The sequence below is a fragment of the Hypomesus nipponensis genome, chromosome 12 (assembly GCF_054491055.1).
Source record: "Hypomesus nipponensis isolate SF chromosome 12, ASM5449105v1, whole genome shotgun sequence".
Taxonomy (NCBI): domain Eukaryota; kingdom Metazoa; phylum Chordata; class Actinopteri; order Osmeriformes; family Osmeridae; genus Hypomesus; species Hypomesus nipponensis.
The window spans coordinates 15,667,908-15,812,086 of NC_140372.1; the positions used below are offsets into that span (position 1 = coordinate 15,667,908).

General features: G+C 42.0%; 3 protein-coding genes, 1 long non-coding RNA gene and 2 pseudogenes across 7 annotated transcripts; 4 read left to right on the top strand and 2 right to left on the bottom strand.

Annotated features, from left to right (window-relative positions):
* Positions 1–617: 617 nt before the first annotated feature.
* eed (embryonic ectoderm development) lies at positions 618–68,747 on the bottom strand. 2 transcript variants are annotated; one of them, XM_084667522.1, is made up of 13 exons: positions 68,478–68,747; positions 57,244–57,396; positions 56,884–56,976; positions 32,190–32,255; positions 29,093–29,218; positions 28,680–28,761; positions 21,268–21,359; positions 21,062–21,195; positions 12,434–12,539; positions 10,261–10,419; positions 10,072–10,145; positions 9,400–9,473; positions 618–837 (listed from the first exon to the last, which is right to left on the bottom strand). In XM_084667522.1, the coding sequence occupies exons 1-12, from the start codon at positions 68,592–68,594 to the stop codon at positions 9,404–9,406; spliced, it is 1,272 nt and encodes a 423-aa protein (XP_084523648.1). In that variant the 5' UTR covers positions 68,595–68,747; the 3' UTR covers positions 618–837; positions 9,400–9,403. The 2 variants fall into 2 exon arrangements, with proteins under 2 accessions (XP_084523648.1, XP_084523647.1); XM_084667521.1 differs by lacking the exon at positions 9,400–9,473 and having other exon boundaries at positions 68,478–68,717.
* LOC146261690 (zinc finger protein 862-like) lies at positions 46,412–47,681 on the top strand (annotated as a pseudogene). Its single transcript, XR_014724813.1, has 3 exons — positions 46,412–47,150; positions 47,303–47,532; positions 47,612–47,681. The product of XR_014724813.1 is annotated as a zinc finger protein 862-like (transcript).
* LOC146261691 (zinc finger protein 862-like) lies at positions 60,389–64,172 on the top strand. Of its 2 annotated transcripts, XM_084667519.1 has the most exons (9): positions 60,389–61,487; positions 61,775–61,958; positions 62,085–62,424; positions 62,500–62,619; positions 62,707–62,865; positions 62,951–63,092; positions 63,205–63,358; positions 63,477–63,615; positions 63,710–64,172. In XM_084667519.1, exons 1-9 carry the CDS (start codon positions 60,734–60,736, stop codon positions 63,995–63,997), a joined length of 2,280 nt encoding a protein of 759 aa, XP_084523645.1. In that variant the 5' UTR covers positions 60,389–60,733; the 3' UTR covers positions 63,998–64,172. The 2 variants fall into 2 exon arrangements, with proteins under 2 accessions (XP_084523645.1, XP_084523646.1); XM_084667520.1 differs by lacking the exon at positions 61,775–61,958 and having other exon boundaries at positions 61,378–61,487.
* A 16,545-nt stretch (positions 68,748–85,292) lies between the features above and the next one.
* On the top strand, positions 85,293–87,965 carry LOC146261692 (uncharacterized). The gene is made up of 2 exons (XM_084668675.1): positions 85,293–87,813; positions 87,936–87,965. The coding sequence occupies exon 1, from the start codon at positions 85,313–85,315 to the stop codon at positions 86,492–86,494; it is 1,182 nt and encodes a 393-aa protein (XP_084524801.1). The 5' UTR covers positions 85,293–85,312; the 3' UTR covers positions 86,495–87,813; positions 87,936–87,965.
* On the bottom strand, positions 87,911–89,228 carry LOC146261693 (uncharacterized). Its single transcript, XR_014724819.1, has 3 exons — positions 88,701–89,228; positions 88,247–88,612; positions 87,911–88,116 (listed from the first exon to the last, which is right to left on the bottom strand). It is a non-coding gene; the product is annotated as an uncharacterized LOC146261693 (long non-coding RNA).
* Positions 89,229–112,796: 23,568 nt separating this feature from the next.
* On the top strand, positions 112,797–117,199 carry LOC146261694 (uncharacterized; annotated as a pseudogene).
* The last annotated feature ends 26,980 nt before the right edge of the window (positions 117,200–144,179 follow it).

The window sequence follows — 144,179 nt, forward strand, 5'->3', positions numbered from 1 at the left end:
TCCAGATCAAGCAAAAATCAATTTTGACATAAAAAAAAAAGAAATGGCTATGTAATCACATCTGCCTGCCAGAAACTAGATAAATAGTTAAACCAAGCATACTAATATAATAAATTGCCTAACACTGACAATCCATAATATAATCCAAATTTAGCAGAACACATTTCATTTTACATTTACACATATGCTCCTTGGGCTGAAAGGCATAGTGTGTGGATTTGATTGTCTTCAGTGGTAGTCTTGAAAAGAGATATGATTTTGGTTATCCCAGTTGACTCATCAACATAAGCACTAACACGTGAAAACATGCCAATTATTTACTGTGCATTTTGTTCCTGATTTTACAAAATATATGACAGATTGTCAGACAAGCAATAAAATCAGTTTTTTTGGGCCATCGAATTTACACCTAAATTACGCTTAAAGATCTAAAATGTCGCAAAAATGTTTAAAAGCTAGGCAATTGCTTTAAGTGGTTTGGGTTAATTTAGAAGAAAAAAAAAAAACCCTGATGTTCATGCATTGCAAACCACACACATTTATGCACTCCCAAACCTTATACAAATGTGCTGATAATACAACTAATTAACAAATAAAAAATGTCCAATGCAAATAACTGAATTCTGTAACTGTTTAATTGGTTTATTAAGAAAAGTACAATTGTAGAAATGTTGCAATACACAGCTTAAAGTTTCAGGTGAAATAAAGCATCATCGTAGTCTATCCCAACGCCAGATTGAGGCATCGTCACAAACGGCAATCAAGATACCGCTGTCACGGCTGAAGCTCGTTTGCCTGATGGCTGAAGTACATCTGGGGAGAGTTAAGGTGGTGCACCTAAACACAAAAGGTTACACAATTTGAGTTGTTAGTACGCTTTGTAGATACAAGACCACATTTAACTGTTTTAGATTATATCAACACGGGACCAGCTGGTCACTGCATTACAGTATATTGTTGCCCACTCCAGCTTAGCCAATCATCAAATCACCATCAAATCATGTTTTTAGAAGTCGTAATATTTTGTGTATAAATAGTGATTGAAAAGGCACAGGCAGAAGTATATGCCTGTTCATCAATGTAATATGTGACACACTATGGTGAAAAATGGTGGTTGGAAGCCAACTCATTTCTCAGTTTTTTACAAATTGTGAAAGTGCAGATTGTAAGCTTTCAAATGATGTGTCATACCTTGAAAACGAAAATAGTAAGATACGGTTATCTGAAATGTTGATAAACGGAAAGCTCTAGCCCATATATTTAGCGTAACCCTTGTGCTGCCTTCGGATCACATGACCCAAAGGTTCATAACGAACCATATTTGTGTTTACCCAATTTTACCCAATACAAAAACAAAAAATAAAGATTTTCTTTAAACCTTGGCAATGTGGGTGGGGTCTGAGACAGCCCAACGGTTAACAGAAAACGCTTCACTTTGTTTTTGTATGTGGTAAAGTTGTCGCGATACAACGGTGGGTCACAATGACTAATGGGTCACAATGACCCGAATATAACCGAAGGGTTAAAAGATTTGAGACCTTTTCATGCCTTAAGAGAGGTGTGATTTATGTGTTAAATTGTCGGTGCTAATTGTATCTTTGACCAAATCTGCCAATTCACTACTTGATTAGGAGGGGGATCTTTTTTTACAGACAAACACAGCCTATATACAAAACATTACAGCTAATACCACCGCGCTAAAATAAGTAGCCTCAGGAAAAACAGGCTGCACAGTGATGCAAAATCAAATCATATCACAAATCATATAACATTGTACACGTACATGTAAATGTTATATGACATTGTACACCCCTCCTTGAGTCACCACCTTACAGCGGTGGAGGGGTTTGCGTGTCCTCGTGATCCTGAAAGCTATGTTGTCGGGGACTTTATGCCCCTGGTAGGGTCACCCAAGGAAAACAGGTTCCAGGTGAAAGACCAGACAAAGCGTGGATCAAAAAAACAACCATGAAGAAAAACAAATGGTTCTCAGTTGCCCCTGCCCGGAAGCGGGTCACCAGGGCCCCCCCCTGGAGCCAGTCCCGGGGGTGGGGCTCGATGGCGAGCACCTGGTGGCCGGGCCTTTTCCCATGGGGCCCGGTCGGGGCACAGCCCGAAGAGACAACGTGGGACCCTCTTCCAGTGGGCACACCATCCGCAGGAGGGGTCATGGGGGTCGGGTGCAGTGTGAGACGGGCGGCGGCCGAAGGCGGGGGCCTTGGCGGTCCGATCTTCGGCTGCAAAAGCTAGCTTTAGGGACGTGGAATGTCACCTCGCTGGCGGGAAAGGAGCCTGAGCTGGTGCGCGAGGTAGAGAGTTTCCGGCTAGATAGAGTCGGCCTCGCCTCGACGCACAGCATAGGCTCCGGAACCAGTCTCCTTGAGAGGGGCTGGACTCTCTTCCACTCTGGAGTTGCCCTTGGTGAGAGGCGTCGAGCCCGGGTGGGAATACTTGTTTCCCCTCGGTTCGGCGCCTGTACATTGGGGTTCACCCCGGTGGACGAGAGGGTAGCCTCCCTCCGTCTTCGGGTGGGGGGACGGGTCCTCACTGTCGTTTGTGCTTATGCACCAAGCGGCAGCTCAGAGTACCCACCCTTTTTCGAGTCTCTGGGGGGGGTGCTGGAAAGCGCTCCTCCCGGGGATTCCCTCGTCCTCCTGGGGGACTTCAATGCTCATGTGGGCAATGACAGTGAGACCTGGAGGGACGTGATTGGGAGGAACGGCCCCCCCGATCTGAACCCGAGTGGTGTCTTGTTGTTGGACTTCTGTGCTAGACACGGCTTGTCCATAACAAACACCATGTTCAAGCATAAGGGTGTTCATATGTGCACCTGGCACCAGGACACCCGAGGTCTCAGTTCGATGATCGACTGTAGTCGTGTCGTCGGACTTGGGGCCGCATGTCTTGGACACTCGGGTGAAGAGAGGGGCGGAGCTGTCAACTGATCACCACCTGGTGGTGAGTTGGCTTCGATAGTGGGGGAAGACGCCGGTCAGGCCTGGCAGGCCCAAACGTAATGTAAGGGTCTGCTGGGAACGGCTGGCGGAACCCTCTGTCAGAAGGAGCTTCAACTCCCACCTCCGGGAGAGCTTCGATCATGTCTCGGGGGAGCCGGGGACATTGAGTCCGAATGGGCCATGTTCCGGGCCTCCATTGTTGAAGCGGCTGACCGGAGCTGCGGCCGCAAGGCGGTCGGTGCATGTCGCGGCGGTAACCCTCGGACCCGGTGGTGGACATCGGAGGTGAGGGATGCCGTCAAGCTGAAGAAGGAGGCCTATCGGACTTTATTGGCTGGTAGGACTCCTGAGGCAGCTGATGTGTACCGGCAGGCCAAGCGGTATGCGGCTTTGGCGGTCGCGGAGGCAAAAACCCGGGCATGGGAGGAGTTTGGCGAGGCCATGGAGAATGACTTCCGAACGGCTTCAAAAAGGTTCTGGACCACCATCCGGCGGCTCAGGAGGGGGAAACAGTGCTCTGTCAACACTGTATACGGTGCGGATGGTGCGCTGCTGACCTCGACAGGGGAAGTCCTGGATCGGTGGAAGGAATACTTCGAAGACCTCCTTAATTCCACCAACACGCTTTCCGACGTGGAGGCAGAGTCTGGGGATATCGGGGGGGGGGCCCTTCTATCTCTGGGGCTGAGGTCGCCGAGGTGGTTAAAAAGCTCTGCGGTGGCAGGGCCCCTGGGGTGGATGAGGTCCGCCCGGAGTTCCTTAAGGCTCTGGATGTTGTAGGGCTGTCTTGGCTGACACGACTCTGCAACATCGCATGGACATCGGGGACAGTGCCACCAACCAGTCTACACATGTTTTGTGGATTTGGAAAAGGCGTTCAACCGTGTCCCTCGGGGGCTCATGTGGGGGGTGCTCCGAGAGTATGGGGTACCGGATTCCCTGATCGGGGCTGTCCGGTCCCTGTACGACCGGTGCCAGAGTTTGGTCCGCATTGCCGGTAGTAAGTCGAACTTGTTTCCGGTGAGGGTTGGACTCCGCCAGGGCTGCCCTATGTCACCGATTCTGTTCATGACCTATATGGACAGAATTTCTAGGCGTAGCCAGGGTGTTGAGGGGGTCCGGTTTGGTGACCTCAGGATCGGGTCGCTGCTTTTTGCAGATGATGTGGTCCTGTTGGCTTCATCGGGCCGTGACCTTCAGCTCTCACTGGAGCGGTTCGCAACCGAATGTGAAGCGGCTGGGATGCGAATCAGCACCTCCAAATCTGAGGCCATAGTAATCGACCGGAAAAGGGTGGAGTGCCATCTCCGGGTCGGGGAGGAGATCCTGAACCAAGCGGAGGAGTTCAAGTATCTCGGGGTCTTGTTCACGAGTGAGGGAAGAATGGAGTGCGAGGTCGACAGGAGGATCGGTGCGGCAACCGTAGTGATGCGGGCTCTGCATTGGTCCGTCGTGGTGAAGGAGCTGAGTCGAAAGGCGAAGCTCTCTATTTACCAGTCGATCTACGTTCCTACCCTCACCTATGGTCACGAACTATGGGTAGTGACCGAAAGAACGAGATAGCGAATACAAGCGGCCGAAATGAGCTTTCTCTGCAGGGTGTCCGGGCTCTCCCTTAGAGATAGGGTGAGAAGCTCGGTCATCCGGGAGGGGCTCAGAGTAGAACCGCTGCTCCTCCGCATCGAGAGGAGCCAGCTGAAGTGGCTCGGGCATCTGATTAGGATGCCTCCTGGACGCCTCCCTGGTGAGGTGTTCCGGGCACGTCCCACTGGGAAGAGGCCCCGGGGAAGACCCAGGACACGCTGGAGGGACTATGTCTCTCGGCTGGCCTGGGAACGCCTCGGGGTCCCCCAGGAAGAGCTGGTGGAAGTGGCCGGGGAGAGGGAAGTCTGGGCCTCCCTGCTTAGGTCGCTGCCCCCGCGACCCGATCTCCGGACAAGCGGCAGATGATGGATGGATGAATGGTGGACGTACATGTAAAATATCACGCATGATACGCCCACAACTCAATGGAAAGCTTAGGTAAACAAGAACAAATTTAGAGTATTTAGTAATCCTAAACATGTTTATTATATTGAGTGGCTTCTTCAAGACTAACTTTTGGAATATGCAAGAAAATGAAAACTGTAAAAAAAAAAGCTATCTCTGGACCGGGTCAATTATACTTTCAAGAAATAATAGAACTTTAAATAAAAAACATTCAACATTAAAACTTGAAAATTACATGTTTGTACATTGTTCCATAATTGAACCCCAACATTGGAAATACATCCTTTTTTCTTTCCTGTCATAAGTAAACTTACAAACATCGCAATTCATATTTGCACAAGAGCTTAGTACACAGTCTGAGATTGACCCTGGTTGAGCTCTAAATATTACAGTGCATATTACAGTGTACATAACTATTCACAGCCTTTGCCATGACACCAAAATTAGCTCAGGTGCATCCTGTTTCCACGGATAATCCTTGAGATGTTTCTACAACTTCATTAGAGTCCACCTGTGGTCAATTCAGTTGATTGGACATGATTTGGAAAGGCACACATTTGTCTATATAAGGCCCCACAGTTGACAGTGCATGTCAGAGCACAAACCAAGCCATGAAGTCCAAAGGATAGCAGTAGACCTCTGAGACAAGATTGTATCGAGGCACAGATCTGGGGAAGGGTACAGAAAAATGTCTGCAGCTTTGAAGGTCCCACTGAGCACAGTGGCCTCCATCACTTGTAAGTTGGAGTTTGGAACCACCAGGACTAGAGATGAGAACTGATAAGATTTTAACGATTCTGATTCCTTATCGATTCTCTGATTGATTGTATAGCTACGCTAGCTTAGCTATAGAATCATATAATAAGACATGTCAAACATCGGCCAAGACAGTAGGCCTACAGCTTAACGATGTGAAGAACACAGTTGTGAAAACTGTCAACATAATTCAATCACAAGAACTCTACCATAGAGAATTTCAAGCTTTCCTATCTGACGTCGAAGCTAAATACGGGGATGTACTTAACCATTCTGAAGTGCGCTGGCTCAGTCTTTGCTGAAGCGGTTTTATTCGGTCAGAAATTGACAAGTTTTTGAAAGAGATGGACAGACCTGTTCATGAACTAAGTGACCTTCTAAGGGTGGCAGACCTGGCATTTCTTGTTGATCTTACTGATCATCTTAACATACTGAACAAGAGCCTGCAAGGAAAAGACCAGCTGGTGCCACAACTTTATGCACACATAAAAGCATTCTGTGCCAAACTTTGTCTCTTTGAAACACAACTACGTAACTTCAATGTTGCACTTCTCCACATTGTCCAAAGTACAGGGTGCTTTTCCAGAGGCCAAACTTTCCTCTAAAAAGAAGAAATATGTGTGGAAAGTTGGAAAAGTTTCCTCTAAAGCGACGCCACGCAATAAGAATGACGAGTTTGTTCGGCACAACATATGTCTGATGTGAGCAAACATTTTCTGTGCTAACTCTGAACAAAAGCAGATTGAGAACCAAAATGACTGACAGCTATCTCTGTGATGTCCTTCACATCTCAACCATCAAACTGACTTCAGACCTGCCAGCCATCCTTCAGTCTAAAGCACAGCATCACTGCTCCCACTAAGTGCAACACTGTTCCCATTATATGCGAATCAAAAATATATAACTCAGTCATATGTTGACAAGCCCAAATACTTAATTCATTAAGTCAAAGTTGATTTTCTAAAAAATGTTAATAATACCAATAACTTATTTGCATAACTTAAATATACCCCCTTGTCCCCTTATATTTTTCTCTTTATACAGGACTGTGAAAAAAGATCTCCATCCTGTCTAAGAAGCAATCAGAGGCTGCTATTTTGAGAATGTGCCATTTTTTTTTTTTTTTTTTTAAGATGATCAAATTATCAGGCATAATTTACCTACATTTCACAGATTTTGTTAATGTTTACTCTAATAGTGGCCTAGCCTTTCGTATATTTTTCTGTATGTGGCCTTAGTGGAAAAGGTTTGGACACCCCTGATTTAATCGGACGTTTTGTATAGGGCAGGGGTACTCAAAAAGAAACCCAAAAGGTCGACACACCAAATTTCCATTCAGTCCATTTTTCTGGCCCTTACCTCAGAGTTCTGTGGGTCATTTTGTTCAAAGTATCTATGTCATAGTGACGTTTCACGTTACCACTTTTGACAAGGGAAACCATTGCAGATTAAACACATCAGTTTTGTGATCCCCACCGGCAGCACAAATGCATACTTGTCAGCCCACTGTCAGATTTTTGCTGAGGAAGAAACAGGTAGCGTTAGCAAATCAATAAGCCTGCGTTGTTGCGAATAACACACACAACCGGCATGACCCACAGAGGTTGCGACCAACGTTGAGTGAGTTGTCATGGTGACTACAGTTATTACAGCTTCTGATTGGACACGGAAGATAGATCCCACATCTTGCAGGAAAAGAATATAGGCTGTAACGCAAAATCCAGACCCCCCGCTGAATGAGCCATAGACTTATATTGAATGAGCACAGAGAGAAATGGCTTGAGTTGCCTACCTTGTTGTAGCAAGTTTAGCAAATGGTTGTCACACATACATGAAATGTTGTTAATATAGTTTATTCCCGTTATTTTAAAACAGATTAGATTTTTCGTAAAAATGTTCATGACATGATGGCAAATATATTGTTTTAAGCGCGAGCATAGATTGTCGACATGTCTATCTGGAGCCAAGACGAAGATTAATACTTTAACTGTTAACCACAATAAGAAATGATAGATATTTAAATAATATTAGTCTTGCCTTCAGAAGCTTTTGTTAAACACACCTATTATTCTTTTTTTGATTGTGTCATCAAGCCAGACTGCTTTAGTGGGACAATGAAGGTCCTCAGTGACTATGTTCCACCACCACTTACATCTGATGGAAACGTCTTGTAGCCTATGGTTCTATGAATATGCCCCTTTGGAAGGCAAATGTTCAATAAAGTATATTGTTGACACAGTTCTCAAGCATTTATTTATTACATTATTTCCAAGTCTTGTTAGATCACATTATATCTATCAATAGGCGTTTGGTTTTGTAGGATGAACATATGAAAACACAGTCCACATTTCTACACTGATGATAAATTGAAGGCAGTGTGAATTTCGTGGCATTTCGTTTGAATATAAAGTTGACAGTAAACTATGGTAAGTTTGCATTATGGAAGATTTCGGTTACCAAAATAACTATTAAGCTTTCTTTGCCTGGCGAGAACCACGACGGAGCTGTTCATGTCAACAGTTTATTTCATCCGATACAATGCGTTGAAAATCGTACTAATATCACGAAGAAAAAAGCAACATATGTGATGAGTTCCATCTAGAAAAGCCCTATATTTAGCCCTATAGCCTATGTCAAAAAACAAGTGAAAGGAATACTATACAGTGACAGAACACATTTCCGTTAAGTTTGCATCATGTCTCTGATTCTTATCGGACTTGTACCCCATTCTGCCCATAGATTCTGCCACTGCAATGCCTTAGCTTACACGCTCGTAACCATATAAATCTATGCCCGCGACTGGTTGTCGCAAAGTATGCAAGTACAGCTAGTTGCAAGCGTGCATGAGGTCTCGGAGCTAGGGAAAAAAAGATCCACTGTTTAAAGCTAGACCGGAAGAGTCGAAAGCGGAAAGATGGCCGCGTCCAGTCTCGCGCTCCCACTTGCCTCACTGCGCCACTGAGCACTTTTCATAGAAATGAATGGGGACGCCATCTTGGAAGACAAAAGTAGCTTACTCTAGTTATATTATTTATATGGCAAAATTACGTGTAACGCAGGGAAACTAAAGGGTTAATGTTAAACGGATGTTAGTCTTAAATGACTGTGGAGTTAACCTATCAGATTAAGATGGTTTGGGCCAATTAAATGACACCCAGATATTGAGGGTCGCCCTTGGAAAAGAGCGGGGAAAAACGGAAGATTTCCTTCAAAGAGCTTGATGTATGTTAAAGGAAAAAGAGAAAACAATTATAAACAAAATCAAAGTGCTCAAACTAAGTAATAATAACAAACATATTATTATTAGAGACTGATCTTTTAGAGCCTGGAACCATTGGTATTGGGAAACGGCAGTTGCACACTTTTGACCGTCTTGGTAAGCTTCACTTGTTGAACTACAATGCTAGCATGAATATCACAATGTACGCACAAGTTTCATGTTTGTTCTTTATTAAAATGTATTACAAGGTTTAGTTGTGAAATCTTGTAAGTTAGTTCAGACTGTTATACAAGGGTCAAAATGTTAAAGAGCCTGCTCAAAGTAGGCACAAGCTTTTATTTTTTCATATCTCATGGAAACAGGGCTTTGGCGCATAGCTCATTGCCAATATAATGTTGGAAAGCAATGGCATTGTGTTACAAGTTCCGCTCTGGCTAAAATGGTTAAAGGTTAATGTGATGTTATGTATACTCTGACCTTGCTACACATCCAGGTCCGTTTTTTTGGGGGGATACTTTGAATTGGATGGCGAGCCAACCCACGAGGAAAAGCTGGAAGAATTGGAAACTTCATTTGGAGGACGAACTATTCTTTTCTTTCATATTGGACTGGTAACAAGCTAATTCTGAAACAATCAATGGTGGTGATTTGTTTTCTTTGGTATAATTAAATTGAGCTGGAACCAACATTTATGAATATTGTTTTATGTTTCTGTGTGATCCAATTTGTGTAATTGATCAAAGGGTGCACGCAGAAAGTAATTGATTGTATTATTAATATCTGTGGGAGATTGTTCTATTAATGCATGTAAGACCGTTGCTTTGTCTTCAAGTAAAAAATAATAATACATGTTGCAACTCAGTACTGCTGCTACCTCTTGTTCGCATCTAATTTCTTATCAATTGGCCTTTTCTTTCCATTTAGTTTAGTTAACAACTTTGTTACACAGGCACCAATGAAAACTTGTATCATGTTTGAATTAGAATGTTGATTTTGGCTTGCGTCTGGGTCCGGATCGGAGTCCGACTATTGAGTACCCCCTATATAGGGCATGTTTCAGTCATGCCGAGTTAGGATAGGGATACTTTTTTTTGCTTCATGGGCGTAGAATTATGTGGGAGGTCAGAAATGTTGATAAAAATGACTTACTTTGCTTTGTGTGGATCCTCCACTTCAAGATCCCAAACGTAGAGTTTCCCAACTTGGTTTCCCAGAGCCAGCATCTGGTGATCAACCGACATTTTGGCAGCTAATTAAAAAAGTTTCCAAACACAGATGTATTGTCTCACGTGTTAACTTGCATGATTGTAAGTGAGAAGGCAACATTTTAACAAATACCTTCTGCCAGAAATCCATGGAGAAGCGCATGTACCAAATATCACACTGACTATAATCAAAGCGCCCAAGGATTGTCACATTTGATTCATTTGGTTTGACATGGTCAATGTCATCTTCCATCTTTCCTGGTTTCCAACACACAATGGCATTCTCACATGACTAGAGGGGGCAAAGCCAGAGAATAGATCAACATGACATGTGCAATCAGGTTGAGCATTGCCCCAAATATGCTATAAATTAGACTAATAAGTTAGGCAAATGAACGAACCTTAGAGTAACACTGACAAAAAAACTGCAGTACAAACAAGCATTGAATTAAATCAATTTTCGACTTGATGTCAGAAAATCGTAAATCCTTTAACAGCAAACAATATGAAACTGTCAACAGGAGCAGTATTAAGAATTCCAATGTACCCAAGGCCTGTTCCCTTAAGTGAGTTTACCAAATAAGACACTTTGTCAGTTAGTTTGAATAATTTCCAGTTGATTTGTTTCCATAAAGCCAGTTCAATTTAGCAATCTATGCTGCAAAACTAACCAAACTAATCCGGGGCAGACTAACTGTCAGGCTTAACATGTGTTGTTGCTTAACACTGGTTTATCACCCAATATTTTTTACATTTCAAAATCACAGAGGAAAAACTAGAGGAAAAAGGCTATTTCACTCATGTTTACAGTTAAATTGCTGCCAGGTGCAAATTCGGCCATTTCTTTTTCTGTATTCCCCAGGCTGCAATTCTCTTCTCTATCAGCAGATGTCAGAAGGGCTCCCGTATTCGAGTCCTGTTATTCAGACAAGGTTAATGTATGAACAGACCTAATATGTATTGTGTACAAATGAGAAGAAATAGGTTGCATTGTGCCAAGGTTCTTAGTTTTGTTCTGGTAGAGCGTGAATGTTGTGAATGCTAAGTGGGGTATCCTATCCTCCCTCCTAAAGACCTCATCGAAAATCAGTTAATGTAATCAATAACATGAATATTTCAAACGAAACAGGATTCATCCAGAACCATGGTGCTGTATGAAACAACACAGTAATACATGAGACTACATAGAACTAAATAAGAAGTTTTTTAAAGTGCACGTGCAAACGTGAGCAACAGGACAATATAGACTGGATAAGACATAGTACACTGCCGACCAGTAGCCTACATGAGCAGCATGTATAGCAAAACAATTATGTGATTTTAGGTGGGGGCAGATTGAGCAGTTTGTTGATGGCCCTATTCACCTTTTCAGCATTTGTACTGGGGCAAATGTAGTCTCACAGGACAGTTGTAAATTCCAGTGGTAAATAAAATAGTCTGCATCTAAGGCAGCGTTCACACTTTGTTTGGTTAGATGAAAACAAACTTTGATGCAATTGATCTGTTAACGAACCAGGACTAAATGTAGGCTATAGCCTTTTTTTTTTGGTCCCAACCAAGAAATCCAAGACTCAAGAGAACCGAACTACGAGTGTGAATACGACAGCTCCACCACCGATGAGCAGTAGCTCATTAGAAACTGGCATAGTTTTTGCATTTCGTGTTGATGTAAACACACAAGACACAGTACAATTTATTGTTCAGGGAGCGAACATCATATTTGTAATATGCCTACTTGCTGACAATCAATGATAAAGAATAAATATGTTTTACAGTATAACTGGATCTATGAGACCATTGAATGTTTATGATGTCCCTGTGTGTTTATACGTTTGACTTGGGACAACAACGTGATCATTGTCAGCCGACAATAGAATGTTGATAATGTCGAACTACGCATTTACAGACCAACTGCAGCCTAACCCTCAACGTGTGTGACATTCTTTATAATAAATATTATTTTATTATTATTATATGTATATGTATTTATTATTATTATTTGTATTTATTATTATTATTATTATATTAGTATTCTATAAGCTCTGTCTGTGCTGAAAATAATGATACCATGCACTAAGGTTATTCCAAAGGAGAAACTAGGGCAAAATGGCTCAGACAAGAGGGTTTATAGAAATAAAAAACAGGCCAAGACAACATCCAACACAAACTATAACACAAAGTATAATTATTTATTAAATGTATTAAATTAAGCTCTCATTAAACTGAAAGCCAAGTGGCTACAGAGGGATAACTGGTTTTATGTAGCAGCGAAAACAATTAAATATTTACACACCATGGAAACTTACCTTGGAAAGGATTAGATCCCCAAGCCAGCGTACACAGTCTACATAGTTTCGATGAATATCTCTTGTGGTGAAGTCAGGGAAATGAATCTTCTGCGAGACAAATGGTCTGTCAAAAAAAGGTTAATAGTGTTGAAATGCACAGAAACTTTAATGTCTCAATCTCAATTTAATCTCTCTATCTTCCAAGTTTAGATGGCTAAATCCTTAATTTCAAATCCATCCAATCTCCTATTTAATAGGAAACCAGATATTGACACATTACATCATGGGCTAAAACCGGCATTGTTCTATCTAAATTGGTTTAGAAATTAGTTGCAGGATAACAATGACGTCAGAAATGGAAAAAGCCTGAAAATTAGGCTCAGTCAAATTGCTGCAATAAATACCAATTTAAATCAAGCCAGGTACAATCTGAGTTTTCAGAATGAGTACGATCACAAATGTAAATTTGAGAGAAAGGTATTTTGCTGACCCGTTGTCCAGTAACCCAAAAGAAACCCCAAATTATCAGCACTGGTCTCGTTGATGCATTAAATCAGATAAAGGTTTTGAGTTTAGAAAATAGTTGTTATTGTTTTATATGTAGCTTTTTTCTTTTTATAAACAAAACATCCAGTTACTCTACATTTGAATATAAAATAAATGAATCAACAAAAGGGGAAAAAAAGGAAAACTAAATCCCTGACAGCACTTTGAAGTACTAGCGCATGGTGCCCGTAATAAAATTGGTGGCACAAAAGCAAACATTTCTGGAATTATAGAGAGTGTAATGCCTGTAATGCAGCTGGTGATGACATTTCTTATCAGTGGTTTTGGTACCTATATTTCTCTGATCACAATTGAAATTCTCTGTCATCTCTGAAGTACTTGGTCAACCTCCACATCTATTCTAGTGAAATTGCCAATGCTGTGGAAGCATACATTCATGCAAATGATTATGTTGCCTTCATTTCTCTTCCGTTCCCTACATTATATATTGCTTATGCCATGTTGATCAAAATGAACTATATTGGATCTGTTAAATTGTCTTACCAGCACAAACATTTAAACATTAAGTTCAGAACAGAAGTCATTACATGCACAATGGTTGACACAGTTGTCATAATTGTAGGCCTAATTGCCCTACCGCCCTTTACAATGTGCTGGCAGTTTTGACATCAGAAAACACCTTAATTTATTTAACATCTCACTGATCTATATATCTGAAAGTATATCAGGAGTAATTTCTAGTCAGCTCTGCTCATAGAATCCTTTGGCACATATAAGACAGAAAGCGAAATTTATGCTAGCAAGATTGAAAGGTAATATAGGCTACTGTCAGAACGGTTTCAGACAGGTCACTAAATTTCGCTAACTATCAGTAGGCCTAACTGCATATAGTTATGTTAAGTAGATTTGGTAGGCCTACAATTTACGCTTTTTAACGGTTGTAATGGTTTCACAAGTTGTCTCCATTGCCGTGTTAATTGCGGCAACATTGCCCATTGCCCTTGAGGACAACTCCCCCCCAAAAAAACAAAAAACAAGTAACGCTGCTGAAGTCTCCCAGTGAGTCTCCCGGTTCTGTCCAACATCTATAAAGTTCAACAATGGATTTTGGTGTTTCAAAATTCCATTGACACGGTATAACTATGTTTAGCCTGTGTTCTGCTCCTCTCTCTCACCAACCGTCTCTGGAGGAGGGGATCCCTCTCTGAATTGCTCCTCCCAAGGTATCTTCAATTTTTTCTCGTTGGGAGTTTTTCTGGGAGATTTTCCTTGTCTTCCTTGAGGGTTTAGGTTGGTTGAGGGGCAGTTCTATGGGCTTATGTGAAGCCCTCTGTGACATGCTTGCGTGTAAAAAGGGCTATACAAATACATTTGATTTGATCTGAAAATAACACCCCTCTGCTGTTTTACGCTTTGCTTTATGCGACATAACTCCTCAGTTTGACGATCACCTGATCTGGGCTGCACAGTCCAAGCTTATTGAGGTCTAGCTTGAATTAGCGTAGCCTGTTAGTGGGAAGGAACGTTAGTGGAACGGCTTGAGGCTTAAGTCTAAGTTGACGTTTAACCAAGTGAGACTTATTCGTGTAAGCCCGACTTGCATTAGCGACGTTGATGGAACACCCCCCTGGAGTCCCAATGTTACCGTAATGAAACAAATGTCCGAAGAAATTTATTAATTGAAGTTACACTTGCCTCTCACCTTTGCAGTACTCATGCTGTGCCCTGACAATAAATGAAGAACAATACTTATTTAATTTTATAATAACAGGATCTATCAGACTATTGAATGTTTATGATGTCCCTGTGTGTTTATATGTTTGACTTGGAACAACAACGATCATTGTCAACCAACAGCAGAATGTTGATAATGTCGAACAATGCATTTATAGACCAACTGCAGTCTAAAGGCCAATTTATACTACACAGACTCCGTTACGGACAGACGGACGGATTAGTTGAATTTATAGTACTCCGAAGGCTGCGGGTGCTAAAAACAATTCACTGCCAGAAGAGTAGGTGGCGCTGCACTGCGGTGCTAGTTAGGTTATCGAAAAGTCGGAGCAAATTTACAAATTAGCCATTTCATCAATAAAATAAGCACATTTTCAGCAACTACACTGCCCATTTCTCGTCACATTTTAATTAAGATGCTGATTTACATGTACTGTTTAGCTAAAATATGAATTGTAAACTTTCAGCAATGGCAGTCAAAGGATTCTGTTCGTCGAGTTGGTCACGGCAACCCCGCCCCTGACGCAAGCGGTTCTTAATATTGCCAATGTCCAATGGCCAATCACAGCCAAGGGGTATCCGTAAAATGACGGACGGACGGATAGTCAGGAAAATCAGGAGGTGCACGTAGAGCTCTCTGAGGGGCTCGGAGAGGGCGTTTCACATCGGAGAGGGCGTTCCCTGTGTCCGTGTCCATGAAAACAGAGTAGTATAAATCGGCCTTAATCAGCGTGTTAATAAATGTCATTTTGCTTAATGATCGAAGGGCTTGACAACAATCTTTCTAATGACTTTGTCACAGACTATCAACATGGGAATGAGAGATTGACGAAGGCCACTTCAGTTTCCGACCTTCACTTCGCTGCATGCAAGAAGCGCCATCTGGCAATCATTAGGGGACAATTGACCCCCTATCCATGCCATCAGTAGCCTAAGGAAAACCAACTGCACCGAAAAAGCATTCCTCCAGAACCATGGTTCTGCATGAAACACGAGACTACATAGGACTATAGAACGTGTGCAACAGCACAACATGCTAGAGAATACACATTGCAGTGCTGACAAGTAGCCTACAAAATTCTAGTGATCAACAACTTGCTTCAAAACCGGTTTGGAGCGTCTGACGAGCAGTCTGTATGCGGGGAATAGCATAAGAGTTTTGGGGAACTTCTGGGGGAAGAGTTAGACGGGAGACAGTGTATGAGAGCCAGGGCACATCTTGGTGGAGGACAGGGCGTGGAAGCTGGATTGGAGGCGGAGGAGCCAAACGAAGTATGGTTAGAAGGGAGACCAGCAGCAGCGATGCCAGCAAGCCTCTTCCGGGCCAAAGGTGAGTGTTCGGTGACTATTTGACAACTATGAAATAGTTGGTCAGCTTTGTCCTCCCCACTGTCCTTCCTGCATTTGCTTGGTTATTGTGGTTGATCACAATATCTACACTATCTATATATATTGCATTTTTTTGTTGAATAATCACCTTGTGGTTACAAAGTAGTGTTACGTTAACGAGTTTATTAATTTGGAACTAGTGCTGTCAAACTATTAAAATATGTAATCGTTATTAATCGCATAATGTCATAGTTAACATAGATCAATTGCAATTAATCACACATTTTTATCTATTCTAAATGTCCATTAATTTATTTTTGTCCAATTATTTTTTCTCATTTTAATGCTCTTATCAACATGGAAAAGTGTATCGGAATGCTTAGAGCAAATGTAAAAAAAATGTTTTTTAAACAACATTGCAATCGCCTAGCTTTGATGAGGTGGTGGAGAATTCGCATCAGCTGTGTGCTTGGCCATGTGGTATTTCAGACTGGACATGTTGCGATAATAACTAAGTTCACAACAACAAAACACACAGATCACTTTGGTCTTGTCAATTTAATCACTTGGCAACTTTTTAAAAGTAAACTCTCCATTCAGAATGTTATTGGCATCCATTTCGGCGTCTCGTGCTCGCCATCCAATCAAAACGTAAAGTTAGCCTACTACTCTTTAGCCGGCTCGCAAACACAAACAAGTGTGTGCAGCGTGTTTTGTTTCCGGTCTAGGTAGATCCAGTGTGGTGTTGTAGTTTTTCTAACGTCAGTAGTTGTTGCAACAGCATGTGAAAAAACTACAATGTTTGCTAGGCCAAAAAGAACGTTAATCTTGCGATAAAGCAATTGACGCAGTTAAAATGGGTTTGCGTTAACGCTGTTATTAACGCGTTTAACTGACAGCACTATTTGGAAAATATGTATATTTACCGTCAAGAAAGGTACAAATGAGAAATCTGTTTGGTTTACAGTAGGGCTGCATATTCATAAAATGAGATTATTATGAGTTGGCAACAAATGTCATTATCAATTTGTTGTGTTGCATGACTATTATGCCACTCAATAAGTCGCGGAGATGTTTGAGTATATTAATTGTATATTCTGTGGATTAATCATGATTTATCACATATTACCGATTTTCCAAATTTTTGTCATTAGTGTGCGTCTCACTTGGCGGTGCTTTGATGCTCGAGTCCCCCGTTGCCACTTGCAAAACTTCTGTGAACCCCTCGTCCTCACCAATATTAATCGGTCTACAGCTTTTTGCAATCCATTTGGCAACTGTACTAGTCAACTTGTCACAGGCAGTCTTAGTGAGGGCCCTACGTTGTTCAGTGAGGGTGTATTTTACTTTAACTCCCCTCACTGACCAACGCATGCTTCGCGTTGAGGTGGTAGGCTACTTTAGGCTGGTATTGCTTCGGTGAAACGATAACGTCTTCCCGCAGAGTCTGCATATCACTTTGGTTTTATTGAATGTTCCATCTTTTATTTTTGGAACACCAAGGAGGATTGTCCTGCAGAAATTTGTACCGTTGCTTCTCGAAGACAGTCGAACCTACTGCATTTTAACTTAAGTTGATGCATAACTTTGAGGTGCTAATTCATTGCAGTAGTCCCCCCCACCCCCTACAAGAAATTATCTTCAAACATATATTACACTTCGCTTCGTCCTTATTTTTGGCTTTATTAAAATTTAGCCAAGCCTTTGACCGCAGTACGTTCAGCCATCGTAGCTAGCAACACAATGAGAAATGTAGTGAAGCAGGGCGTGAGCCAAATACATTCTTCTTTTAGTTTAAAGGCAATTGGCAGGCCATTCAATTGAATTTACACATTTTATAAGAAAATGTATGTATATTTGTGCACCAGTGATTTGATTTATATGACATGACTTGTCGAGACATAAGTTACATTATATTACCTAGTCTTGATAGCGGTATCGATTAGCTCAGACCTTATTGATATTCGGGATTTAAGAAATTTGGAACCAGGTCCTTATAGAACTGAGTATCGTTCCCCATCCCTAGTTGGGATGGTCCAAAATACAGTCCCACTTCACCAACCGGCCCTCCCCCTCTGACATCACCGGCACCTCCAATTATTTTCCATATTACACAGCTTGAACACGTTTAACGTATAGGGCTGTCACGATAACTACTTTTTGTTGTGCGATACATTGCACCAAAATTAATTGTGATAAATGATATTATTGTAATTTTCTGACCATTTTATGCCACTGATGACAACAAACAAAGTCGACATACCGGCTCGTTCACGTTAAATGGCTCTCATCTCATTCGGCTTAAAGACTAAATGTTCGCACACCGGAAATGAAGATTGCGGCTTTGAAACCAGGTACATTTTTACTTAATTCTTCCTAACTAGCTGTAGATGTCATGAAAAAGAACACTTTATAACACAGTGAGTTCACGCCTTTTCTTCACCTGTCATTGTCCGCTCTGTGTGTGCGTGTGTGGAGACGCGAGTCCCGCCTTCGCTTTCGACACAGAAAGCAGCCAAGATGACCGGGATCGACTAAAATGTTGGTGACATTCGTTTTTATGTAAAAATGTATACAATCATTATTTTTTATAATAAAAATGATCAGTTGCAATTTATCGCAGCACCAAAAATGATTGCGCTAATTTCCATATATTGTACGATAAGTTAATTGTGCCACGTGTGTATGTGTTAATTGTGCCAATATGGTACATAAGTAATTTAAAAGCAATTGATGTGGCACAATGTTATTAGCAATGGAATGTAGTTATTAGGGGTGCCCAAATATTGACAAAATAGCTGGAATGGGGATCGGAAAAAAGGAACAGATCCATGGGCCAATCCAGTTTTTTTTTCTTCTTCTGTCGCAGAACATCCTACGTCATTCGTCAGCAGCATGAGTTAACCGAACCTTTAGATGCACAAGTTCAAAATATTTCCAACTGCCCCCACAGCGCCAGTTATTTTTCCAAAATGGTAGCTAGCTAGCTTTAATTAGCTTCCAGGCTAAGTTAGCTGGCATAATACTCGAATCAATGCTGCTACCATGCTAGTGTTACCTGTTAGCCTTCTCATTAGTACATTTTGAAGCCATAAAGCGTTTGTCGCATAGTTTTTGTCTAACGGAAAATATCTTGTTGGAATGTTCGAAATTGCATTCCAACAATCACATATGTGCAACGCTACTCCTCAACGGGTTAAGCAACATGGAGCGGGCCAAAGAGTCGGCTGTGTGGAGATATTTCGCGATTGCCACGCCAACTAGTTTGTCGGCTGTTTGCAATGTCTGCAAAGTAAATGTTGAGGGGGGGGGTGTTAGTACTGCAAAGTACAATAGTACCAATTTAATCAAGCACATACAAAGCACCATGCTAAGGACCATGCCAAATTCCTGCAGCTCAACAAAACCAAAGGAGCAGGAGACAATACAGCCCAGCAACTAACTTTGGCAGAGGCACTTCAACGACGCAAAATGTTTCTGACGGAAAGCTTGAAAGTATTGGCAATAACACAGAAAGTTTTAGAATTCATTGTTTTAGATGCTCAACAAATGTCAGTTGTTGAAGATGAGGGCTTCGGTCGCCTACTGGAATACTTAGAGCCAAGGTACTCTCTTCCATCACGCAAGTATTTTTCAGAGACCGCACTGCCAGCATAGTACAAAAAAAGTGTGCAAACATCTCAAATCAGATTAAAGATATAAAGGCAATGCGCTTCACTACAGATATACGGAACTCTGCTTTGTGTCCAATGTCACTTTTAAGTTTATCTGTCCATTGGTTGGACACGAGCTGTACACCAAACGGTGCAATGCTTCAAGCTAAAAACTTCCATGGTTCACACACCAGCGACAACAAACATAAGAATTCAAATATATTTTTGTACATGTTTACAATGTTTGGTAACTGTTTGAGTACTATTATATGTTTGACCAATACACTATTTTGTTTCTACCGCTACATTTTATTTATTTTAATAAGATTGATAGTTTCCATTTTCGAATTGTTTTTAAGAAATCAAATAAATAAGAATTCAATACGTTACATCTATGTTATTTTGTCGTAGTTCAGAAAGTAATGTTTAGTTACGAAAGTCTGGTGCTAGGGGTGGGCGATATGGCCAAAATCTTCTATCACAGTATGAGTAATTTTATATCACGGTTACGGTATATATCACGGTATAGTAATTGTTCTGTAAATTCAATTAAGAAATGGTGCTAAATAACCATACCATACTTAGTTAAAAACAAAAGCCTCCAAACATTTACGAGTACGAGCGTTACGATTGGCTGATGCGCAGTCATGCCATCCGCGTGGTGACGTACTCACAGCTCAATGCGGATCCGTAATGCCCTACGACGAACATTTCAAAATGAGCGAAAGTGATCACTCTGAGTTTTACTATCCATTTAACTTGGGTTTTGGCATATCAACCTCGTTAAAGCTCGGTCGATACGTTAAAGCCTCAGTTTGACATTTCCCGGCATGACCTCACTGTCAAATAGTAAGTAGTTAGCCTTCACTAGTCATCCTAGATCAAGAATGCTAGCAACGCCACCAGTGTAATTTTACAACAATAATTTTACAGTACGAGAATGAATGAATGACAGTATGAATGTGGTCCGCTTAGACAAAATACACTCCACATCGAAAATTCAGTTAGACCAACGCAAATGTGCTTCAAGGTCAAATGAAAATAGCAAATCAAATAAAAGTTGAACTACAATTCTAAATATCGCAAGAATGCAATTTATATGATGGCTGACAATACAACAACCAGACATTTAATTGACACGTGTAATGCAAAAATATAGTATAAGAGTATACCGAGGTTGAAACGTATAGCCAAATCTCTCCCGGTAGACATTTCTACCGTCGCACGGTATATACCATCATACCGCCCAGCCCTATCTGGTGCCTTCAGTCTCTTCCACACAGTGGAAGGTATACAGTTTATTATTAATTCAACAATGGTATCGGATCGGTATTGAGTATCAACTGATACACAAAGCCCAGGCATAGGTACTGAAAAAGTTGGATTGGTGCATCGCTAATAGTAATCTGAATAATTTGTTTACCTGTTAGTCTTTGAAGGGTTATACTCATAGGAACCATGAATAGCTCTCTGCATCCTTTCAGAGTTGATCCTCCAAAGCTTCAGAGAATGGTCCATTCCACACGACATAATTTTTTCTCCCAGAAGATCAAAATCCTTGAGGGAAAGGTACAGTAAGCCATTTTTCAAATGAAACAGATTTTTTTTAACAAGAAAACCTGTACTCACTGCGCTGAGGACCTCATCCCGATGACCTTCTACACCACCAAATATGGCCACCAGTGTATCAGTCTGGATGTTCCAGAGACGAAGGGCATGATCTGAAATGGCATATCCATAAGTTATTCATATCACAAAAACATATAATATATTAGGTATGAGATATTTTGATGACATTAAATAAGTCAATTAAGTCAACAGTTCTGTATATTTAAACTATATTTTTTAACTCCTTAGAAGTGTACTACCAACCTAATTTCTAAAAGTATCCTTTAATGTAATTAAACTATTGGAATATACATATATACACACAAGCGTCAGTGGAGGATTGTCAGGGGAGGATCGTCTTCCTCAGTGACATTTCTTAAAATGACAAATTGTGAAACTTTTAAAAAGTTACACATTTTAGATAAAACTAAACTAAATATATTAATGTGTCACCACCCCCCCAGTGTCTCTGGGTGTTATCTATGTGTTGAGAATATTTGTGACGTTTGATGTTTAATAGAGACAGAGAGTGATAGTTGAGTATTTTTGTAATATTATTCAATTCAAATGAGGTATTTTGTGTTACAGGAGACTAAGGAAGTATACATTTGAGGGGTTTTAGAAATTTGAATGTGTTCAGTTACTGTTTTAGATTTGCGTTGCCATCATCTGTAGCAGCTAGTAGCTAGCTGCGTGTGCGAGAGCAAGCACTTTTCTCCTCCAGAATGACTAACTCTACCTAAGATGTTGTGGATTTAAATGAAGAACCCCTTTTATTTCTGGCCAACACGGAATAGGCGAGAATGTTACACTATAAGTGTTATAAGTACAAAAGTTTGAGGGGAACTGTACTGCGACCTTAGGAACATTGGCAACACAAAAGCTAGGGAAAACCCGGATCGACCACATTTACCTACCTGCTATTAATAAAGTTATCTGTATCTTTATCTATTTTTAAGAGGTAAAATTGTCCCATGCCTGCAGGGATTAGATGAGTCTTTCCCTCTTGGTCACCTGGCCCGTTTTTTTATTTTCATCCTTTGTGTTACGATCGATAGGCTATACAGTATGATATTAATGTACTAATTAGAGCTATGGAAGATGGAGATAAACTTCAGATGCATTACGTTACCCTATTTATGTACATTTACAACAGGTTGCCAATCATCTTATTGCTACAAACAACTTTTTTTCCCCCCATCTTCCCCAATTTTTGCAGTCACCAGCTGCAACTGATATACATATATACACACACTACATATCCCTCTGTTTCTTAGGCCGGAGACAGCAGAGAAGGTTTGTTTTGTGATCTGGCCAAGAATCTGGACATAGATATCTGTATCCAGTTCTCAGATTTACGACTACTGGCCGTTGTGTTTCATAGTCTTGTTGCAAATGCAGATTAAACAACAGTGAGTAGATGTGGTACTATTGTCTTATGATATTTTTTTTTAATAATAATTCTTATGATCATTTTTGAGTCAACTCAAAACAATATTTGGCTCCTACGCTTATTGTTTACTGACTTATCAAGATTACATTATATCACAATTACAAAGCATGGCTGCACATGGGTTTGACCTTAATGTCTTTTTTTTTAAATAGCTTTTAAAACAGTTAAATATGACTCAATTTATGCAAAAACTAGAATATAAAATGTAAATGTCTTGTAAGTGCCATTGATACAAGCATTTTACAATTTTACTGCATTTTAGCATTTTACTGAAACTGTTAGCTGCTCCTGGCAGTCTCTAATCCCTGTTCTCCTCTCTGTCCCCCCCACACATCCCCTGTGGTGTGGGGGGTCTGAGCTGTCAGGACCTGCCTGGTCGTCGGTCTACCAACGCTGGACCAGGTTGTCAACCGGAAACCAGCCTCCATGACGGCCAACAGCGAGTTTCCAGGTCCCATCCAACGTCTATAAAGCCGAACAATGGATTTTTGGTGTTTCAAAACCCATTGACATTGTATGACTATGTTTAGCTTGAGTTCTGCTCCTCTCTCTTACCAACCGTCTCTGGAGGAGGGGATCCCTCTCTGAATTGCTCCTCCCAAGGTTTCTTCCATTTTTTCTCCCGTTGGGAGTTTTTCCTTGTCTTCCTTGAGGGTTTAGGTTGGTTGAGGGGCAGTTCTATGGGCGTATGTGAAGCCCTCTGTGACATGCTTGCGTGTAAAAAGGGCTATACAAATAAATTTGATTTGATTTGAAGCATTTTACCAGTCTGTGTAAGTCCTTGTGACCGACCTGTCTCACATAGAAGCATGTGAAATTAGGAAAATCTTCCATATGTAGATCTTTATAGTTATCAAGTTTCAGGTTCATTTGAGACCATATGATGATGAATGTTATTCCGTATATCATTCTCTATTTGATTAAAAGTACATCTCCTGATTGACTGTGAAACTCCCATCAGGGCACTACTGCTTATATCAAGACTGTAGTACTCAAGGTTGCCCTGACTTTTTTTTCACGATAACATTTTCAAAGTGCATTTGCCCCATCTCCCAGTCTACCAATCGCAATACCACAGAAGGGAAATGTGGAGCGACATTTGCTGACTGTTCATAGTAAATACAACACCGATTTCCCGTTGAAAAGCGAGCTGAGAAAGAGAAAAGTGGAGGAACTTAAATGTCAGTTGTCCGGACAGCAGTCACTTTTCTCACAACATACTTCAAAAGCAAAAGCCGCCACCGAAGCATCGTTCCGGGTGAGTCACCTCATCGTTAGTCACAAGAAGTCCTTCCAAGACGGAGAGATGGTAAAAGAGGCGTTTGTTGAAGCAGCTGACTCATTGTTCCGAGACAAGGCAGATATATCATCTTCGATCAAAGCTCTTCAGCTGTCAAGATGAACAATTACACGGCGCAGTGAAGCCATGGCCGAGGATTTGACCCAGCAACTTTGGAAGGACATTGCAGATTGCAAGTGTTTCTCACTGCAGTTGGACGAATCTACGGATGTGAGTGACACAGCCCAGATGTGCATTTTCATTCGTATGGTGTTTACTTAAATGACTGCAAAAGAGGAGCTATTAGCAGTACTGCACATGAAACAGACGCGAGGAGATTTTTCAGTCATTCAAAAATGTTTCGAGAAAACCCAGCTCCCGGTGTACAAATTGGTGTCCATCACTACGGATGGAGCACCCGCAATGGTTGGCCGCTTTAATGGATTTATTGCCGAGTGCAGGCAGGACGACGCTTTCCCGGACTTCCTGAATTACTACTGCATAATCCATCAGCGTTATGCGCTAAAATGCTCAACATGAAAGAGATCATGGTTGTGGCAACAAAGATCGCCTGTTCTTTTTGCGCCAGATCTCTTCAAAGACGGCTATTCCATGAACATCTGGAGGAGGCTGACTGAACACTGAGTTGTTGCTACACACTGACGTGAGATGGCTTAGTCGAGGGAAATTCCTGCAAAGATTTAGAGAGGTCTGTCCGGACATTAAGGAGTTTTTCCGTGTAGCGGGAAATGCAGAATACAAGCAGCTAAATGACGGTCAGTGGCTGTTAGACTTGGCATTTTTAACCGATCTGACAAACATGTTGAATGGCCTTAATCTAGAGCTGCAAGGAAAAGACAAAACAGTGATCAATAAGATCAGTTCAGTTAATGCTTTCAAACAAAAGATGCAACATCTCTCCTCAAAGCTGCAGCGCCATGATTTGGTAAACGTCCAGAACCTTGCGTCAGAGCTGGAGTTGCAAGGGAAGGCCTGTGTGCAACTTGACAGTGTACGCTACACAGAGCAGATTGACAATTGTCTGTCAGAGTTTCACAAACGCTTTCAAGACTTTTCTTTGCTCGAGCCAGTTGCTTCATTCATGTGCTATCCTTTTCGGGAAGATGGTGAGATTGATTCACTCGCATCAAAAATTGCAACACTGTTTCATCTAACTCTTCTGAAGTGAAAGATGAGATTTTGACACTACAAGCCGACATTCAGCTTAAGTCCAGAGCTCATGGACAGTTCTGGAACTTACTCACACAGGAAAAGTACCCCAACATGAGGACATGTGCTACCTCCTTGACTGCATTATTTGGCTCCACTTATTTATGTGAGTCGGCCTTTTCACACATGAAGATCATTAAAGGTGACATGACATGCTGTTTTTGGATGCTTTTATATAGGTCTTAGTTGTCCCCTAATACTGTATCTGAAGTCTCTTTCCCGAAATTCAGCCATGGTGCAGAATTATAGCGACTTCAAGTAGTCCCACAATCAGCTTTCCTCAGAACGCGCTGTTTCTGTGTCTGTAGCTTTAAATGCTAATGAGGAGGAGAGGGGCGGCAACATGCACTAATGTTTACAGGATGTATCGCAATGGCTCGTTGCCACCGTTGCTGTAAGATGCCTCGAATTTTGCCATTCTCATCTGATCACCCTGGTTTGCAGAGGTGCACACTCAGTCATTACAATGCGGAGAAAGGCGGATATCGCGAGCCATATCACCAACAGCAGAACGGTTATCCAAATAACAAAGAAGTGTACAACACTCGCGTTACAGCGTTTGTATTCACACACACACACACTTGATGCCATTTATCTTTACGTTAGCAACAGTAGCTCAGCTGTTAGCTGCAGAGCTAATGTTAAAGCCACATTCTAAGGGTAGCAAGCTAGGTAACCATATACAGTAAAGCAACAAAATGATATAGCGTTAGTTAACTTACTTGTCCAAGGTTTGTAGCTTGACCAAGGAGATTCAGTAATGATCCAGAATTTAATTTCAGCAAGGCCAGCTTTGAGTTGGCTCAAGTTGAGGAAATGTTTGGCGCAGACATACAACACTTTGGGAAGTTGTGTCGGCGCATTTCCAGCGAAAATACAATTAAGATACGGGTTGTGCAGAGGCTCGGATGAAGGAACAAAAAAAAAGATGGGTGCTTGCATTTGTATATCCAAGCACTGAGCAACTGTTATGCTTCGTTTGATTGCTCGCCATGATGTTTCTCCAGGAAAAAACGATATTGCACTTGCCCTTGCACGGTGGTAGCTCAGTTCCTCATGGGCGGGCCAGATGTCTGGCAAAGCAGAGAGAGGGGAGGTAACCTTCCCCCTATCTATGTCACTAGGGGGAGATTTTCAAACAGCGCAATTGAGCCTTCATTTTGTCAAAGGCGGAGAAGAACACGCAGGGCTTGGTTTACACTTATCGAAAATTCTAGCCACTGGGGGACCAAAGGCAGCGTAGGGGAACTCATTAATGTTAAATAACTTCATAAAATGAAGTTTTCATGTCATGTCACCTTTAAGTCAAAGTACCGTTCCAACATGACTGACGATCATTTGGAAGTGTGCTTGAGGCTGGCTGTCAGCAGCTACTGTCTGGACTATGCATCCCTGGCTGATTCCATTCAGTGCAAGTCATCAGTAAATTCAGGTAATGACAAAAAATGTTCTAGTTAATTGTGTTGTGCAATTTGGGCTCATGCAAGGTACATCAACATACATTGTAAAAAGAAAAATCAAGTTTAGCATTTTTGTAGTAGGTAGATCATTTTGACTTGGTCATTTTATAAGTAGCTCGCATGCTGAAAAAGTGTGAGCACCCCTGCTCTGGACAATACAGCAGATCACATAAGAGCAGCCTATGCATAAGAGCATCTGCTCAATGACTAACTGTAAATGTATATAGATATGGCAGAACTACTCAAGCAAGACAAAGCAGCTGTAATTAATATCCCGGTGTCTTTTGATGGTACATGGCAAAATCGAGGTTTCATCATCAATTCATTATGGAATAGGGATCTGTATCGAAAGTCTTACTGGCCTGGTAATCGACAATGAAGTATTATCTTTTACATTATCTTGTCACAATTCATTTACAGTATGTATCTGAATAATACCGTTTCTTAACAGGGTTTCCCTTCATTTTACAGCTAAGGCGGCCGCCTAAGCAACACGCCTGCCGCCTTAACTATGTCGTCCAAAAATAATATATATATTCATTTTCTCCCTTTCATTCCAAACCGTGACCAACGCCAGTCTCCTTTCTCTACAGAACACATTAGTCTATCGCACAAACAAGCGAAGCAATAGACTAACTGACCCCCCCAACAAGAGATAGACGACCCCCCCCCCCCTGCAGGAAACCCTGCTTAAGGTATGAATGTAAAAAGATAAAGAAAAGACACTTAAGCAACATATACACATAAGCAAAAGTCCACTGACTCGTAAAAAATTACTCAAAGAAGTCATTACCTATGGGGCAGGCATAGCTGACTGACAAGTGACAGCATAGAGCTGATCGGTTGACTGTGCTTTAATAACTGTTTCAAAATTGTGTGCCTGTTTGTGCACATTCTGAAGATTTTTTGCACTGTGAATTTGCACTGTAATTTCTGTTTTTGAATAAAGGGGTTGGAAATGAATGCTTTAGTTTTGTTTTTATCAGATTCATCGATTAAGGATATTTGTTGATATTTTGGTTCTTGGTTTTTTAATGATTTTATACCGCCTTCGCCGAGTAAACAAAACCTTAAATCATGGTCTGTTACCATCTTTTATTGAAATTTGTCTCAGCAAGTTAAGAAATAACTTGAATGAATTGTATATTGTTGGAAAGCTTATTCTCTCAAGCATATGGCTAGCCAAATCTTATATTGCTATTTACTTTTTTGTCATGGCAGTAAGGGGGGGAACACAGAGCGATAGAGAGAACCCGTTCTAACACTTCTAAATGTTTAACAGCGATTTTCTCAAAATGGCATCTAGCACACATGTCAAGCTAGACAACTTTTGGCTCATAAAAGGTAAAGCTACACAATTTTACATACTGCTTTGTAATTGCAATATCTAGACATGTTCAAAGGGATTTTCCAATTTTTTACGTCAATCTCATTTTATGTGGTATTATATACCAAAAAAGAGGCGCAAACGTTGTTTTTAGCACTTGTCAAGTGCATTTCAACATAATTAACTGAAAAAACATTATTTTGACAAAAGCCTCTGAACAATTCTAACCAATTAGTTATTGATCCCATTAAAACAAACCAAAAAGTTCTGACTTCATCTATGAGGTAGTACCCTAACCCTTGTATGCAAATTAGCGCATATTTAATGAGAAAACACGTCATTTGCATAATTTATTGGGGGGGGGGACTAAAAGTCACAATACAAATATATCTTAATTATAAATAAATAAATCTATATTTTTGGGTATATTCATGCAGTAAAGTTTCATTCTGATAGGTGAACAGGATTTTTTTTTTCCTATTCACCTGTAGTACCTCCCCTTAATCAAAAAAAGAATCGACAGATGAATCGTTAATAAAATAATCGTTAGTTGCAGCCCTACATCAAACTAAAACAAACCAACAAGATCTGACATTCTATAATTGAAAGGCTTATAAACTACTGTCTAATAAAGATATTAGTCACTGGAACACAGGATAAAATTTGAAAGTACAGCAAGATTACCTTTGCTGACAGATAGCAAGAGGTTTGGGTCCCTCGGGTGAAACTTCAGTTCATTAATGGCATTCCCGTGTCCCACATAATGCTGCATTGAAAAAGAGACAACAGTGGTAAGAATTAAAGGCATTTTAAAAACACCATGGTATAAAGTTTTCCACACTGTGACCAATATCTTCAATGGTTGCTCCCCCATTTCTACCACTGACCAGTTATTCTACAGAAATTATGTACAATATGTATAAAAATATATATATATAAAATATGCAATTCTGGTTTAATTCCAACATAAAATGTTTATGGCTGTATTTAATTCCTTTTTAATTACAATTACTTGTTTATTCCACTTGTCCATGTATAGAATTCTAACAATATAGGCTACTCAGTTAAATTGAGATCTTTACTATGTGACAACTCACCTTGATGCATTGCATGGTGATGTGGTTGATCACTCTAATGATTCCACGTGATCCAGCCACTGCCAAGAGGGGATGACTTGTACTTGTATCAAATGTCCAAGCACAAGTGTAGAAGTTCTCGTCTGCCTTAATGCAACATCAGTCAAGCACAACACAATTTTAAACTGCTGGGTTGGTGTGCCTGTGGTTTGGGACCATTGGGGGAGGGGCAAGTCTGCATTTCAAAAACGCTAGACACTGAAGCTGTTTTTGCAAAGTTTTCAGAGATCATGAACTGTTGGCAGCAGATGTTAAATCTGCTGGTTTGCAGCTAAATTGGAGCTTGGAGCTCATCAGAATTTTTGCATTTACAAGGGGCAAAGGGGTTTAGCCAGAAATGTATTTCTATGTATGACCACAGGTGTCCTGGGCAGCATTGAAGGTTTACTAAAACTTTAGCAACAAACATTAGCATACTCCATTAAATCAGCAATATTTAAAAAATAAAAATAAACCTTTTGACACGAAAATAGCTTTAAATACAGTATATAAAAACACAGCATTCCACTACAAGGGATACAACTCCTTTATTGCTTTATTTCTCTTATGTTTTAATCTACAGTACTGTATGGAAATTCATGCTTCCCACTAGGACTGTCAATGAATATTCTAAATTCGAATATATATTCGAATAGTGGTTAAAAAACGAATTTCGAATGTAAAAATTAATATTCGAATGTTTTAAAAAAAATACAGCGGCAGCGCATCTGTCTACTTTGCGGGTGGTCGCGTCACTGCTGACAGATGACTTGTGTGGAAGATGGCAGAAAGTGCAGAACCCATCTTGACCGCAGCAGAGAAAGTGATTGTAACCCCCAAAAATCTAAAGAATGATGTCTGGAAATATTTAGGATTTTGGTCAGTTGATAGTAAACGTGTTGAGTCTACAGCTAAAGTAGTGTGTAAACTATGTAAACTGGAATTAGTTTACCATTCAACAACTAGCAACTTGAGGCTACATCTCCATGTTTACCACAGCACAGCTCGCTCGGAGCATTCAATGTCGGTTCTATACTGTAAAACTTTAATGTTATTAATATTTGTTTCTATCACTGAATGAATCCTGTCATATTTGGGACAAGAATCGCGACCTTAAATTGCTTGCTCAGAACTCAGCATTTGTTTATTGTTGTCGTTCATTTTACACCACTATGCGCAGAGAGCGCGACGGTGCAGGAGAGAGAGAGAAAGAGTGCGTGTGTGAGCGAGAGGCCAAGGTCTGCGGTCTTGGCCATTAGTTCATTAAATTTTTGTGTAGGTAATTTGTCAAATATGTTTAAACTTAAATAAATTACGCCTACCTACCTACAGTATACAAGTAGTTGTGTTTTGTTGTATTAATTTGTCCTGTTATTGACGTACCTAATGCGCAGCCAGAAATTCGAATATGTTTTAAGGGAATATTCGAACGTCATTTGAGCAATTTTGACAGCCCTACTTCCCACTGACTGAAATGTGAGAGCAAAGAGGCCATACATCGAGAAAGGAATCTAGGAACAGGTTACATCATGTTTCCCGTGATTGGAATACAGCAAATACAGAGTTATCATTATTAATAAGAAATTAAAAGGGAGCATGTGCCAATATGCAACATTACTGTTTACTTAACTATCACAGAGGATTTATTCATGTGCCATATCCATGATGTTTTGACCAATTGTCTAATTTGTAGGGCTGTCCCCATTTAGTCAACTAGTCGATTTTCTGGTCGATATGCTCTTGGTCGACTAAGACTTTTTTAGTCTAGATAGATCTGATTCCCGCTTGTCATCATTGCTGAATTAATGAAATGTTCTACAGAAATTGTAGATTATATTATTTAAGACAAATAAAGCAACTAAAAATGTAATTTAAAAGGAAAGGTGTTACTATTTTCCCTTTTGTTAATCTGCGGTTTGTTTGTTTGGTATTTTGCACACGGCATGAGCACAATTGGCTGCAGAACTACGAACTCTGCCACAGCCTATTTTGTTGGCGTTATTAGTCAAAATGCCAAAGAAATCTGTGGTATGGCAGCATTTCATTAAAGTACATTTACAAAGTACCGGGTGAAACATTCAATGCAACTCTGCCAAAAACGGTTTATTTGTCATAGTTAAACGTCAAATATGATATAGCCTACCACCTGAAAAACGTAAGTTGGCCTAGCCCTACTTCGCTCATGCTAATGCTTATTATAAGAATCACATCAAAATCGAGTGACATTATCTTCTCCGGCCAAGACAACAAAATCTTTCTCTGTTGCACCGTTCCCCACTCAGCTTCTACACAAGTTCGCATGCTGCAAGTTCAGGCAGTGATAAGAGCGCTCTGATGATTTGCATGTTAAACAAACACTATTTTAAATTTGTAGTACATTGTAAGAGATACTAAATACCATCGGCATTCGGTTACAACAGGACTGGTGATACGAGTCTTAGTATAAGTAGGCTATTAGCAGCTGAATCTGCAATGTCCAGCAGCCATTGAGTCAGATTGCGAAAATGTTTGTACGCTTTTTTATTTATTTTATTTTTTAAGCGTTTCAAATTTCGCTAAGTTGATTTTCAGATGTTTTAGTCGAGTCTTGGTCGACCAAAGAAAATATTAGTCGGGGACAGCCCTACTCATTTGAAATGTAGCTGGAACCTTACTGCAACACAATGTAAACTTGGTAGGACACATTATGCAGCTAGCGAACAATGTTTGTGTGACCAAATAATGCTAGACCATTCACTAGCTACTTACAACGACATCTGCCAAATTAACCAAATCATTGCATTACCTTTGAGGTGGTTTATTCTACAAACAGGTATTCAGTCTGTATGTGGCATTCAACATACCATTATGCTTGACATTGGGTCATCTTTGAACAGATATCAGCATATTGTAGCCTATCTTAAGTGAGTAACATGTTTTTAATTACACATTAAAGAAAATGTGGGATTTAGCCTTTTTTTGTAAAAAAGATTATGAGCTGACTACCAATAAAAAAATGGCAGACCCATTGTCCACGTGTGTAAGTTCCTCAAAAAATATGAGCAAAAAACGACACATTTTGAAAAAGTGTAAAGGATACATCTGCGTCCACATAAGACTGAAGAAGTCGTATCTCTCCCTGGGAATGACACTCGTACAGTGTAACCTGGTGAGTTAAAGGTTAAGAAAACACAATGTAATTTGGACCAATACAAATTATTATTAAACAGTATTTTCCTAAACATTAAGCTATTGAACCCCACATTTGACTGGTGTGAGATGGTGCATAGTACTAGTAGTAGTTATATGGTAGCTTGCACTATATAACTGGCACTGTATTATTATTATTATTTTCGTATCAAATATAAAATTCTCTTTTCAAGTTTTCAAAAAAAAAAAAAAAAATATTCCTTACAAACAACGACAACCTCATTGCAGATATACATCAGCAGGTTCATAGAATTTTGGAGGGATGCTAGTGACATGTCCCTACCAAAGCCACGGAATCTATCATGGTGTCAGGACAATAACCTCTCTCTCAACATCCGCAAGACCAAGGAGATGATTGTGGACTATAGGAGGCGGCAGGAGGAGGAGCATGCACCCCTACTTATTTTCAACAATACTAATGGGAACCACATTTTCCAATGCAGTACGCAATTAGTGACGTCTGTGTACAAGTTTTTTTGTCACAGGGTTAGGTTTGAGGTTACTGCTTCCCTTTCAGTGGACACTGATTTTGAAATCAGGACGAGTTTTGGAAGCCAAAAAGGTGTTGTACAACTACAAACAAAAACAAGCATACTGGATAGGCCAGTGTCTATGGTATGTTTGCTTCTGGAGGGTGAGAACGCTGCTGAACACTGAAAAGAAGTGCATTCTTCAATTTCTTAAATTAAAACCACATTCAATCCTATGTCAGATGTGAATTATACATTTATTGATTCTAGAAACTTGGCCAAAAAACGATTTGTCGAAAAAAAAAAGTCAAATATTTCGACACGTTGTTTGATCTCATGACCTTTTATAAGGGCCTGCAAAAACTCTATTTGATTAGTGCAGTGCTGTTGCGCTAGACACTAACGCTAGACACTAACGCTAGACCCTAACGTGCCCGTATGCAATCTAATAGAAGACGACACGACACAGTTGTTATGAGAATGTTGGTGCTTGTGAGAGCTGACAGTGTGGGAAAGTTTACCAAAACTTCAAACTAGAGATCCAAGATGGCGCCGTGGATGACAGCCTCAGACTGTCAGAGAACTATCATTAGTTTTGTTCATAAATTCAGTCTTCTACCAGGAACACCGGGTTACCTAACCAGAGATGAGCTCTTAAACATCAGTGAAACAACTTCAGCGGATCTATTTCCCACTTTTCTGCTCCAATAGAATTAGCGGACATTATCGTCAAAGCCACACTCTGCTTTGTCCATGCAGTGAAGCGTCGTAGGAGGGGGAAATGGGCCGGTATGCTAGTAGTGCAACTTCGTCGCCGTGGGGTTGCTACACCGCTACCAGGAATATTTCTCTCCAACATTCGTTTAATGACAACAGACTGGACAAACTTCAAATGCTGGTCGTGGAAAACAGAGACTTTTATTCATCTTTTGTTTTGTGCTTCACGGAGAATGGCTGTGTGAATTGATCCCAGACTCAGCTCTACAACTGGTGGGTTTTCAACTTGTGAGAACAGATCGTGACACAGAACTTTCCGGCAAAAGAAAGGCAGTGATATTTGTATTGTACACTAACAGTGGCTGGTGTGAAGATGTGACAGTTATTTCGCAGCACTGTTCTCCTAATCTGAAATCAGTAAACTTTAAAACTGCAAACCTTTTTACTCGTCACGCAAGTTTGTGCATTCATCCTGACCAGATACTGTATATGGCGCAAGCAAAAAAAAAAAAAAAAGCAGCTCTGTAAAGCTGCTGTGATGACAGCAAATCATTGTGCAGGGGAATGTGAATTAAGTTAATATTAGTGCTGTTCTTTTAGGAAAAGTGGTTCGGATTGCTTTGTGCTGAACATTTTTTTTTGTTGAAAACAACATTGCAATCGCCTGGCTTTGACGATGGGGTGGAGAATTCGCATCAGCTCTGTGCTTGGCCATCAAGTGGTATTTCAGACTGGATGTGCGGCGATGATAGCTCAGTTTACAACGACAAAACACACAGATCACTTTGGTCTTTTCAATGGAACCATTTGGCAACTTTTTAAAAGTAAACTTTCCATTCAGAATTTTATTGGCATCCATTTAGGCGTCTCGCACTCGCCATCCACTAAAAACTGACAGCACTAGTTAATATTGATTGATTGTTGCTTAGAAAGACCATATGTCAGGAGTTTATAAGACTGCATATGTTTTATGATTGACACCACTGTCGGACGCTGCTTGTGTTTGGTGTCTTCCTACAGACCTGGTCACAGAACTCTTAAGTATTTTCGGTATTGAATCAATAATTTGTATTATCACGGCATCTTGACTATTCCATTACACATTGTCTGCATAATTCCTCCACAGGTGCACTTTATGGGAATGTTTAATTTTCACAAAACTCAGAGCACTACATACCATTTACACTTAAAACAGTGTTGCGTGAGATCTATGACTCAGGCGCTCATGACCTCAGTTTAATGCTGTGATGTTTAGATCCATTGAGTGTCAGCTCAACATGGGTGAAGGAGATCCATTGCTAAACTGGCAAAAAAAAAATCACGGATCTTCAAGCGTTTATTCCAGGGCTCGACATTAACTTTTTGAGGCACTTGTCGTTTCACTTGTCCGGGTAAAGATTAATCATTTTATAAAAAATTATGATTGTGTTGACCTTTCTAGTTAGCTAGCGTCGGCAGTGATGTACCTAGCAAGCGTTAGCAGCATTTGTATTGGTTAAATGTACATAGTTAAATATTAGCTAATATTCAACTATAAAGTATATATACACCAGTGGCAATTTAAGACCCTTTTTAGGGTATATATATATATCATTTTTCATTATCATTTGATGCTGGTTAGGGATGGGCATTCGATTAAATTGTCTTAATCGATCGTCGGGAGAATTAATGATCGATTTTCAATTAATCATTAACATTTTTATATTAAAATTCACTATTTATAGGCTATATTAAAATGCAGTGAAAATAGAAAAACAACGTGTTTCTGCATTGAGATCTGTATTACAAAAACAATAACTATTTCTGTAACTCCTAGCAGAGCCTGCAGCTAGAAGCTGGTGCTCAAACACAACTGACCCTCGTTTTTTTCCGGCTAATTAACAAAGCTTCATAAAAACCTTCGCCCTCAACAATACTTAAGGGTAGCATATCCATCTCGATGGACTTGCAGATCCGTTGGGTAATTTTCTCTGCTCGTTGTGCATCGCAGCTCCTTCGTGCTAACACCGAGAGCAGGATGCACCGCCACTAACCAGGGGTGCGTTTCCCGAAAGCATCGTAAGCCTAAGTCGATCGTAGAATCCATCGTAGGACGAATCTTAGTTTTACGGGCCGTTCCCAAAGACATCGTAGCTAAAGTGTCTGTTGAAAATGTGTAGCGCTTTAAAGTGCATAGATTACCCTACTCCTTACGAGCATGTTTGGGAAACGCACGTAAGAAATATCGATGGTTTATTTTTTTGTTCGATCGTTGCTACGATCCATCGTTATCGGGAAACGCACCCCAGGGTCGGATGTACGTTCTTCAAGTGGTACATCATTTGATTCGTGGAGGAGTGGAGGAGTTGTATTTATACTCAGCTTTGCAGTGTTGGCAGAGAACAAAGTAATTTTTAAGTCAAAATGGTCTCACGCTACATTTCTCTGTGACCTCTTCATATTTACTTTTGAAATACATGGAAACTCGCCGGTATCTGAGTAGGCCAGGCTTGTGGCGTTTTTTTCCCCAAACATTGGCTTTGTTTGGTAAAATGTTTTATTACTGCCACATAGCGAAATCCATTGCATTCCTTCAAGACTCACACTACGCAACGGAACACGCATTAGTTTTATCGATGAACAAATAATGTCATCGACGAAATTCTTAATGATCGATAATCGATCGTCGATTAATTGTGCCCATCCCTAATGCTGGTAGTTCATGAAGAAAGGGACATCCTTCGTTTTTTCATTCATTTAATATTTTGCATAATAATACATACATCTTTTAATTGTTATCAAGTGAAATTCGGGATTTATATTAGCAAGGGAGTTTACGTTTAGCACTTTTGCAAGGCACTGTATTCATGTCACATTCTCATTGGGGGCTGAGCACCCCTAGAGGTCTGATTCTAGAATCGCCCCTGCTCAGACACTCTCACACCAAACCTTGTACTTCTCACGCTGAGAAGGCAGCCAACCAAGTAGTCCTGCTAACAATGTTTAACAGTAATGGACAAGGTGCAGGCCCACTGAATGAAGCAACATAGACACGCGAACACCTGTGAAAGCTTGTCTCGGGGGTATTTCTCTTATTTCAGACACAGTATAAGTTTAGATAGCTTGCAAATACTGAGGATAGCCTACCGAGTGTCAGCCAATGTCGTAGCAATGCTAGCTAACGTTAGTTTGCTAGCTGTATAATATTTCACTGGGTCTTACATGAATTTTGATGATTTACATGATTTACTGAATTTTTTATGAAATGATATGTTCTACTAGCCATTTGCCTACTTGAGCAAGTCACAGTTTTTAAAGCCCTGATAGTGTAACTGAGATGACACAGTAAATAATTTGTCTTTCAAGTAATAACCCCCCGTTCAAGTGCTTAGTATTAAATTCGCTTCACGGTCTGTAGGGATCTTGGGACGAAGCCACTTATTTTGTGTTTTGCTAATGCAGAATTCGGTCAAATAAAATCTGTAAAATAGACGTAATGATTGGAATATAACGAGAAGTAACATAGCATTTTATTTTGTTTGAGTTTTAACTTGTCCAGTGGGACAAGTAAAGTTATCTTCCACTTGCCCTGCAAAAAATCCACTTGTCCCGGACAAGCGGACACAAGCCTTAATGTCGAGCCCTGTATTCAAATTATTCTTGGGTTCTGAAACAAGCACCTACAAATAAGAACTTTGCACAGTGGCCAGTTATCGAGAAAATCACAAAACAATCGTTGCCCTAAAATCCCATTATAAAACAATATTATTTTTTTTTGCCACGGCAACATTTCTGCCGCCACGGTATCAGAAATACGTCCATAAAAAAGGCTGTTTATCAGCAGAGTGCATGTCGGAGAATAGCACAGACACACGCTTAACACCGTGAGCGGGCACGTGTGCCACTCGGCGTTAAACGGAGAAAAAGAAAAAAGAAACTGTCGCTGTCTGGAGGATAACTAAACAGTTGAGATTGCGTGTGGGTGTCCTTGAGAACTTTAAGTCGTATAACTTATGTTGTCAGTTAATTTAAGCCGGTTATTATATTAGTCTATTGTCCTTGCAAATGTAAATTAAGTTAACTGGTGATTTTCGTTGTTTGTATTCTTCCCCTGCTAGTTAAATTGCACATGGCTGTTGATGATTCAATAGCGGTTGCTGAACGCCCTTGCTCACGTTTGTATTTTAGGTGCCTATGCTGAAGTAGTTACACTGCATTAAGATAATGTAATTAGTAGTGGGTTTAATTGCAACAGAATGCTTAGCCTATATGTCAAGATCAAATTAAGCAGACAGTTCCGTTTCATACATAAAACATTTGCTGGCGGAGGGGGGTTGTTAAGACAGACCTGCCCCCGCTGCAAAAAAAAATCCGGAAACACTGCACTCAGAGACTGCAGGTATGGCTGTTCGGATATCTGCAATTGATTTAGGTAGTGTTGCTGTTGTTGCTAAATTCAATAAATTCGAGGGGGCGAAGCTTCAGCGCCTTCAGATGATTTTCTCACAATTTCAAAGCCTAACATACATTTTTTTCATTCGAATTTTGATGGAAAGTTAACAACACATTCTTCTGAAGTGTGATGAACTTAAAACTAATTTTAAATTCCACTTTACAGGATCTTTAATAATCGATTAATCTGTCGTTTCTTTTTTCGATTTATCGATGAGTAAGTCGGATACAAATTGGGCTCAAACCTTCGGCGAGCACAATATTGTTCTCTCTCACAAATATTTATGATTATTTTCCCACCACTAAGGATCCCTAAATATTTGGCCTACATAGACAACGTCAGTGTCAAAATGTTCGCTTTGGGATTGCGTAGCTTGTATAGGGATTTATGTTCCGTTGCACGGCTTAGGCTGAAACATGGACGGCAAAAACATGTTAACAACGACACATAAATACGCTGTTCTAGTAAGACAGACAGCTACATCAGTGAGCCCTCAGCATTAGTACCTTAACTAAAAGCCTAAGAAAGTTTGGTGTCATGGAGCCGACCAGCTAAATACTTATTTAGCACTAGCGTTGCTACCTGCATATACCTACAGCTCGCAGTTGTGCTCCATTTTGCTCCTAGATTCAGACCTAGCCCCAGTAAATTGTAGATCTAGTGTCACTGTGTCCAAACCCGACCGCTGTAAACTACTATTGTCCAAATCCGAACGGGGTTAGGACACCCAGTTTCCTGTCTTTTTGTCACCATTTTCTTTTGCAATCGCTAGCAAAGTGTAAGTAATATTATTTTAGGCATACCAAACAATGTACGTGTCAAATTTCATAAACATATATGGACGTTTACATGTCTAAATAATTTTGGAAAGTTACATTGATGAGAGAAAGCCGAAAGACCACTCGGGCGACGCTCAGGCAACGCTTTTTACTCTGACATGAGAAGAAAACTAAAAAGCAAAGCTAATTCAAGCTAGACCTCAATAAGTTAGATAGTGCGCAAACATGAAAAACAGAAGCAGCCCAGACCAGGCAATCGTCAAAAAGAAGAGTTATGTCGCAAAAAGCAAAGCTGTGTTATTTTCAGCAGCGTAAATGGATTTTGAGTTTGAGTTATTCCCAAAAAGGATTTTCTTGCATATTACATAAGTTTAGGTTGAAGAATATAATAAACAACAACAATGTTTAGAATCACAAAATACTCATTTGTACTTGTTTACCTACGCTGTGCTATTGAAAAATTTCCAATTAACATAGTCTGCCTCCACAGGTCAAGATGGGGTCTGGACAGTGGCAGACTCTGGCTGTTTGAAGGGCAGGAGAGAAACATTTAAAGGGCTCCTACTGCACAACATGGGTCCCCACCAATGTAACAATGGGAATGGGTGTTGTCGCAGTCTCACTGGGAAAGCATGCCTTAGTTGGCACATTGTAGCGGAGACTGTAGGGCACAGCATCTGATTTGGAAAGGGCACTATTTGGGACATGTAGCAACATAAAGGGCACTTCATAATAGCACCCTTTTCCACTGGAAGAAAGGGCACAGGAACGTTGTAAAGGCACCTTATTGGGCAATGCATCTCTTTGTCTCCACTATCAGGGCACTTATTAAGACATGTTATCAATGTGTTCCCCTGTCCCCCCATATAATTATGCCCTTGTGTGAATATCAACACCCTGTATTTTTGTATGCCCTTTGACTGGTTAGCTCCTGCGCTTCCCACATAACAGACTATTAGTCTATAAGTCTATATAAGTCTATTAGTTAGCTAGCTCTACAATTTACCAGGGCTAGGTCTGAATCTAGGAGCAAAATGAGGCACTGTAGGTATATGCGCTGTAGGTATATACAGGTAGCAACGCTAGTGCTAAATAACTTCCTTTGGTAAGTAGTGTTTGTGAAACTGCTCACCAAAAGAACAAAGGGGAAACCAACTTGTCTAGCAGATTAAGATATTAAGTAGGTACGTAGCGAAAAGTAGCCTAAACTTTCCTAGACTTTAAGCTACGGTACTAAAGGCCGAAATATGCTTCTGCATCTCCGTTAACCGATGGGCGGGCGCACGGATACGCATGGATAAGACTGCGTTTATGGTTCTCCGTAGGCTGTGGGTGCTGAAAACAATTCACTGCCAGAAGAGTAGGTGGCGCAACGTTTTTTTATAAGACGTCGTTGAGTGTTTATTTACCTAGGTTACCGAGAAGTCTGAGCAAATTTACAAATTAGCCGTTTCATGAATAAAATATGCACATTTTCAGCAACTACACTGCCAATTCCTCGTCACATTTTAATTCAGATGCTGATTTACATGTACTGTTTAGCTGAAATATGAATTGTAAAAACAGCAATGGCGTTCAAAGGATTCTGTTCGTCCTGTGTATCACAACAACCCTGCCCCCACCCCTGCACAAGCGGTTCTTAATATTGACCAATCACAGCCAAGGGGGTCTCCATAGCTCTCTGAAATTACGACGGATATTTAAGAAAATTCAGGAGGTGCACGTCAAGCTCTCCCAGGGCTGACGGAGAGCTCGTAGAGGGCGTTCCACGGAGACAAGGGCGTTCCCATGTGTCTGTTTTTCTAAAAACGCAGAAGCATATATCAGCCTTAATACTGAGGGCTTGCTGATATCGCTGTCTGTCTTACTAGAACGTTGTATCTATGAGTCGTTGCTAACATCTGATGACATCTCATCTAGCACCGAGTTCCCTTGTGCCACACAAGACACTTTTTGCGACAAAAACATTGTAAGCTCCTAAACCGTGTAACGGAACGTAAATAAAAATACAAGCAATGCAATCGCTAACAAGACAATGTCTATGTATCCAAATATTGAGGGATCCTTAGGGGTGGGAAAATACATTATAATAAATGTATATGAGAGATAAAGGATGTGCTCGCCGAAGGCAATCACACCCAATAAAAGACAACTTGAGAGAGAGAACAGATATAGGACTTGAGCTATGTCCCGCTGCTTTGATCTGTAATTAAAGCTTCTACGTGTTTGAAACAGCTACGAACTGTTATGTCATCTGAAAAGCCAGGAGACAATGAACTTGAACTTTTGAATCTGACCACAAATCTAGATATTTATCCACAACACTCCATATCTGAACATCTGGTCGAGGAAGTGTTATACAGGAGCTTTATAGGTGTGTTGAGGTCTAAGTCAGGGGTCACCAACATGGTGCCCGCGGGCAATTTAATGTTAATTTTATTCTGTTGCTATTCTTTTTTAATCACACTTGCATTTATATACATTTGAAAGTGACAATATCTTAAAATAAATGCTTTTATTGATAAAAGTAAAAACCAATATTGTGCGCAAGACAAAACGTCAGCGTTTGTGGAGAGTATAAGCTGCATGGGCGTCGATGCAATGCAACTTGGGGGGGGGGGGTCACGTCCCCCTCACTTTACAAAAAAAGTTGTTTGGACCCCCCCACATTTGCGATCAAAATATTAGTGCTTGACTGGTGTACTAGTCCAGCGATCTTTTCATTACTGCACAATCAAATCCGTTCCACTTTATCAGTAGGGAGAATACCCATAGCAATAGAATTCCACTCCACGTTTTCTAGACAAACAGCATCACGCACGCAGATTTCAACTCCCATACTCTTTGATCGACGCATCCCCTTGCAGCTAGCACTTCAGACTTGACTGTTCCACAGACAAGATGGACATAAGGAGGTTTTTTTCGAGGAAGAAGAAAGTAAGTCAGAGCCCAAGTTTTCCCTTTGTGGCCAAAGCACCCTTATGAGACATCACATAACACCCTTATGAGACATAACAGCATTAGTTAAGTCACAAAGATCCTTCCGCAAACATGATTATAGTTAGCTAGATGAGCAAGTTTTTTACCTACATCTAGTACTAGGCAATACCATACTTTATTTACCCATTATAAGTGGAACAGCATTTGTTGATTTCTTAATCTGGGTCTGAAATATGTTGTCTTTTTGTCCGTGTTCAGACCGAGGTATCTGTTTCAGGCAAAAAGAGATGAGAAGGATGTTTTTTCCAAGTAGCTACAAAATAAATTGCTGGTGTTTTTTTTTTATTGCCATAATAACCGTGAGCTAATCTGGAGTTAACCTTAGCTACCATGCTAGTTTTTCGACTGAAAAAAAGAAGAAAAAAAACTACCTTTATTTCAGAATTGTCGTCTAAATTAAACAAGGTTGTTTAACTTGTAATTTTGTTATATGGCTGATAGTTTTTTGGGCTGTGCCATTTAGGGAAACTGAATCAACCACCTAAACCATGTATTTTCTGAAAGCATAGATCCTAAGGATGTGATCTGTTGAAAAGACTTCAGGTTTGAACACACATTTGACCATTTCTGAACTTTCCAGTCATGCTTTAGGGAGATGCTAATTTTGTATGTAGCCTACATAATATTAGGCTTCTAAACCTTTACCGCTACTAATGCGATACTATACAATCCACCCCTTATGCAAGTCGATAATCTGATTTAACACAATGCAATCCAATGCATTGCTAAATTTGATGCTATGCAGTTCAATATGATACAGAATGACTAGATTTTTTTGATTCTATGGTTAACAGAAAATCATAAATAAAAATGGCATTCAGTTCATTTTACATATTTGTTTCTCTAGTACTTCAACTCAGTAAGTATCTCCTTAATGCTTTTTATTTTGGACTTCTAAAAAATCACTTATCCGTCATAAACAGACCTTTTCCAGTCTTATCTTTTATGGTGCCCCAAAAAAGTATGTGCAGCTGTATGGGCAGCTTATTAAATAGCAGGGCTTGAAATTGCGACCAACGCTTGCTAATTAGCCTACTACAACATTCTATTCAATGTTACATAACCAATTAAACTGAATCTTTACGTTCTCAACTTTAATGAAAATCAGTATTTCCCCTTGGATTTTTCTCAGTGGGGCGGTAGACCAAAATTTGGCGTCCAATTCATTGTCAATGGAAGTCATGTGACAGGCCCCACAAGGCAGTGTGAGATACCTGGCAGCGCAAACAGGTAGCCTAGCAAGATAAGCAAACCCTATTCCATGCATTTATTAGGGCATTTGTGGACGAGCAACGTCAGTATGTTGCCAGTCCAAATGAAACTAGCTAGCATAACATAGTATGCAAGGAAGTAACTGCTATTCCCAGCACACACAAATCCTAAAATATTCCTAAAAACTAGGTTTAGGGTTAGGCTAAAATCCTAGTCTTTGATGGCTAGTTCGACATGGGATCCTGCTCTCCAGAGCAGTCCCGTTTACTGCTCGGAAGGTCAGAACCAGGGTCTTGAATCTGATGCGGGCTGTTATGGGTAGCCAGTGGAGGGAGATGAGGAGCGGAGTAACATGGGAGCGTCAGGGTAGATTGTAGACCAGGCGGGCCGCTGCATTCTGAATCCTCTGAAGAGGGCGGGTTGTGCATGCTGGGAGACCGGCGAGCAGCGAGTTGCAGTAGTCCAACTTGGAGAGGACAAGTGCTTGGACAATCAGCTAGGTGGAGTGCTCAGACAGGTATCTCCTGATCTTCCGGATGTTGTAGCGGGTGAATCTACACGACCGGGAGACTGCAGCAATGTGGGCCGTGAGGGAGAGCTTGTCATCCATGGTAACCCCAAGGTTTCAGGCGGAGGATGAGGGGGTCACCGTCGCAGATCCCAGGGTGATTGAGAAGTTGTGGGAGATGGAGGGTTTGGCCGGGATGATGAGAAGTTCTGTTTTGGCGAGGTTCAGCTGGAGGTGGTGCTCGGTCATCCAGGCGGAGATGTCTGCGAGGCAGGCCTCAATCCTAGCTGAGATCCCCGGATTGGGGATCGGACCGGATTTTTGCATGAATTGGAGCGCAAATTAGTTTTTTGAGCTTTATGCAGGGGGTTAAAGTGAAAAATAATTCTGAGACGGAACCTTTTTTGGGGGGCGGGGGGGGGAAGCTTTAGTCTTCTGCTAGTTTACTACACAGGGTGACCAGTAGCTAACAAATTGTGAATGACAAGCTATGTACTAATCACTAGAATGGTCATAACTTTTAATCAAAATGATATTTCTGTCTTCTGTTCTACATTGCCCATAGCTTTCCTCTATCTTTAATTAAAGTGGTTAAAAATGTAGTTGTCTGATGAAGTACGGTGGATGGAGAAGATTTTGTAAAAAAAAAAAAAAAAAAAAAGGGCTGCCTGAAATCACCTTGATCAAGGATGATTTGCCTTAAGTAATCATATATTTATTCACATAATAAAAATCCCCTGGAAATTCATAATGTGAATTTGCATTAGGGGTGGGCGATATGGCCAAAATCTACTATCACGGTACGAGTAATTTTATATCATGGCTACAGTATATATCACGGTATAGCAATTGTTCTGTAAATTCAATTAAGAAATGGTACAAAATAACCATATCGTACTTCATCATCACACTCAATTATTTATTACAAACAAAAACAACTGCCTCACGAGACAACACTTGAGTTAAAAACAAAAGACTGAAAAAAGTTACGAGCGTTACGATTGGCTGATGCGCAGTCATGCCATCCACGTGGTGACCTTCTCACAGTTCAATGCGGATCTGTAATGCCCTCCGACGAAAATTTCAAAATGAGCGAAAGCGATCAGTCTGAGTTTTACTATCCATATAACTTGGGTTTCGGCGTATCAACCTCGTTAAAGCTCGGTTGATACGTTAAAGCCTCAGTTTGATATTTCCCAGCATGACCTCACTCTCAGTTAGTAAGTAGTTAGCCTTCACTAGTCATCCTAGATCAAGAATGCTAGCAACGCCACCAGTGTAATTTTACAACAATAATTGTACAGCACAAGACATAACTTGAACAACAAATCTAATTGGTTACCTGCAGAATGGGTCCTCAAATATATAATTAATTAGCATCGGCATGAATGTGGTCCACTTAGACAAAATACACTCCACATTGAAAATTCCGTCAGACCAACGCAAATGTGCTTCAAGGTCAAACAAAAATAGCAAATCAAATAAAAGTTCAACTACAATTCTAAATATCGCAAGAATGCGATTTATATGATGGCTTATATACAATACAACAACCAGACACTTAATTTACACGTGTAATACAAAAATATAGTATAAGACCATACCGCGGTTGAAACGGTATAGCCAAATCTCTCCCGGTAGACACATTTCTACCGTCACACGGTATATACCATCATAGAGCCCAGCCCTAATATGCATATGAATATCATATTTCAACAGTATATGAAATGTTCAGAATATTGGCTTAGGCAGGAAAGGGTCAAGATTACAAATACAAGGGAAGAGACGGTGGACTAAAAGTTACACACACATCTAGAACAGGGGTTCCCAAACTTTTCACCCCTGGACCGCAAAAAAAATGGTGCCAGTGACTCGCGACTAGGGATAGGTATCGAGGACCGGTTCTGTAAGGACCCGGTTCCAAATTTTTCAAAACCCGAATATCTATAAGGTCCAAGCTTATCGATACCGCTATCGAGACCAAGTAATATAATGTAACCAGGGTGGGAAATAAGCACCCGCCACCCGCCAATGGCGGGTATTTTTTCAAATTGGCGGATGACTTTGCCATGTCTACCCGCCACAGTGGCGGGTGGATTTTTTCAAAATATACCACGTGTTTATGGTTTCAAGCGCTGTGTACAGAAACATAGAAGCTCTCCCGGGCTTTGGGGTTTGCCTTGGAGCATTCGTTTTCGTCATGCAAACGTGGCAGCCGCCCATTGGTGTACAGGTGTATGACGTAACCAACCAAACCTTTGATTGGTCCAAGACTCTCCCAGAGCATCATGGGAAATCATTTGCCGCGAGAATCAAAGCTTACCGTCTTAATACATCCATGAAGCTAACAATAACAACGGATCCAGGCATCGAGTTAAAACTTTTCAAAGTATGTGGCGCCATATCGACAGTGTAAAAAAGCCCGCCGCGGAATCAGCAGTAGCTGTGGAGTGCAAAGAAAAAACGAGAAAGAAAAGGTATTTTTCGAATAAGTGGCGTATTGATGACAATGGGAAAACTAGGGAATGTTTAGCCTACCTTCCCAGCGAGCAGTCTATGCATTTTACTTACTGTCGAACCTACACGTCGCCAGAAAATGCTAACAATTAGTTCGTCAGAGGAACAACTAACCTTAAATTAGAGGCAATAAGAGACCACGTGTCATCCAAGTCTCACATCAAATGCACTGCCATACAGTTGGCGAAGACAGAACCCCAGGAGCAGAGTGTGGCAATAAAGGCTATCTGCTCCATGCAATCAGCGCAATTGGACCGGATGAGAATTCTGTTCAGAAACGTACATGCGATCGGCAAGAAGGGAAGACCTTTTTGGGACTATGTTTGGATGTGCAAGTAAGTGAATTACTAACTTGAAATTGTGTTTTGTGATGGCTAGATAGATAGCTAGTTTTAGCAACAGCGAGCAAATAATGCAGCATAACGCACATTCTTAAATGGATAAAACAAATTACATATTTGTAATGGAGGTCAGTGTTATTAAAGTCACAATTGTCCTGTGAACTCCTTTCAGAGTGGATGAGCAGAAAGGACTGGTGATAGGGAAAACTTACCAGAACAAGAAGCAGGCCAGAGTTTTCATGCACTACATTGCTGAGGTGGCAAGGAGGGATCTTAAAAATAAGATTGAGAATTTAAAGCGTCTGGCAATTATGTCAGATGGATCAACTGACAGTGCAGTTATGTAGGAAGAGCTTCTGTACACCAGAGTGAGCCAAGCAGGGAACGTTGAGGTGCACTTTGTCGGAATCCAGGCTGTTGAAAGGCCAAATGCAGAGAACATCACAGCAGCCATCATAAGAATGATGAGAGAGCTGTGTGAGAATGAGAGTTGGCAGAAAAAAATTGTTGCTTGTGCAACAGATGGAGCAGCAGTGATGACAGGGTCCAGAAGTGGAGTGGTCAGCAGACTACGTGGCGACAAGTCCTACATCCTGGGTGTCCATTGCATAGCCCATAGGCTGGAGCTGGCATTTAAGGATGCAGTGAAGAGTAGCCCCCAGTGCAAAAAGTTGGATGACCTCTTGTCTTCCCTCTATGTGTTTTATCACAAGAGTCCACTCAACAGAGCAAACCTGAAAAACAGCTTCAAGGTGTTAGGAATGAAGCCACTCATTCCAACTAGAGTAGGAGGAACCAGGTGGCTTGCTCATCTCTTTAGGGCACTAGACCACTTCCTCAGAGGCTATAGGGGCCTAATCCAGCATTTTGAGCAGGTACAGTAGTATAGGCTAAGGCAAGGCTAATGATCAGTTTCGTCAAGTAATTTAAACTAAAATTAACTGACTCAACATAATAATACTTAGGCCTATAATCAATAATTAAAAAGTTGAACAAATTGATTCAAATGTGCAATTGTGTGTTGAAGATCCAGTCACCAGATTCGGAGGGGGTGAATCCTGTGCAGAAAAGCAAGGCACGTAACTTCTACCAAACGGCAAAGGATCCAGGTGTAGTGATGTTCAGCTGCTTTTTGCACGACAGCCTGACCCACCTCAGCAACCTGTCTGCATCCATGCAACGGCCATCTATAACAGTGGCAGAGGTTCAGAGCAGCCTGATAGCCACACAGGCTGTCTTAACTAAACACAAGAACAGGTAGGTGTGCGTGCATGTGTGTAAGGCAGAATATTTTTTAATATAATGAATAAAACATTGTGCTTTGTTGTGTTCTAAGACCCGGACCCAGGCTTAGGTCATTCTTAGAAGATCCAGACAAATTTGAGGGTGTTACCTTGGCAGTACCCAGAGAGGACCTCTCCCTGGCTGGTGTGAACTCCAAAAAAGACAAGCTGATAGACACATTTTGCAGCAGTATGGCGACACAATTTTGTGACTTCAGCTCTGGAGTACTACATGCTTCCAAACTGGTGGATATCACAAGCTGGCCGAAAGCAGACACACGTGAAGGTTATTATTAAGCACATTCAACATACGTATTCTAAATCGTTAAGTTGAAACCTTTTACTGTTTGTGCTACCTTAAGTTTTCCTTGTGTGTGTCTGCAGATTTTGGAGATGCAGATGTGGATTGTCCACAAAGTGGGGCCTCTGGGGCCGATTTGGATCTGATTCCAGACCAGTGGACGTTCCTCAAGAGCAGTTTTTACCAGCAGCATGAGAATATGGAGCAGATGACCTGGCCAGAGATAAACCAGAGACTGGGAGGCCAGTGCCCTGATTTCCTTCAGCTTGTTGACATAGTACTCTGTATTCCATCATCCACAGCAGACTGTGAGCGGGGTTTCAATTTGATGAAACAAGTGAAGAGTGACTGGAGGTCAGGTCTAAGTCGGACACACTATCTGACCTGCTCACAGTGCAGCTAGCCAGCCCTAACATTGAAGACTTTGATCCAGACTCAGCCATCCAGCTGTGGCATAAGGCCAGCTTCAGGAGGCCAGACTTCATGGAAAGAGGAGCCAAGAAGAGGAAGACCCAACTTGAAGATGACAGTGAAACGTCTGAGGAGGAGGATGACTCTGAACAAGACTAAAGTGACACTTTATTATTTTACTGAGAGATGAGTTATGAATTAATTGATATCTGAACACGATCTGTTTGCACTTAAAATAAATAAATGTAAATTTAAAGAAATGTAACATGTCAAAAGATGGAAACTATTTCACACTACAGATGTTCTTTTTTTTTTTACATTAAACATGTAGACCTTTAACTGTCTGATCAAATGTTTTATCTAGTTTACTTCTATTTTGATTAGAGACAGTCTTTTGTTTTAGATAGTCGGTCACACAAGAGGCAGTCTGTTTTGTTCACCATTAAGGCAAGGTATGTTTACTTATATAGTACATTTCCATTTGCCAATCTCCAATTTTAATAATGAAAAAGAATGTAGGCCTATTAGAGCAATTCAAAATATGCTAGTGCATTTTCTTTTCTAAATTTGATTTCTCCTTGAGTCACCACCTTACCGCAGTGGAGGGGTTTGCGTGTCCTAGTGATACTGGAAGCTATGTTGTCAGGGGCTTTATGCCCCTGGTAGGGTCACCCAAGGCAAACAGGTTCCAGGTGAAAGACCAGACAAAGCGTGGCTCAAAAAAACAACCATGAAGAAAAACATAAAAGGTTCTCAGTTGCCCCTGCCCGGAAGCGGGTCACCAGGGCCCCCCCCTGGAGCCAGGCCCGGGGGTGGGGCTCGATGGCGAGCGCCTGGTGGCCGGGCCTTCTCCCATGGGGCCCGGCCTCCCTCCGCCTTCGGGTGGGGGGACGGGTCCTCACTGTCGTTTGTGCTTATGCACCAAGCGGCAGCTCAGAGTACCCACCCTTTTTGGAGTCTCTGGGGGGGGTGCTGGAAAGCGCTCCTCCGGGGGATTCCCTCGTCCTCCTGGGGGACTTCAATGCTCATGTGGGAAATGACAGTGAGACCTGGAGGGGCGTGATTGGGAGGAACGGCCCCCCCGATCTGAACCCGAGTGGTGTCTTGTTGTTGGACTTCTGTGCTAGACACGGCTTGCCCATAACGAACACCATGTTCAAGCATAAGGGTGTTCATATGTGCACCTGGCACCAGGACACCCGAGGTCTCAGTTCGATGATCGACTTTGTAGTCGTGTCGTCGGACTTGGGGCGGCATGTCTTGGACACTCGGGTGAAGAGAGGGGCGGAGCTGTCAACTGATCACCACCTGGTGGTGAGTTGGCTTCGATGGTGGGGGAAGACGCCGGTCAGGCCTGGCAGGCCAAAACGTAATGTGAGGGTCTGCTGGGAACGGCTGGCGGAACCCTCTGTCAGAAGGAGCTTCAACTCCCACCTCCAGGAGAGCTTCGATCATGTCTCGGGGGGAGCCGGGGACATTGAGTCCGAATGGGCCATGTTCCGGGCCTCCATTGTTGAAGCGGCTGACCGGAGCTGCGGCCGCAAGGCGGTCGGTGCATGTCGCAGCGGTAACCCTCGGACCCAGTGGTGGACAGCGGAGGTGAGGGATGCCGTCAAGCTGAAGAAGGAGGCCTATCGGACTTTATTGGCTGGTAGGACTCCTGAGGCAGCTGATGTGTACCGGCAGGCCAAGCGGTATGCGGCTTTGGCGGTTGCGGAGGCAAAAACCCGGGCATGGGAGGAGTTTGGCGAGGCCATGGAGAATGACTTCCGAACGGCTTCAAAAAGGTTCTGGACCACCATCCGGCGGCTCAGGAGGGGGAAACAGTGCTCTGTCAACACTGTATACGGTGCGGATGGTGCGCTGCTGACCTCGACAGGGGACGTCCTGGATCGGTGGAAGGAATACTTCGAAGACCTCCTTAATTCCACCAACACGCTTTCCGACGTGGAGGCAGAGTCTGGGGACATCGGGGGGGGCCCTTCTATCTCTGGGGCTGAGGTCGCCGAGGTGGTTAAAAAGCTCTGCGGTGGCAGGGCCCCTGGGGTGGATGAGGTCCGCCCAGAGTTCCTTAAGGCTCTGGATGTTGTAGGGCTGTCTTGGCTGACCCGACTCTGCAACATCGCGTGGACATCAGGGACAGTGCCACCAACCAGTCTACACATGTTTTGTGGATTTGGAAATGGCGTTCAACCGTGTCCCTCGGGGGCTCATGTGGGGGGTGCTCCGAGAGTATGGGGTACCGGATTCCCTGATCGGGGCTGTCCGGTCCCTGTACGACCGGTGCCAGAGTTTGGTCCGCATTGCCGGTAGTAAGTCGAACTTGTTTCCGGTGAGGGTTGGACTCTGCCAGGGCTGCCCTATGTCACCGATTCTGTTCATTACCTATATGGACAGAATTTCTAGGTGTAGCCAGGGTGTTGAGGGGGTCCGGTTTGGTGACCTCAGGATCGGGTCGCTGCTTTTTGCAGATGATGTGGTCCTGTTGGCTTCATCGGGCCGTGACCTTCAGCTCTCAGGTTCGCAACCGAATGTGAAGCGGCTGGGATGCGAATCAGCACCTCCAAATCTGAGGCCATGGTAATCGACCGGAAAAGGGTGGAGTGCCATCTCCGGGTCGGGGAGGAGATCCTGAACCAAGCGGAGGAGTTCAAGTATCTCGGGGTCTTGTTCACGAGTGAGGGAAGAATGGAGCGCGAGGTCGACAGGCGGATCGGTGCGGCGTCCGCAGTGATGCAGGCTCTGCATTGGTCCGTCGTGGTGAAGAAGGAGCTGAGTCGAAAGGCGAAGCTCTCTATTTACCAGTCGATCTACGTTCCTACCCTCACCTATGGTCACGAACTATGGGTAGTGACCGAAAGAACGAGATCGCGAATTCAAGCAGCCGAAATGAGCTTTCTCCGCAGGGTGTCCGGGCTCTCCCTTAGAGATAGGGTGAGAAGCTCGGTCATCCGGGAGGGGCTCAGAGTAGAACCGCTGCTCCTCCGCGTCGAGAGGAGCCAGCTGAAGTGGCTCGGGCATCTGATTAGGATGCCTCCTGGACGCCTCCCTGGTGAGGTGTTCCGGGCACGTCCCACTGGGAAGAGGCCCCGGGGAAGACCCAGGACACGCTGGAGGGACTATGTCTCTCGGCTGGCCTGGGAACGCCTCGGGGTCCTCCAGGAAGAGCTGGTGGAAGTGGCCGGGGAGAGGGAAGTCTGGGCCTCCCTGCTTAGGTCGCTGCCCCCGCGACCCGGACAAGCGGCAGATGATGGATGGATGGATGGATGGAAATGTGATTTCTGGAAAAAGGCGGCAGGTAAAAAATAAAAGTGGCTGGTAAAATTTGCCATCAAAGTTGGCAAAAAGGTTAATTTCCCACCCTGAATGTAACGTTGACTTATGTCTCTAGAAATAAGTAATGTTATTTAAATTAAATCGCTGGTGCACAAACATACAACGTTTGACTAATAAAATGACTAAATTCAATTCAAAGGCCTGCCAACCGCCTTTAAACTAAACAAAGAAGAATGTTATTGCCTCACGCGCTACCTCGCTTCATTTATCATTTGGTTGCTAGCTACGATGGCAGAACGCACGAAACGGTCAAAGGCTTGGCTACATTTTATTAATGCCAAAGATAAAGACGAAGCAAAGTGCAATATATGTTCTAAAGTAATTTCTTGTAAAGGGGGGGAAACAACTGCGATGAAAAAGCACCTCAACGTTGTGCATCAGATAAAGATAAAAAGCAGTACTTCAACTGTCTCCGAGTCGCAACGGTGCAAACTCCAGCTGCTTTTGCAGGACAATCCTCTGGTGAGCGCACCACAACTTCCTAGCGAGTCTCCGTCGTTGACAATAATAAGCCAATTCAGGGCTCAGCAGTGCAACTATTTCACTCGCATATGCCCCTAAAATTTGATGTGTGCGCGAACTGCAAAATTTATTTACGAGCACAGTTTGTGAGTATAGACAAGCCTCCCCCCTCACTGTTGATCATTCAAAACATAGCCACCGCGAGCATGTCTCTGTGAGATGCTTAAACATCGTGTTAAACAAAAACAGAGACAGAAGAAAATAGGGATAAGATAAGGAAGGTTTGGTTAGCTGGTCATTTAACTATATCAGGTGCCTTTTGTTGAAACGTGTTCAACTTTTCATAAAGTTGATGAGCTTGACAATGTCACTTCGTCAACCAACCAATCACAGTCTAGTTACTCATCCAGGTTGTGGACAGATTTACATAAAGCCAGAGTCAGGATCCATTGTGCCCATTTGCTCCTTTTAGCCAGCCTCCTCCTGAGAGCAACACGTTCCCCTTATTCTATTTTACATCTGTTTTACTTAAGAAATAGAAAAGCATCGATAGTGGTATCGATAAAGACTCGAATCGTCAAGCAGTCTCGAAAATTGTATCGATATCGATAAAAATTAACAATACCCATCCCTACTCGCGACCCCCTTATCTACGGAGGTGGTTTACGTATACGTGGGAGTAAAAATAAGCCCCGAGGCCTGTTCCATTAAGCAAGTTTACCGGATAAGCCAGACTTATGTCAGTTAGTCAGACTCATTTCTAGTTTGGTTCCATAAAGCTAGCTGAACGTAGTTCGAACTCTGTTACTGTACTATGGCAACTTAGGCTGCGAAACTAGTCTGGTCCGGGGCAGGCTAACTGTCAGGCTTAGTGTGACTTGGTGCTTAACCAGACCTTCCTGTAACACTGACCCAACGGGAAAACGATGATTTACCACGGATATTCTCATATTTATGTTCAACATAGATGATAGAAAATCAACTTAAATAGCCAACATATGCTACAACATTTAGCCTAATGCATTAAACGATGATGAACAATGATTTGATACACGCCACGTTAGCCTAGTTTGTGATTTCAAATGTTACTGTAGGCATCAGGGATAGGCCTATCTCAATCTAAGAGTATAATTATCATAGCTAAATAGTTGTTAACATAAGTCTAAAACAACACAAACCTAAATCCATAGGCTACATCCTCTAGTTTCCTGACACAACCATGTTAAAAAGTTAGACTACTGGGTTATGTATTGATTAATAGTAGGCCATTTATTTAAAACAATGTCAAAAAAGTTAATTTACATTGTTTAGAGGGTGTCTGTTTTTTAATCAACGAAGTAACTAAAGGTCTAAAAAAGGACCTTGGCCTACGTGGCATCATTCAATCATGGTGTGTAGTTTCATTTTGATGAAGCGGTGGATTAGGGAGCTGTCAAAGTAGAAAACTTAAAGGGAGTGTTCTTTATGGAAGAAGTCACTTGGCCGTGTGCATTGCTTTTGCCGTGGTGGATTGTATGAACCATGTTTTACCTCTCGGGCTGCTTAAGAATAGGGTGCACGCGCCATTAGCTTGACTACTTAAATCTGACTTGAATTAGTAGGACTGTGTGAGCTGAAATTGGCCTTTATGGAACCGCTTTAGCCCCGCTTGACTTGTTAAGCTAATTCAAGTCTGGTTTGGGACTTTAAGTTCAATTTATTTGAGAGGCCTTTATGGAACAGGCCCTTGGACTTTGTGTTTGATGTGATACTAGTCCGGGAGCTCGATAGTTAATGCGAGCGTGCAAGGCAATTTTTGGGCCTGAATTTGAGCACAAAATAGTTTTTGAGCTTTGCGAAAAATAAACATAGCCGTTTTTTAATTGGTAAAACCTTGTCTATGAAGGTGATGTATTTTTGTCTCCGTTTTTCAGCCCCACCCTGTTTCTTAGCCTGGTTTTCTATTGTTATTCTTCTCCCAGTGCTCCCGATGGCCAGTCTGCTACTGCGGGGCTGTGCCGCAGTAGACCCCCAAAGCGGCACCATTTGTGCTTCAGCCGCCAGTTGATATTTTAAGGCTGAGCCAGCTGAAATTATTTGTTTTTATTATTTGTTTTTATTATTTATTTTTATCACAGAGACATACACAAATAAAAAATAAATTATTAACGAATCAATTTTGCACACCGGATTCGCCAGTCTTGTGCTTGTTGCTATGACACACAGGACTCAGTGAATTGATGACCAATTAAAATTGCGCATTTTCCGATCGTGATGATCATAGACAAACAGTAAAAGAAGCGATGCATTTCTCTCACGCTGAGCTGAAATGGCGGAAACAACTAGAAAAGGTATTTGTTGTTCTCACATACTTTATTTTCCACGTTGGATACTGATTTTATTAGATCTTCAGTCTTTGGAAGTAAAAATGCCGTTTTGTCAGGACTAGAATGTCGTTTGTCGTTGTGTCAGGACTAGTGTATTATCAATATTTTTGTACTCTTTTTGTACTTTATTGAAATTTAGTAAATCAGTATTACATACACATCTGAAGACATGAAGTGACAGCTTCAGCCATTTGTAGCTATTAACATTTTGGCGGCTGCAGCAGCCACTTAGGTTTTGGCTGAGCTGGCTTGCCAGCCAATAACTTCATCAGCCAGCCATTATTCTCAAAACAAATGGCTTTGGGGTCTATGCCGCGGTGGTCGATTTTCCAGTCATATTATTTTAAATTCTCGTGCTGTCAGGGGGTGCTGCAGCACTCTTAGCACCCCTAGTTCCTCGCGGCCATGGGTATTCCCTCTCCACCAATACTCAGCCAGTGTGTTGACTGAGAACGCTGCCTTGAATGTTCGGTCGCCTGACAGTTCAACTAATGCGTCCTCCTGGTCAGATGTCTACACTGTTTGCCATACTTACAGAGAATGGACAATCAAAAGGCTGATGGATTTTTTATTTGCATGCATTAATTCATCCAATCACCGATTTTAATTCTGAAAACTGCCAGATACTCATGACAACTTAAGCTCAAAGCACATCTGATTGGTTAAGGGGTAACTGTCAGTCAAAAATAAATCTTTCGTCAGCAACGGCAGCCATTGTTTTCCAAGGCGGAGGCAGAGCGCATACCATGGGAGATTGCCTATAGCGTTAGATTTACAGCTTCGAATTGAAATCGGAGACAATATTATGAGTAATGACAGGTTTGTTAATATGTGTTGTCAATATTCTCAATTAAAAGTCTATACTTTTTCCTTACGAAGAATTTGTTTGTGGGAGTGAAGCGAGTATTTTCAGGAAAGAATGACGTGTCCGGCTTGGCCGTTTGTGACAGGCAGCTATGACGGTAGTAGCACTGTTTAGCTTCGATTTGAGCAGATTTCTAAAAAACTTGGAAAAACAACATTAACTAGCTAGATTATGTACACTGTAAGATAAATGTACATGCCTTGCTTGGCCAATTCGGTCGATTGTGGAAGAATCTCAAACGTTTTTTAGTTATCGAAAGGAGTATCCAGCTATAGCACTAGCTACTTTTGGGGGAGGAAAATTCAGATTTCCCCTATGTCTCCACTAGTCACTAGAATGGTCATAACTTTTAATCAAAATATGATATTTCTAATCTGTTTTCTGTTCTACATTGCCCACAGATTTGTGGATATTCCACCTACTCAAAGTTTTTCTCCATCTTGTAATTAAAGTGGTTAAAAATTAAGTTGTCTGATGAGGTAAGGTGGATGGAGAAGTTTTTGGAAAAAAATTGCTGCCTGAAACCACCTTGATAAAATATGATTTGCCTTAAGTAATCATATATTTATTCACATCATAAAAATCCCCTAGTTCTCCTCTTCAATATAGTATGAGAGGTTAAGGTGTATGATTTAATATGAAAAATCATAAAATATTAATATTAATATGAATATCATATTTCAACAGCATATGGAATGTTCAGAATTTTGTCTCAGGCAGTACAGGGTTAACAACTATTTTTTACTAAAATTATGTTATTTCTTATCGTTTTAAAATCTTCCTTGATTTCTGGAAATCATCTTGCAACCCCACCCCCCCCAAGATCATCTCACAACCCCACGGGGGGGGGGGGGGGGGTACCCCACTTTTGGAACCACTGATCTAGAAAGCCTTCCAAATCTGCGCGACCCACAGATCAACCTTGTGGCTTAACCCACGCATCACTAATGAGTTAAGGCTGATTTATACTTCTGCGTTTTTACGCACACGGGGAACGCCCTCTCCATCAAGAAACGCCCTATCCGTGTCCACTCCGAGCCTCTCACAGAGCTCTGCGTGTACCTCCTGAATTTCCTGACTATCCGTCTGCAGTGACCAACAAGAGAACGGAATCCTTTGACCGCCATTGTTGTAAGTTTTTACAATTCATATTTCAGCTGAACAGTACATGTAAATCAGCATCTGAATTCAAATGTGACAAGAAATGGGCAGTGTAGTTGCTAAGAATGTACTTATTTTATTGATGAAGCGGCTAATTTGTAAATTTGCTCCGACTTTTCGATAACCTAGCGAGCATTGCAGTGCAGCACCATCTACTGTTCTAGTGGTGAATTGCTTTAAGCAACCAGAGCCGTCGAAGTAGTATAAACTCCATGCGTGCGTCTGTCCGTTAACGGAGACGCAGAAGTATAAATCGGCCTTTACATCTGTAACCAACATCGGTTGCAAGACAGGGTTAAATTAAACAGAACAGATGTTGCATATTTTGTCAAATTCCACAGCCTTGTATTTATCCTCACCTGGAAACAGTAAAAGCAAACTGTCCAAAGTCATTCAAAGAACTATATGTAGTGAGTAACTTACTCTATTGCTTCCCACTGTTGCAAAAACCAGAGGGTCCCCCTCTTTACTGTGCCAGTTGAATTGGACTCCAAACAGTGGCTGGCCATGGTCCTCCTGGGAAAGATTTTTTGTGTTGTAATATTTATGTGATGATAATTAATGCAGTACAGCTAAATATGATAATTCATGTTGCTTTATTGACACTAGCAATATTACACAAAGCAATGCAGTACCTTGTCTTAAGATTTTGGGGTAAAAAAGGTGAACTTTCAAGGTGTTAATACTGAATGACTATAATCTTTACAGATAATATAAAACTGAATGTGGTACAGAACAATGACTACATGAGTATGCTACACTGCAAGAAATCTTGATACTCACCTTAAGACTATTAACACACTTGAAGGAATATTTGCATTTCTTAGACTTCCACTTGCCCTTTCCCCAGCTCTTTCTCCCTGGAGCATTGGCTGTATTGGTGGGTGTGTCTGGACGCTCCACATTTGTCCCACTCTCAATACTAACTGCATCATCCTAAACATAAAAAATAGGGTTAGGGAAAAAATGCACATGGAAATTTATATTAGGGCTTTTTTTTATTTTACCGTCAGCAGTCATGACAGAGAAGAGATTTTTACTTGATATATATTTTTTGATGAAGGGAATAATGGTTGCCACACGCATCCTGAATTAGTTTTGTAGTATGGAGTTTATCCAAGTCTCCTAAGAAATCCCTTAAGGAAGTGCATTCATATGCAAGATGAATGCCAACGGAAATTGTAGCAAAAATCCTCTAACGTTCTGCGAGATGGAAACGGCGAAGTAGTGGCGGTATATTTTGGAGAGCAAATAAATGACCTTTATTTGACCAGGTAAAATCAATTGAGAAACTATTTTAATTTACATTGATGACCTGTCCAAGAGGCAATAGCACAGTCCACACAAGTGACACAAACAGCACATATACAAAACAGTATGACAAACACACGAGGAAAAGGCTAAAGACACAGTAAATAAATAAACACTATATACCAAAATAAACAATAAAATAAATAATAAAAGTAAATAAATAAAAAGAAAAAAAGCAGATTACTGGATTACCTTTATAAAAATTAGAGCAAGCGAGAGAGCGAGAGAAAAGTAGGGCTGCTGATTATTTTTTCGATTAATCGATGAATCTGATAAAAAGCTAAAAACTAAAAAGCATTAATTTCCAACCCTTTATACCAAAGGTGTCAAACATACGGCCCACGGGCCATAACTGGCCCGCCAGATGGTTCAATCTGGCCCACGAGACGACGTCCCAAAAAAAAAAACACAAAAAAAAAAAAAACACAGATTCCAAATTTGTTCAGCAGAGGTCGCACTGACAAAACGAGATATCCAGAAGTAACCAGCACGTGACAGCAACCCTCCAAGAATGCGCTAACTGGCAATCATGCCTTATCGTTTTTAAGCTGTTGTTGTCAAAATGACCCATGGTTGCACCCTCATTACCAAAATGTCTGTCAAAAAAGAGAAAGGTTGACACAGAGTGCAGAGTTTTCCAAGAAAAATTTACTGATTCTTATTTATTCACAGAAGTTAATGGGAAATCAGTGTGCTTAGTGTGTAATCAGCTAGTTTCAGTGCTAACGGCATATAATATTCGGCGCCACTATGAGACTCATCATGGTGAAAAATACAACAATTTGCGAGGACAACTGAGAATAGAGAAGATAAATGAATTGTTAGCGGGTCTGAAGAAACAGCAGTCAGTTTTTACCCGTAGCCGAGAGGTCAGTGATGCAGCGGTGAAAGCTAGCTACCTTATTGCTAACGAGATAGCGTTAGGATACAAGCCATTTTCTGAGGCTGAGTTCATGAAAACATGCATACTGAAGGCTGCAGAAATCGTGTGCCCTGAAAAGCGGCAGGCCTTTGCCAGCATTAGCCTAACGAGGAACACTGTCGCAGATAGAATTTCAGATCTCTTGGCAGACGTGGACGTATAATATCGACAGCAGCTTCAGCACAAAATAGTTTGGTCTGGTGTAACACTATTGCTCATGCTAGCAGCTTTATGGGTTTTTGAAATGTACACATTTACAAGGCAGGGTGATAACTAGGGATGGGTATCGTTAATTTGTATCGATATCGATACAATTTTCGAGACTGCTTAACGATTCGATTCTTTATCGATACCACTATCGATACTTTTCTATTTCTTAAGTAAAACAGATGTAAAATAGAACAAGGGGAACGTGTTGCTCTCAGGAGGAGGCTGGCTAAAAGGAGCAAATAGGCATAATGGATCCTGACTCTGGCTTTATCTAAATCTGTCCACAACCTGGATGAGTAACTAGACTGTGATTGGTTGGTTGACGAAGTGACATTGTCAAGCTCATCGACTTTATGAAAAGTTGAACACGTTTCAACAAAAGGCACCTGATATAGCTAAATGACCAGCTAACCAAACCCAAACCTTCCTTATCTTATCCCTATTTTCTTCTGTCTCTGTTTTTGTTTAACACGATGTTTAAGCATTTCACAGAGACACGCTCGCGGTGGCTATGTTTTGAATGATCAACAGTGAGGGGGGAGGCTTGTCTAATACTCAAACACTGTGCTCGTAAATAATTTTGGCAGTTCGCGCACACATCAAATTTTAGGGGCATATGCGAGTGAAATAGTTGCACTGCTGAGCCCTGAATTGGCTTATTATTGTCAACGACGGAGACTCGCTACGAAGTTGTGGTGCGCTCACCAGAGGATTGTCCTGCAAAGGCAGCTGGAGTTTGCACCGTTGCGACTCGGAGACAGTCGAAGTACTGCTTTTTATCTTTATCTGATGCACAACGTTGAGGTGCTTTTTCATCACAGTTGTTTCCCCCCCTTTACAAGAAATTACTTTAGAACATATATTGCACTTTGCTTCGTCTTTATCTTTGGCATTAATAAAATGTAGCCAAGCCTTTGACCGTTTCGTGCGTTCTGCCATCGTAGCTAGCAACAAAATGATAAATGAAGCGAGGTAGCGCGTGAGGCAATAACATTCTTCTTTGTTTAGTTTAAAGGCGGTTGGCAGGCCATTGAATTGAATTTAGTCATTTTATTAGTCAAACGTTGTATGTTTGTGCACCAGCGATTTGATTTAAATAACATTACTTATTTCTCGAGACATAAGTCAACGTTACATTATATTACTTGGTCTCGATAGCGGTATCGATAAGCTTGGACCTTATTGATATTCGGGTTTTGAAAAATTTGGAACCGGGTCCTTACAGAACCGGTTCTCGATACCCATCACTAGTGATAACATTCTTTATAGCTTCCATCTTAGTTTGTGCATAGTGTGGTGAGTCAGTTCAGGTGGTCAGATGTGAAAATTTATCTACTGTACATTAAAATAAACAAATTGTTTTAACCAAAGTGAAAAGCACATTTTTCAGTTCCATAGGCCTATCTGTGAATACATGTTTTGTGCCTTTGTAGATCCATTAAGATCTGCGAGTTATGTAGGCTCAATGATACATTAAGGCAGGGCTCTAGACTGCGACCAAATGGTCGCATTTTGCGACCAGATTTTGAGACAGTGCGAGCATTTTTTACAAGTACTCGCGCATGTGCGACCTACAAATTTGGAATTTTTTTAAAGTTGTTATTTCATGTTGAAAGACGAGAAGACAACTGCGCGGGTCACGCGTCATTAGGTGTATTCGCCTTCATGCAGCACTGGCGGCGCCGACAGCCGAATGACTTGAAGCTGAGAATGCCATTGGCTGCTTCAAGTCAGCCCGGCTGCAGACTCAGGCGCTGCGTGAAGTCGAATGCACCCACTGGTGTTACTCGCTGTCGTCGCGCCTGAAAGATCACCACAGCTCAGTAAAAGATGGCAAAACGAACCATCGACGCTTTTTTTGCACCAAAGCCAGGCCAACAACAACAATTAGCTGAAATACAGAATGAAAAATCAAGTGATGAGTCGCCCGGTGTGGCTAAAAAGCCAAGACAACAACATTTCAGACAAGAATGGTTAAGTGAGTTTACGTGGCTGAAATATTGCAAAGTCACAAACACAATGCACTGTATATTCTGTTCTCGATGTGGTCAACACGCGGGGAAAACTAAATTTGCTGAAGCAACTGGCACAGCACAATTCAAACATGACACTTTAATTAAACACAACATCAGCTTGAGGCATAAAATGTGCCGAGACAGATACGCTAATGAAACGGAGTCGCCTCTTCCAAATGCATTCCGCAGACAAGATATTAGCATTCATTCAGCGAATGAAGCTGAAATGGTAGTCAAGTTTAACACTGCATACTTCATCGCAAAGGAGGAACTACCATTCACCAAATTCAAGAGTGAAATTGAATTATTGAAAAAGAATGGCGTAAAATTAAACCCTACATACTGCAACGACATAGCATGTGCACAGTTCATCGGCGCTATTGCAGATTCACTTAAACAGAAGACTCGTGAGAAGATTAAGGACGCCACTTATCTCTCATTCATGATTGATGGTGACACAGATGCTTCAACTAAAGAGTGTGAAATAGTGTATGCAAGGGTCCTGCAACAAGGTAAACCAACGAATATCTTGATTGGCCATGTGGAAGTCCAGCATGCAAATGCACAAGGTAGGCCTATGTTAATTACTATACGAATTTGACCTCAGTTTAGTGCTTACTCAGAACACAGTTAGAAATGTATGCCAGCAATGATTAAAAGAGTGAAACAGTTTCTATGCTCTTAACATTTTTAAGCCTTAACATGTTATTTGTAGGTGCCACAGTGATTTAACTGTTCAGTGTGATGACAGGGGAAATAAACTATTACTGTTTGCTGGTGGTTTTGGTATATAGTGAATATCATTGCAAATTCAATTGTACACAACAATTAGAGCTAACATATCATTCATTTAAAGGAGTCTATAATGCCACCAAAGAGGCCTTTCATCAACTAGGGACGGAAACAGGGTGGTTAGAGAAGACAGTTGCTATGGGAGCCGATGGTGCTGCTGTCAATCTTGGACATAGGGGAGGTGTAATAGCCCTCCTCCAAGCTGAGGCAGGGGCTTTCATTGTCCCATTCCATTGCTTGCCACATAGGTAGGTTATGTAGACAATTAGGTGAAAGTCAGGGGTAGCAAACAATGTATGTATTTGTATAGAGCGTCTGCCAAATGACTAAATGTATAAGATGGTATGTATGTAATGTATTCACTTTAATTGTAGACTGGAGCTGGCAATGCTATCTGTGCAAAGAAAAGTCCCCATGGTGGACCAAGTCTACAATCTCCTTAACATGGTGTGGAAGACATACCACTACAGTCCCAAGTCAATGAGAGAGCTCAGAGCCCTTGGACAAGAGCTGGATGTGCATGTGAACGTCCCAGGGGGTGTCAGTGGCACACGCTGGCTCCCACATGTAACCCGGGCCCTACATACCTTACTGAAACCTGGTGGAAAGGACCGGTCCCTGCAGAGTTCAGGGCAGTTCACAGCAGTTTACTTCCACATGGAACATTTGACGGCATCATCAAGCAATGCAGATATTGCTGGGAGAGCAAGGAAGGTCTGTATTTAATTAAAAAAATATTTTTTGGGGGGGATCCGTAAACATTACTTTTATATTGGTTCTGTACTGCAGATCAAGAAGATGATGGAAGATGGAACCTTTGTTGCTTTCTGTCACTTCTTGGCTGATTTGTTTGAGGCCATCAGCAAATTCAGCCTTCTCCTTCAAAGGAATGATGTAATCTTGCCTCAGGTAAGGCTCAAGTGACAGCTAAATTAGAGTATGTTTAATTCTAATCTCACCAGTTTTAGGTTTTTACATTTCTAAAATGTTTCACAGGCTGTCAATGGGATTGAAATTATTCTTGTGACTGTTGAGGCCATGGCAGTCAGATCCAAGCCAGGTGGTAGACTAACAGAGCTACAGGCAGACCTTCAGGCCCAGAAACAAAGGCAGGAGCATGAAGATGGAGATAATCACCCTGTCTACAAGTATCAGGTAAGGAATTATAAGATTTAGTTGCTGAGTTGAATCTTTATTGTATATCCTTGTCTCAAGCCATCCCCCAAATATTTTCACTCAGGGGGTCACCATCAAAGGAGAAGCTGCTGAACTAGCAGAGGATGGACTCTCCCCAGTGAGCACACCAAAGCTGCAGCAAGCAGTGAAGGCAACAGTTGACTGTACTCTGCTGCACTTGAAACAAAGATTCAGCAGTCTACTTGGCAAGTGAAAGGAGAAAATTGTAACATATTTACTGTAAATATAAATCACAGTGAATATATCACCCATTCATCTTTGGTGTTATTTTTTCTTTCTCTACCTCTCTTTTAATAGATGAAAACTCAGATGAAAAAGCAACAGCAAAGGCAGTGAGATCATTCAAGATCTTCAGTCATGATTCCTGGCCAGAGCAGAGAGACCGGCTAATGGACCATGGCACAGAGGATCTGGACTTCCTGCTAGACCACTTCTCCACTGTGTTAACAAGGTCATTGACCCTTTAAATTATCATAGCAGAGCATAAAAAAGTATCAAAAAGAACATCATTTCACACACTTGATCTTGAAACAAATTTTTATTTGAAACATTTTCCTCACTCATTTTAGAAATGGCTGTGACAGTAATCTGGCTAGAGAGGAGTATCAGTCCATGAAGATGTTAATCTCCAGAAACTACATGGACAAATCCTACCACGCCCTATGGGAAATGATGCAAACAAAGTTGCCATTCTGCTCTGACTACAAGGTATGACATAGGCACTGTTCAAGCTGTCATTAATATGTATTTGTAAATTATGAATTCTTGATTAAATCAAAAACTAATAATCTATTCTTTGTAGAACATCCTACATCTCGTGCACATTATGCTGGTCCTCCCGGTCTCCTCTGCTGTGTGTGAAAGGGGATTTTCAGCACAGAAGAGGATTAAATCTGATGTCAGAGGGTCCCTGCATGTAGACACAGTTGAGGACCTGATTAGAATTAGTATGGAGGGACCTAGCTTGGAAGAGTTTGATGCCAAAGAGGCTGTTCAAATGTGGTTCAATCAAGGTAAAAGATCAAGGAGGCCCAACTACAAGTGTTGGCCGTCAGAGGCTTCAGGTGGCCTACAAGGGGATGTGCTCTAAAGGAGAGCAAGGAGAGGCATGAGTTTAATGTATTTGTTTAATCGTTTTTTGTACTGGCCACATACTTTCTTGGCGTCTATGAATATGTTCTTGTACTGTTAGCATCTGCTAAATTAATAAATATAATGTAATGTCATATCCCTGTGAAATTAAAATAAAACTGCACGTGAGTTAAGTCTATCAAAGCATTTGTTAATAATCGCATTGCAGGTCGATTTTGGTGCCCCTAAATATTTGCTTGCGCTCCTAAAATTTTCAGTCAGGGGCTACTGCGCTCCTAGTAAAAAAAGTTAGTCTGGAGCCCTGCATTAAGGCATAATATTGAAATATTGGAATAAGGGTACAAAATTATTTATGGGTTAATTTGTTATTATTTTGCTGGCCCAGCCCATTTGAGAGTAGATTGCGCTAAATGTGGCCCCCGAACCAAAATTAGTTTGACACCCCTGCTTTATGCAAAAACAGAACTGACAGTGCAAATTCACAGTGCAAAAAATCTTCAGAATGTTCACAAACAAGCGCACAATTTTGAAAAAGTTATTAATATTAGCGTGAATTTAATGCAATTTTCAGAAATTAGCAATTTATTTGAGTTTTATTAAAACTTTATTGAAATCGAAAGGTTGTGGAAGTAGGCCAGACTTTATTTGAATAATCTGGTGTATATTTAAGATTTTGACACAATTTTGAACAAAAAGTAAAGATATGCGAGGACTTAACTATTTTCAAAGATAAGTGATTTTCTATCATTTTATTTGAAACTTCCTTACATTTAGTCATTAAGCAGACACTCTTATCCAGAGCGAATTAAAGTAAAGGCTGTGGAAGTATACCAGACATTGTTAAAATACTCTGGTGTCTGTTTGAGGATTTATATTCATACAAATATTATTTTTTCAAAATCGTATGGGTAGTTTTCACCCGGTCCCTAACGAGACGCTGCAAAGTAGCATCTTCCGAATGTGAGACAAATGTCGAATATGAAAATAGCTTCACCTCGGTCAATACACACACTTTTTTGTTACGCATGTATTTAGTGTGAAATGCTCCCACACCTTGGATGACTTAAGTCGTAATGATTTCTCTGCCTCCGCCATGTGTTTCAGAACAACGTTACTCAACATAATCTCTCCAATGGTCTTTCCTCTCTACCTCCGCTCTGCGCTTAACTAGACTTTTTTTTATACTCAAACATCTCCGCAATAGGGATGGGCGTGGTTAATCGAATATCCGGATATCCTTAAGTAAGTTAGTATTCGAATACTTTTTTTGAATACTTATGAGCGTAGTTTAATAAAAAAAAATGTTTTAATGAAAAACCGTTGCGTCGTGTTGTGAATTCTAATAGTTCTGACGTTAGAAATGATGAAAACCATCAAAAAAGGTAGGCTACACCTGCGTTCTGCTGCGAGTCTCCTTTCATTTCATTTGGCACTACAAGAAGCATTGTGTCTGGCTAAGCAGTAGGCTACCTCGCAGCAACCTCAGTTCATGCAGTTTTTTCTACGCCGGCCTGCTCGTAAATCGACTCCGTACTGGCCTCTCCCCTGAGCATGTTTACATGCTCATTTTCCTGAATAAAAATGCGTATGGCTACTGCAGTTGTGGCTTATTTATTTTCTTACCAGTAGCCATGTAGAGCTAGCGTAATCCGCTGTTTATGTTTGCATTGTGTGGTGGCGCACCGTATCCTATAGGATTTCGGTTCCAAGTTAATATGCAATATTTCTCCATGTGTGTCTTTCGTTTTTATCGAGGATAGCATTCCCAATGTGTTTAATTTAGTCCAATGTAGCCTACTTTTTATTTCACATAATAATAGGCTAATCGCTTTTCCGTCAAATTAAGAGCCTACATCTGAAGACGCAGCGTTAATTGTCTTTTCGTCATGTTAATAAATTGATCTTTCATTTGTTTTCTTTATTCAACCCTTATTTAATCTAATAGCGGAACAGTCCCAATTATTGCCAGAATGTGTGGTGGTTCATGTGTTTACTGTATGCTTTGCGTCACGGCAGGCTAATTAACGGAACCACATTAACAAAAATCGATTATCCGGATATTCGAAAATAATTTTGGATACTATTGGAATAGTGAAATCAGTTCAAATCTCCATCCCTACTCCGCAACTTATTGAGTGGTGTAATAATCGTGCGACAACGAATCGATAATTAAATTCATTGCCAACGCTTTTAATAATACATTTTAACCGATTGAATCGATTCGTTGTTGCAGCCCTAGAGAGAAGCAAGGACTGGTCAGCAGGTATAACAGTCAAATATGATTTGTTGCAGCTTTAATGTAATATGAGCTGGTTTGCGATTAGCCATAATTAGGTACACTAGTGCATAGTGCCCATGATAAAATTGGTGAGAAACACAGATTGGAATTATAGATAGTGCAGTGCCTGGTATGCAGCTGGTAATTACATTTCTTAGTGGTTTTGGTACCTATATTTCTCAGATCACAATTGAAATTCTCTGTCATCTCTGAAGTACTTGTTCAACCTCCACATCTCTTCTAGTCAAATTGCCAATTCTGTGGAAGCATTACATGCACAATGGTTGGGCCATAATTGTAAGCCTAATTCACCATACATTTGCAATGTGCTGGCAGTTTTGAGTAACCATGTCGAGAAGTTGTCCAAACAATGAATTATATCAGTGTTTCCCTTATGTTGATTATGTCGTGTCGGCCCGCCACGGCTACATTTCTGCTACCACGGTATCAGAAATAGGGCTGTACAAGATTTTAGGCCGTCTATCAGCAGTGATTGTTAGAGTGTATGTCGGAGAATAGCAAGGACACACGCTTCACAGCGCAGTTGAGATTGCGTGTGTGCGTCTTTGAGAACTGTAGGTCGTATAACTTATGTTTTCAGTTCATTAAAGCCTGTTATTGTATTAGTCTACAGTTATTGCAAATTTAAGTTAAAAGGTGATTTTCGTTGTTTGTATTCTTCCCCTGCTAGCATAATTGCATGCCTGTTGATTCGATAGCGATTGCTGCCCTTGCTCACGTTTGTATTTTAGGTGCATTATTATGCTGAAGTAGTTTTAATTAATAGTGGGTATATTGTTAATATTTGCTAAAGAATGATTAGCCTATCAAGATCAAATGAAGCCGGCAGTGTACATGCTTTAGAGTACCTTGATCGATAGGCTAGGCTACTGACCATTTACAATAAGTTGTTACGTCAATTATTAATTGGCAGCATATTTCTGCCATTTAGAACATACTTTAAGTAGCCTAACTGTATTGCTTTACGGAAAATAGTACAAAAATATATGCAATATTACATTTGTTATCAGACTATTACATTAACCTACTCCAAAATATAGGGTTAGAACTTTATTTCGGCCGAGGGGGAGGGGCAGAGGGGTCGGACAGACCTGCCCACTGCTAAAGAAAATCCTAGGGGAAACACTGCACTCATCGGACACAATCACATCAAATGCATTGTTTCAAACATTTTAAATGGAATATACTGACTAGTGATTTTAGAAAATTGAATTAAAGCTTAAATGTTGAGGATGATTATTCTACAGCTAATTATTTCAATATGCCACATTCTTAGAAACTTCAATACGTGTTTGTTTTTTGTTTTTTTGCAAAAAAGAGTAATCTGTCAACTGTCTCAGGCTTTAAAAGCTGCCCTATGGCAGGTCACAATGTTACCACCTGTGCGAAAAGCATGCTCTGCGGGGAACTGGTGGTAGGTATGCAAAGGTAGCACTTTGCCAGGCAGCTCAGAGAAAGAATGTTCCATGGATCATCCACCATGCCAAAAGAGTTGTCCCACTGTCTGCAAGTAGTTGTTCAGTTCAGCTTCAATGGCCTGCAGTTCTGTCACAACTGAAATGTTGCTGATTTAATATTTGTTCCTTTTTCCTTCCAGAGCTAGAACTGCAGTAGCTAGCTGGCTGAATTATCACGTTAGCAGAATGCTACTGTTGTTATCCCTCATCCAAATTTACGTTCACGACGAAGAACTATGGTAGCAGTCATATAACGCTTGTTAACCGCGTTAACCAGCAGCGTGTCCCACGCTCGATGGGACAAAATGGAGCAAATCATGCACTTAGCGTTAAATTTTTAGAACGAGTAGCATAGACTAATGTTTCCTGCAGTTCGCACGATATTAATGTGTATTAGATGTGTTTACACTGAAAAGTGGAACGAGTGTGCCTAAGGTCTAAGAGAGGCAGTTTAGCTAGCTAGCTCTAGATATTTGAGACAAAAGTAGCGTTAGGTTACTTTTGGATTCAGAAACAGTACGTCATCCCATTTGGACTACAATGTTAGCTACCATACTAGCCATCACATGAATTTAAATGTTTGTTTGCTTTTCCCTTGGTGCCAAAAGTTCCCAATTCGCTAGCATTAGCTAGCTACAGACAGTAGGTAGATGAACGAACAGAACAGTTTTCATATAATTACCTCATAACTCTATAGAACTGTAATAATTCATTTCACTCACATTTTCATCCCCGGAAAGGTCAGGATTACTATTCTCGTCACTACTTAATTTTTGTTTTTTTGTTGGCATCTCCTTTCCCGCCTCAGAGGTTTCGGACATGCTCATGTATTCTCTCATTATCTCAAACTTTCTAAGCTTGGCAAACGGAATCTGAAAGAAACAGCCAAGTGGACCGTGTTTTCCCGATTTTCTTCACAGCACAGGACTTCCGGGTTACGATACAGGAAGCAGTAAACTGCTAAGGTCTACGCATTTTTGTAAATAGGATTTCTTGTATTATTTAGCAGTGCACATTAATCAACTGACAATTGCAGATTTTCACTCTTCCATGCGCAAGGACCCCTGGTTTACTGTCTATTACAGGGGTCACCGACACGGTCCCCGCGGGCACCACGTCGCCCCTAAGGGCCGGAGTCCTGTTCTAAAAATAGCACAACTCACCAGCGAGCTGCGTCTAAAATGTATTTTTACTTTGTTGATATTCTTTTTTAATCACACTTGCATTTATATAGATTTCAAAATGACAATATAAAAATAAAAATGCTTTTATTGATAAAAGTAAAAAACAGAATTGTGTGCATGACAAAACGAGTGTTTGTGGAGAGACCCCGTTTAAATGGAGGAAAACGCATATATTTTCATGCGGTTTGCCCTTTCATTTATACGAAAACAGGTTTCATCACGGCAAACGATTATTTCTAAAAACTCCGGACAAAGTGGAGATTTCGGAAAACTCCGTTTTGTGTTTGCGTGTGAACCAAGCCCCCTATGGAGCTAAATCAGGGCCAAATGTTTTGTTAATTAGAAAAAAAAATCTTTAGTCGAAAAACTAAAGTTGGACATTGAAAATGTACGTTTTGGTCGAAAACTTGAAAAATAAAACCATATATTCAAAGAAAAAATAAGTGTACCAATGTATTTTTCAGGTTGAATAAAATTTTGATAACATTTTGGAATAATTTTGAATAAGTTATTAATTTGCATTTTTCCTGTCATATTTTCACAATTTCACATTTCATGTTTTTAGATTCCAAACTTTTTTTTTACGGCTTCAATTTTTTTCTTTGTGTTTCAGTATTGTTTTTTCGAGTTTCAGTTTTTTTTTTTTTTTTCAGTTTTTTTTTTTTTTTTCAGTTTCAGACTTTTGGCCCCGATTTTGCATAGGGGGCGTGGCTTCAACTTAGAGGCGGGAATTGTGAGTGACAGCCTAACAAATTCTTTTTGCTAAATTTGAAACCAATCCAAAATGGGTAAACTAGCACCCCATTTATTTGCCTACGTCAATAAAAGTTCCCTGCAAATGCACTCGCGGATACTAACAGGGCAGGCACAAAAGTTGCCGATAGCCGATTTACATTGAGCTGAATGAGCCATAGACTTATGTTGAATGAGCACAGAGAGAAATGGCTTGAGTTGCCTGCTTTGTTGTAGCAAGTATAGCAAATCGTTGTCACTCATACATGAAATGTTGTTAATATAGTTTATTCCCGTTATTTTAAAACAGATTAGATTTTTCGTAAAAACGTTCATGACATGATGGCAAATATATTATGTTAAGCGCGAGCATAGATTGTTGACATGTCTATCTGGAGCACGAAGATTAATACTTTAACTGTCAACCACAATAGGAATTGATCGATATTTAAATAATATTAGTCTTGAATTTCAGAAACTTCTGTTAAACACACCCATTATTCTTTGTTTGATTGTGTCATCAAGCCAGACTGCTTTTGTGGGACAGTGAAGGTCTTCAGTGACTATGTTTCACCCCCACTTACATCTGATGGAAACGTCTTGTAGCCTAAATGGTTCTATGAATATGCCCCTTTCAAAGGCAAATGTTCAATAAAGTACATTTTAAATACACTTCTCAAACCTTTTATTTATGACATTATTTACACGTCTTGTTAGATCACGTTATTATCCATTAATAGACGTTTGGTTTTCTAGGTTGAACATATAAAACACAGGTCACATTTCGACACTGATGTGAAATTGAAGGCAGTGTGAAATTCGAGGCATTTCGTTTGAATATCTAGTTGACAGTAAGCTATAGTAAGTCTGCATTATGGAACATTTCGGTTACCAAAATAACTATTAAGCTTTCTTTGCCTGGCAAGAACAAAGACAGAGCTGTTCATGTTAAAAGTTTATTTCATCCAATACAATGAGTTGGAAATCATACTCATATCACAAAGAAAAAAAGCATCATATGTGATGAGTTCCATCTAGAATAGCCCTATATTTAGCCCTATAGCCTATTTCTAAAAAACAAGTGAAAGGAATACGATACAGTGACAGAATACATTTCCGTTAAGTTTGCATCATATGTCTCATTTTTATCGAACTTGTACCCCATTCTGCCCATAGATTCTGCAACTGCAATGCCCACACGCTTGTAACCATATAAATCTATGCTCGCGACTGGTTGTCGCAAAGTATAACGTGTACAGCTAGTTGCAAATGTGCACGAGGTCTCGGAGCTAGGGAAAAAAAGAGCCACTGTTTAAAGCTAGACCGGAAGACACGGAAGTGGAAATATGGACGCGTCCAGTCTCGCACTCTCGCTTGCCTCACTTCGCCACTGAGCACTTTTCATAGAAATGAATGGGGACCCCATCTTGGAAGACAAAAGTAGCTTACTCTAGTTATATTAACTCTATGGTGCGAACCAGAGAATGTCAAATAGGCTCTGTGCACAATCGTACTGACGAACTTCCGCTGTAGCCAAAATTCGGTTAATCAGTTTCCGGTTTACGGAGACCGTCACCCGAGTTTCCAAAATGCTCAGCTTTAGTAGATGACTCCAAGGCCTGCCTAAAATAAGCGTCAGTGACGTCCATCGCATCGTAAATGCTTTTTCCCCTGCTCCAACAAGCAAGCGGGACAAGGGATTCAAACTGTAGAGTGATTTCAAGTAATGTGGGACACTTTTTGGTAGAGGCTCCAGTAGACTTACAAAATAACTGTTAACTCATCCCAGTGGTGTTTCTGTAAATTGTTTTAGGGCTTAGGAACATTTTCATGTTGGAATGAAATGGGAATACACAATATTTTAGAAGCTACGCACTTTTAAACATAACTTGACCCACTCTCTCACAGGTAGCATTTTCAGGTAATGTGGGACAGCTTGTCTGGTAAAGTGGGACAGTCATCGTCTGTCAGCCTAGTGTGCTAATTGGGGTGTGCTTGCCTACGGCGAGCACAAACCATTGTTATCTCACATATATATTTATTCCTTTATTATTGTTTATTTTCGCGCCCCTAAGGCTCAGTCAATATTTGGACCATATAGACAATGTCGGTGTCAAAATGTTCGTCTTGGTCACGATTGCGTTGCTTCTGTTCGGATTTACGTTCCGTTGCACAGTTTAGGAGGTTACAACGTTTTTGTGGGTTCAAAGTGTATGGGGCTATTATTGTAGCAAAAGTATTCACAAATGCACAGCACAATCCACAAATGCACAGCAAGATTCACAAATGCACAGCAGATCCACGAATGCACAGCACGATTCACGAACGCACAGCAAGATCCACAAATGTGTATGATCCACAAATGTGTACTATCCACAAATGGTTACCGCGATCCACAAATACGTAAAAGGATCCACAAATGCGCTCTCAGATTTGTGTATGTGTAAAACCTTGTCCAAATATGTAGTCTTAAATAAGTAGCCTTTTATCCAAACTTCCTCCAAACTAGTTTTAAAGGTAGACAGACTCCTGATCGTGACTCGATCCTAGCTTCCTACACACCGTATACGGCCCAGACATTTTCAGGTTGGTTAATTGGTCTAGCGTTAGCTTGCTAGTGCCACTTCAATGATGTTTGCTCGGTGACGCATAAGCGGAGCTAAAGTTATTTCTTCACAGATAACTAGTGTTACTGATAATATTGCATTTTACTGGGCAATATAAGGCTACTTATGACACCTAGGCCTACTACTAAACATAAAAATATACTTACCGAAAGCTCTCGAGGTGTCTGCCTTGCATCCCAAGTGCAACCACGACGAGTCTAAGGAACCACTTGAACCACCCAGCAATGTCATGTTGCCTTAAAAATCACTGGACCACTATACCGCCAACTGGTGGTATGGAGGCTTTACAGCTACCGAGGCACATATTGTCGCACATGCACACGCACACGAGTTGTGGATTTGTACCACGGCAGAAGTGTAGCAAAAGTCACGTGTAAAAAACACAGCCAATTGAGAGGCCAGCCTTTGTGATTACATATTTGGACAAGGTTTTACACATACACAAATCTGAGAGCGCATTTGTGGATCCTTGTACGCATTTGTGGATCGCGGTAACCATTTGTGGATAGTACACATTTGTGGATCGTACACATTTGTGGATCTTGCTGTGCATTCGTGAATCGTGCTGTGCATTCGTGGATCGTGCTGTGCATTCATGAATCGTGCTGTGCATTCGTGGATCTGCTGTGCATTTGTGAATCTTGCTGTGCATTCGTGGATCGTGCTGTGCATTTGTGAATACTTTTGCTACAATAATAGCCCCATAAAAGTGCCTTTTTTTTTTGCAAATTGGAGCTTGGATTATGAGTGAAAAATACCACCCCCAAAAAATCACAACCATTTGGCTTTGCAGAGAAAGCGAGTGCAGTTTGCCCATGAGACCGCCTCGTCTTTTAGGCGGCAGACATGCTAGAAAGCGTCATAGTAGTATTTTATGTAGCTAATTTTATGGTTCAATTTTACACGAAAAAACAGAGAGGGAAATGTTATGACGATATGACTAGTGTGAAAACAGTCAGGTGGTGAGATTTTAATATAGGTTGCTGTAAAAACGTTGATTTGTTAGCTACGTGAGAGACTGTCAGCTTCCATTTACGATTGCGGAAGCAACAACAGTGTTGTCAGACACTCAGTCAACTGTCGATCTGCGTCTGGTGAGTATTTTCTTAATTTCGTACTACAGTAGGCTCGACTCGGCTCGCCCACTGGCAGTGTAGTAGGCTCCAGTACTGTCTTCAATGCCACAGCTATGGCTAAACTTTATTAACTACTTACTAACCGAGAGTGAGGTCATGCCGGAAAATATCAAACTGAGGCAGGAACGTATACGGCAAAGCCGAGGTTTGATATTTCCCGGCATGACCGAACGGTCGAGGTTAGTAAGTAGTTTATTATATGGCATTTTTAGCTTCTTTTCATTTTGTAAACAAAATAAATGGTACCTCTAGGCTAATTGTAGCTAGCTCTAAAGTCTTCTCACGGTGTGTTTCATGTGTTGCCCTTCAACACAAAATAACGACACAAGTGTTTAAAAGAGTCTAGTCTTCATCCTCACTTTCGATGACAAATCTTTTCAGCATCATCTTGATAGTAAAACTCAGCAGCTGTCTCGTCGCTCATTTTGAAGATGACGCCAGAGGGCAATACGGAGCCGTATTGACCGCTGAGGAGGGCAATACGCGTCTGGCATGACTCCCCATTAGCCAATCAGAAAGCTCGTACCGTCGTTGCCATATAATAATATGTCTTATATACACGGCTGTTCTTAATGCTGTAGAATGCTCCATTCACTTGAATGGGGCTTCCCAACGTTCTGCAGTGAACAATTTTCTCATTTTTGACCATTTCTATGCATATTTGACCGCTGTCAAGGGAAGTTGCCTTTTACCCTCGGATTCCGCAAGTAGTCCGGTAACTGTTCAACCCCAGCGTACTCTGTTGCTTAGCGACGTCAGCTGATTTGAAGCCTAAATAATGCTATAAGTATATGAAGTTCAACGTCTTTGGCGAACTATTTCTCTGCTGATCAACAATACGAATGGTAACAAATACATTGTAAAAAGACACACTGTATTAAGTTATTGTTGTTGGCAAGTAGCCTTGTAATAAGCGGGATAATGTATAGAACGCCGGTCATTATCGGGGAAATAAGCCCCTTCATTGCGTAACAAAACTGGCAAAACCTCCGCTTCGCATCGTGCCTAACAACTCCCCTTACCTGTTCTAAAATCAGCGCAAACCACAGCCTCTTGGGGCTTATTGCTTAATTATCCCTTACAAAAGAAACGTTCTAATTTCCTACGCTTTCAAACAATCAGTGGAGTGTGGATAGCAACGGCAGCTAACTTGCCTCTAGCAAACTGCTTTTGAATTAGCCATGTCCCCCTAAATTAATATAGAACTTATTTATGTTTTGGGGGGCTTATTTTCAGTGAGCAAACGGTACTATTTGAATGGTAATTCCATCTGAAATACTGCCAGTGACAACGTTGTTACAGTAGCTCGTTTCAAAGGGGGTCCCTTGTTTTAAGGTTGTTCTTAATGAATTATGCTATATGAGTAGGCTAAATGCTTGAAAATATCACTAGAAGGGAAAACACCTGCCCACCTGCATCTAAAGCAAGCAAGCACACCCTACAATTTCCCCTGAAATTATACCTTCTCCAGTATAATAATTAGTTTATATTCAACAATGCTAGATTCAAGGGTGTGGCAAGATTCATTTAGTTGTGGGGTTTGACTTATACAATAGGCATAAAGTAAAACTGATATAAACCTTAGTGATCTGCAGTCTATGTGCTAGCTAGCTAGTCCCGCTGCGTTACCATTTCGTTGGACTAGCGTTAGTGGTCACGCTTACAAGTCTGAAAGCGCTGGTTCGATGACAGTGTAAGTTGTTATTTAGTTGGGAACTCAAGTGCAGTATGATGCATTGGTAATAAACATTTGACAACTGTCAAATTAAATTACTTTTATAGAATAAACACAGCATTACTAGATGTCCCACTTTACCTGAAAAATGCTGTCCCACATTACCTGATCATGTCAGGTAATGTGGGACAGCATTTTTCAGGTCACATAAAAAGTATGTATTCAATCACATAAAAAGTTTTTTTCTTTCTAACAAAGCATCATTTTACACATTTTTGTGTTTCAATCATTGGTTAAACCCCTTCAATATGCTGCAATAGTACTCATTGTAACTTAATTTAAACTCCTTTGCCAGCCTTAACATTGAGAAATATATGTCCTATGCCGCTGAACTATCAATGCATTTTTTCTGTATAGACCTCTTATCAAGCCAGATCACGCCTACTCTGATGATGTCAGACAAATAAAAACAACTGCATAGTGACTAGAAGTGTTGTATTTACAAGTCAAGATCAGCTCTGGTGATTGGATGTCAGTTTTGCACATATTAAATCATCAAAATGCCCCTCTCAGTTTCTAATAAAAATCAGGACACGGGGGAAGTCGTGGTCAGGGCATTGTGCTACAGGTCCATGAGGAAAGCTGAGAAACCTCACAGTCTGAGTGTATAGTGAAGTTGATTGATAAGTTCAAGTTCAGGTTCAGCCAACACTTATAAGCTTGTTACTTTAACAACCCGGCGTTCCTAATGTTCCTGGGGATTAGCTTAAGTCAGTTAAGTTAATTATAACTCCCAAATATAATGATCTTCATTAGGCAGGTAAGTTTACCTAGCTGATCCCCTCCGGGTTAAATACGTTCTGATTCAAGTTTTTCCCAACTCAGTCATTAATTTAAGATGCAATCTTGTGTTTAAGGTATTAGGCTTCCATATTTCAAAGAAAAACGATTATGGATCTTGATTTAATGCAGTTGGCAATGCCATATTATACAACATGCTGTAATCCAACATAGAAATAAATGACATTTGATCTGTGATTATAGAATATTAGATATAGAAAATAGTTAAAACAATAATTGTAAAAACAAGATTGTGTCCTAAAAGAATGGTTAAACAGTGACCAAGCTAGGATAAATAAGTATTTACTATGTCATTTTACTTATGCAGGTGGTACTGAAAGATTCCAGTCCTGTGGAGCTGATGTTTGTAAATAATTATTTTGATCTAGATGCTATAAAAGACGATCGTATATCAATCTTTTGAGAATCTTGGAGATGTAGGGTACAACTGAAATTGGGCAGTAATTACTAACAGAAGTAGAGTCATTGGGCCTCATTCTCGAACATTTCCTTAAGTTTCTTCTGAAATGTTTCTTACGGGCTTTGGAAAAACTGCGTAAGAAAAAGACATCCGCCAGATTCATGAACGCTTGAAAATGTGTTCCTACGCAGCAGAAGTTTTCTGAACTGTGCTCCCCGGGAAGAATTTTCTTAAGTAGAGAACGTGTGCTCGTCAGTGGCGGAATTATTGATTTGGGGGCCCCAGACGAAGACAGGCATGGGGCCCCCTTAACTCGTATTCTCACTCGTTTCAATCCATATAATTATTATTAATCTAATAATAATAATAATTAGAGGGTACAATTTCTAGAGAAATTGTAGGGTGTGCTTGCTAGCGTCGGTTGTAGAAGGGTCCGTTTATTAACTGTAATTTTTACGACCGATATTTCTGTATATTTTATATAAAAAGGTATATGCTATTTATGGAGATTGCATAGATTTAAAAGCATACATTTGTTGCTGCTCATTTACAATTCAAAATACAAAAAGTGTAGAATGAAACAGTTATCTTTCCATATCCCTTGCAAGAGGGAATATTGATAAGCTATAGCAGCCTCAGTTGAAAAGTTGGATCAAACGAAGATATTGGGCAATCCGGTGTAAAACGGTGATAACCTCTATGACACCTTCAGTTTTTCCATTCTAGCGATATTTTTCCAGCATTTACCCTACTCATATTGCATTAATTCATTAAGAACCCCCTTTGAAACAAGCTATTGTACAACATTAGGTGCGTTCAACATGGACTGCGGCTACATGAAACGACCAGCAAGAGTAGCCGCTTGCAGTCGGGGAGGAGTTGAAAACGGCTCTGTGAAGTCAGACATTCCAGCTTCTTGTGGTTTGCTGCGTTGATGTCAGTCATGGCCGATCAAGTGCTGTTTGCTTACTTTACTTTAATTATAAATAAACTTAGTCTTTCCGTTAGTGAAGAGGCTGACTAAAACCCTTTCTTCAACACATTTTTTATTCAATGAACATTTTTTGAGCGTTGGCAAAACTGAAGGTGTCCGAATATAACAAAACACCCGTCAAAGTTGTCGTGTCTGAGCAGGGGTGAAAGTAGTTTTTATTTCTTGGTGGTACTATGAAACAGGTGTAATACGCGCGCACAGCACACGCCCAAAATTTCACTTTGCCTAATTATTTATCATTTATTTGTTTATTTACTGTATTATAGTCCCCTTGAGGGGGATCCCGATAACAGTGTCATTGCACTTTACTGCACTGACTATCAAAGGGGCGCTCACACGTTTGTCGTTGCATTTTATTCTTAACCAGTCGTTGTCTTGAGGCCCCAAGCCAGCTCGGCGCCCCAAGCAATTGCTTGTTTTTCTTGCCGTGTCGCAACGGGCCTGTGCGTGTCGTAATTTCTTGTACCGGGAAGAAATTTCTTAACGGTACGGCGTACCGGCCAGTACCGGCTTACTTTCACCCCTGTGTGTGAGTCTGGCCAGTCATGAAATAGCTGTGTCGTCACTTGAACCCGTGCAGTTGCTCTTAAGAAAATGCGCTCGGCTACACAGCCGGCAGTTCTCGTATCGATCTCACGGTACAGTGACGTATCCTCGACGCCGTCTCGTACAAAAAGTCTAACCAGAATTCACTGTTAAGTCAGCCGCTTGCAGCCGGCTGCAGCGCTGCATGAAGTCAGTATTTTAGATGGAATCGCGATTCAAACAATACCCTCTAATGACTGAAAATATGTCCCCAAAAATGTAAATAAGCTTGACATTTATTTAGAGGGAAATTCAAAAAAGTTTGCTGGAAGCGATCATTGTCAGTAACATTGCCAAATTTGGTCTCAGTATAGAGACCTGCGTGGAGAAGCTGCCCCGATAAATAGTGCAAAGAGCAAACTAGCCTACAGTAGCTGCTGTTGCTAGCCAAACTTCACTGAGCAGCGCTTGTGCTAGCTGCCGCATCATTGGATACCAGAGGAGAGAAAAATGACGTTTCCTTCAGTAGTTTCAGTTACTCTCCTCTTTTGTCTTTCTCTTTTGTGCTCCGCTCAGGGAGTTGCGTTTCATTTAGCAAATTGTTTTTTGCATTCACTTCACTCTTTTATTGTCTCATTATTAACCAACAGAAATGACGTGCTTTGCTGCGCAGTTGCTGCAGTCGATGGAATAGTCCACAGTAGAATGGGGTGGGAGGGGAAGCCTGCGTTGACACAAATAGAATAAAATGTCGGTACTTTATTGATCCTTTTGGGGAAGGTTTTGACTCTTAATTAGGGTTTCTCCAGGAGGAGGAAACCTATTGTTTTTGTTAGTATTCTTATTATTATTAGGGTTCCTCCGGTAGGAGGAAACCTATTGTTTTTGTTAGTATTCTTATTGGGGTGTGCTTGCTTTCAGCTAGCACAAACCATTGTTATCTCACATATATATTATTATTTATTATTGATTCTTTTCGCGCCCCTAAGGCTCAGTCAATATTTGGACTACATAGACAACGTCGGTGTCAAAAGGTTCGTCTTGGTCGCGATTGCGTTGGTTCTATTGGGATTTATATTCCGTTGCACGGTTTAGGTTTTGATTAAGTTTTTGTGGCAAAAGGGAAGCTAACGGTGGCTAACTTGCTAGCCACAGTCACTGACGCTACTGGCATCACTAACGTCACGAGATATCGCGTGACTACCTCTAGCAGAACATTAGTTTAGCAGCTCGTTAACTTCTCGGAGGCTAACTGCTTTACTGCAAGGGAGCTGCAGAAACGCCACAAGCAAAGAGGCCAGGGTGATAACTATTTGTTCATTTTACTTCGTGATGTGAAATACAGTGTGAAATGTAATGTACAATATCAGCTAATATTATTAAGGAAGTAAGCCCACATCTAACGCTACTTTCTGAAACGGTAGTCTACTATTTCACTGAAGCATTATCAGTGCGGGTCCCATTATCGTCCACCTAGCTCTCCACGCTCGTTAGCAATGTTACCAAAATTTCGTTATAATACAAATTAAAAATGCGATGTCACAACTTTATACTTTAATATATAGATTCACATCTATATTATAACATTCCGGTTTTGAAATCAAATCAGGATATGCCTAGAAATGGTACTTTCCTGATTTAAGCAGTTAGCCAGGGGGTCCCATTATCGTCCACCCAACCACTTTCAATGGAGAAATGTCAGTTTGACGCTGCGGAAGGCAGATGCTACACATACGGTTTGAAAGCCTTCCACCGCTTGGGCCCTGTCCACAGTAGCCCAGGTTAATACAAACGCGTATTCGAATTGAAAACGATCTCCGTCCACATTAACACAGGTACATGACAATCGTTGTCATGGTTACGCCACTCCTGCCCCTCCCGCCACGCTGCTCTGCTTTAGGTTACTCGTCGGGCAATACTATTTGGTGTTGTAAAATTGTCCCACCAGCTAGCTGAGTTCAGCCAGGTCTCACCCAGAATCTCCGCTCTATGTTTGGTACACCGTCTCTCTGCCTTTTAAGTGATAATACTTGTACTGTGTGTTGAAGTAGCCTACACTAACTAAACTGGTAAATAAATAATAGAGATGGAGCAACATTTCTCTTTCACCTTCCATGTTGCACCATCTTTACATTGTGTAATTACAAGCAGCATCATGTACATTGGGCTACATTGTTTATATATTGGGCTACATTAGGCTACATTGTGAGCTTGTCCAGTAGATAATTAGAACGGTGAACAGACAGTGTTACTGGAACCATAGACATAATAAATACTTTATTATGTCTATGACTGGAACTACTTAGTCGGTGTTCATTATCACCTGATTATACGGACACCCCTGCAGCCAATAAGAAACGAGTATTCACCATGACCATGGTATATACTGAGCGTATTACAAGCAATCCGGTCACTTGGCTTTCGAGCTACGCTACCTGCATTGCAAACCTTGACGAAATCAAACGGCTTGTCAATTGAGATTTCCCCAACGCTTTTATCTTCACGTTCCTGATCTTCAGTGCTACTGATATTTGGCCAACTATTTGCCTTCAATCGTCACTCACAAAGATAAGACATTAAAATATAGCTCTATATATTCTAGCGTCAAAAGATCTGACAGGAAAATGTAACTGGGTACAGTAATGCTAGCTAACATTGTTGCTACTGATATTAGTTAGTGACATATTTTGCCAAGTATTTGCTTTTCAATCGACAGTGCTCAGTCACACAGGTTAGACAATAAAATACATATGCATTCTAGCGTCAACAAATATGACAGGAAAATGTAACTGGGTAGCGCTAGCTAGCATCGTGATCGGTAACAGTGCAAACCGAACGAAACCAGACCATAGCCGTTTTTCTAGTTAGAGCGAGCTAGCTCTAGCCAACTAGCTATTGTGCCACAGTTTGCATTGTTCGATTATATCTGGAGCCAGCAGTTAACCTCAGGCTAGTTGGGCTTTTCAACTATTAAGCTAGTAAAGGAACAGTTAAAATGCAACAACAATAGGTACCTTTATATTTTACCTGAAAACATTTTTTATCACCAGAACGGCCGTTTTGAAATGTGCAATAAACTGCTAACTGACTTCTCATAAGTGTATTTTCAATGACATAGTGTATATAACTAAATGACGTTAAAGGGAAATCAAATATCACAGAGACCTATTTCGGCCATACTATACCATTCTATTGATTGCACAGAATTTATATTGTAAATATTTCGAGTGGTTGTCAAAGAAACGATTTGCGGTCTCGGTGCTTCTGGTCATTTGCTTACGAATACAAATTATTTGATTTAATTGGTTTATTAGGACAGTAGTTGAATAGAAACACAAATATTAACTGAATTTCATGTCAAGACTGAAATATTAAAGTTATCCAGCACTTATGGCAATTCTAGCCAGTATGCTACAGTAAGAATTCTGGCCGTTGTCGTGTTGAGCGTGGTTAACTGGCCGCCGGCTGCATTTTCGGAATACCTGGTCATAAAACGTTCTCATGACTTTTCATTGCATTTTTGGGTCTCTGCGGAAATTATGTTTTTATTTATTTTGAATAGTTCCTGATCTGTGCTCTGCATCTCCAGAAGGCCAGCCTGAGCCCTGTTGCCCAGTCCCATTTGTGAAGGTAAATCTTTATTTTTCCTATAACTGTAGTTACTTGTAGTACTCCTGTGAGGGACAGCGTTTAACAGTAATACAAGACACAAAATAATTCCTTTGTTAATAATTCGTTACACAGAACTTTATTATATTAAATATTAATCACAAATTATTCACAGCTTTTACAAAATCAACAACAACCAACAAATAATGTCTGCATATGCAGGTAGCAACGCTAGTGCTAAATAACTAACTGGTCGGCTCCATGACGCCGGGTAGGTAGCTAGCTCCTCACCAAAAGAACAAAGGGGAACCTTCGATTAAGACATGTTCCCTTAACTAGTAGCCTCAGCTCTCCTAAGCCTTTAACTACGGCACAAATGCTGAAGGCTCGCTGATATAGCTGTCGGTTTTACTAGAACGGCGTAGGTATGCATCGTTGCTAACGTGTGCTGATGACGTTGTGAGTGAGTGCATATGTGAGAAAGACGCTTGAGTGACAGAGAGATGGAGGGAGACCAGGGAAAGGAAATGCAGCTGAACAAATACGCTGCGTGTTTTAACCTAAATATTGTTTAAAAAAAACAACGCAATATGTGGCAGCCAGTGTTGATTCTGTGGCGCACCACCACAAATTAGTCTACCGGTATGTGTGGGAATCACTTAAGTCCCACTGAATCGACCATCATAAGACACAGAATATTTACATGCCATAAACTTCAAGGTATCACATAGTCATAAATTACTTTCCAATAACACAAAACACAAAAGTTTGAAATTGTTCTAAATTTTCTTGTAAATTTTCTAGGCGTTCCAGATCTGTGCCAACATCTCCAAGGTTCTTTTCTCTACAGTTTGGACTGCTTCTGGTTAAAGGTTGGTAATAAGTACAGGCTACAGTAGCCAGCGTTTGAGGTATGTAAACTAGCTTATTTACTCTGTAGCCTGTAAGATCTTCAGATTCTACTTCACTTTTTCATCCCAGCAAAGCTTACAGGTTTGTAATTACTATTACACATTCATCAGAATTTCAGCCATTTCAGCAGTGTCAATACAGTCATGCCACGTAAGGGAAAGAAACCTCAGGCTGTAAAGCTGCGCTGGTCTAGATTGGACCTTTTAGACCCACGCTTACAGAGTGCAGAGTAACACAGAAGCGACAGTGACTGTGAACAAGTGTGTAGTCAACCTGTGGTGTCGTCCTCATGCACAGCTCAGTTTACTGTTCAAGAGCACAATGGAAGTGTGATTGCCACTTCTGAAAATGACAATATTCAAGAACAATGCATCCAAGAAGGCAGATATCAGTGCAGGCGTCAACTCCTCAGGGTTACATTGGCTATGTAAAGTCAAGGAACAAGCAGTGTACATGCATGGCTCTGACATTTTTGGCATATCACAATGAGGTTGATGACCTGAGGAAGGCTGATCTTGACAAGATACTGGACACGGGCAACAGATTGTATGACAAAACTATAAAACAGCTAAAGCGAGGAAAAAAAATTAAAAGCCAACACTTGACCATGGAAGAACTACCACACAAAATCAACACTGACCAACATGAGTACAATGTTCTCAAATCTCCGGTGTAGATGGGACGCGTTCGAACCAGGGCAGACATTGACAACCAGGCTTGGTTTCTTGATCTCTCCACAAGACTTCAGTGTCTCTCTGCGGGTGTTACTCATGCCCTCCTTATCATATCACCATATTGCATTGCTGTGTTCAGAGACAAGTCTGGAAGATATGGACTGTTTGATTCTCATTGTCGAAAAGCAGATGGACTACCTGACAGAAATGGAAACGCGGTTATGCTTACTTTCACACATTTGAATGAGCTGGTTGCAAGGATTCATACTTTGTATGAATTGCTACTGACAGATTGCAGAGGCTCTATTGATGGACTGACTACAGTGTGACTACAGTATGACTTCATGCCAGTCGCATTTCAACATGCAAGACATCTTTCAACGTCCAACACATCCGGTGGTTTGCCACATCTATCAGTGCAATCTGAAAAGCCACAGAGTGAAAAGCATGTGGAGAAGGTGTCACAGACCAAAGATGTAACACAAACTGGATTCCCACCCAACAAATATTATCTGCAGTCATTCAATGCAAAATCCACACAAGGCATGTTAAAGGACAGTAATGCATTTCCCAAGTTAAATGTAGAACAGCGAAAAAGAGAAATGAGAAGACAAAGAACTCAAATAATGCATGGTGCACACAACACCAGCAGATACAGAACAGATGCAGATTTCAGAGAAAAGCAAAAACAAACTTTCCGCCTAAAGTACCACAATGATCCTGTCTTAAAAAAACGTCACTTAAATAAGCAAAAAGATACAAAGCACCACAGGTATCTTGAGGATCCTGCCTTCAGAAGAAAGGAAAAAGAAGCTTTGCGCCACAAGTATCAGAACAATCCTGCCTTCAGGAGAAAACAAAAAGAAGATTTGCGCCACAAGTACCAGAATGATCCTGCTTTCAGAAAACATCACTTAAATAAGCAAAAAGAAGCTTTGCGCCACAAGTACCACAACAATCCTGCTTTCAGGAGAAAACAAAAAGAAGCATTGTGCCACAAGTACCACAACAATCCTGCTTTCAGGAGAAAACAAAAAGAAGCTTTGCGCCACAAGTATCACAATGATCCTGCTTTCAGAAAACGTCATTTGCAACAATGCATCAGTTACATGAAAAGCAAGTGTCAAAGAGAAGCACTTTTTAAGATGGCCCACAAGATGCGATGTGCCTTGAAAGTAAGTAGGAAATACAGACAATGGACTCATTCTACACATGAATACAGTCAACTAGTGGACAACAGCCTAATGCAGACAGCTATATCCACTTTCAAGGAATGCATTACAGCTGGCCCAACTTTTGTGTGCTCAATGTGCCATCGCACACTTTTCCCCAACCAAGTAAAGTGTTGCAATCGCAGCAATTACAAGAAGAATCCATACGTTGTTGCTGTCTGTTTGACAGGGCAATATGTCCATGTGTGCGACTATCAATGTCAAGGCACTGAACAATGCACTGTACCGGAAGAAAGGAAAAAAGAGTGGATTTGTCACAGCTGTCATTCCCATTTGAAGGCAGGAAACAAATCATCCATCGCTGTGGCTAACAACTTGGAGCTGGCGCCCATTCCCCCAGAGCTCTGTGATTTGAACGTGCTTGAAAGACAACTTTTGGCCAAAATACTGCCGTTTGCCAAGATTGTCTCACTTCCCAAAGGTCGACAAGCAGCTATACATGGCGCTGTGGTGTGTGTGCCATCCGAGGTGGAAACAACGTTAAATACTTTACCAAGACCATGCAGCTCATCCCAGTTATACAGAGTGAAGCTGAAAGGACGTCTGGTTTACAAAGGCCACCAGCTGTTTCACACTGTAAACATGAGAAATGTTGTAGCGGGACTCTTAAAGCTCATTGACACACACCCTGACTACAGAAACATTACAATCAGACCTGATGAGAAAACGGATGATGATGATGATTGGATGGACCTTGATAGCGATGATGAAACTGAAATGATGGAGGTACTTGATCGCATAGAAAGTGCTGATCTATCAGAGGTAAAGTCTACAGCTTTACAGCCTGCCTTTGAGCAACAGGAAGACCATGACCAACAACCTCCCAATGCAGAGACTGAGAAAGCTGCACTAAGAACTGGAGTTGGCTTGGACAGTTGTTTACAGCCACCTGACCTTGGAGAAGAAACGCTGACCTACGGGGATGGGATTTTCAGCATCGCCCCAGCACAAGGAAACACGCCTGTTAGCTTTTCCCAAGTCCCAAGGCTTGAGGCAATGGCTTTCCCTGTTCAGTTCCCTACTGGAAGGACTACATTAGACGAGATGAGACAAGTCAAACTATCCCCGAGCATGTATTTCAATGCAAGGCTTTTCTGGGTTGACACACGTTTTGCAAGAGACCAAAGTTACCTGTTTTTCGCGCAGTTTGTCACAGAGACTCACCTGGCAAAAAGCAGCATGTCAATTCAATTAAGGAAAGGAAAATCCAAGACCAAGGACGGACGGAAAAAATCCAACAAGTTGCTCCAGGACAAACGTGAGGTTGAGAGGTTGGTGAGAAACAGAGATGCTACAAGATTCATGCAACCACTGAGAGGGACTCCAGCTTACTGGGATAGAACTCTGAAGGATTTTCTCTCCATGGTCAGACAATTAGGAAAGCCAACTTTCTTCCTGACCTTCTCTGCTGCAGAATTCAGATGGCCAGAGGTGATCACAGCCATCAAAGCACAACAAGGTCAACAGGTGGATTTTTCGGAGCTAGACTGGGCTGAGAAATGTGACATTCTCAGAAGTAACCCTGTAACCACCATGCGCATGTTTGACAAGAGGGTTGATGCTCTGATGAGACAGTTGCTGTTGGGTCCTGCGCAGCCAATCGGTGAAGTTATCGATTACTTTTACCGGGTAGAATTTCAGGCGAGAGGAAGCCCCCATATACATTGTCTCGGTTGGGTAGCAGGAGCTCCTATTGTCGGAGAAGACGAAGATGACAAGGTATGGGACTTTGTGGATCGCTACATTTCATGCCAGCTGCTTGATGAAGACAAACAACCCTTACTTCACAGATATGTCACAGACGTTCAAATGCACAGCAGAAGTCATTCCAACTCATGCAGGAAAGGTAACAGAGTATGCAGATTTGGATTTCCAAAACCACCTATAAAAAAAACACGCGTAACTTACCCTATGCCACAAGAAGAGGAAGGACCACCCCAAGAACATGCAATGGCACCACAAGCAGCCAAGAACAAACTGAAACCGGTCTGCTACTTGCTGAATGACCCAAAAGCACAGGTTGAAGACATGTCACAGCTATTGGCGCAGTGTAATATGACATTTGATGAATATGACACGTATGTTGAGTCGTTGACCTCCGCAAGCGACATTTTAATGAAGCGTGATGTCAAGGACTGCTGGGTGAACAACTACAATCCAGATTTGCTAATGGCGTAGAACGTAAACATGGACATCCAGTACATTCTTGATGAGTGTGGTTGCATCATGTACATGCTCTCCTAAATATCCAAGCCAGAGCGTGAGATGAGTGACTATCTCAAAATGATAGTCAAAGACATGAGCCCAGAAAATCAGACGGAATGAGAAGAAAATGAAAGGTGTTCTTCAGGCTTATTCCAAACACAGAGAGGTCAGCGCCCAGGAGTCTGTGGCCCGTACGTGCAGCCTGAAAATGAAGTCTTGCTCACGCGAGGTTTTATTTCTACAAACGACTGACAACGCACTGAGAATGAGTCTCCCGCTTAGCGCATTGCAGAAGAAACCAGAAGAAAGTGAGAATGTGTGGATGACGGGTATGCCCGACAAATACAGAGCCAGGCCTGAAACACCAGAGTTTGAAAATATGTGTCTTGCAGACTTTGCATCAGATTACAGGATTGTCTACAGAAAGGAAACAGAAGACGACAAGCGTGTCAGCCTATTAAACAACATGGGAATGATCCAGAAACGCACCAGAGGGAAGCCTGCAGTCATCAGATATGCTCGCTTTTCAGAAAAAAAGGACCCTGAGAAATTCTACGGAAGATTGCTCAAACTCTACCTCCCCCATCGGTCAGGGTCATCGCTGAAAACGGAAATGTTCCCCACACACCAGGGGCCTCATGTATAAAGGATTGCGCAGCTTTCATACCAGAAGATGGCGTACGGCCAAAACTCGGAAAAGTACGTACGCACAGAAATATTCACATGTATAAAACCGGTCGTACGCCAGATCCTGCGCACCTTTCCTTTATAAATCACAATCAACGTGAAATTGACCGCACGTGAACGAGCCACTGACCCCGCCTTGCCTCCTCCCATAAATTAATATGCAGTCGGCCTATAAATACGCCCCCGAGGTCGTTTCTCCGTCTGAATCAAAATGACTAAACAAGTAAAAAAGAGGAATTTCACCGACTGTGAGATCGAGGTTCTCATAACAGAGGTGGAGGCGAGAAAATGTGTTCTTTTTGGCGGCCTGTCATCGGGTATCAGTAATAAAAAAAAGTCGGCAGAGTGGCAAACTGTCACTAGGGCCGTAAATGCTGTGGGTTCGGAAAACCGGACCATAGCAGACATTAAAAAAAAATGGTCCGATGTCAAACTGGAAATTAAGAGAAGAGTGGTGGCGCATCGTAACAGCGTGGCAGCTACAGGTGGGGGGGCGGGAGCATCTGCGCTCACGCCACAGGAGGAAAGGGTGGCTGCAATTATCGGCGAGACACTCATAGCTGGAGTTCTGCCAGCAAGTGAGGGGGACTCAAACATTCATCCTGGTAAGTATGAAATACACCACGACTCACACATGTAAAGGCCAGTTGCAAAAAACATTTCCGTCCAAATTACGCACAAGAAGTAGTCTGAACCAACTGATGTAGGCTAATTTCGTTTATTCCAGATAATTTCCAAACTGAGCTCGGCACGAGCGAGACCCAGGAGGAGGAGGGGGGGGGGGATACGGGGATCCATGTGTGGCCAGCACCTCCAGGGCAGGGGATGGAGCGCACACTGGATCGGCTGCGCCACGGGCCTCCGCTTCTGAGGGACGCCAGACGGGTCGTGTACTCACGGATGCTGTGCTGCAGTCACAAATTGAAATTGTTAACACCATGAGGGAAATCCTGACCGAATTAAAAAGAGTCAATGATGGTCTGACAAACATATGTGACGCAATAAAAGAACTAAAAAAGTAAATGCTTCTTGTCTTACCTTTTTACATGCTTCGTATGACCTGTAGCCGAAGCTGTAAGGCTGCTGCATTGGGCCTAATGTTGGGGGGTCCAGGGTCGGGTTCATCTATATCTGCCTCGGCCTGTGGCGGAGGCACACCACGTTTGTTTGCCACATTGTGCAGCACACTGCATGCCAACACAATCCGACAAACTTTTTGTGGGCTGTAAAGCAGCATGCCACCCGTCTTGTCCAGGCAGCGCCAACGGCCTTTCAGCTGCCCTATGGTCCGCTCCACCACTGACCGAGCCCGAGTATGTACATCATTGTACCGCCGCTCTTGCTCATTCTGGGGGTTTGTGAGTGGGGTGAGGAGCCAGGTTTGCAAAGCGTAACCGCTGTCACCTATACGGGTAGTATACATTAACCAATATAAACTAATTGCCTCATTTTACCGTAGCTTAATGATCATAAATTACATGTATGCTATTACCAATAAGCCAGCCATCCTGCACAGCCCCTGCTTCAAGTCTGTTCCCCACACTGCTATTTCGCAGGATAAATGAATCATGGGTAGAGCCAGGCCACCGTGCCACAACATTTGTCAAACACATTTGTGCATCACATATCACTTGCACATTAATGGAGTGGAAGTGTTTTCTGTTCACATACCCAAATTCGTGATCAGATGGTGCCCTTATAGCAATGTGAGTGCAGTCGATGGCTCCGATTACATTTGGAAATCGGCTCATCGCTGCAAATTGCAGTTTAATGTTGGCCTGCTCACCGACAGTGAAGGGAAATGTTATATACCTGGGTGACATACGGATGAGACCGTTCCATACAGCTGGCATGGCGCGGCTCAGGGATGGCTGTGAAATTCCTGACCGGTCAGCCAGCTCTCGCTGGAAAGCCCCCGTTGCGAGGAAGCCCAGTGTGGTCAGCACTTGCAAGGGGACAGGTAATGCGTGGTTCCTTGCTGTCTCGCGTTCTAAAGCCGGCCCAAGCTCAGCACAGAGTTCCAACAGAATAGCCCTTGGCAACCTGAATCAACTCATAAGCCAGTCATCATCGTGGGCCAGCAAATCTGTTTGGTCCCTAAATACACGCTCTCTGCGGATTCTCCCATTTGCAATGTCTTCTAGCAGTGCCAGGGCAGCCATTTCACATCAAGTGGGCTATATTCATCTTTTACACCTCCTTTTAAAGGCCACACCTTATTTCCAACACCTTGTTCACTAATCCACGGGATCAATTGAGGATTGCACGTTAGTGATTTTGCCCACCTGCACTGCGTTTTATCCTTGGGAGGTGGATCCGTGCGTCATGGATCGTTCGTTTGACACCCTCAAGTTTAACAAACGTTATTAAGTGGTGGCGGATTAAACAATTGATAACATTTACCGTTTGGGTTTTTATCATCCACATCAATGATCAAACTTGTATTACCATGTAGCCTAATTATGTTTTTGAAAAACTAACGTTATATAGGCCCTACGTATGACAGAAACTGTAGTAGAAACTTTATTTTGTAATGTTTGGTGAGTTTCGGCACTTCAGTTGGAATTTGCCACGTTACAGAGCCAGACAAGACTTTGCGTACGGTCCGCACATTCTCACGTCTGCTCAAAAGTTTCCGTGACGGCCCGCACATTCTCACGTCAAGTAAATCTTTATACATCACAAAGTGTGCGTGAAAACTAGCGTACGCAAGCTTTTTGTGCGTACGCAACGTTTATACATGAGGCCCCAGGAGTTTTACAAACATGCCCATGTGAGATTACCAGGAACACGCAACATATGCGCAGTGACTGCAATTGTTCAAACAAACCAACAGAAGTTTGAACAACACAGTAAGATAGTGGAACAAGTCTTAAACGACTACATGCAGAACGGCCCTGTGGAAGATGCTTGGAACACCTTCGCCCCGGAAGCTGAGTGGGAGAAGTTGGAATGTATAGAAGAACGAAAACAAGCTGAACCACTTCACGAGAATGAACAAGATGATGTTCCGGAGTTTACACGTGAGAAGCAAACTGGGGGGATTGCATTTACTGTAAAGGCCCCACAAATGTGCCCAGATTTTGTCCGCAACATGTATCGAAACCTTAACCGGACACAAGCTGGCGCATTCTACTTGGTTCGTGAGTGGTGCGTTTACCGTGTGCGTGGCCTAAATCCTGACCCTTTCTTTTACTTTGTCACTGGTGGTGCAGGCACAGGAAAATCTCACCTCATAAAGTGTGTTCATGCTGAGGCAACAAAAATACTCAGTAAACTGCCCAGACTATGCGAGGAAACTGACATATCCATGCCAACCGTTATACTGACTGCATTTACAGGAACTGCTGCTTTCAACATTTCAGGCAACACTTTGCATTATGTCCTGAAGTTGCCACGAAGCTTAAAGCCACCGTACCAAGGACTTGGAAATCTCATAGATGAAGTGAGGGCCCAGCTTTCAAACGCCGAGATCATCATTATTGACAAGGTGTCAATGATTTCAAAGCCCTTGTTTGCCTACGTCAACTGGAGATTACAGCAAATCAAAGGCAGTAAGAAACCGTTTGGTGGCATGTCGGTACTAGCTGTAGGAGACTTTTATCAGCTCCCCCCACTGGGAAGAAGTAAACCGCTCTGCGTGTTTCAGGAAGATACAGATGACTTCTGGAAAGACTACTTTCAAATGATCACACTGACGGAGATTATGCGACAGAGAGATGATGTTGCATTCGCTGAGCTTTTGAATAGAATCAGAGTGAAGCAGAAGACGGTCGCCTTAAGCAACAATGACAAAGCTCTGCTTCATCAAGTGATTGACCCCGCCCGCTGCCCTAATGACGTGCTACACATCTTCTCCACCAACAAAGAAGTTGATAAACATAATGCTGCAACTGTGTCTGTCCTCCATTCCAACGTCTTCAACATAGATGCAGAGGACTATAGAAGAGACCCTAAAACTGGAGTGATGAAGAAGCAACACCATCCTTTAAAAGGACAATCTGCTTGACATGCTACAAGCATCTGAAGGTGCCCGAATCATGATCACCAGAAACATAGATGTGGAAGACGGGCTTGTTAACGGGACATTTGGCAAGATTGCGAGAATAGTCACCCAGACAGAGAATGGTGTTACAGCTCTAAACTCGCTGGGGCTTGTGCTGGACAATCCAAATCCAGGACAACGGTATCGGGACAATTCATCGGGTGATGCTGGAAGCTTGGTGTACATAGAGAGGTTAGAGGAAAAACCTGAAACAAAAAGGAGTGGTTCGCAGGCAGTTTCCCGTCAGGTTGGCTTTTGCATGTACAATTCACAAAGTCCAAGGAATGACAACACAATCTGCAGTGGTTTCATTAAAACGTGTCTTCCATCCCGGAATGGCCTACGTGGCTCTGAGTAGAACAACTTCACTCCAAGGACTGAAAATTATGGACTTTGATGAGAAGAAGATATTTTGTGATCCTGCAATCACAGCATCTCTGGACTCAATGACAAGAGCATCGTTGGACAGCACTATGTCACTTATCAAGTATCGACAGACCACAAACGAGGCGCAAACATTGACGATAATCCATCACAACACGGAAGGATTGCCAGCTCACATTGCCGATATCAAATCTCATCACCAGTTGACACTTGGAGACGTTTTATGTTTTACCGAAACTCACCTATCAGGATCTTTTGTTGCTGAAAGTCTACAGCTGGAGGGCTACAACATGTTTAAACGCAACAGACACCTCTCTTACACCAACCATCCTCACATAGCAAGTAGAAGTGGAGGTGGTGTCGCTATGTATGTCCGAAAACCATTACCATGCCTGTGAAAAGCAGTACCTTCAAAATGTTACTGACTTGGAGTTTTTGGTCGTCAAACTGGAGTCCCCTCTCAAAGCTTTGATTGCTGTTGTGTATAGACCACCGGATTACAATATTGGCCACTTTCTTTCAAACCTGCAAAGCCTCTTGGAATCTTTAGACGTTATGGATTGCCAGCCTATCGTACTTTGTGGAGATTTCAACGAAGATTTACTGTCCAGTGGAAAAAAGCCAATATCCAACCTTCTTCAGTCAAGAGGATATACACAACTGGTCAGAGAAGCCACCACTGAGAAGAACACACTGTTGGATCATGTTTACATCTCCAGAGCACAAGACTGTCTCCAATCAGGATTATTGCAAATTTACTACAGCTATCATAATCCTGTATATTGTATTCTAACGTCTAACATCTAGGGCAAAGATAAAACATCAATCTCCAAACACAGTCAGCGGCTCCAAAGTCTTCCAACACAGGATCTCATCAACACGACAAGAAGACGTCACGCCACAACAGCCGACCAGCCACTGAACTCTGGTGTATTTTCTAATGACATCTTGGTGATATGAGACAGGGGGCCCTAATAGAGGGTGACTCCTTGTTAAGCCAAGATGTCGCGCCACAAAAACCCACCAGCATCTCCAGCCTTCCAAACCACCGCAGGATCCCATCGGCACAGCACAAGTAAGTATGTCACACCACACACCAGCAAGTCCACACAGCCTTCCAAACCAACGCAGGATACCAACGGTTCAAGCAGAGGATTCACAGGATCTCACGTTCTACCTTGGCCGTTGAGCGGGATTTAAAAGCCAACGGTTCAAGCCTTCCAAATCAACGCAAGATCACAGTACAGCAGCAACTTGTCAGACCATGACAAAGGACCAACAAAGCCACTCACCATAAAATGACAACCAACCAGCACTTGTCATCATACGGATAGTACGCCTCCAACCGTCCATGTTGTCTGATCACTGACAGACCAACCAACACTTGTCATCATATGGATATTGCGCCTCCAACCCTCCACGTTGTTTGATCAAGTGGGCCTGTGCGGCACTGACAGACCTAATTCTGGTGTATTTTTTATGTCATCTTGGTGATATGAGACAGGGGACCCTAATACATGGTGACTCCTTGTTAAGCAAAGATGTTACACATAACCAGCAATCCACCAAGCCATGACAATGGATCAACCCAAGATTGGAGCAGCTAAAGGCAACAAACCAGCGTGTCTGACTGTATTTTTTCCACTTGAAGACCTATTTTTTTCTTAAACATTCTAGTCTGCAAATTAGGTAGCATTTGTTTTTAGATGTTAGTCATGTCCTATAAATATGTCTAGTTTTTACTGTACAGCACTTTGGTCAACAAATTGTTTTTAAATGTGCTTCATAAATAAGTTTGACTTGACTTCTCTATGTTGGTAGTGTTAAGGTTTTATCCCCCTCACTAACCCCCCACACACACACACAAACATTTTTACAATCTGTTAGTGTTCAATTTTTTATAGATCATGTTGTGTGTTGCGTTTCAAACCGACCAGCCAATCAACAGCCTTCCAAATCAATGCAATATCACAGCACAGCAGCAATTTTGTCACTCCCTGACAAAAGGACCAAGAAAGCAACTCACCACCAAACGGCAACCAACCAGCACTTGTCATCATCTGGATAGTACGCCTCCATCCCTCCATTTCACGTTGTCTGATCAAGTGGGCCTGTGCGGCACTGACAGACCTAACTCTGGTGTATTTTCTAATGACACCTTGGTGATATGAGACAGGGGGCCCTAATAGAGGGTGACTCCTTGTTAAGCCAAGGTGTCACGCCACAAAACCCACCAGCCACTCAATAGCCTTTGTCATTTGTCAACCAACCAGCACTTGTCATCACATGGATGGTACGCCTCCAACCCTCCACGTTGTCTGATCAAGTGGGCCTGCGGCACTGACAGACCAACCAGCACTTGTTATTATATGGATATTGCGCCTCCAACCCTCCACGTTGTCTGATCAAGTGGGCCTGTGCAGCACTGAAAGACCTAACTCTAGTGTATTTTTTGATGACATCTTGGTGATATGAGACAGGGGGCCCTAATACAGGCTGACTCCTTGTTAAGCCAAGATGTTACACTATAACCAGCAATCCACCAAGCCATGACAATGGACCAACCCAAAAACGGAGCATCTAAAGGCAACAAACCAGCGTGTCTGACTGTATTTTTCCCACCTTAAGACCTATCTTTTTTCTTAAACATTCTAGTCTGCAAATTAGGTAGCATTTGTTTTTGATGTTAGTCATGTCCTATAAATATGTCTAGTTTTTACTGTATAGCACTTTGGTCAACAAAGTGTTTTTAAATGTGCTGCATAAATACATTTGACTTGACTTCTTCATGTTGGTAGTGTTAAGGTTTTATCCCCCTCACTAACCCCCCCCACACACACACACACACAAACATTTTTACAATCTGTTAGTGTTCAATTTTTTATAGATCATGTTATTTGTGTTACGTTTCAAACCGACCAGCCAATCAACAGCCTTCCAAATCAACGCAAGATCACAGCACAGCAGCCATTTTTTCACTCCATGACAAAAGGACCGACAAAGCAACTCACCACCAAACGGAAACCAACCAGCACTTGTCATCATAAGGATATTGCACCTCCAACCCTCCACGTTGTCTGATCAAGTGGGCCTGTGCGGCACTGACAGACCTAACTCTGGTGTATTTTCTAATGACACCTTGGTGATATGAGACAGGGGGCCCTAATAGAGGGTGACTCCTTGTTAAGCCAAAGTGTCGAGCCACAAAACCCACCAGCCACAACAGCCTTTCAAACCAACACAGTCTCATGGGCACAGCAGCAATATGTCATGCCATGGCAACTGACCACCAAACGACAACCAACCAGCACATGGATGGTACGCCTCCAACCGTCCACGTTGTCTGATCAAGTGGGCCTGTGTGGCACTGACAGACCAACCAGCACTTGTCATCATACGGATAGTACGCCTTAAACTCTCCACGTTGTCTGATCAAGTGAGCCTGTGACGCACTGACAGACTTTTTCATGTTTGTCTATCCCCGCCCCCCCCCCCCCCCCAAAAAAAAAAAAAACATTTTTACACTTTTGATGTTCACTGTGTTACAGTTCATGTTTGTCTATCCCCCCCCCCCACCCAAAAAACAAAAACAAAAACATTTCTACACTGTTGATGTTACTTTTAGCTATGCATTGATGTTTATTGTGTTGTTTCATGTTTTAACGTCTGTTGTTTTGTCACCCATTCTATTCAGTAGGTGCGGTAGGCAGCTGTGGAGCAGTGATCAGGCACCACCTCCAGATTTATAGCTTATGTTCATTTAGTTACAGTTTCTGTAAATGTGTGTATATTTTGTATTAATCTTGTACACTAGGAGCAGTGAGCAGCCGCAGAGCATTGACCGGTGACCAACTCCAGATCCATTTCTAATTCTCAACACTGGTCATTCTGGAAAAGTGTGTACAAGTCTCAATTATCCAGATAAATTTAAGTGCACCAGTTCTCAATGTTCTTGTGATTCCATTCACATTGAATATGAGATACAGGTGCTACAAGGGCACCAATAATAACCATTTAGGACAGTATTTATAATAAAATAATTTAAATGTACCTGTCGTTGAAATAAAATAAACCTGAACTTTTCAAGTGTGCTTTTTTAAATATTTGTTTGTGTAAATCTGATACCTTTTGCGGGAGACAAATCTATATGATGCTTAGAATTATTTTGAAATTCAAATATCCACTTTAGATAGACTTGTTGCTGGAAATCCTAACCTGGAAAATTGGACTACAGTTTTGAAGGAAATTTATTTTTAGCACAAATGTCATGTAATAAGGTAAAACATGTTCTTTAAATAACATTCTCATATCCTTATCACTTATCTTTCTGTTGCTTTGGATGAGCAATTTGTATATATATGTTGCTTATCAACTGGAAAAAATGTTGGTTAAATGGTTAATTACAAGTTTACAAAATTACACGTCAACTAATGGTTGCTTTCCAGGAATTGGTAACCAGATAACGGGACGAGTTGACCAACAACCTACACAAATGTTCTTTGCTGTCTAACACCAATGTAAAAACACACTGAATGGTTGATATCAGAAAACACCAGGAGACTATGGGAAGCTGGGGCAGCTGCAAGCACACCCTCACAATTTCCCCAGAAATTGTATGCTCTCTAGTTCTTATTAGGGATCCTCCGGTAGGAGGAAACCTATTGTTTTTGTTAGTATTCTTATTATTAGGGTTTCTCCGGTAGGAGGAAACCTATTGTTTTTGTTAGTATTCTTATTATTATTAGGGTTCCTCCGGTAGGAGGAAACCTATTGTTTTTGTTAGTATTCTTATTATTATTAGGGTTCCTCCGGTCGGAGGAAACCTATTGTTTTTGTTAGTATTCTTATTGGGGTGTGCTTGCCTTCGGCGAGCACAAACCATTGTTTTCTCACATATATATTATTATTATTTTTGCCCCCCTAAAACTTTGTTAATATTTGGACTACATAGACAACCTAGGTGTCAAATGTTTCGTCTTGGTAGCGATTGAGTTGCTTGTATTGGGATTTACGTTCTGTTGCACGGTTTAAGTAGAAATTAAGTTTTTGTGGCGAAAAGTGAAGCTAACGGTGGCTAACTTGCTAGCCACAGTCACTGACGTTGCTAACGTCACTAACGTCACGAAAACACGCTTTACTACCTGTAGTAGAACATCAGTTTAGCAGCTTGTTAACTTCTGGGAGATGATAGGCTAACTAGAAACGCTACAAGCAAAGAGACCAGGGTGATAACTATTTACTCAGAATTATGAAATGTAGTGTACAATATGATGTACGCATTGTTATTAAGCTAGTACATCTATTTTCGGAAACAATAGTCTGCGGCTGAGGTGTTAGCTTCATGAGTCTTGACATAGCCTCTGTTGCCCGGGCGACACAGGGCATACATACAACATAACTATACATCTGTTTTCAATCTTTAATTAAACATTCCTCACAAATACATTTTCGTTTTTGGATTTATTATTTCATTAGTAAACGATTTATTATTTCATTAGTAAACGATTTGACTAGCAAAAAAAAACGTGATATGAAACACTTCTGAAATGTGTAATCTGATGATTATAGCTAGAGATAGCTAGCTAGTCTAGCTCTACTTTCGTTAACAGTGTACAGTAACGCTAAACGGTCTCCTATTTTCACAGAGGAGTTGGCTCTAGCTGTTTCCCCGGCACATCTCTGCTACTATCTGTAACCAAAAGTGTTAGACCGTAAGTTAGAGCTAGAGCTCATTTGCGACCTTGTAGTCTTCCATTCCAGATTGCTTCGGCCTGGGGAGGTAGCCTATGGTACTGTACAATACGAGTGGCAGGTATAACGACAAATTAGTTAATCCTACAGCTAATTTTCTACCTTTCGTCTTCCGTTCCAGACCGCTTTTGGGGTTACTTGACAATTTGTCCAGCCACCAGATAGTGCCGTACTGTAGTAGCCAGACATGTATATATATTTTTACATCTAGTCAGCTTTGTTATCTTTGCGCTGTTGGTTAGCTAGAATACAAAGTCATTCTTTACAGTCAAGTAAGTTAAATGTTCGGTTTACATAGTTACAGGCTTACACATTACAACAGATCAGAGTGGTTTACAAAGATGCCTTTTACATTCATACGTTTCTGAGGTTTCTTTTAAATAACATAAAACATATGTATTAAAATGCTTTTATGAATTAACATGACCTACACCAGCTTGCGATCCACTTTTGGGTCGGGACCCACCACTTGAGAAACACGGTCCTACAAATAGACAAATGCAATATACGTCCCATAGCTTACACAGGACCCTTTCAATACACCAAAGATGGGTGTTCATTTTTGAATCATTTGCCCTTAAGAGGACTAATTAGTCGTTGAAGAAGCAGGCTGTCTTCCTCATGTTGGGCAACCAACAAGTTGTTTAAAATCTGATTAGAATTTACTTTCTAAGTTTCCTCCTGAGCACTGCCTCTTCATTTGGCCTCCTTCTCTTCCAACCAACCAGTAGGCTAACACCACTCCTCCAGCTGAGTAATATATGTAATTTTACAAACATATATTATCAAGGGAACTTAATGGTCTTGGAACTGCAGTCATAGACTTCAATGGTTTTGAAATATGTCCTATTGTGTTTACCTGTGTGTGAGACCTCTGCTGTCTGGTTTGCTGAGGTGGGAAGTCTGGAAAAGTATATCAGTTGCACATGGACAATCAGATATTGTGATTAGATTGGCCTACTTTAAACAAAATTCTCAATATAACACAAATTTAACGGGTGGATTTTTATTGACAGCTTGTCTGGGAAAAGAACACCATAACATTAAGCCAATTTAAGACTTGATGTAAGTAATGTGTCACATTACTTTTCTTAATCCTACGTGTGTGTGGTTTGTTGCACTTCCACTTCTTAACTCAAAAAATGTTTTCTCATTGGGGTGTGCTTGCCTTCGGCGTGCAAAAACCATTGTTATCTCACATATTATTATTATTATTTATTATTGTTTATTTTCGCGCCCCTAAGGCTCAGTCAATATTTGGACTACATAGACAACGTCGATGTCAAAAAGTTCGTCTTGGTCTCGATTGCGTTGCTTCTATTTGGATTTACGTTCCGTTGCACAGTTTAGGAGGTTACAACATTTTTGTGGGGACAAAGTGCCTTTTGTCGACGAAGGGTAACCTGTGCTAGCTACGTCACCACGTTAACACACGTTACCAACGACGCATGGATACAACGTGAAAGAGACTGTCTAGCTCGCAAATTGGAGCTTGGATTAGTGAAGAATACCACCCCCAAAAAATCATAACCATATGGCCTTGTAGAGAAAGCGATTTCGAGTGGAACTACAATGTCACATTTTTGTTTTAGGTCGTGACAGTCTTTGAAATTTGAGCGAGTGCAGGTTGCCCGTGAGACCGCATCGTCTTTTAGGCGGCAGCCATGCTAGAAAGCATCATAGTTGCATTTTTTTTAGCTAATTTCATAGTTCAATTTTACACTAAAAAACTGAAAGAGGGAAATTTTATGACAATATGACTATTGTGAAAACAGCCAGGTGGTGAGATTTTAATATAGATTGCTGTAAAAACGTTGATTTGTTTGCCAAGTGAGAGCCTGTCAGCCTCCATTGACGACAGCGTACTCTGTTGCTTAGCAACGTCATCTGATTTGAAGCCAAAATAATGCTCAGTCTATGAAGTTCAACGTCTTTGGCGAACTATTTCTCTGCTGATCATCAATACGAATGGTAACAAATACATTGTAAAAAGACACACTGTGTTAAGTTATTTTTGTTGGCAAGTAGCCGTGTAATAAGCGGGATAATGTATAGAACGCCGGTCATTATCTGGGAAATAAGCCCCTTCATGGCGAAACAAAACTGGCGAAACCTCCGCTTTGCGTCGTGCCTAACAACTTTCCTTACCTGTTCTAAAATCAGCGCAAACCACGGCCTCTTGGGGCTTATTGCTTAATCATCCTTTACAAAAGAAACGTTCTAATTTCCTGCGCTTTCAAACAATCATTGGAGTGTGGATAGGAACGGCAGCTAGCTTGCCTCTAGCAAACTGCTTTTGAATTAGCCATGTCCCCCTAAATTAATATCGAACTTATTTACGTTTTGTGTGGCTTATTTTCAGTTAGCAGACAGTACTATTTGAATCGCGATTCTATCTGAAATACTGCCAGTGACAACGTTGTTACAGTAGCTTGTTTCAAAGGGGGTTCCTTGTTTCAAAGGGTGTTCTTAATCAATCATGTAATATGAGTAGGCTAAATGCTTGAAAATGTCACTAGAAGGGGAAAACTGACTCACCTTCATCTGTAGGTGGAAATTGTAGCACACCCTACAATTTCCCCAGAAATTGTACCCTCTCTAGTTATTATTATATTTCTCCGCTAAATGGCCCAATAGCTCAAAAAGTCCTGGACCCGATTTTTTCCAATTTGGCCCAATGATTCAACAGGTCACTCATTACTCCCAGACGGCTAGTGGCCCATGTACGCCCATAGGTGGCGCTATAAAACACGCCCAAAGTCTACGTGATTTCCCCAGCGCCCCATTATTCCAAAATACCTGAAAATTGGTATACATGCCTTATTTCTCATGGGGAACAAAAAAGCCTCAAGAACCCATAAGGTCTGCCATGATAAATTTTGCTGTACTGTCCAAATTTGGTACAACCTTCAAAACCCTTCTCCTCATGAACCATAGATCCAATCGACTTGAAATTTGTTACAGATGTTTTTCAAACCTAATAGGGTTCAAGACGACATCAATCTCTAGTACCATAAACAATTTCACCTTGGTATGTCAATATATGATTGAATTCAATTGAATTTCTCCACAGTGCGCGCGCTCCAAATTCTCACAGACTCATCCTGCCCCTTGACACGAGGGTGACCACCTGTCCCGCTTTGCGTTGTGTCGCACAGCATTTTCACCCCTTGTTCCGCACGTCGCATATTGAAAATGTTGTGCTATACAGCGCAAAGAGGAACAGGTGGTCAACCTACTGACACGTGTGAGCTTGGCGAAACGCACACATCCTTTCTGGATATGGTGTTCTGACCAAGCCCCACCCTCACCCTCATTTCGCTTCCAATCGTATCTTGCCGTTACGAATATAAATGATTTTTCGGCAGCCATTGTTGTTTTCAACTGGAATCACCTGATAGCCGGTTTGCAGGCAGCCACGTTCGGTAAGTCCTATTTTTACCCATTTTAAGCTAGAATCAATGATTGGGTTCGTGAAAGTACACTACTCTTGAATTATGGTGAAGGTTTGAGCACTTTGAGACCTTTAGATCGTGAGTTTGAAGTGACGGAAAACCGAACTCGAAAAGTAGCTTGCTTTTTCCCTCTGTGTAATTACTGAATCATGTAGCATCTCGGCGAATTCATCAAAACGGTAGAGGAGGGCAGCTTTTAGGAGAACAAGCAATTCCCCACAGACCTGTCGGCTCAGAATTTAGATTTGGGTCGAGAAAGTCTTTGTAATAAGCCTATGCGCCAGGGAGACCGCATAGGCTTAGGCGGCAGCCATGTTTTGGTCGCGTCATGTTCATAAGTTCACCATTTCACAGTTCGGTCGACACCAAAAATGTCGAGGAGGGCAGCCTTTAGGAGATGTGGGAATTGTGCTTTTAGCCAGATGCTCCGATTATTTTTGTGATTTATGGAAAACTTGCAAGTGGAGTGAGACTGCGTCCCGGGGGTACATTGTTTTGACTTAGCCTCAGTGACAGACTCGGCTCGCTCACTCACTGGCAGTGTGTAAACGACATTGTAGTTCACTCAATTTTACTCCTAAAATGTCAGGGAGGGAGGGCTTTTTGTAGGCAAGAGTCTGCTGAAGATAGCCAGTATATAGGATCTTTCAAAACAAGCCTATTTCATTTGTCATTTTCCTGAGAAACCGACCTACGTTAGCCAGGCTAGTTTTACTCGGTCAGCGTATTTAAAGGTCTCTGACAGTCAGAATCACTGTTAACAGGCAAAGGGCGAGTTGTTGGTCTTTGGTCAGATGTGTATTATGACCAGTTTAGAGCTAAATACTCTTGCCAGAGCCTGGAATCGAGCCAAATGTTTGGAGTGACTTTGCATGGCCGGGTCTCCATCAGTTCAACACATTTGGATTTCAGTTCAAGTAATGCCATTGCATTTCACAGTCAAAACTGTAGTTTATGTCAAGTGTAGATGTAAAAAGCTTCATTTTTCACAACTGACATGGATATTTTCTTCACTTTTACAGGTTTGGAGGGTCATGCAGAGGCCCGCTCAACAAAAAATACAGAGTGTAACAGAGATGCCCCGCAGCCTTCACCCCCACCAGTTTGCCTACAGAGCGAACACATCCACAGGAGACGCAGTGCCGGCAGCACTCCATGCCGCTCTGTCACACCTGGAGCAGCAGGGGAGCTATGTGCGAATGATCTTTGTGGATTACAGCTCTGCATTCAACAACATCCTCCCACACAAGCTAGTGATTAAGCTGGGGGACCTCGGGCTCGCTTATACCACATGCAGGTGGATCAGCGGCTTCCTCTCTAGCTGCAGACAGTCAGAGTGGGCCATCACACATCCACAGCCCTTAGCCTCAGCACTGGCTCTCCCCGGGGCTGTGTGCTCAGTCCCCTGCTCTACTTCCTCTACACACACGACTGCACCCCTGTCCATCACAGTAACATCATTGTAAAGTTTGCAGATGACACCACAGTGGAGGGGTTTATCTCTGGGGGGGGATGAGCCCGCCTACAGAGAAGAAGTGGAGCGGCTGTCGAATTGGAGCACGGCCAACAACCTTCTCCTTAACACTGCAAAGACAAAATATTTCTTAATAGACTACAGGAGAAAGAAGACCGAGATCACACCATTGACCAACAGCCGGATCAGTGTGGAGAGGGTGGCAGATTTTTGCTTCCTGGGGGTCCACATACAGGACAGCCTATCCTGGAGTGTGGACACCTCTGAGCTGCTGAAAAAGGCCCAACAGAGACTGTCCTTCCTGAGAATACTCAGGAATTGAGGAGTAACATCACTCAAAGACTGCTGGTGTTTTTTTACCGAGCCTCCATTGAAAGTATACTCACATACTGCATAGGCATTTGGTATACCAGCTGTACAGTGGCTCAGAGGAAAATGCTCCAGAGGGTCATCAACACCGCTCAAAAGATTGTTGGCTGCCCTCTCCCTGCACTGGAAGACCTACACAGATCCCGTTGTCTCAAAAGAGCCCAGAACATCATAAAAGACAATTCACATCCTGAGCACTCCCTGTTTGAAATGTTGCCGTCAGGCAGACGGTACAGATCAATCAAGGCAAGGACAAACGGACTCAAACAGTTTTTATCCAACTGCAATAACCACTGTCAATGCTGCCAAAAAAGAATGTACACAATTTCATGTTATGTTTAATGTGATGAATGTGGATGTATGACATGGGTGTGTTGTTTATGGTACTGTCTCAGGTATATTTATTCTGATTTATACCATGGTCTGGGTGAATACTCGATTCTGATTGGTTGCAGGGGTGTACATTATAGGGTGATAACGGACACCTACTGCGTCATTGCAGAAAAACTGTCTTTTCACCGTTCTAAATTATTCCGCTGGCTACACAGGAGCCTGTACAAAATATCTTAAATATGTAACCATAACAACAGTGACGTAGTCAAAGCCTCCATTTACAATAAGTGAAAGACTTTAACAAGCTAACTTGTATTTACAATAATGAGTGACTTCAATATTTATTTTAACCTATTTGAAAAATGTTTATTTTCTGAATGTAGTGTGTCAGTGTCACATAACCGCTCATCTCACATCCCATTCGCTATTCACCTCGCTAGTCAATCTACTTCAGACAGTCTGCGGCTAGCAGCAACTCTACACATGGCCGATTATTTTCTTCTTAAAAATCTTGATTTTATTTGGGGACAATAACATGGCTTGAAAGCTGGCTAGTCTTGTTGTTAAACATACTGTCAAATTATAATCACTGATTGGAGAAAATGTCAACTTTGATGCGATCATCTCACATCCATTTGCTATTCAACTCGCTCCACAGGCTGCGGCCTTACTGTATCCCTAGTACTAGTATATGGCCGATATTGTTCGTGAAAATCTTCATATTGATTTTGGGACAGTGACATGGCTGGTTAGCTAGCAAAACTTATTGTCAAACATACTGTAAAATTATATTTACTGTTTGTCAACTGTACACAATGTTATTGGCTTTGAATCCTGCTAGCATAACGTCAGCTTTTGGGCTAATAGCTCAGCCAAAGGAAAGCCGGTGTTGGTTCTATGAGGTGAGCGGACTATAAATATCAGAGTTGGCTGATAACGTTGAAAAACGTTAGATTTCTATTGCAAAACGCCTTAAAACATAAATTAATGTTTGTAAAAAAAAAATCGTTGGCAGGTGACCATGGTATAAGCGGGACAATGCCCTTCGAGGTGTCCAATATCATCTGATAACGGACTCCGCGGAAGCAATCACGCCTCCGCATCGTCCGTTATCAGATGATATTGGACACCTCGTCGGGCATTATCCCTTACTTATTAGTTATTGTTGTTTATTTTAGTAATTTTAGTACTTTAGTAATTTGATCCTTTTATTGATTTTTAGGCCAATGAATGTTGCACTGACTAAAAGCACTTTAATTTCGTTGTACCTGTGACAATGACAAATAAAGATTTATCTATCAGGATGCAACAGAGGATGCTGTGAGCAACACAGACCCCTTGCTGGACTACCCCTCTCTAGCTGGACAGCTTCTCTTCAGTCCTTATCCCAGGATGGCTTCATCCAGCTGGCCTGCTCTGCCTGCCTGCAGGCTCTGCTTGCCACTGCCTGCCAGCCCTCCAGAGACAGACAGTACAAAACAAAATGGCTGAAAGGGGTGTATTTATGTAAATGTCCACATTGCCTCAAATCTTTGTGATACTGATTATTTATTTAGTTAAACAGGTGTCCAGGTACACCACAGTATGACTAGCTGTATAGTCAAAATAGTAACGGTAATGTTTCATTCTGAGGGGATTCCTACACAATAGTAGCCTGACGTTGTCATACTCATAATTCTAGTCAGAATATGAGTCTGAAGACTCTCCGTTGGGCTTTGAGTACGGAGCGTGTTTCAACCGAACTCGTAAAACAAATGCCTCTACGCTCAATTGGATAGACCTACAACCAATCAGAGCAACGTATTATGTTGTTTGTTGAAAACGAATTCAACCCAAGGGCTCTCATGTGACGTTGTTGATTACGTTACTGTTGATCATCTGTCCATCATCGTATAAAGCCCGCCCTGGCAATTTCATTGGTCCATCCCGATTCTGGGTTTTCTGTAGTTGTCCCCAATACGAGACCCTCCAGACCCAACTTCCCGAACACATTTTTTTGTGGGCGGGAGAAGTTGGGCTGGCAGCCAGGCTAACACAATAGCTAAATCTGGCTATTTTTTTCATTTAACTGGCAAGTTTTCCTTTTACATGGTAGTTGCTATGGCTCAGGGGTATTGACAATTGCGGTGGACATTTGAGAATGAATACACCCAAAGCTGCTAGAATGTAGGAAGTATTTATTGAATATAGCTTTTTGCAGAAAGGACCTGACACACACAGCGTACATTGGGTAGTCTGTCGGCATCTGATGAAACATTCTCCAGAGACAGGGTTTTTATACATTGAGATACAGCTGTAGCCACCGGCAAACATCAGTGTCTTGTTCATATTATTAGCACAAAGTATCAAAACACAAGGCTACAGTTTTCTCAGAAACTTTCTAGAAAGTTACTAAATTATATATATTCACTACAACAGATTGATTGTTGGAAAGATTAACATTTCTTGTTTAGAACAGACAATAAGTCAGTCTTTTCAAAGGTATGCAATTTACTTAAATGTTTAGATTAATTGTTTATTTTATAGTTAATATAAAGGTGAATTGCCTTTCGTAATTAACAACTATAAAAGTCAGGATTTGCTTGCTCTATAGAAAGTCAACACAATTGATCGTTGGTTTCACTTGTTGCTTGTCTACCCTTTTGGTTTGCCATTTACTATGTAGTCTACTGTTGGTATTATAGGCTTGTGTGCTGTCAGTTATGTGTTTACTGCCTTTTTTCTTACTGTGCTGCCCCATGCCAAAGAAAAATGTAATATATGCATTTGATGAATACTAAAGTTTTGTTGTTTTACCATGTCTGGCCATTAAATCCATAGACATAATAAAGAATGTCTATGATTAAATCATTAAGTGACCTAAAAACAGGTGTGAAGCCTGGTCATTTCCGGTTGTTTTCTGCCACGAGGTATGAAGGCAAACAAGCATCTAAGAGAAGCAACTACTAAATCAAAGTAAGTAATCACAAATTATGCATGCAAATTAAATATATTATATATATATAGTCAACAGTGAATGAGTTTGTTTGGCTACTAGCGTAAAGTTAAGTTTGGTAATAATTTCAGTAGACCCTAACCGTTGTTTGGCGAGAACGAGAACTGAACGTTATGAGCTAGCCTAGCCTAGCTGTTGTTAGGTTCAGTTTTTCATGTTTTTTCCGCAAGATGATACAATCTCAACGTTTCATATTTTAAAGATATAATTGAAAGAGGCACATAGTAGTAGTATAAAAATGTATTCGAAGGGTAGTGAGTTAGGTAGTCTGCGTTAGTCATTAAACTTAGTAGGATACCTGTTTGGTAGGCTTTGCATACACATGTGCCATCGAAACCCAGAAACCACAGAGCCCCCCGATATATCAAACCCCAATTTACCCCGATTGTAACTTATGTCATAGAGCTATATCCGTGATTCAGACTGTAGCCTGTTGCAACATTTCTTAAACGGTCTTAACAGCAGAGGTATTGTAGTCAAAAGGGAATGGGTCTCAATTGTTTCGTTACCTGGGCTTGCATGATTAAGTTATAGCGTTAGCTAGCTTGTAGCCGTGGAGTGCATTTCATTAACACAGTGAATGAACTAGTTAGTAGTGTTTAACCAACACGGTTGAATATAGTAGGTTTAGTTTGATTTGTTGCCAATGTGGGACAACTGCACAAGACTTCTCAGACATCACTCATGGTTCTAGTAACCTTACGCTCATGAGTTAAAATCCCCATTCAGCCTATTGTTGTTGGCCAAACATGAAATCGTTTTGCTTCTACATTGTACATTTTTATAATATTTTGGCATTTTGAGGAGGAACCCGCATCGCTGCTTGCAGCTATATTTATTGTTATATTTCTCCGCTAAATGGCCCAATAGCTCAAAAAGTCCTTGACCCGATTTTTTCCAATTTGGCCCAATGATATAACAGGTCTCTCATTCCTCCTAGACGGCTAGTGGCCCATGTGCGCCCATAGGCGGCGCTATAAAACACGCCCAAAGTCTACGTGATTTCCCCAGCACCCCATTACTCCAAAATGCCTGAAAATTGGTATACATGCCTTATTTCTCATGGGGAACAAAAAAGCCTCAAGGACCCATATTGTCAGACTCATACATTTTCTTGTACTGTCCACATTTGGTACAACCTTCAAAACCCGTCTCCTCATGAACCATAGATCCAATCGACTTGAAATTTGTTACAGATGTGTAGAATACATGTTTTTATAAAGGATCAAATTGAATAAGAAATGCAATACAAAATGGCAATGGCATTTTTTTGGTTAATAATTCAAATGTAATTTTGACTGATTGTATTTCAAACCTAAAAGGGTTCAAGACGACATCAATCTCCAGTAACAAAAACAATTTCACCATGGTATGTCAATATATGATTGAATTCAATTGAATTGCTCCACAGTGCACGCTCCAAATTCTCACAGACTCATCCTGCCCCTTGACACTAGGGTGACCACTCTGCGTTGTGTCGCACAGCAGTTTCCTCAAGGATCACAATGACTCTTGCTTAGACTGTTGCTCTTGTTGGTTAGTGGTAGCTGATTCAAACTGTTGTATTCTATTTTAGTTAATCCTATTTTTGTTGCTTTCCTTCAGGTACACTTGCACTTAGAGATTCATGTTGTTTAATTGTAACTTGCTTAACTACATGCTCTTATGGTTTCTTCCCTTTAGCACTTATTTTTGGTTGTTCACAATGTGTACTTCTTGTTTTTGGCTACCCGCAATGCTTTGGGGCTATCTTGTTGTTATTATCAGTGACCTGTGCACTTTGTAAAGCTCTCTCTTGGAAGTTGCTTTGGATAAAAGCATCTGCTAAATGAATACATGTAAATGTAAGTGCATTACAGACCACAGCGCTTTGGTGCCCTAAAAGGCATACACATGGCTTATTCATTCTCCAAACCAAAAGCCTACTCACATACTTAATGACTTTAACTTGACAGCTCTACACGACTGCAAGCCTGATACGCTATGGTAAATGTCTTGCTTTATGTATTACGTAACGTACATAACTGTTCATGTCTTTTTACTTCTAGCACAAGGTGAGTCGCAGACGACCACGTGGGCCTGACACTGATGGTACTAAGAGGAAGTACACCTTCAAGTACCATGTGCAACAAGGAGGCCAAAGACTTGCTGTTTGCAAGATCACATTAATGTCAGTCTTTCAACTGACCAACAGTCGCCTACAGGCAAGTTTTATACAGCCCAGCGTTTTCCGTTTGTTAACTTTTTATTACATGCATGATTTTAATTAGATACATCATCCATAACATATTTATTTAAAGTTACTTATCTTTGAAAAGGTTATTCAAGGAAATTTAGGCAGTCAGTCTGAGGGAACAGAGCAGGTAGCTAAAGTCAGGTCTCCATTAGAGGACTTCAGAGGAAAATATAAGAACAGGTAAGTAAAAAAAAGAAAAGAAAAAACCTCATGCTCTCATCCTGTTCGTTTTTAAAGCTGCACCAGTCAGCATCAGTTGTCACAGACCAGCATAGTTTATTATATTTCACTTGTTCATGAGTTGCGTGTTTTTTTTGGCCTCATAGCCTTCATCTTGCAGTGAGAGAGGGGATAAGACAGCATATCCTGAGCTTCCCACGCCAACCGAACCACTACTCAAGGATGAAGGGAGATGTGGAGAGGGAGTACCTGAGCCTTGATTTAAACCTGCTCCGCATGTTCCGCCTGTACAAGGCAAACAATCCAACATCCACTGCAAAGTTCTGGCTCTATAGGGACCTCTTCAAGCAGCAGAACCTTAGTTTTGGCCAGCCAAGAAGTGACACTTGTGCGAAATGTGACGCCCTGTTCTCAAAATGAACAGCTGCTACAACAGATGGAGAAAGGTTAAAGATTGCAGCCGAGAGTGAGCTTCACCACCGGAAAGCTGAAAAAGCGTACACCCAGTTGCAGGCTGACACAGAGTGGGCCAAAGCCAAGGAGGACTGCCATGTCATATGTATCGACATGCAGGGGGTTGTGTTCACGCCAAACCTGACACATTCCAACGTGTATTATCAACGGCAGCTGGCCAACTACAACCTTTGTATCCAGAAGATGGGCACTGACGATCCTCCTACAATGTGCCTCTGGCATGAGGGCATCGCTCACAGAGGTTCCATCGAGGTGGCAAGCTGTCTTTTGAAGTGGGTAGAAACATATTTCGCTTCCCTAGTCCAGGCAAAGGAACGGAAGCTCATCATCTATAGTGACCGATGCTGTGGGCAGAACAACAACTGGCGAGTCCTAAACCTCATGGCCCTGCTTGTATCTAGAGGGAACTTCAGTCAGATAGAGCAGAAGTTCATGGTGTCTGGTCACTCCTTCCTTCCCTGTGACCGTTTCTTTGCCACGCTGAACAAGAGGCATAAGGTGTCCACAATCCACACCCCCTATGATGTCGCCGAGATGATCCGTGGAGCTAGGCAGCAGCATCCATTTGAAATAATTTAGATGAAATGTGCAGACTTCAGGCAGCTCCCTGATGCAACATTAAAGCGTCCACCTGGCCTCCTAATCACAAACCAAAGAGTTGGTTTTCAGTGTTGGGGATATGTGCGTGAAAGAAGAATATTTATAGAATTTCTTTTTGAATCGTGATTTCAGCTGCTGATCCATGGTGTGTCCACACAAAAGGGAGCCACAGCCTCTACGAGGGATGGAAGACCTGGCTGATCACCAAACAGAGGAAAAATCAACCACCTCCAGCACCCTTGTTTTCCACCACATATGCTCGTGCTTACGAGGACCCTCTGCCCGTCAAGAAGGTGAAGCACCGTGACCTTATGAAAATGCTAGCTTACATGCCAGCGGAGGCCCAAGCATTTTATGGGACATTAGAATGTGAAGAGTAGCCTGGTTTGTGTAGGTCATGTGCAGGGTAAGGTGGGGTATATTGTGTAAAATTAATCATAATAGTAGTTGTAGCTTATCTTATGTTGTATAATAGGATTATATAGGTAATTATTTATTTAGTAAATTAATGAATGGGGTGATTATTTATTAAATGTATTATAAAAGTTAAAAGGAACAAAAAAAAAGGAAGACGTATATGGTAAAGTAGCATGTAGTTAGTATGGAACCATAGCATGGAATGATGATGATGTATGTCTGTATTGTAAATATGTATTGTTTACCGTTATTACTGTTGTTTGTTTGTATGTATTGTTTATTGTAAGTATGTACGGTTTATTGTTTGTACTGACGTTAATGTTCTGTACTATAATTAGGCCTATGTATTGTTCATTGTTTGTACTGTATTGTCTGTGTTTTTGTTCTGTTATTTACGTTGGCGAAAAAGAAATTGAAAGAAAGAAATGCTTAATATTTTATTTTAAGGTTCTGTTACTGTATTAAAACTAAGATAAAGGAATCAAATCTCCAGTGGTTTAAATTATATGATGAATTGGACTTATACTGTTATTACACATTAACTGGACATATACTGCTCTTCCACATTCCAGAAATGTAAATTACTTTAACTTTTTATTTTTCAGATTGATACTAAAAAATCTTATGTCATTAGAATTGTGAAGCTTTTGTTGTCTATCTTCAAGTTAAATTTTTTTTATATATACATATATATACGACGACGACGATTTATATATATATATAATATTGAGAGACAAAATAATAATATATTATTCAAAATTAGAAAATATGGACTTCGTCTCAACAACTCATTTGTTGGTGTCTGATTTGAGTATTTCTATAACTGATGATCTCCTGGGATTTTCTGCAAAACAGTATTTCAATGTTGCTAAAAATGCGTACCCCTTCATGGCCACAATTTACCCATCTAATAGCTACTTCCTATGCACCATGTCACAAACCAAAAATCATCTTAAACACAACAAGTTTTGTGGTCTTCAGTGGCCTGCCCAGTATCCAAATCTGAATCCAATAGACCTTTGGGATGTGGTACAATGGGAAAATGACAGCATGAATGTACAGTTAACACAACTGCAGAACTTGAGATGAGATGCTTGTCGATGCTTGAATTTAGACTGTTTTGAGACCAAAGGGAGGCCCTACCCAAATTTATCAGGGTGTTCTTAATTAATTGCTCAGTGTGTGTACATGGTGAACAACTAAATATACACGGACATGAACAAAAGACTAAATTCAACAACACAGCAAATTTGTAGAAAGGATACATTTATAAGTGGGCTAGCTTGGCTGTTACAATTTGATATGTTCTTGACAACTTTAAAGTACTATAAAAATGTTGTTTCTGTACCTCTTGTGCCTTCACAGTCCATGATCTTATTTCCATGGCTGTCAATCAGCAAAATCTGCTGTTCTGTTCCCAAGGCCTCAGACACTTTTGCTATCATACAGCCCACAGAGCATTCCAGTTCTGAAAAGCGTATTGGTGACCTATTTCCTAGTCTCTGGCTTCCCCTCCACGTGGGACGCATCCTAGGCTACATAGTTTTTTTCCCCCAACTAGCCTAGCCTATTTTGCTAAGCAGAGGGCCGTCTCTTCTCACTTTCTAATCTAGACATAAGGCTACATGACAGGGAAATGAGATCAAACGTGTAGGGAATGGATAATATTATAGGGAATTTACACAGTTTTATGCTAGTAACGGGGCTGCATTACATTGCTAGTAACGTTTGCCTCAATGTAACTCCAATTAACTATATGGCCAACTTAAGTTATAATATATACATTACCTGAAAAATCATTGAAATGTTTTCAGTGGAGAGGTCCTCCACCCTGAGGCTCAACCGCCGACTCCCCCGAAAAACAATGAAGCTCGCAGCCATCTGTGCATGTACTGAGAGGAATGCGCGTGCACCTCCACACTTCCCCCAGAATTCCACGACTTGTAAAGTCGTAAAATATTACAATAACGAAACAATCACAATGAAAAAAATCATAAAGGAATACATGCTTCCTTTATAAAGGAAGCATGTATTAAAGTTATGTATTGTGCTTATTAAATTTATGTCTTATGAACTTTGACGTGTGGTCAGGCTTACCATTGTGTCTCACACAGGGTGTGGGAAACAGGCTGTATATTGTGTCATTATCTCTCCCTTTCAGAAGCAACCTTGAAACCGGGCTGAGACGGCACCCGAGCAGGTGGGACGTGTAGGCAAGAACAACTCCCTACTACACAGGAGAACAAGCTTAACCCTCTTCTTGTGTTTTTTGTTTTACTGCATTGTATAATATATGCTGGGGCAGGGACAGATAGTTAGTTGGACTTTGTGAACCAGCCCAAACTCTGTTGCGGGTAGGGAAACGTAGACAACCCCCAGAGCTCTGTACTTGTTGATTTCCAACAGCTGCATTAAAGCTGATATTATCGGACCTCTGCGACTCCAGACCACTCTTTCTAGAACACAGATTTGTGAATACCATCATTGAATACCATCATTAAATATTTGAATAGGCACAATAATTTTAAATCCTTCAAAATGCACAGGACAAAGTGCACTGAAATGATTAATGGTGCTCTACCACCATACTTTCTTAAAAAGTTAGAAGCAGATGTGGGTGACCAGCGTTTCAGCCTCCTTTTGGATGAGTCCACAGACATCAGCGTTTCCAAGTACCTGGGGGTAGTGATAAGGTACTTAAGTGACAAGAAACAGACAATTGTGTCAACATTTCTGGGGCTTGTTGAGTTGGAGGGAGGTGATGCCAGTTCTATAGCCAGAGCTGTTGTGTCTTTCCTGGAGAAGTGTTGCCTCGAAAAAAACTAACTCCTGGGGATAGGGACTTACAATGCCTCCATTATGACAGGGATTAACAATGGGGTCCATAAAGTGCTCAAGGAAGAGTATGGCCTCTAGGGAGGCCTACAAGAGCATGTATGAGACCATCAATGGTGGGGACAAACCCTTGCAAATATCAAAGGTGTGTGCCTCACGTTGGCTCTCCATTGAACCTGCAGTTTCACGCATTTTAGATCAGTGGGATCAGTGCCGCTGCTAGCCATTTTGGTGCCCTATGCATAATTCCTTTATGATGCCCCCCACCACCACAGCTGCCCTGTCAATGCACCCACATTCTGTGTTTGATAGTTACGGAGTTAATGCGAGCGTGCACATTTTGGGGCCTTTATTTGAGTGCATAATAGTTTTTGGAGCATAAATAAAATATGTAAAATAAACAGCCGTTTTTCAATTGGTAAAATCTTATCTAGTGAAGGTGATGTATTTTTGTCTCTTAATTTTTCAGCCCCGCCCTTACGTTTCTTAGCATGGTTTTCCAAATTAATTAAAAACATTTAAAACTGAAAGCATGCAGCCAAGGAGCTCTCCACCTTTCTTACTCATTTAAAAACTATTTGATCAATTGAATATAAAAGCATCATACAATGTACAGTAAAGTAACATCTAGCTGGCGTCAGTTATTTCAAATGCATAATGTTTAACAGTAAAATCTAAATTTAGTTTGCACCTTACATATTTGAGTGTGCTAAAATTAGCAAGAAGGTCAGCTAGTTCGAGGTGTATGGATAGGCTAACTATAAGTTAGCAGCACATTTCCCGTAGTAACAATAATTAAACATGGACTTACCTGAAAGTGATGCACGGGCATCATCTCGCAGTTTATTTCTTTTTCTGCCCCTGACCCCTGTTGTCTTTTTGAGGCCATTTTTAAAAAGTTTACTTAGCCTACTGTCAAAGTTAGTCAGGCCACTGAGATAGGAAAGGGCACCCACGGCGAACTTGGAAAGTTGAGTGTGTATTTGTTTTTTTGTGGGGTGGGGGAGGGGGGGGCACCATCGTAATGTTTTTTGAGCAATTAAATATCAAATCAAATGTATTTGTATAGACCTTTTTACACGCAAGCATGTCACAGAGGGCTTCACATACGCCCATAGAACTGCCCCTCAACCAACCTAAACCCTCAAGGAAGACAAGGAAAAACTCCCCGAAAATATATTTCTTGTTTTGCCTGTTTTGTGATATACATGCCTAAAAGGTGCGTAATATTTATATAGGCCTACTGAAATAATATCGGCATTATAATGATAATAACTATGATGATTTTTCAGTTGGCAAATTTTTGGTGCCCCCTCAGGTCTTCGTGCCCTACGCACAGCGCGTAGTGCGCGTTATGGGAGTGGCGGCACTGAGTGGGACATACTTAAACTGCATTTTGTAGTCACCAAGTCCAGTAAACACTGCCACATGGCTGAGGTTTTACACCATGTACAGTGATCCTCAGAACATTTTGTATCTGACTTTTTCAGTCAGTACTGGGTGAGGTACAGTTGGCCATAAAGGCTTTTGAGGGAGAACATATAAGCTTAACTAGTTTGATAAAATCCCTAAGTAACAGGGTGCTGAATCCACTGGCAAATATTGATGTACTCAAACAGCCAATTGATGGATACATCAGTCCAAAACTGAACCTTGGTTACCTTTTTGAGTCAAAGGCAGCTGAGGTCCACGTTGCGCCTGAGGAGGATGTCCGAAAGCGGTGTGTAGCCTTCACCATCTCCCTCTCTAAGGAGTTGAGGGTGAGACTGCAGGACAACATTGAAATATTGCAGTACATGTGAGTTTTCAATGTAGAGGAAACTCTAAAGCACAATAAGAACCTGGGCATAATACAAAAAATATCCAAGCTCCTTGGCTACTCTCCTGCAGAGATAGACAAGATTGTCCAGCAATGGCGTACCATCCATCTCAGTAAGTGGAATGAAACAAAAAACACAGTGGGCTTCTGGAGTGAGGTTTGGAAGTTCAGGGATGCAGCTGATATCAACCCGTTTCAGGAACTTGCCATGGGTACTGTGTCTGTGTTGTTCTTGCCATACTCAAATGCTTAAGTTGAGAGACTATTTAGCCAGATGAGTGTGTGTTGGAAAAATTGAAGATGTAACATATTTATCCTGTATAAGAATGATTCTGTGTTCAGTATTACTTGGGTGCAAAGAAAGGCCTAACCCCAAATCTGAGCTGTGAGTAAACATTCAAGACCCTTATCTTGGGGCTGAGGACTAAGAAGAGGGGGGTTTGTTGGTTTTAATGAGATGCTGTGTGACAAAGACTATAGATGGAGACTCTAGGTCTGGTGACCATTTCTTGACACCTTTTGTGAAGGAGCTTTTACGACATCAGGAGATCCTGTTGTTGTTGTGTTTCAATCAGGGTTGATGTCGTAAACACGCACGCACTCAAACACGCACGCACACACGCGCACCAGGTCTATGCAAGGAGCCAATGAAGAAGAGCAATGGAACATTTGCATGCCTTTGTCTTAACCAATGACTGTAAAGAGCGGTTCTGCTTAAATAGCTAGCTAGCGCAACATGCTAGCAGACAAACTTTGTAGCACAATGGCGTGTGATGTTTTTGTCTCCTTGTGGGCCGGCCGCAAGCAATAAACTTTCTTAAACTTGTTCATCGACTGAGTGTGCAATGCTTGATAGATTAATATTTCTGACAGTGTGGTAAAAAGCAAACTTAGAAATCGGATGTCCTTGCAGACCCTTAACTCCATTCTGTATTTACATTTATTCATTTAGCAGACGCTTTTATCCAAAGCGACTTCCAAGAGAGAGCTTTACAAAGTGCATAGGTCACTGACAATAACAACAAGATAGCCCCAAAGCATTGCCGGTAGCCAAAACAAGAAGCACACATTGTGAACAACCAAAAAATAAGTGCCAAAGGGAAGAACCATAACAGCATGTAGTTAAGCGAGTTACAATTTAAACAACATGAATCTCTAAGTGGAAGTGTACCTGTAGAAAAAGCAGCAGCAGTAAAATAAAAATAAGATGAACTAAAATAGAATATTTTGCAGCGAATACAACAGTTTAAATCAGTTGCCACTAACCAACAAGAGCAACAAGTCTCGAAGCAAGAGTCATTGTGATCCTTGAGGAAACTGGCATTGGGTTCAGCAAACCATTCCTAAGTACCGTTGTACTGCCGGAACAAGTGCGTCTTGAACCTTCTCTTGAAGGTGGAGAGACAGTCTGTGTCTCTGATGGAGGTGGGGAGTTGATTCCACCACTGGGGGGCCAGGCAGGAGAAGAGCTTGTGTTGGGACCGGGCGGTCTTGAGCGGTGGGACCACCAGGCGGTTGTCTGAAGAAGACCGTAGGTGGCAGGTGGGGGTGTAAGGCTGCAGGAGAGACATGATGTAGTCGGGTGCAGTCCCGTTCACTGCTCGGAAGGTCAGTACCAGGGTCTTGAATCTGATGCGGCCGCGATGGGTAGCCAGTGGAGGGAGATGAGGAGCGGAGTAATGTGGGGGCGTCTGGGTAGGTTGTAGACCAGGCGTGCCGCTGCGTTCCTCTGAAGAGGACGGGTTGCGCAGCTATAGGTTTACTCGGCGCGGCTTGTTTTCCTTGGAGCTCGACGCTACTGTTCCTGTTGAACTAGCCAACTCAACGCTCTTGACGGATTATCTTGGTTGGCATAAACTATTCACGTAAGTTAACTATAATGTCTCACGACCACTCACTTTGTCCTACATGTGCCATTTTGTTCGATAAGTTGACTCTGTTAGAGAGTCGCGTTCAGTCGCTTGAGGAAGAACACATGCTAGTACTTTAGATGCAACTGGCGCAACATCACAGACAGGGAGTCCAAGCGTGAGGGAGAACTCAAGTTTAGCCCCACCGGTTTCACCTTTGCAGCATGGTGGGAGTGGGACTCCTCAGATGTTGTGATCGGTGATTCCATCACTCGTAACATTAGATTAGAGCAACCAGCAACAGTTTACTGTGTACCAGGGGCCAGAGCTACCGACATATAAGCTAATCTTAGGGTGCTGGCTAGCACTAGGGCTAAGGCAAATGCCCAAGCTAAGGCACATGGCGCACGCACTGATGATAAATATGAGAATATTGTCATTCATGTCGGCACCAATGATGTAAGGCTGAGGCAGTCAGAGGTCACGAAGGGTAATATAGCTCGGGCATGTGACCTTGCTCAAAAGATGAGTCGGTATCGAGTAATAGTCTCTGGCCCACTACCTGTTAGGGGGACTGACGAGATCTACAGCAGGCTTGTTTCTCTCAACCGCTGGTTGGCTCGCTTTTGCTCAGAACAGGGTTTAGGATTTGTAGATAATTGGTCTCGTTTCTGGGCCAAACCTGACTTGTTGAAAAGTGACAGGCTCCATCCTAGCTGGAGAGGTGCTTTTCTTTTGTCTAGAAATATTGAAGCTATTTTAGAGCAGGCCTGACACTCACTCAAACAAGCCGGGCCACAGTCTCTTAGAGAGTCTGATAGGTATGTTGATAGGCATGTTGTGAGCTGTTGGGGGCCCGATAGCTTAGCTTGTAGTGTAGCCAGTGTGGATGCTGATGTCGTTTCTCCCATTGAGACGGTGTCTGTCCCCCGCCATTTTTCCAAATTCCGGCCCTCAATTACTAGGAATTATACCAATTTAATATGTATTCAGCCTTGCTCCCCCGTTGCTCTTCCTACTACGTTTTCTGATAACAGTGCCACCTTTTCAGAAGGATTATCTACGTCTAAAGCTGCCAAAAACCCATACTGGAATGTTGGTCTCCTAAACATCAGATCTCTATCCCCAAAGGCCGTTTTGATTAATGATCTGATGTCTGAAATCAGCCTGGACCTGATAGGACTCACCGAAACCTGGTTAAAACCTGAAGAATATTCCTCCCTGAATGAAGCATCGCCTCCGGATTTTGCGTACTCACACATCCCTCGTGTCTCAAAGAGAGGTGGCGGTGTTGCTATGATATATAAAGCTAGCTTCAACCTTAGCCTAAAATCTGTAAATACCTTTAAATCATTTGAGATAATTTGCATGAAACTACCAACTACTTTAAAAAGGACAAATTCTTCTACTATTGCCCCCCCTCCCTCATTTTGTTTAGTTACTCTATACCGGCCCCCCGGCCCGTATTCCCTCTTCCTAGAGGAATTTGCAGATTTTAGTGCTGATCTTGTGACATATACTGATAATATCTTAATTATGGGTGATTTTAACATTCATGTGGATGACCCAAAAGAACAAATCAAATTTATTTGTATAGCCCTTTTTACACGCAAGCATGTCACAGAGGGCTTCACATACGCCCATAGAACTGCCCCTCAACCAACCTAAACCCTCAAGGAAGACAAGTAAAAACTCCCAGGAAAAATGGAAGAAACCTTGGGAGGAGCAAATTCAGAGAGGGATCCCCTCCTCCAGAGACGGTTGGTAAGAGAGAGGAGCAGAACACAAGCTAAACATAGTCATACAATGTCAATGGGTTTTGAAACACCAAAAATCCATTGTTCGGCTTTATAGACGTTGGATGGGACCTGGAAACTCGCTGTTGGCCGTCATGGAGACTGGTTTCCGGTTGATGACCTGGTCCAGCGTTGGTAGACCGACGACCAGGCAGGTCTTGACAGCTCAGACCCCCCACACCACAAGGGATGTGTGGGGGGGACAGAGAGGAGAACAGGGATTAGAGAATGCCAGGAGCAGCTAACAGTTACAGTCGTAATAGAATAGAGATCCCCACCGGTCAGGTGTGGACTAGTGCAGCAATTTAACAAAGCTAAGAGGGTATTTGATGCAGCCCCACACACCAAAACAGCGACAGCCCCCCTTGGTTGGAACATGAAATCTGTTCCGGGGGAAACAACTCTAAAATAGGTTATATTTATACGAAGAAGGATGAAAACAACCAGTTGTCTCCAACTAGTAAACTATAACAATAAAAATAAACAGCAACGGAACTATTACAGTAACAATATACAATAACAGGTTTACTTTATTTGTAACATTTAAATGGGCAGTGTGAACGTAAGCTAAAATTACAATTTAAAAGTTACATGTGATACACACAAAGGCAAACGCACACCCCAGGTTTACATAGAAAGTACACACATACTTACCTTTAACAATCACAGAATTGACTAAACAAGAACGTTTTTAATCAAGTTTTAAATGTCGAAACAGTATCAGCCTCCCTAATTGAGACAGGTAATTTGTTTCAGAGAAGAGGTGCTCTATATGAGAACACCCTACCTCCAGCAGTTTTTTTCTTAATTTTGGGTATTACCAGATAGCCGGCATCGTGAGATCTTAGAGTCCTTGCGGGGCAATAGGGTGCAAGGAGACCGGAGAGGTACAGTGGTGCCAATCCATGTAGAGATTTGTAAGTTAGTAGTAAAACTTTGAAATCAGCTCTGGCTTGGATAGGGGGTCAGTGTAAAGAGATAAGAGTAGAGGTTATATGATCAAACTTTCTTGTTTTTGTCAATAGTCTAGCAGCAGCATTTTGTACCCGCTGTAAATTTTTCAAGTAGGTAAAAGATCCTCTAAGGCCTTTACTGCTCTAATGGATTCCAAGATCTCACTCAGGTGGTTTCTAAACCTACCCATCTTCACTCGCATACATTGGATTTAGTTCTCACGCGGGGAATCAAGATTAGTGACATCAGTGTCCACCCCCACAATCCTCTATTATCAGACCACTGCCTGGTTACCTTTAAAATGGATCTCTGCCAGAGCCTTGGAGGCACCCAGAAAATCTCTACTAGCCGCTGCATAACCCCAAACACAGCTATGGATCTGGCTAGTATTCTACCCGCTGCACTAGAAGCACTGGACGTCCCAAATAAATCATTAAATGCTAAAACAAGGGATCTGAATTTGGTTCTTTCAAGAAAATGGCTCCATGGTATTCAGAGGAAAGCCGCACTCTCAAGAGGACCACAAGAAAATTAGAGCATAAGTGGCGTACCACTAAATTGGAGGTTTTCCGCCTGGCCTTGAAGGACAGCCAAATGGAGTACAAGCAAGTCCTCATCAGATCCAGATCAGAATATTTCTCTAAATTGATTAGTAAGAACAAACCAACACAAAGTTCCTATTTGATACTGTTGCAAAACTCACTAAGAAAAGTACACTCTGTGTTAGTTCAGATCTCTCTCCCAATGATTTCTTAGATTTCTTTGACCAAAAAATCTATGCAATAAGGAACAAACTACAAACTAGTCCTAGAGAAGTGGCCATCAACACTGAATTTGACTCTATACCCAGCATGCTGCATGTTGAGGCTCTCACTCACTTTAACCCTATTTCTATGGAAGCGTTCATCGAGCTGGTAGATTCCTCGAAACCCATCAGCTGCCTTCTCGATCCCCTCCCTGCCAAACTTTGTAGGGAACCTCCCCCTATTATTGGACCACCCATGCTTCGTATTATTAATGAATCTATTGTAACTGGACAAGTCCCTGACGATTTCAAACAAGCTATTATTAAGACCCCCTTTTTATTATTAAAAAACCTGGATCCAGGTTGTCTTAGCAACTGCAGGCTGTCACACCCGCGCACGGGCGCCAGCCCTCTAGAGGGGGACATTCACCCTAGAGCACCTAGCACCAACCTTCTTCTACACTGGGCTCCACACCTGCGGTGATCAACACTTCCTATTTAAGCACTGGGTGTCCTTCCCTCTTCACTCTGTCATGAAGTTTGTTTGTGTAAGTACGCCTTCTTGGTTTTGGATGTTACCTTTGTTTCTGGATTACTTTTTGTTGGACTGAACCATCCTCCTGTGGAGCACCCCTTTGTTAACCTTTTTTTGAATAAATCATTTTTGTTGCACCTGATCCGCTCTCTGCATGTGTGCCTGAAAACCCCGGCCTGACAGCATGACAGAGTCAAACCAAGGCACAGCAGAGCTGCAGGAGGTCAGGGACGCTATAACTCAGCTGGGCGCTATCGTCAACGCCTATGCACCGCGACTGAGTCGTTTGGAGCTAGCAATGCAGCAACTGAACACTACGGTACAGGGGCTGTGTGCACAACCTCCTCCTGATCCGCCAACCTCAGGTCCTAGCAGTGTGGCTGGGCCCAGCCCCCACGCTGCCCCTGCTCTGCCTCCCATCTCTCCCACAATTACCATCCCTTTATCCGCCCCCCAACTATTCTCGGGGGAACCTAGAGCCTGCAGGGGCTTTATGCTTCAGTGCTCCCAGATCTTTCTCCACCAAGAACGTCTCTTCCCCACCGAGCCAGCGAAGGTGGGCTACATTATCTCCCGACTCTCGGGACCAGCCCTGGAGTGGGCAACCGCTGTCATGGATTGCCAGCTGCCCGAGGGAAATGACAGTCAGCTGTTCCTGCGTCGCCTCGGGCTGATGTTTGACACAGAGCGCACCGAGAACCAGGCAGCACAACGAGTCCTTGCCATCAACCAGGGGACCCAATCCGTAGCCCAATACGCCGTAGAGTTCCACACCGTGGCAATACGGAGTGGCTGGGGGGACCAAGCCCTGCGTTCGGCCTTTTACCGCGGGCTACAGGAGGCTGTGAAGGACGAGATGGTCAACCGCGACTGGGGACAATCGCTTGACGAATTGATCACTTTAGCAACCCACCTCGATGCTCGCATTCAGGAACGTCGCCGTGACCGCCGTGATGCCCGGGCACCCATGACAACCCTCCAGCCGAGGCCAGCCACACCCATCCCCACTCCAGCACCGACCCGGTCACCGGAAGAACCCATGGAACTTGGCCGCCTCCGGCTGAGTCGCGAAGAACGCAGCCGCCGTCTCCAAGGAGGCCTGTGCATGTACTGTGGGTCATCCGGGCACCAGGTACAACACTGCCCAGACCTACCGGGGAAAGGCAGCACTCGTCAGGGGACCCAGGGCCTCTGATGAGTGGTAGCGCTAAGACCCCTGGACCCGCCAACCGTCTCTCCATCCCCATATGCCTCCGTCACAACGGCAAGAGAAATCCCATTGTCTCCCTCACTGCTCTGGTGGACTCCGGCGCGGCAGTCAACCTGATGGACATCACCCTGGCGAAACAACTGGGGATTCCAACCACCCCGGTGGCCATTCCTCAGGCGGTCCAGGCATTGGATGGTCGCCCTTTGGGCTCTGGACATCTGGAGCGGGTGACGGTCCCTCTCATCATGTCCTCTCATCACGACCACCAAGAGTCCATCCGGTTCTGGCTCACCACAACCCCGCAAGACCCTGTGGTGCTGGGTTACCCCTGGCTCGCCATCCACGAACCTCAGTTTGCGTGGGCTGTTGGTTCGCTACTCCACTGGGGCCCCGCTTGCGCCACTGCGGGTCACCTCCCAGCTCACACACTGACAACGCCCTGTGTTTCCCGCGTCACCACTGCGGAGGAAAACCCCAGATCCTCGTTTCCCACCACCGGGTCTCCTGTTCGATCGGCGGACGCCTCTCCAAGCGTCAACATCCTGGCCCCTCCAGACAGAACAGACCTGAGCACGGTCCCGGCCTGCTACCACAATCTGGAGGAGGTCTTCAGCAAGGAGAGGGCCACCACTCTCCCTCCTCATCGGCCGTACGACTGCGCCATCGACCTCCTGCCTAGTACCTCTCCTCCTAGGGGGCGTCTCTACTCCCTTTCTGTCACAGAGAGCCAGGCAATGAAGGACTACATCGAAGATGCGCTGCGCCTTGGGCTACTTCGGCCATCTACGTCTCCGGCTGCAGCACCTTTCTTCTTCGTTGGGAAGAAGGACGGCGGACTGAGGCCGTGCATCGATTACCGGGGACTTAACAACATTACCCGGAAAAACAAGTACCCTTTGCCCCTCATGTCTACCGCCTTCGAGCGCCTACAGGGGGCCACGGTCTTTACTAAACTCGACCTCAGGAATGCATATCACCTGGTTCGCATGCGGGCCGGAGATGAGTGGAAGACCGCCTTTATCACACCCAGCGGACACTATGAATACCTAGTGATGCCGTTTGGGTTGTCAAACAGCCCTGCGGTTTTCCAAAACCTCATCAACGATGTGCTGCGTGAATTCTTGGAGGTGTGCGTGTTTGTTTACTTGGATGACATACTCATCTTCTCCAAGTCACTCCAGGAACATGTCGGCCACGTCCGGGCCGTCCTGAAGACGCTTCTACAGAACAAGCTATTCTGCAAGGCGGAAAAGTGCACGTTCCACTCGGCTTCGACCACCTTCTTAGGGTTCGTAGTCGGCCCCCATGGGCTCTCTATGGACTCAGAAAAAGTAAAGGCCATCATGGATTGGCCGATACCCACCTCTATCAAGCAGGTCCAGGGGTTCCTGGGATTTGCCAATTTCTATCGGCGGTTCATACGGAATTACAGTGCCCGGGCGTCCCCTATCATCACTCTGCTTCGGGGAGGGCCCCGCCGGTTGTTGTGGACGGAGGCTGCTCAGCAGGCCTTCGAGGACCTCAAGCAAAGGTTCTGCACAGCACCGATCCTCACTCTCCCAGACCCTGCCCTGCCTTTTGTGGTGGAGGTAGATGCTTCGGACTCGGGGGTAGGGGGTGTGCTGTCGCAGCGTGCAGCAGTGGACGGCAAGCTCCACCCATGTGCCTTCTTCTCCCGAACTCTCTCCCCGGCGGAGAGAAACTACGACGTGGGTAACAGGGAACTGCTAGCCATAAAACTAGCGCTGGAGGAATGGCGTCACTGGCTCGAGGGCGCAGCCAACCCCTTCCTCATATACACCGATCATAGGAACCTGGAGTACATCGGGGGGTCCAAACGACTGAACCCCAGACAGGCCCGCTGGGCCCTTTTCTTCAGTCGTTTCGACTTTGTGGTCACCTACCGCCCAGGTTCCAAGAACGGTAAGGCGGATGCCCTTTCACGCCTCCACACGACTGGGGCCGAGCCGGCAACGCCTGAACCCATCATTCCTTCCTCCAAGGTCGTGGCTGCCGTACGCTGTCATCTGGAGGAGGATATTCGACGGGCACAGGGACCGTCACCGGCTCCCTCCGGGACTCCTCAGGGCCTTATGTTTGTGCCTCCCTCCTGTCGCACGAAGGCCTTGGAGTGGGCACACGCCTCCCGATTGGCCGGCCATCCAGGGGTCCGACGCACCCTGGAATTACTCCGGAGACGGTTCTGGTGGCCGAAACTCCGCCAGGACGTGACGGGGTACGTGGCAGCTTGCACGGTGTGCATGGCGGCTAAACCAGATAACCGCAGACCTGCAGGACTCTTACAACCCCTTCCGGTCCCACATCGCCCCTGGACCCATATCTCCCTTGACTTCGTTACGGGACTTCCCCCTTCACAAGGGAACACTGCAATCCTTGTGGTGGTGGATCGCTTTTCCAAGGCCGCCCGCTTCATTGCCCTGACCAAACTCCCCACGGCCAAACAGACAGCAGAGATCTTGGTGAGAGACGTGGTGCGCTACCACGGACCCCCAAAAGATCTCGTCAGCGACCGGGGTCCCCAGTTCGTGGCGCGATTCTGGAAGGCCTTCTGGGGCACCTTGGGGGCTTCGGTTAGCCTGACCTCGGGCTACCACCCCCAGTCCAACGGGCAGACTGAGCGTGTCAATCAGGCGCTCGAAATCTACCTCCGGTGCTACACCTCCAAAGACCCCACCAAGTGGAGTCAGAACCTCCTGTGGGCCGAGGTTGCTCACAACCAACAGTGGAGCGCGGCCACGGCCGCCTCCCCCTTCGAAATCATGTGGGGATATCCCCCTCACTTGTTCCCCTCCTCCCCTGTGGATGGGGATGTGCCCGCGGCTCGCAGCTCGGTGGCTCGCCTCAGCCACCGCTGGCAGCAGGCTCGTCGGGCCCTGCTCCAGTCTCAGAGACAGATGAAGCAGCGGGCAGACCGGCGACGACGGCCGGGTTCAACCCTGACGACTGGCCAGCGAGTCTGGCTGTCCACAAAGGGCCTGGCCCTGAAGGGGGAGACCCGGAAATTGGCCCCCCGGTACATCGGACCGTTCCGGATCCTCCGGAAGATATCCAGGACGGCCTTCCATCTGGAGCTCCCACGCTCTATGCGGGTTCACCCCGTCTTCCACCGGTCCGTACTGCGCCCGACCACCTCCTCCCCTCTGTGTCCTGCGCTCCCGGCCCCGCCCCCTCCTAAATTCATTGCCGGGGGTCTCACCTACACCGTTCAACGGATTATGGATGTACGCAAGGTCGGGAGGGCCACGCAGTACTTGGTGGACTGGAAGGGGTATGGTCCGGAGGAGCGCAGCTGGGTCCCCGCCAAGAACATTGTGGACAAGTCCCTCATCCAACATTTTTGGGCCTCTTCCCCTGGGCCGTCTGGAGCCGCCCCTCGGAGGGGGGGTCCTGTCACACCCGCGCACGGGCGCCAGTCCTCTAGAGGGGGACATTCACCCTAGAGCACCTAGCACCAACCTTCTTCTACACTGGGCTCCACACCTGCGGTGATCAACACTTCCTATTTAAGCACTGGGTGTCCTTCCCTCTTCACTCTGTCATGAAGTTTGTTTGTGTAAGTACGCCTTCTTGGTTTTGGATGTTACCTTTGTTTCTGGATTACTTTTTGTTGGACTGAACCATCCTCCTGTGGAGCACCCCTTTGTTAACCTTTTTTTGAATAAATCATTTTTGTTGCACCTGATCCGCTCTCTGCATGTGTGCCTGAAAACCCCGGCCTGACACAGGCCAATTTCAAATTTGCCATTTCTCTCAAAATTTTTTGAAAAAGCTGTGGCATAACAGCTCACTGAGCACCTCTCCTCAAATCAGCTTTATGAACCTCCCCAGTCTGGATTTCGTCTTCACCACAGCACTGAAAGTGCATTAGCTAAGGTAGTCAATGATCTACTATTAGCCTCTGACGCGGGCTCTATCTCTGTTCTGGTTCTACTAGTCCTAAGAGCAGCATTTGACACTGTGGATCATGAGATTCTCCTGGAACGTATGGAGAACTATGTTGGGATTTCTGGTACTTCACTTCAGTGGTTTAGATCGTATCTATCTGATAGATCAAAATATGCCCACTATGATGGTTGCTCATCCAGGAACTCCACTGTAAAATACGGAGTACCACAGGGTCCAGTTCTAGGCCCTCTGTTATTTTCACTCTATATGTTGCATTTAGGAAACATATATAATTTTGTATTTATTTTTTCTCTGGGGAGGACATCAAAATAGCAATATCCTTGTACGTCTATACGATTTTGAAGTCTGCAACCCCATAGGCACGTTGAGAAAGACACAAACACTTTGTGGCGTATACTGGATTTTGAATAATTTACCACCTGGGTCTCATTCAGCACTTTCTTCTATCTATCTAGCAGTCTTATGCAAAAGTGATGATGTTAAGGCGTATGGCTACGAAAAGGTTCTTGAGCCCCTTTTACAAGATTTGAGTCCTTCAGAGGAACATGGTGTTTTCATTTCAGGACTTGGGTGCTTTGTGAAAGGAACAGTCCAATCTGTCGTAGCAGATAATTTAGGAGCCCACGGGATGGCAGGCTTTGTGGAAAGCTTCGGGTGAGTAATACTGTAGGTTTTGAACAGGTCGTAGATTAGATATTAAGAGAGAGATACTTCTTGGAAATGAATACACTTACACAGAGAGCAATCTCAATTGGAATGATGCCCTCAAATAAGTCGTGAATGAACAGATTTAGCCTTAATTCTCTGAACACAGCAATCCTTAACTTCCCATATAAGTGGGAGGATGGAACTAATAGACCTCATATTGTACCACACACATATGCCTCCAAGAGGACCATTGGAGGTAATGCTCACGAAAATTTGAATTTATTGAGGTTACTTCCATTCATTATTGGAGACTTGATACCAGAGGCTGAGCCAGCCTGGTTTGTCCTCCTTGATTTGAGAGTTGAACTTTCTGTTGCCCCTGTTCATAATCAAGAGACGGTTGCATTTTTGAACAGCAAAATTGCAGACCACAGACTCAGGTTTCTAGAGCTCTTCCCTGAGCGTCTCCTGCCAAAACACCACTATATTGAACATTACCCTCAAATGATTCAGTGTTTTGGTCCTTTAGTGGGGCAATGGACCATGAGGTTTGAAGCTAAACATAGCTTCTTCAAACAAGTTGCTCGTCAGACGAACTGTTTCAAGAACATTGCACTCATACTAGCAGCCAAACACCAGCACATGATTGCTTATCATCTCCATTCTCCTAGTTTTAAGAAGTCCACATTGGTAGTTACACAAGTCTCCACACTTCGTGTAGATGTTTTAAACAAGGAGGTAGGGGCAAGTCTAAAGCAGAAATACCCAAACATCAGTGAGGTTCATCTTGCTAAAAATGTGACAAACAGAGGCATCAATTACATAATTGGCATGCTGATAGCACATGGGTCAGCTGGTGGACTGCCAGAGTTTGCGGAAATAATTCAAAAGTTTTGTGGTACGAGTTTTGTGTGCATGGTATAGAGAACACTTTGGAGCGTTTGAGTTGACTGTATCTCCTGATAAAGAGGTTGCCTTGAACAGCTGACGGATGCATATCCACTGTCTGACTATGCAGTAGGAGCACATCGAACGGTTGCCTTGAAAAGGCACATCCTCATATAAGGTTGGTTTAAGATATTCAGATGAACCTGCAGCAATGGTGTAGTGCTCTTTAGTAACTGCTGTCACCTCCCCCCCTTTTGCTGTCAAGACCGAGAGAAAGATGTCATGTCCAGTCAACCTGAGGATCCATTTCGGAGGGGATGACGACTCCAGGAAACTAACCCTTACCTCAGGAATTCCAGAGATAAAGACTGCATTTGGACTGAAAGAGTAGTTCAGGGTCCAGTATAAAGATGTGGACTTTGGAAACGAGTACATGAATCTGATGTCGACCAGTGAAATTCAAGACAAAAGTACATTGAAACTGATATTCTTATCATGTGACGACTCTATCTCTAGCATTCCAGGGACCTCTAAGTCTGTGACCTCAGTTAGTAGTGCCAAGAGCCCCTTTGACATTGAATCTGACCTCCAAGACCAAGACTGCTCATGAAATAGTAGCAGTGACACAATCATTTTACACGTTCTTCCTCCAGAGTCACCTGAGCCCTTTCCTCCAGGGGGATTTGCATCTTTTCTTGCAGAGGAACACATGTCCTCTTCTCCAGTGGAACTCATGTCCTCTCCAGAGTCAAGGACCTATTCTTGGCCTGAAGTCTTTACGGTACCTCAGTTTTCGTATTCTGCTGAAATTCAGCTACAAAAAGCAAATACAGAGTTCAGCACAAGTGGTCGTCTTCTTATCCCTCCGCCAAAGGTAAGATCGAATATTCTTCAAGGAATGGCTGAAGAGATTGTAAGATACACGGCACATGCCAGTGATCGTCAGCTTGAGGAAGCTGCTGCTGCCTTGATAAAAGCCCACCCGTACTTGAGCGAGAGAGGAACGCGCACCGGCCATGAGGGATGGAAGCACTATTTAAAGATCAAGATGGCTATTGGTGAAAAAGAAAAAATATCAATCTATGCTTTATCCCCACTATTGGCCCATACAACACCGAGCGCCTCATAACATTCCTGGATGCACTTCATGACAGGCTGATCCCACCTGAGGAGAGAGGGCTGTTGAGGCCTGGCATGCCAGTCTTCGTCATCATCTGGGACAATGTGGCGTTCCACCACTCTTGCCTTGTCAATGAGTGATCAATGAGGCTGTGATCAAGGAAAAAATGCATCAGACCTTCTCCTACAGGCGACAGGAAGTGGTTCAGGACATGCCAATGGTAGCTGAATTCCAAAACAGAAGGCCTGCCCTGTTTACAATGAGCGAAGTAAGTAAGGGTAATATTATAGAACACTTCAAAAGTTTTAGTTTTCATTCCCAATTCAACATCTGATGAAAAGTTTACATTCTTAGTTGTGATGAGGTGTGCCCCCTCCCCCGCAACCACTTTCCCACAGCGCTTTGAGCATCTTATTGATGGAAAGGTTTTTTAATGCAATATATTACAGTTTTTCTTGATTGCTTACACACAAAAATGGTATGTGTAAGCCATCCTCATAAAACAATTTTGCCAAATCCCAGCAGAAAGACCACGTACCCCAATCTTTTAACACAATTTACTCTTTGACACATTTCTCAGGTTCATTCACACTTCTTTGCAAAAGTCTAAACACACCTCTCACTTTAAGACACAATTATCACCATTATGTCATTCATAAAACACTGCTGTTCGATAAGTAAACCCAAACCAGCGCAATTCAAACACCCATAACAACCTATTAAATCATGGATGCAAATATCAGAGGAAGAGGCAGAATTGACAGAATTGTCAGAATGAGAGGAGGTGGACAAGGGAGATGAAGAGGAACAGTAATCTAAAATGAGATCCATGCCACACTATGACAGAAATCCCTATGACAGAACAACCTTCTCCAAGCCATGGAAGAAGCTTGTGGGACATTGCTCTGGAGTCTTGTCAGGGATGGCTCAGGCATTCAAGGGCATTTTCCCTGCTGTTTGGCTTGAGAAAACATTGCCTGTGATGTTGAGGAAAATCTCTGGCCTGACCCTGGGGGGTATTCGTCGTAGCTCGCTAAGCAGTTTAGCGAGCTAATTTTCAGGCTAAGATAAAACACTTCCCTATTTTTGGTTTGTGGAAGCAAGTTTAGATAAATCCCCATAGTAACATATCAATTAGCACTAACCTGCTCGAGAGCAGGCTAACTTAAGTGTAGCTGGATAAGCTTGCCACACCCCCGGAAAATAATTGGCAGCTCCCTTTTTGAGAGACCCAGCTGACCAAGGAGACATAGTTCGATTAACTTTCCATACGAATAGAGTTCCTCACGATCGCCAAGATCCTTAATTTCACACGGATTAGTTCTTGTTTGAGCAATATCGATTCAGCCGACAAGGACTCATTTATTTGCAAGACCTTCTCGGGCCGTACATTGCAAATATCACATGCCGCAGCAAGCTATGCTTTACGAGCTTATGCTGCTGTATGTGAATATGTAACGCTATGTTCTAAGAAATGTCTTATCTGTTGTGCCTGTGCTTTTTATGTTTCACTGTGGGAGAGTGGAAAACGTCATATAGATTCCTTTTTATGTCTTGACGTGAAGAAATGGACAATAAAGCTACTTGAAACTTTTACTGTTCTTCAGACTCTCTGCATAGCCTTGAGGTTTTTCGCGTCAGGTAGGCTACATTTTTATACAGTATAGGCGATGCAGAAAACATTGGCAAAGCCACAGCATGCGTTGGTGTAAGAAAAGTGTACTTGGCGCTTAACCAGCTGATGAATCAATTCATCATATTCCTGGCCATGCCCCAGTCAATGAAATCAAAGAGGGATTTACACATAGGCCTACATGCATATACACATATATAGGGTGATATCAGGTAAAATGGGCCATTTAAGGTTTGGGGGTCCCAGCCCTGACAAGTAACAGGGGATTTGATTGCTTTATGGTTGCTATGGTGGGCGGGCCAATAATTCAAACAATACTGCACCAGAAAGCTGCATGGTAAGTAGCCTGGCATACCAAATCTAATTAAACTATTTTAAGGATGATACATCTTTTTTTTTTTTTTCATGCACATAAAAAAACTGCATATCTGTCTTGATGGCATCAATCACAAATAATGTTGTTAGTTTGGTATATGAACATCTTTTTTGAAAAGGTTATGTTTTTCTTGGTGGTCCAATTGACCTTAACCCACTGAGGTAAAATGGGCAACATGGTTTCAGATAAAATGAATAAAGTTCAGATTAAAATCGTCTGTGTCATCACAAACACACATACACATGTGTTGGAGTGTGTGTGTGTGTGTGTGAGGGTGTGTGTGTGTATGTGTGTCACACCATGACCCCCTCAACAGTAATAATGGTAGTAGAAATTTTATGTACAGTGAGTATGGCGAAGGAGAAGGAAGCGAGAGGAGAGGAGAAAGGGAGAAGGAAAGAGAGAGAAAAAAGAGTAGGAGCAAGGACCAGAGAGGAAAGGATACAAAGATAAAACAGGGATGGAAAGGAAGGCCAAACAATTACAATCTGTGGAAAGAGGAGAGGATGAAGGGGGCCTTAGATGAATACATGGAGGGAGAGAAGAAAGGAATTACAGTGAGTGTGCACCTCTTATCAAGAGCATGGGGTGTGCAAGCCAGAAGTCCTGTCTGCAGCACGGGCTGCTCGACTCAACAAAGAGGTGGTTAGCCAGTGGTTTAACCAGTATGAGAGCTTTTTGGTCAAGCTGGGTATTGACGGCACACCGTCACATATATATGGAACAGTGACGAGTCTGGGCTTCAGGATATTATTTTTTTAAATTATGGCACATATGAATATGTTTGTTTAATGCAGTTTAAATGTTTTGTGGCTGTATAAGCAACTGTGTTTTAAAATTAAAATTGATGATAAATTACTATTTCCCTTTGCAGTTTCACTGGCCCATTTTACCTGAACAGCTGGTCCATTTGACCTGAAACTGCTTGTGCCAAAAAAGTTGGCACAGCTGATGTTTCAACATTTCACATTTAAAGAAATGTGATCTGATTGATTGGGGTAATAAGGCACTAAAGATGACCTATAGCCTACATTTTACCAAAATACGCATTTAGTTTATCGGCATTTTTTTTGCCAAGATGCCTGTCTTGCTCTGGCAGCGGTGGCGGTGTTTGACTTAGCAAAGATAATATACTTATTGTCTTCGTAGAGACTCATTATAATAGTTTGCTCAGATGGCGAGAATATCACCGCTCTCTCTTTCGTCTTTTCCGCCATTATACCGTTAGAAAATCACGGTTTTGGAGATCGACCTTTGCTGCCCTTTGAAGTAGGGCGTGCTCGTGCACCTGCCCTGATAAGTTTAGCCTGATAGAAATTAACCACATGATTTGGATGCGGATCAGCCGTCGACGAACCGATATTTTACGGTTCTAAGTTAGCTCGCTAATGTTAACGGGCTAAAGGGACAAATGATTATCTTAGCTTCAACCCTTACGACGAACGGGCCCCTGGTCAGAGCGCAGTACACAATGGCTGCGTAGATCGCGTGTGAAGGGGGAGGGGAAGAAGTTGAGGAAGAGGTAGAGAGGAAGAGGCTTCTATAGTAACTATGGACGATCAATGGCGACTGACCCAACGATGGTTCGGTAAATCATTTGTAAAATACAATCAAACATCAACAATTAAATCACAACTTGCCAATATGTCACAAGTAAGAAATATTGCAAATCACAGTTACTTTGACGGTTTGAAGAACGGAATCAATGGTTCGCTATGTCCAACGATAAGAAAACTGAATCTCTCGTCAAAGTTCCGGGCGCAAAGTGAATGTGCAGGTTATGAGGAAATAGACTAGAGTGTGCACCTCCAGTTACTCCTACGAACGAGCGGGGGTGATTGTACGTATGGGGGTTACATACCCCAAAGAACAGGGGGTCATCCCTGTGAAGGTGACCTCTCTCATTGGTCAGTTACTTCCACCTGGGCGTCGTCCTGGTACCTGCCCAGAGGTGTGAAGTGGCTTTTAGTTTTGAGTTCCGTTATCTCAAATGTCCATGGGATGCTTAAACTTCAGAATATAACAATACAACGTTCATAACTGGTTTTGTTAGTATGATACAATTATTTTGATATCAAGATTGACTAATTTAACTATACCTGAAGGGAGTTATAATCAAACATCAATTACAGATTTACTCAATTGCTAAGACACATTTCTTGAATGTGTACTGTGTTTTCTCCAAACTCTAAACACACATCTTCAAACTTACACTGTTTTGGCCAAACCCTTGACTTTTGACCCAAAATCGAACACTTTAGTCAAAACCATATTATCTGTCGTATAAACCTAACTTTGCATTCAAAATACACACTAAGCCCTCAAATAAATTCAACCTTCTGAATACCCTTTAGACACTGCTCGGAGGAATTGAAAACACAATTATAAAAAGGTTTTCAAGAACCATTGACTATAAGGTGTCCCTGAATTTTAGATATGTTCCACCTCATGAGTTTGACATGATGTAAATAAAAAAAAACTCACAATTACTGCAATTGTCCTTCTTAAAGGCTGTTTATTTTCTATTTACATTATACAGCAATTGCATTTTGAGCTCTTGTTACTGTAGTGGTCACAGTATACAAACAGTAGTACTGTTAGTCAACAACACAAATGTATTGCTGTAAATTGTAATTTGGCAAACAAAGGCTAAGGAAAAACAAGGAAATAAACAAATATTTGTTACCTGGGTAACAGAGCTTGAGTACGCAACAGCACTGTTCATTGTGGGTCAGCATCCTATCTCTGACCAGGGTCAGGCCAGAGATTTTCCTCAACATCACAGGCAATGTTTTCTCTAGCCAAACAGCAAGGAAAATGCCCCTGAATGCCTGAGCCATCCCTGACAAGACTCAAGAGCGATGTCCCCACAAGCTTCTTCCGTGGCTTGGAGAAGGTTGTTCTGTCATAGGGATTTCTGTCATAGTGTGGCATGGATGTCATTTGAGATTGTTGTTCTTCTTCCTCTGCCTCTTCCACTCCCTTGTCCACCTCCTCTCATTTTGACAATTCTGCCTTTTCCTCTGATATTTGCATCCATGATTTCAAAGTACAGATGAGCTTACCTTTGTATTCATTCCAAACCCCTGATTGCTTGTTGAGTATATTTGCTTGTTAGTGCTTACACATGGATAACTGGTTGTTAAGGGCGTTTGAATTGCGCTGGTTTGGGTTTACTTATCGAATGGCAGTGTTTTCTCAATTACATAATGGTGATAATTGTGTCTTATAGTGAGAAGTGTGTTTAGACTTTTGCAAAGAAGTGTTAATGAACCTGAGAAATGTGTCAAAAAGGGTAAATTGTGTTTAAAGACTGGGGTACATGGTCTTTTTGCTGGGATTTGGCAAAATGGTTTTGTGGGGATGGCTTACGCTTACCATTTTTGTGTGTTAGCAATCGAGAAAAACTGTAAACAACGTTCTAGGTAAATGAGACAAACACACATTATAACACATCGACTACTGTCATTGAATTAGTGTCCATGAGCCATGTAGTCCTTTAGAAAATGTTTGTAAATCCACACAAGAAAGTAATTCCTCCAAGTAATTCCCTTTGCTCTGATAATGTGGTCTCTGTTCCTGACCCCATGCTGGGTCAGGACTTTGAGGCTCCTGCTCTGGGAGATAAGGACAAAAGGGGAAAGACCCTTTCCTTGTCGGGAGTAGGAGAAAGGTGTGGATGGTACCATGCTTCGTCTGTTGACTCTCTGCTACAAGTTTATAGTCAATGGTTCTTGAAAACCTTTTTATAATAATGTTTTCAATTCCTCTCAACAGTGTGTAAAGGGTATTCAGAAGGTTGAATTTATTTGAGGGCTTTGTGTGGATTTCGAATGCAAAGTTAGGTTTATATGACAGATAATATGGTTTTGACTACAGTGTTTGATTTTGGGTCAAAAGTCAAGGGTTTGGCCAAAACAGTGTAGGTATGAAGATGTGTGTTTAGAGTTTGGGGGAAAACACAGTACACATTCAAGAAATGTGTCTTAGCAATTGAGAAAAACTGTATAATAACTCCAATGCTGCCTTTTTGTCTGTTACTTTTCTCAGGTTAATGCAGAATTCCTGCGGACTATGCCTCTACAAACCAAGTTCATGGCACAACTTGACAGATACTCAGCTGACCTAAGAAAGTTCTTCAGCAAGAGAGGCGGGGCTGCTGGGAAGAAGATTAGACACAACATGGAGAGGACGGCTCAGGTATATGAACTTTGCCATTTTGTAGTTGACACTAAGAGCCTGGCTGAACAATGACATGTCCAAACATGGAATACGGAAGGCAAAGTCAGGGTTAAAATGCCAAGATTGGTTTATTGCACAAAGACAGGTAGGCCTCTAAATAATAATAATCAGTCACTTAAAGGTAACCAACGGAGCATGAATCAAAACAACTAGTTTGTTGTTTATTTTCCAAATTCCTTGATTATATGGTTCCTTGCCTTATACAGTTTTTCTTGATTGCTTTGACCTGTTTAAAGAAACTGGGATCCACTCGGTTTTCATGATCACTGTCTCAGCAGAGCAGAGGACACCTCTTGCAAATGTTTCTGATTGGATTCACACATTTTCCCCACCCTTTTGCAGAACAGTTAACACAGATGTCATTCAAGCAGTCCAGACTTCATTGTTTTAGCTATGGTAACCAAACAGAAACCAGCTGTTCCTAACTTTTGGAAACTACCTCCATCAGTATGAAGCATCTGTTTGACACTCCTTCACACAAATCTTCAATTAGTAATCTGTCTGCAGGCCTTAAAAAGTGCAGAGTCTGTGTTGTTCTTTGCCAACATGGATGGAAGAGGTCTAAGGCAGGTGAGAGTGAGAGGAAGAGGTAGAGGGGTCCGAGGAAGAGTGCGAGGTTGAGGTAGAGTTGGAAGGGCTCAGGTTTCTGATGACATTCGAGCAACTGTGATTGATCATGTTATCAATCATGGGCTTTCACTTAGAGAGGCTGGACAAAGAGTCCTGTTCTGAACAGAAGCACTGTCGCATCCATTGTCAGAATTTTTCGACAGGAAAACAGGTAATGTTGCTGTACAGTATATACAGAAATATCTTCAGTGATATACTTTATGTAATTGTTCCATCATTCCCATTACATGTATTCTTTATAGAATCCAAATGCTGCCATTCTCTGGTGGTAGAGGGAGAATGTTTAGTGCTGAGTAGGAGGCAGCCATTGTGAACATGTGAACATGGTTGTGGCAAACAATGCCATAAGGCTGCGTGAAATCAGGGCAGCAGTGATTGAAGATCAGGGCATGTTTAGGAACATCAACACCGTGAGTGTCTCCACCATTGACCGTATCCTAAGAAGGAACCATATGGCCATGAAGCAGCTCTATACAGTTCCATTTCAAAGGAACTCTGACGTTGTGAAGGAGGGCAGATGCCAATATGTGGAGGTAAGGAAACATTACTACAGTAAACTGTAATGCCTTGTCATATCATACAGTTACAGTCAACTGGAGTCACTTCATTGTAATTTTGCCTTTTTTACTTAGAGAATAATGGAGCTTGAAACTGAGGGGGCACGTCTTCATTTATGATGAAGCCGGCTTCAATCTCTGCAAAGTGAGGCGACGTGGAAGGAACCTCATTGGGCACAGGGCCACTATAGCAGTTCCAGGACAGAGAGGCCCCAACATAAACAATGCTGCTGCCATCTCCAATGATGGTGTCCTATGCAATATCCCCAGTATTGGCCCATACAACACCGAGCACCTCATAACATTCCTGGATGCACTTCATGACAGGCTGATCCCACCTGAGGAGAGAGGGCTGTTGAGGCCTGGCATGCCACTCTTCGTCATCATCTGGGACAATGTGGCGTTCCACCACTCTCGCCTTGTCAATGAGTGGTTTGCAGTACACCCTCGGATGATGATGCAGTTCCTTCCAGCATTTACCCCATTTTTGAATCCCATAGAGGAGTTCTTCAGTGCTTGGAGGTGGAATGTTTATGATCACCGTCCCTATGAGCAGATGCCCTTGCTGAATGCAATGACTGCGGCTGCCCAAGAAATGGGTGCAGAGAAATGACAAGGTTGGATAAGGCATGCAAGAAATTTTTTCCCTCGGTGCATTGCAAGAGAAGATATTAACTGTGCTGTGGATGAGGCCATGTGGCCCCATCTTCAAGGCAGAAGAGACTGAGTATCAATAGTGTCTATTTCTTATACTCTACAGTAATACATATTTATACTTTACTCTAATAGATTTTATTTTGTGTAATATTTTCAGTATTTCAGTTTTCAGCCACACTTTGAAAATAAGAATCAATGGAATCAATAACATTTGCATCAAAACATTTCAGATTCTGGATCCAATTCTTTGCAAGAAGGCAAATTTGACAACAAATGGCACTGGCATGAAAGCTACATACAGTAATGGGCTACAATGACAACCAATGGTGCACTGATTTGCACTGAGTGCTGTATTTCATATTTTGTTGTTCACTGTGTAATGGTTGATTGGAAGAGCTCATACACTTGTTTGCAAGTTGTGGTGTTTGAAGGCAAAATTTGCTTTTCTTGCATATTTTAAATCTTTTGGCACGGTTAGAGCCCTTTGCAAACAAAATGTGACATTTTGACCATGAGTGCTACGGTTTCGGGCTGTGTGTTAACTGTTTTGATTTTTTAAAATATATGTATATATATATATATATATATATATATATACACGTTTTACAGGTGAGAGCTTTTGAATTGAAGGAGTTCATGAAGAGTTGTGATGTTGCAGAGTATAGCTTCTACTGTTACGTCGATTTAAAGTAAGATTCAATTCAACATTTGTGTTTAGAGGCACCAATGTGGTTGAGCAATCTAAAATGTAAGTTTTAGAAATATTTTTTATTTTATTTTTTATAAATGTTGCACATTGTTTGCAAATGCATACCTAAATGTGTATTGTGGAAATGATATTTACAGTAATAAATGTTTGACTTCAATTTGACGTGTGGCTTTTTCAAAATATTAGGTTCATGTAATCTAACCAAATACATTGGGTTTATGCATAATACCTGAGTAAGTCCAATTTAAATGATTAATGTTGAGTTATCTAATTTATTCATGTTGATTAAACATGATTAAGAAACATGGATTGAAATGTCATTTTTTTACATTGGAGTTATGTGATAAAAATAGATGGAAAATTGTCATGTAATTGAAATGCATCCATTTAAACTTTTGGGCTCAAATGTTTTTTTGAGTGTCGGTTGGGGTCAAGCAGGTTGTTCTGAGAGAGAAAGTTAGACAGTTGGTTAGATACAGCACGTTCAATTGTTTTAGAGAACAAGGGTAACAGTGATACCGGTCTGTAGTTCTGGAGGATGGCAGGGTTAAGGGAGGGTTTTTGAGTAGAGGGGAAACTCTGGCCTGTTTGAAGGCAGAGGGGAAGGTGCTGGAGGTAAAAGAGGAGTTTAGGACATGGAGCAGAAAAGTTATGATGGAGGGGGAGATGGTTTGAAAGAGACGGGAGGGGACAGGGTCAAGGGGAAAGGAGGTGGGGCGATGAGAGAGAATTATGTCAGAGAGCTCTGCCTCAAAAAGGGGAGAGAAAGAGTTTAGACATTTAGTTGGGTCAGTCATGGAGGGTGAGGGGGTAGGAAAGGTGGGTTTAGGGAACCGACTGCTAATGTTGGCGACTTTTTTCTCAAAGAAGGAGGAGAAGTCGTCTGCTGTCAGGGTGGAGGGAGGGGGTGGGGGAGGTGGGTCAAGAAGGGTGGAGAAGGTAGAGAAAAGTTTGTGGGGGTTTGAAGCAGTCCGCGGTCCTGCTGGGCAATAAAGAACAATTAAGCATGCTTTGATAGGGTCAGTTAGCATCACATAATGGTGTTCAAATGATTTGGCAGTAAAGGAGAGTGGTGTGGATGTGTATTTAATATGTGAGGAAAGAAGCAAACCTGTCCCACCACCCCGCCCGGTTGAGCGGGGTGAATGAGTGAAGGAGTGGTTGACGGAGAGAGCAGCTGGAGTTGCAGTGTTCTCTGGGCGGATCCACGTCTCTGTCAGCCGAGGGCATGAAGAGAAGCATGGGATGCAAACGCCGGGATGAAGTCTGCCTTGTTCACAGCAGACTGGCAGTTCCAGAGCCCTAAAGAAAGAGAGAGGGCAGTTGGAGAAGACCTGGATAGGTAGTAAAGGTTAGAAGTTGACCGTATATACTTTGTGACATATCTACGGGTAGTGTAATGAACAGGAATGCTAAGGAAACATGCTACCTATGAATAAGTTCTAGGTAGAATATAATCTAAATATGAATAGGTTGATACTTATCAGAAGAGGTCGGCCTTCCTCGGTGAACTCCCGCAGGTAGACTCCCTGTCTTTGTTCGACCGAGACTCCCGCAGTTAGACTCCCTGTTTTTGTTCGACTGAGTCTTAGTGCACCGAGGCTGCCAGGCGAGGCTACCTCTGTAGTGCTAGCCGCCTTAAATATGCTAATGCACAGATACGACACCCCCAATTACTGTTAAACAAAAGAATACCCTGAGTACCCTGAAACCGAAAATGACTCAGTGGCTATCTAGGTGCTGACCCTTCAGCTCTACCCAAGAGACTAAGTTAAATTATTGATAAAAATGGTTGTTTCACATTAAGCTTTAACTTCTTACCTTTCGAGCTAAATATTGTAAAAAAAAAAAATGTTAGCTTATTGTCAGAAATATTAATCTATCAAGCATTGCACAGTCAGTCGGTGAACACGTTTAAGAAAGTTTATTACTTGCGGCCGGCCCACAAGGAGACAAAAACATCACACGCCATTGTGCTACAAGTTTGTCTGCTAGCATGTTGTGCTAGCTAGCTATTTAAGCAGAACCACTCTTTACAGTCATTGGTTAAGACAAAGGCATGCAAATGACCCATTGCTCTTCTTCATTGGCTCCTTGCATAGACCTGGCGCGCGTGTGTGCGTGCGTGTTTGAGTGTGTGCGTGTGTGTGCCTTTTGACCCCTGTAAGCTTGACCACATGATTCACCCAACACAGATAAGGCCAGACATCTTTTATGGCCTCTCCAGTAAGAGAGAGTGGTCAGCCCAGGTCACCTTGTTTAAATATGCCTCGTGTTCCCCAAAGTTCAGATTTGGGGGTAGGCCTCTCTACACAAAAGGAATGCTGAACACAGAATCATTCTTACACAGGATAAATGTGTTACATCTTCAATGTTCCCAACATATCCCTCCTGTTTAGCCTGAATAAAATGTGTTATTCCAAAACCATGCCTACACACAGTCAATAAAAAAAATATACATAAAATAAAAATAATTCATAAAAATAAAAAAATGTGTAATATTTAATAAGACTACACAGCATTATAGTCTAGTAGTGTGAATGCTTGGACATGACGGAATCCCATGGTATTGGGTAAAACCCGTCATCACTCAGCAGAGTGGTCCTCTGACGTCTGTTGCATTCGCCGGCAGACCTGGATCTCAGATCTCCTTAACCACACAAAATCAAATAGAAACAAAAATTGCAACAAAGAAATCAATACAGAAATTATCAGGATATAAGAGCATGCCTACTTGTTGTCAACATGGTCATCTTTTAAAACCATCAAACATTCAGTACACTGTCAGTCAGGTTTTTCTAAGACAGGCCCTGATTGTGCTCTTCCTCTCCAGGTTAGGTGATAAGCATTTCTCTCCAGGTCAGGGAGTCATAAACCTCAGTTACCCAAACAAAAACCTGTTTAACCCTTAAGTCACCCCAGATTTTGTCTCCAAATGTACTACCCCAGTCAACCTTATCTCCATTTTATAGATGGCAAAAGCTTCTCCCCCTCCCCCGAAGGTGATCTCCTACAGAGCAGTCAGGACTTAAGATCAACAGACATTTCTTTCCAGCCTGCTGCTAACTCTTTTACAACCTTTGCATGATAAGACACATCACTTTGGCACAAATCCTGAAATCTCATTACATGTTGTCAATTTCTGTTTCTTCTCAAATTAATATCAATTTTCTCAAAAGCTAAACATGAAGCTTTAATGCAATTCCCAAGTAATACTTCATCAAGTCACATAAATGAAACAGCATTGTTATCACCTCTTCCGACAGTCTATAACTGTTCTCAAAACATTCAAACTTCTGCTCTGGAACATAACAAATCAACTGGAATGTATTTACGTAACTGGTAGAACGTATCATGATAGGAGTGTTCGTACCTAAATTTTATTCCACAGAAAGGTTTCTAACTTATCTCAAGATTAAAACTTCACTTCTAAATCTATTTAACATTTGCATTGTTATCAATGAAACAGTTACATCTTTACTTCTTCTTGTTTCTCAAAGTCCAATTTGCTGAAACGGATGCTATGATTGTGTGCATGATGATTGTGTATTCTCATAGAAAATGTAGTGTAGTTGATCAAAACGGCAACCTCAACGTACTGTACTATAGGCACAGCGCGGAGTTTTCCTTAAATTTGACATCAAACAAAATGCACGCTTGACTCACATGTACCATGCCATCCTCTCTGAAACTAGCCAGGAATGACCTTGTTCACCTTGGGTCATTTTCCAGGACTTAACGTGTCAAATCCGTCACCACAATCCAGTCTCCTAAGGTCAGGGACCTCTCACTGGATTGAGACAGCATCTCTCTCCTGTCTGCAAATTTCAGAAGAAGTAGACTACACAGTAATTAAAATTACATTCTCACAGAGGTCAGTTGAAAGCAACTGACTCGTCATCGGCCCATTCCTGAATCTTTACAACATTTCTTTAGCTCAATAAAGTTCATGCATATCTCTGTTCTCACACAAATTGGGTATGCTAAAAAGGAATAGTTTTATATAAAGGAATAGTCTTGAATAGTTTGCAAATCCATATGCTGTGAACACTCTTTCGTTATCACTCCCTCCTGTTGAGACATGATTAATCTCATGGCTCAATATTATAGCATAGCGAAATAGATTCTTCAGTAACATAAGTTCCTCCTGTGAATTTACACAACCCCTCATTTTGGTGACACTTCTTGCATATCTCTCAAGACAGCCACATTCCCATTATACCTTTCCTGATGTTAAGACATCCTGTATGGATGCCTCTATGCTGCCACATCTGCTTTACACCCCAGAAAAATAAAATCAATGTTATCAGTATGAACTTCAAGTTGAGCAAACAAATTCTTCATAATCAATATCTTTCCTTGTAGATAGTCACTGAGGTTAAAACATTGCATCTTTTAACCATAGTGAACAGTAATGAGATGCTATTTCATTGTTCAGTAAACATAAAACTATTGTTATAATGTTGAAGCACACATTATACCCTGTGTAATCTGTTTAATCAGCCGGAATAGCACTGTGCCTAGTTGAGGTCTAGCTTGGCGCATGCAAGACAGCTGGACTTCCCTTTTTTGCGAGTTTAAACATTATCCATTCTAACCACTAATTTTCTGTCAGTAAATCCAGTTCTTAATACTAGTGTGTTCTGCTTGTCTCAGCGGTGTTGTCTTTATCTGTCCTATTGTTTCCACTAGGGGCATCATACAGGAGCAATCACCTTTTCAAACCATAGTATAGGGAAGACTATTATGAATATTAGCAACAGTAAGCTAAATATGGTACCACGGATGTCACAATACTACAGACAAGGAAATGGATGATCTTTTCTACCTTTCCCTGCTTACTGTCTCCTATCTTTTTAGCCTATTTAGTCTACACCTTATGTCTCTGTTGGCCGTTGGTTTCTTCACTGAGGTTGAGACGCGCCTTTCTTTAAGAGAATGACTCCCCTTTGTAGTCAGACTTGTGCCTCAAGACTGTGGTGCGTAACTGATCAGTCCCTGTATCAATGTCCCTTACTTTCTTACAATGTGACAAGCATCTCCAAAGTGTCCTCTGCTATTTTGACTGCAGTGGGTGTGGTGAGTAGTACCTGTTATGGTCCCTCCCACCTGGGCTGGACCAGTTCTTTCTTTAATAACTTTAATCAATACCCAATCTCCTGGTTTGACTCATCCACGCTTTGGTTTACTGCTTCACCTCGAACAGAATTTAGCAGAAGATATCTCTTTTCTAGATAGCATTTTGTATAAAATCGGTTAACTTTTTGATCCACCTCTTCAGGAATTTGGACTACTTCTAGTAGAACCAACACAAGTTCTTCAGAATTCTTATCTTTCCAAGTGATCATTGCCCTATTTATCCATTCTTGAGCAAACATATATAACAAGACAATACCTCATCATTTGATATTCAACTCCTATTACTTATGTCTATGTCGTATGTTCTTTGTTCCCTTTTAAACAAAATCAACTGTTAGTCTCATTTCTTTCACTCCAAAAACCTTTCTTTGTTTAAAACCTGTTAAGTTTAAGACATATCATTTTAGATTCTCTGTTTAACCAAATCACACCTCTTTTTGTCAAAGATATGATAAAAACCATTGTCATCCCAAACCAGAATTTATTCTGTATGTTTCTCAAATGAAAATATAGACCAATTAATGTTCTTAATGTAGCTATTAACCAAAAAATGTTTCCCCAATTATATTTTCTATAAAAGGTCAGATAGGTAGAACTTCATAACCTGCTTTGGCTGCAATCCAAAACAAGCTATTCAGCACAAACCATCATAACCACAATTTATCAGACTTAATGAGTCTTCCCAAATTATTTCAGAACGAACGTTATAATAACCCTCCTTATGCACTAATACCATTCATTAATACAATCTCACCACAGACTAACTGTTTATCCCAACCATTGTGTCATGCTCTTGACAAAACATCAAAATAAAACTTAAAGCCAAACTACAATCAAACTCAAAATAAAAGTATATTTTAATTATTTTCTCTTTCTCATTTGTAACCAAATTGCATCCAATACCTTTATCAAAACTCTTAAAAACCCTACATTTTACTATTTTGACTTAAAATGTTTTCCCATATACCTAAAGTATATGTGATAGTTCCCTTTTCAGAACATCAAAGTGTTTAAACCAATCATCTTTTCACGATCACAAAACGTTCTCTTGTTTCATTTTATAACCTTTTATGATCCTCTTAAACCAACCTTTTATGTAACTTTCTAATCATTTCCTCAGAATGTTTTACATACAATTCCTCAAACCAAAATAAAACATTTGTGAAAACACAGCTTCAAAATAACCCAACTGGAAAAGTGCCATCAATTGCTTTCATGTCAATGGATATTTGTGGTGCACGTGGTTATTAAAATCAGATGCAGATAATAAAGTTACAATTCCAAATGAACTCAAATCCTTAAACAAAACACATTCCTTCGCCAAATAAAAACAACCTTCCTGTCTAAACACAAACTTCCCATAAGTTCCCATAACACCCAAGGTTGCCATTATTGACTAAATCTCACCGTTTGATTTCAAAATTAGCCTTCTACTAATTCTCTGAGCCACATTTTAATTTGCTTTGAACTATCGTTATCATAATGTTGTTTCATCAAATCAATGTTCGGACAGTTAACTGCTCCCAGAAGTAAGTCACTCATGCCAGTATTACGCTCCGTAATCACGTCAACCAAACAATGCACTTAAGACAAAAGAAAACATAAATTCTCCCTTTTTCAGTTTTAAACCTTTAAATTCACAATTTAACAAGAGTAACATAAAACAAAACCTTATTCTATAACTTCTCAAAAGTCTTATCAAAGCAAGTAATACAGAATACTCCTTTGAATATTCTTATATTTACCAGCCATTGTGCCCTCGACATGCGTAATGCACGGACAATTCTTCAAATCTCAATGTTGCGGACCAAAAACCCTAAATGAAAATATTTAATTTTATATTTTGTAGTTTGTATTATGATTTAATGTAACACTCTTGTTACTTTCTCAGTTACTCTTAATCTTGAATAACTGCGCGATCTGGAACAAAGCAAAAACTCAACTTTTTTTCTTTTTTCTTTGAACAACACAGATGGTTGGCGTTTACC

What these genes read in the sequence shown, in the direction of transcription:
- LOC146261691 (XM_084667519.1), top strand. Translation starts at nt 60,734, where the DNA reads ATGGCAAAACGAACCATCGACGCTTTTTTTGCACCAAAGCCAGGCCAA. An exon ending in TTCCATTGCTTGCCACATAG is followed by an intron (nt 61,959 to 62,084) that starts GTAGGTTATGTA and finishes CTTTAATTGTAG; the next exon opens with ACTGGAGCTGGCAATGCTAT. An exon ending in ACCCTGTCTACAAGTATCAG is followed by an intron (nt 62,866 to 62,950) that starts GTAAGGAATTAT and finishes ATTTTCACTCAG; the next exon opens with GGGGTCACCATCAAAGGAGA.
- LOC146261692 (XM_084668675.1), top strand. Translation starts at nt 85,313, where the DNA reads ATGGCTTTCCCTGTTCAGTTCCCTACTGGAAGGACTACATTAGACGAG.
- eed (XM_084667521.1), bottom strand. Translation starts at nt 68,594, where the DNA reads ATGAGAGAATACATGAGCATGTCCGAAACCTCTGAGGCGGGAAAGGAG. An exon ending in AGTCTTATGTGGACGCAGAT is followed by an intron (nt 29,219 to 32,189) that starts GTATCCTTTACA and finishes TGTTGCATTAAG; the next exon opens with GCAGACGAGAACTTCTACAC. An exon ending in TCACCATGCAATGCATCAAG is followed by an intron (nt 28,762 to 29,092) that starts GTGAGTTGTCAC and finishes TTTTCAATGCAG; the next exon opens with CATTATGTGGGACACGGGAA.